This window comes from Salmo salar, chromosome ssa12 (assembly GCF_905237065.1).
Source record: "Salmo salar chromosome ssa12, Ssal_v3.1, whole genome shotgun sequence".
Taxonomy (NCBI): Eukaryota; Metazoa; Chordata; class Actinopteri; order Salmoniformes; family Salmonidae; genus Salmo; species Salmo salar.
This window is the reverse complement of record NC_059453.1, coordinates 42,989,409-43,133,587: the sequence shown is the minus strand read 5'-3', so window position 1 is coordinate 43,133,587 and position 144,179 is coordinate 42,989,409. Positions and strand designations below refer to the sequence as shown.

At 41.7% G+C, this 144,179-nt stretch overlaps 2 protein-coding genes across 5 annotated transcripts; one reads left to right on the top strand and one right to left on the bottom strand.

Annotated features, from left to right (window-relative positions):
* The first annotated feature begins 15,138 nt into the window (after positions 1-15,138).
* Positions 15,139-19,565, top strand: pck1 (phosphoenolpyruvate carboxykinase 1 (soluble)). Its single transcript, NM_001140449.1, has 8 exons — positions 15,139-15,214; positions 15,689-15,951; positions 16,340-16,524; positions 16,776-16,979; positions 17,165-17,352; positions 17,538-17,925; positions 18,065-18,292; positions 18,437-19,565. Exons 2-8 carry the CDS (start codon positions 15,728-15,730, stop codon positions 18,895-18,897), a joined length of 1,878 nt encoding a protein of 625 aa, NP_001133921.1. The 5' UTR covers positions 15,139-15,214; positions 15,689-15,727; the 3' UTR covers positions 18,898-19,565.
* An 18,574-nt stretch (positions 19,566-38,139) lies between these two features.
* pmepa1 (prostate transmembrane protein, androgen induced 1) lies at positions 38,140-131,478 on the bottom strand. 4 transcript variants are annotated; one of them, XM_014131691.2, is made up of 5 exons: positions 131,078-131,475; positions 64,908-65,062; positions 46,059-46,112; positions 45,017-45,597; positions 38,140-40,272 (listed from the first exon to the last, which is right to left on the bottom strand). In XM_014131691.2, exons 1-5 carry the CDS (start codon positions 131,181-131,183, stop codon positions 40,050-40,052), a joined length of 1,119 nt encoding a protein of 372 aa, XP_013987166.1. In that variant the 5' UTR covers positions 131,184-131,475; the 3' UTR covers positions 38,140-40,049. The 4 variants fall into 4 exon arrangements, with proteins under 4 accessions (XP_013987166.1, XP_013987167.1, XP_013987168.1 ...); XM_014131692.2 differs by lacking the exon at positions 131,078-131,475 and adding an exon at positions 71,612-71,920; XM_014131693.2 differs by lacking the exon at positions 46,059-46,112 and having other exon boundaries at positions 131,078-131,478.
* Between the last annotated feature and the right edge of the window lie 12,701 nt (positions 131,479-144,179).

Sequence of the window (144,179 nt, the reverse complement as noted above, 5' to 3'; positions counted from 1 at the left end):
CATGATTTCCTTAAGTGCCTGAGGGTGATAGTTTGTAGTGTGATTTCCTTTACGGTCCATAGAGGTATTTAAAACCATATTAAAATCCCCCACCATAATAATTGAGTCTAGTGTTGCTTGTAGAGTTGATAAATTCTTATATATTTTCAAAGAAGCTTGGATCATCATTATTTGGACCTTATAAGTTAATAAGACATATCTGTTTATTGTCCAATAATATATATAAAATAATCCATCTACCTTGATGATCTGTTTGGACAATTTGCACATTTAGATCACCCCTTTTGAATTTCTTTGTCCATGGGAGAAATATATTTCGCCCCACCCAGTCCTTTTTCCATAACTTCATCTAAAATTGTTGAATGAGTTTCCTTCTCTTTTAGCCAGGTAAATACTGATCGTCTTTTCTTATTATCTGCTAAGCAATTACAATTATAACAGGCTATACTTATTTCACCACTTACCATAATGAGACACAAGTTTCAATTCTATTTATCAAAATATACGTTTGTAAACGTACCATTAAAAAGTAACATTATGATGTGTCGATGTAGCTGTGCCATGATATTTGCATTGCTACTAAGTAAACCTCCAATTGGTCCCCACTATTCCATCTGCTAAAAGCAGAACCTCATCCCGAATTGGGTTGTCATCCCAACGCCCGGATTACCCCCCCCCCACTGCTCCAAAAAATAAAGGGAACACTTAAACAACACATCCTAGATCTGAATGAAATAAATAATCTTATTAAATACTTTTTTCTTTACATAGTTGAATGTGCTGACAACAAAATCACACAAAAATAATCATGCCTGGGCATGCTCCTAATGAGGCGGCAGATGGTCTCCTGAGGGATCTCCTCCCAGACCTGGACTAAAGCATCCGCCAACTCCTGGACAGTCTGTGGTGCAACGTGGCGTTGGTGGATGGAGCGAGACATGATGTCCCAGATGTGCTCAATTGGATTCAGGTCTGGGGAACGGGCGGGCCTGTCCATAGCATCAATGCCTTCCTCTTGCAGGAACTGCTGACACACTCCAGCCACATGAGGTCTAGCATTGTCTTGCATTAGGAGGAACCCAGGGCCAACCGCACCAGCATATGGTCTCACAAGGGGTCTGAGGATCTCATCTCGGTACCTAATGGCAGTCAGGCTACCTCTGGAGAGCACATGGAGGGCTGTGCGGCCCCCAAAGAAATGCCACCCCAGACCATGACTGACCCACCGCCAAACCGGTCATGCTGGAGGATGTTGCAGGCAGCAGAACGTTCTCCACGGCATCCCCAGACTCTGTCACGTCTGTCACGTGCTCAGTGTGAACCTGCTTTCATCTGTGAAGAGCACAGGGCGCCAGTGGCGAATTTGCCAATCTTGGTGTTCTCTGGCAAATGCCAAATGTCCTGCACGGTGTTGGGCTATAAGCACAACCCCCACCTGTGGACGTCGGGCCCTCATACCACCCTCATACCACCCCCAAAACAACCCCTACTAGTCTGTTTCTGATCATTTGAGCAGACACATGCACATTTGTGGCCTGCTGGAGGTCATTTTGCAGGGCTCTGGCAGTGCTCCTCCTGCTCCTCCTTGCACAAAGGCGGAGGTAGCGGTCCTGCTGCTGGGTTGTTGCCCTCCTACGGCCTCCTCCACGTCTCCTGATGTACTGGCCTGTCTCCTGGTAGCGCCTCCATGCTCTGGACACTACGCTGACAGACACAGCAAACCTTCTTGCCACAGCTCGCATTGATGTGCCATCCTGGATGAGCTGCACTACCTGAGCCACTTGTGTGGGTTGTAGACTCCGTCTCATGCTACCACTAAAGTGAAAGCACCGCCAGTATTCAAAAGTGACCAAAACATCAGCCAGGAAGCATAGGAACTGAGAAGTGGTCTGTGGTTACCACCTGCACAACCACTCCTTTATTGGGGGTGTCTTGCTAATTGCCTATAATTTCCACCTGTTGTCTATTCCATTTGCACAACAGCATGTGAAATTTATTGTCAATCAGTGTTGCTTCCTAAGTGGACAGTTTGATTTCACAGAAGTGTGATTGACTTGGAGTTACATTGTGTTGTTTAAGTGTTCCCTTTATTTTTTTGAGCAGTATATATATATTTTAAAAATCATGTATCTTATTTTCCATAAAAATAGCTATTCATATTTGTAGTAATGTAGTCAATTTATGCAAAGGATTTTTACCTCTCGCCATTAACAAAATTACATTATGGCAAGCAATTATTATATTAGCAAACAATTATTGTGAATCATCCTATATTGTCCCTAACATCTTTTACTCCCTCAAAACAGTTGTGGGATACACACTCAACCCCTTTCCCCCACAACAACCATAGACTCAGATTCTCAACTGCTGCACCATCCCAGGGCCCTACGAATGCATATACAGTTGCAGCTGTATGAGAAGGCCTGTAAAAACGGTGCAAAAACAAATGGGCAGAAATGGGGAGATTTGATTAACCATTGTCACGTCCTAGATGATGGAGATCAGATATACCCCCTTCCCCTGAAACACCCACAACATGGTCCCCCGTATTGGCCATATTCCCAAGCATCTCCGTGCAGTCAGACCTTTGATTTTGTGCCACCAGGGCCACAATAATATGCCCCCTCTCTGAATGTCTGAGTGTGACGCCCTCCCTATCTGCATTTGAAAGTTGGCTCACCAATAGGATATTATTTCAGAACCAATATTCTTAAAAACAAAGTGTTTTTATACAATGTCCCGATTATTCCATATATAATGGTCCCGTGTGACTCAGTTGGTAGAGCATTGTGTTTGCAATGCCAGGGTTGTGGGTTCGATTCCCACGGGGGACCAGTGGGGGGGAAAGAAGAAAAAAATGTATGCATTCACTACTGTAAGTTGCTCTGGATAAGAGTGTCTGCTAAATGTAAAAAATGTAATATGTCTGGAGAAAAATTATGCTTATAAATTAAGGACCATGACAAGAACCTGCCAATGAAAAGCAGAGTTTCATTGGAACTTTGTCTGTCACACCCTGATCTGTTTCTCCTGTCCTTGTGCTTGTCTCCACCCCCCTCCAGGTGTCACCCATCTTTCCCACTTATCCCCTGGGTATTTATACCTGTTTTCTGTCTTGTTTTCTAAGTCAACCAGCAGTTTTCTCTGAGCTCCTGTTTTTCCCAGTCTCTTTTTCTCTTCCTCCTGGTTTTGACCCTTGCCTGTCCTGAGTCCGCCTACCTGACCACTCTGCCTGCCCCTGACCTCGAGCCTGCCTGCCGCCCTGTACCGTTTTGGACTCTGCCCTGGCTATGAACGCTTGCCTGTCCCCGACCTTCATTTTGTTTATCCCTTGGATTATAATAAATACCAGAACTCAAACCATCTGCCTCCTGTGTCTGCATCTGGGTCTCGCCTTGTGTCGTAATATTGTCAATATTATAATTGCAAACCAACATGAGGTTGAGGCCACCAAAAGTAAAGACATGATGAGGAATAAAGTTCCACATAGAAGTGGGTCTTCTTAGGAATTGTTTTATCCAATTCATCTTAAAAGTATTATTTAAGGTTGTAAACTCCAGAAAATTCAGCCAACCATACTCATAAGTGTTCATTTCAACAGTTTTCCTAATGTAATGGGTACGGTTTCTCCACATAATGTTGAAAGCATCTGTTCTCTCTTTGATAATTTTATCATCGAGATATAAAGAAATAGCGGCATATGTTAGTCTAGAGATACCTTCAGCCTCGGTTATTAGGACTCTTCCCTTTTAAAGATTAACTTAACTTCCAGTGTTGTGAGAGCGGCTTTCTCAATGCTACGTCATACCGGCTGAATTTCTGCCTGCTTGAACAGCAATATCTCAGATGCACATTAACACATGAATTGACCCATGAAATCGATAGAACATTGCTCAGAGATGCACAAAAACAATAACATTCAAAATGGGTGACTCTTTACTTTAAGTATTAAAAGTAAAAGTATAAAAAAATTCAAATTACTTATATTAAGCAAACCAGACAGCACCATTTGTATTTTTTTTTTTCTCAATTTACGGATAGCCAGGGGCACACGCCAACACTCAGACATCATTTGTGTGTTTAGTGAGTCCATCAGATCAGAGGAAGTACAAATGACCAGGGATGTTCTCATGATAAGTCTGTGAATTGGACTATTTTCCTGTCCTGCTAAGCATTCAAAACGTAATGACTACTTTTGGGTGTACATTATTTTCTTAAGGAATGTAGTAAATTATCAGTTGTAAAAAATATAAATAGTTGTAACGTCCGTTGTTGGAATGAGACTAAGGCGCAGCGTGGATTGGGTTCATCATACTTTAATATCAATGGTGAACCAGCAAAAACCAAAACAAGAAGCAACACAACGAACTAACAGTTTCGCAGGCTTCTCACAGCAATGCAAAAACAACTTCCCACACCAGACAGGTGGAAAAAAGGGCTACCTAAATATGGCTCCCAATCAGCGACAACGATGTACAGCTGTCCCTGACTGAGAGCCATACCAGGCCAAAACACAGAAATACAAAACATAGATAGGGAACATAGAATGCCCACCCCATCTCACGCCCTGGCCAAACCAAAATAGAGACATAAATAGGAACCCGTAAGGCCAGGGCGTGACAATAGTAAAGTAAAGATACCCCACAAAAAATGACTGAAGTAATACTTAAAAGTATTTTACTTAAGTACTTCACACCACTGACTCCTAAACAACACCATTGTTTGAAACTGTTAGTAACAGATTCTAGTTTTGGGAACAGGAATCTGTATTGAGATCAAATGTTTCATCAATGAGAAAATGTGCAGAATGTCGGCCAAAATCCATCTCGCTCCATCTTCTCCCACTGCGGGCCAGTGGGCTTCTCTCATCACATATTTGGTGGTGAGAGGAAATGCCAACCGGATGCTTCAGATGTCTATATCCGGTGAAACATGTAGCTCATTGTTCTTTCTGTGATTGTGTCTTTCAGGAGTTCTACCTGAAGCTTCATGAAGACTTTTTTACTTTTTATTTGACTTTTATCAGGCATCATGGGCAATTAAACATAAAATGATGTAGTTTAAAGAGAGAGTTTTACTTTTGACAATTGAAATTACTTAGGCTATTTGAAAATAGTAGAATATTATATTCACGCTATCGTAACGGCTTGCATGTAACGTTCACATGTTGCACACTATCAACCTTCATCATTAACTTTCCACACCATCAATCATCACAATACAACACTTTCATGTATGTTTCCCTTACATATTTGTAAATATAGAGAAGTAATATTATTAGTATCCCAGGCTTTTAAGACTAAGACTGAACTTGGCATAACCAGAGGTGATGGTTTTGTGAGTTGCAAAGCCCAGACCTACGTCATCGTTGACACTTGACACTTTGACTCCAGCCTTCTATCAAAGGGCATGTTTGCTGTTTGAGGTGCACTTCCATGACGTGCATGCTCAATACCTCACTTCTGTCCAGTTACACAAACCCAAACTCTCAGGTCAAAAAAAACGTGTTTTAATAGCAAAACACCCTCAAGGTGTTTTTTAACCTGTGGAACAAAGAGATAATAGACACAGAGATTCTCAGAGAACAGTTAATGTTTACTGCTGCGCTTCAAATTCAAACCCATATACTTATCCTCGTGGATATCTTTACTTTGCAGAGTCCGTAAAGTTCTTCAACCATAAACTTTAGGAGGAAAATAATTTACTGAGATGATATGGATAACATGTACTTTATGTAATAAACAAGAAACTAAAAGCACTGCATTGAATACTATTGGACGTTCCTCTGCCACGTTTGTTCTTGTTGTAATGACAGAGAAGTTTATGATAGGTGAGAGAAAAAGCTAGATTTTTTATGTGAATTTAGAATCGGTTTGTAAAGAGATGATCAAACAGTCAAGAGATTATTTGTTTATATATGATATATATATGTTATATTGTAGGCCTATTTGATGTACACCGTACACAGTATTGCTAGTGTGGTTGTGTATGGGTCGCTCTTAATTTTAAGCAAAAAAGTGTCATTTTTGGTCATGTTACAATCCACAGTCTAAATTTGACTTGGGTTAAAAATGTTGACACCTAAAAAGAAGAAAACTATGCATCCAGCACACAAACAATACATAATCAGTAGTTGTTGAGCAAATAGTCATGAAACCCATCCGGTTAACTTATTATCAGCTGTTAATGTTCTGTAACATCTGTAACACAGTAACAAGGATGTGTAAGGTTTATCCCTTTCCGAATGATAACAATAGGGTTTCTTGTTTTTATTTTCTTGATTGCACGGCATTGTGAGTTTGAAATAAATATGTTGTGTAGGTTTTAATGTCAGATAACTGTTCCTGGAAATCTAACGTCAACATGTACATGTAGTGGAGCAGCTGAGATGAAATTTCTAGAACAATTGTTTGTTTAGTGATAAAATCATCAAATTTGGCAGATGTAGATTTAGATGTCATGAAAAGATTTAGATATCAGGCCATCACAGATTTGGCTCATGGAGGGCGTGGCACCCATTTTACAAAATAAAGGTCGAACAAAATAAATAAAAATGTAATAAAATAAACACTTCCAGGAAGGAGCAGCATTACCCTTGATGCACAGGACTGACCGGAATGACTCCTGGTTAAATTTTCTGATATGGGGAAATGTTTTGATGGTATGTGATGAAGACATTGACACTGCACTAGCTAAAGCATGTGAGCTGCTAGATAACGACACTGATACATTTCACTTAGCACATGCTGCAAATATTGTTCATTTGTAACAGAGTCAGATTGTATCGGATAAACTTACCCACAGCTTTAAATGGCGCAAGTGAATAGTATCCTTTTCAGTGTCCCAACAGGTTAGTACATTATCAAGCAGGGTGGTCATGTGTGTTGGCGAGGCAGAGGGCACGATATCAAGTACTGTAGGGTAACAATGTTGTGAGTGAGGAAGCAATACTGCTAAGCAGCACATTGACACCTGTTGTAGTGGTGTCGTAAAGACCCAGATTAATTCATTTACATCTGTGCCAAATTTGGTACTCATATAAAAAAATATGATGTTTAGCCACCTAAATAATATGACAGACTCATTGTCTTTAATTTTAGAATAAATCAACTTCATTTTCAGAATAGTCATGGGGCATAGTTTTGTCGAGATACTGACTTGGTAGCATTTTGTGATATGTGCAATTTACCTAGTTGACATCAAATCATGGAAATGACTCCAGTACCATAAATGCCAAGAACAATCATCTTTAATCATGATGCAATTGGTGCAGAATAAATGTACAAAATGTCTGTTTACCACTTTTGTTTGTTTTTAATTGTGAACAATTTGATTGATCCACATTAGCTGTACAGGCAACATTTCCCTATTTGATTTATTCCTACCAAAATCATAATTTTTAACAAGAATAGGCCCAACGGCAGGGCACTGATGCAAAAACAGGCACATCTGTGTGAATAGCCTGGGTTATAAAACATACATATTTTTATACTGTACTTGATGTTAAACATAACACTCTCTCAGATATTCACTCAGATAGTTTGCCTACCAATTCCTTTGAAATGATGATGTCAATATAAAATAAATGTATCATCTACTATTCTTAAAACATATATTATCCTAAAAATACATTTTTCAGCTGTTGTCTAGCCTAGTGTATTGTCACGCCCTGACCATAGAGAGCCATTGTTTCTCTAGGGTGAAGTAGGTCAGTGCGTGACTGGGGGGTATTCTAGTTTATTATTTCTATATGGGGTTCTAGGTTACTATTTCTATGTTGGTGATTTGTATGATTCCCAATTAGAGGCAGCTGGTAATCGTTGTCTCTAATTGGGGATCATATTTAAGCAGTTATTTTTCCCACTTGTTTTTGTGTAGGTGCCTATTTGCACTTCACTGTCTTCACAGTTCGTTTGTTCATTTATTGTTTTTGTATTTTGCTAAGTTTCACATTATAATAAAGATGTGGAACACTACTCATGCTGCGCCTTGGTCCAATTATTACGACGATCGTGACATGTATCGTCTCAAGATTGACAAGATGCCTAAATTCATCAAGTCTTTTTTTCATTACATTATTTTGCATTGGGTCGAGAGCTTCAAGTTCCTCGGTGTCCACATCATTAAGGACCTATAATGGTCCAAACACACCAGAACAGTTGTTAATAGGGCACGGCAACGTCTCTTCCCCCTCAGGAGGCTGAAAATATTTGGCACGGGCCCTCAGATCTTCAAAAAGTTCTACAGCTGCACCAGAGTTTCAAAGTATCAAGTTTAAATGTCATGTACACATGTACAGTGAAATTCCTTTATCGCAAGCTCTAAACCCAACAATGCAGTAATCAATATCAATGTAGTACTAACAATGACATAAGGTAGAACAAAAACACACATGAAAATGTTAATAAGAAGTCAAAAGAACACGAAAAAGTAAGAAGCTATGTACAGGGTCAGCTCCAATCACATATTTACAATGTCCAGGATACTGGAGTGATAGATGTATGGGGTAAGATGTAAAGGGGTAAAGTGACTAGGCATCAGGATGTATGATAAAAAGAGTAGCAGCAGCGTAAATGAAGATTGTGAGTGTGTGCATGACTGTAGATTCAGTATAAATCTGTGTGCATGTTATGGGTGTGTTGGACTGTGTCGAGTGCATAGAGACTGTGCAAAAATAACCAATAAATACAAGTGTCAAATCTGATAGTCCATGTAGCCATTTTTTGTTAGCTATTTATCAGTCTTATGGCTTGGGGATAGAAGCTGTTCAGGAGCCTGTTGGTGTCAGACTTGATGCACCGGTACGTCTTGCCATGCTGAAGCAAAGAGAACAGTCTATGGTTTGGGTGGCAAGAGTCTTTAACAATTTTTCAGACCTTCCTGATATTTTTTTTATTTATTTCACCTTTATTTAACCAGGTAGGCCAGTTGAGAACAAATTCTCCTTTACAACTGCGACCTGGCCAAGACAAAGCAAAGCAGTTCGACAAAAACAACAACACAGAGTTACACATGGGATAAACAAACGTACAGTCAATAACACAATAGAAACATCTATATACAGTGTGTGCAAATGTAGTATGATTAGGAAAGTAATGCAATAAATATGCCATAGTGGCAAAATAATTACAATTTAGCATTAACACTGGAGTGATAGACGTGCAGATGATGATGTGCAAGTAGGGATACTGGGGTGCAAAAGAGCAAAAATAAATAACAATATGGGGATGAGGTAGTTGGGTGGGCTATTTACAGATGGGCTGTGTACAGCTGCAGTGATCAGTAAGCTGCTCTGACAGCTGACGCTTAAAGTTAGTGAGTGAGATATAAGTCTCCAGCTTCAGTGATTTTTGCAATTCGTTCCAGTCATTGGCAGCAGAGAACTGGAAGGAAAGGCGGCCAAAGCAGGTGTTGGCTTTGGGGATGACCAGTGAAATATGCCTGCTGGAGCATGTGCTACGGGTGGGTGTTGCTATGGTGACCAGTGAGCTGAGATAAGGCGGGGCTTTACCTAGCAAAGACTTATAGATGACCTAGAGCCAGTGGGTTTGGCGACGAATATGAAGCGAGGGCCAGCCAACGAGAGCATACAGGTCGCAGTGGTCGGTAGTATATGGGGCTTTGGTGACAAAACGGATGGCACTGTGATAGACTACATCTAATTTACTGAGTAGAGTGTTGGAGGCTATTTTGTAAATGACATCGCCAAAGTCAAGGATAGTCAGTTTTACGAGGGTATGTTTAGCAGCATGAGCGAAGGAGGCTTTGTTGTGAAATAGAAAGCCGATTCTAGATTTAATTTTGGATTGGAGATGCTTAATGATATAGAGGTCCTGGATGGCAGGGAGCTCGGCCCCAGTGATGTACTGGGCTGTCCGCTCTGGATAAGAGCGTCTGCTAAATGACTAAAATGTAAAAAAAAATGTAAAGTCCTGGAGTACTGGGCCATACCCACTACCCTCTGTAGTGCCATGCAATCGAGGTCTGTGATGTTACCATACCAAGCTGCACCATTGAGAGCATCTTGACTGGCTGCATCACTGCCTGGGTATGGTAACAGCACAGCCCTCGACCGCTTGGCGCTATAGAGGGTAGTGGGTACGGCCCAGGACTTTACATTTACATTTTTTTTTACATTTTAGTCATTTGGCAGACACTCTTATCCAGAGCGACTTACAGTAGTGAATGCATACATTTCATACATTTAATTTCATGCATTTTTTTTGTACTGGCCCCCCGTGGGAATCGAACCCACAACCCTGGCGTTGCACACACCATGCTGGCGTTGCAAACACCATGCTCTACCAACTGAGCCACAGGGAAGACTTCTATATCAGGCAGTGTCAGAGCAAGGCCCTAAAAAGACTCAGGCAGCCAAGTCATACACTTTTCTCTCTGCTACCGCACAGCAAGAGGTACCGGAGAGCCAAGTCTGGGACCAAGAACGCCCCTGAACAGCTTTTACCCCCAAGCCATAAGACTGCTGAGCAGTTAATCAAATGAGACTATTTTCATTGACCTCCTTTTTTTTGCACTGACTCCCTTGCTCCCTCACACACACACACCTACCTACCTAGTGGTTAGAGAGTTGGGCCAGTAACCAAAAGGTTGCTAGATCGAATCCCCGAGCTGACAAGGTAAAAATTTGTCGTTCTACCCCTGAACAAAGCAGTTAACCCATTGTTCATTGTAAATAAGAATTTGTTCTTAAATTACTTGCCTAAAGGTAAAAAATATATATAATTAACGGCACACATTCACATACGCTGCTGCTACTGTTTATTATCTTTCCTGACTGCCTACACGCTTACAATTTTTTTTGTTATAGAACCAAAAAGGTTTCTATTGCTTGATTCATATATGAAACTCCTAAAAGTTATATTTAGAACCTTTGTATAGGGTTCTTTGATCAGAGCCCTAGAGGTTCTTCTTCACTGAACCAAAATGGTTCCATATAGAACCATGCATGGTGCCATTTATGACATATGGCTATTACTATTAAATAGTCATATTTTGAGCTAAGAATATACACTGAACAAAAACATAAACGCAACATGCAACAATTTTAAAGATTTTACTGTTACAGTTCATTTAAGGAAATCAGTCAATTGAAATAAATTCATTAGTCCCTAATCTATGGATTTCACATGACTGCGAATACAGATATGCATCTGTTGGTCACAGATACCTAAAAGAAAAATAGGGCATCATGCAGTGCGACACATTTCCTTCGCATAGAGTTGATCAGGCTGTTGACTGTGGCCTGTGGAATGTTGTCCCACTCTGTGGCCTGTGGAATGTTATCCCATCGACCAGAGTATCCCAAACATGCTCAATGGGTGACATATCTGGTGAGTATGCAGGTCATAGAAGAACTGGGACATTTTCAGCTTCCAGGAATTGTGTACAGATCCTTGCGACATGGGGCCGTGCATTATCATGCTGAAACGTGAGATGATGGCGGTGGATGAATGGCACAATAATGGGCCTCAGGATTTCGTCACAGTATCTCTGGGCATTCAAATTGACATCAATAAATTGCAATTGTGTTTGTTTTTATGTGTTCTATTTATAGCTTATAACCACTGGTATAGGGTATGTGTGTGCACTGCTGAGGCCCGTTGGAGGCTTGACCACTTTGGCCAATCAGAATGTAGAAAATAAATCTAAATTCACAGTGTGTCTCTGCCTTAATGTTTATAAAACTCCATGGACTAACTCCCTCTAGTACAGTGGAACCCAGAACTATAGTCTATTCAGACCCCTTTAATTTTCCACATTTTGATACTTTACAGCCTTATTCTAAAATGTATTAAATAGTTGATTTCCCTCATCAATCTACAAACAATACCACATAATGACATTTTAGAAATGTTGGCAAAAAAAAAATAACGGAAATATCACATTTACATAGGTATTCAGACCGTTTACTCAGTATTTTGTTGAAACACATTTGGCAACGATTACAGCCTCGAGTCTTCTTGGGTATGACGCTACAAGCTTGGCAGACCTGTATTTGGGGAGTTTCTCCCATTCTTCTCTGCAGATCCTCTCAAGCTCTGTTAGGTTGGATGGGGAACGTCACTGCACAGCTATTTTCAGGTCTCACCAGAGATGTTTGATATGGTTCAAGTCCAGGCTCTGGCTTGGCCACTCAAGGACATTCAGAGATTCGTCCCGAAGCCACTCCTGTGTTGTCTTGGCTGTGTGCTTAGGGTCATTGTCCTGATGGAAGGTGAACCTTCACCCCAGTCTGAGGTCCTGAGTGTTCTGGAGCAGGTTTTCATCAAAGATCTCGCTGTACTTTGCTCCGTTCATCTTTGCCTCAATCCTGACTAGTCTGCCAGTCCCTGCCGCTGGAAAACATCCCCACAGCATGAATCTGCCACCACCATGCTTCACCGTTGGGATGGTGCCAGATTTCCTCTAGATGTGATGCTTAGCAAACAGGCCAAAGAGTTCAATCTTTGTTTCATCAGACCAGAGAATCTTGTTTCTCATGGTCTGAAAGTCCTTTAGATGCCTTTTGGCCAACTCTAAGCGGGCTGTCATGTGCCTTTTATTGAGGAGTGGCTTCCATCTGGCCACTCTACCATAAAGGCCTGATTGGTGGAGTGCTGCAGAGATGGTTGTCCTTCTGGAAGATTCTCCCATCTCCACAGACAAACTCTGGAGCTCTGTCAGAGTGACCATTGGGTTCTTGGTCACCTACCAGACCAAGGCCCTACTCCCCCGATTGCTCAGTTTGGCTGGGCAGCCAGCTTTAGGAAGAGTCTTGGTGGTTCCAAATCTTTTCCATTCTTAAATGGAAGGCCACTATGTTCTTGGAGACCTTCAATGCTGCAGAGAGTTTTTGGTACCCTTCTCCAGATATCAAGTTGTAGAAACATCAAGGATGATCAATCGAAACAGAATGCACCTGAGCACAATTTCAAGTATCATAGCAAAGGGTCTGAATACTTGTGTAAATAAGGTATTTTTGTCTTTTATTTTTAATACATTTGATGAAAATTCTAAAAACCTGTTTTCGCTTTGTCATTTTTGGGTATTGTGTGTAGATTGATGAGGAAAAAAATGTATTTAATCCATTTTATAATAAGGCTGTAACATAACAAAATGTGGAAAAAGTCAAGGGGTATAAATACTTTCAGAATGCACTGTATTTGGAATTTACATTAGGCTATAGCATACAAATAGCTATACCACATAGTTGTAAGCTTATTAGGCTATACTGCAAATTATTGTTACTTGTTCCTTAACTGTCTGAATGTCAGCACTGTCCTTCAGCACCACAACACCATCCCATCCTTTCAGTACCACGACGGGAGCTCCAATTGCTTAAACTGTCATTAAGATCTGTTGCCTACGCCTAATAGTCATACTCATCTCTTAATACTATTATTACAAGTAGAAGATTTGTGCTTTTTTAGTAAAGTTAGATCAAAGCTGAATCAATGTCTCGCAAGATAACATAATGATTAATTTGCATTTTACATAACAGAACCGAAAATAATACCATAGCATTGTCAGCCTATAACATTACTGAATATCTAAATGCATGTCCCCATAAAACTGATTGAGATCAAGCAATTGATTGGCATGGAGATGCAGTTTGGACGTTTCATTGGTAAAACGTGAAGCATTATCATCTAAGATTGACAGTGATGATGGCCTATTTTGAAATTAGGTAGACTATGCCTAACTTGGTGTTTGAGGATATTAAAAATCTAACATTTTCTTTAGTCAATGTGTGTGGGCATAGGCAGAAGTTGCAATTGGAGGATGCCTTTTATGCATGTTCTATAATTCAACGGTCAGTGCAAACTTCGACATCATAAAAAAATGTATTGCGCTCCCTCACCTAAACAAATAGCACTATACCACTGGGCATATCCCATAATAAAAAATAACATTTATTTTGTAAAATGTTGAATTAAGGTAGCCTAACATTTTCTGTTTAGCTAGCTAAGCTAGCAAGTTTACAAACGTGCTCAAATTCTAATAACGTTTCAACTTTAATTACCTACCCTTACCATGGTGAAGTTATTAATTACACTTTGGATGGTGTATCAATACACCCATCAATTCAAAGATACAGGCGTCTTTTCTGAGGAAGGAAACCACTCAGGGACATTTGTGACTTTAAAACAGTTACAGAGTTGAATGGCTGTGGTTCAACAATATTGTAGTTACTCCACAATACTAACCTAAATGACAGAGTGACAAGAAGGAAGCCTGTACAGAATACAAATATTCCAAAACATACATCCTGTTTGCAATAAGGCACTAAAGTGAAACTGCAAAAAATGTGGGAAAGAAATGACCTTTTTGTAATGAATACAAAGCGTTCTGTTTAGGGCAAATCCAGCACATCATGTTAACATGGCTGCATCATGTTATGGGTATGCTTGTCATCGGCAAGACTAGGGCATTTATTAGGATAAAAAGAAAAAGAATAGAGCTAAGCACAGGTGAAATCCTAAAAGAAACCTGGTTCAGTCTGCTTTCCAACAGACAATCTTTCTTATTTTTTAACTCTGCATTGTTGGGAAAGGGCTCGTAAATAAGCATTTCACGGTAAAGTCTACACCTGTTGTATTCGGCGCACGTGAAAAACAATTTTTATTAAATGTTTCATATTTACATCCACAATTATAAGTTACATTTATTTTGACATGTCAAAAATATGCAGAATTTTTAGAACTTCAAGGATCGGCACGTTCCTTTATAGTCTTGCAGTGTCAGCATTTAGATCATTGTCCATCTTTGGCAAACATCCACAATGTGCCAATCGCAAGAGTCAGCCAAAGATCAGCACACCAAATGATGCTCAGAGCAAAACTGTTGAATCACTTGCAATATGGATCAAAGTTCAACTCGAGAGATGCACGGTTGTGTGCAACTATCACTTTGAAAGAACAAGATGCTCAGTTGAATGATTAACTCCCCCAACTACGTATTTTCTTAGGATTAATGATTCACTGAGGACTGTCAAAGAGTTTTCCAAGAGCTGAACATAAGGTATTATAAGTTCATGCAAATAACTTTGAGGACGGGCCACCTTTGGTCATCCCTTCCCCCAAAACATTCCCAAAGTATAAAAAGACAGACTTCTCCTAACAGCCCATCAGGGAACAGCAAGCATCAAAACCTCATCATCAAGACTAAGCTGATGAGGCAAAGCTAACTCCTTCTTTATAACAAAGAAGAAAAGGTACTGCAATATTATACATCATATTTTTTGTAGGATTTCATTATCCTGTTTCCATGCATTTCATTTGTGAAGAGACGTGGTGCAAGGAGATGTTGTCATCTTGTTTTGCTACAAAATAGTTCTATTAGTTTTAGAGGAATATTTTATTAAAATGCAAACACATGTAAAATAAATCATCCACTTATATATTTGTTTATTAATATTATGCAGTCTCTATTCAGGACCATGGGTTCATAATCTACACTCTACTCTGAATACATATGAGGAAATTAAAAATCATACTTCATTGTAACATTATGGAATTGTGATCGTACCATTGAACAGATAAAAATGAATCTTGGACAATATGTTTTCCTGACAAACACTCAATACCAGTATTTTTGTGGTGTGTGGCTTATTTGGCAACTGTACACCAACCAGAAAGGTCAAACTGCCAATTTTTTTGTTCAACATATCCCTTCCTCTCTCCTCTAGTTCTCCAGTGACATCCACTTCCAGCCAACAGAACCAACCATGCCTCCTCAGCTGCAGTCCCAGAACAAGGCAGGCGTCCGGGTTGTCCAGGGGGACCTGGGGGCACTGAGCCCGGCCGTCAAGGAGTTTGTGGAGACTAACATCAACCTGTGTCAGCCCGAATCACTGCACATCTGTGACGGCTCTGAAGAGGAGAACCACACCATCCTGGCCAAACTGGAGGAGCAGGGCATGATCAAGAAGCTGACCAAATATGAGAACTGGTAGGTCACCTCACCATCCAGTTTCAGTGGACAGATGTCATGTTGAGTTGGGGACCCTGAGATATTTGAATGTTTCTGATAACTGTGGTTGTGTAGTGTGCTGGTCTGAGCATGATGAAGAGGCAGACAAAGTTTAAGACCTGTTATAATATTTAATGGATGTTGCAAATGTTGCTCTAGTATTATAATGGCATATGACCACATATATACAAGGATATGTACGATATACTTTGATATTATTTCTAATAACTTATGGGCTGACCACTCCACATATAGTTATAGCTACAGCCTCCATTTCAAACTTTGAAAAAAACAATGTGACAATGGTGAGAGGTGGCCATATTATGAGTCTTGATCCAATGTTCTGTTTTATTCTTCTCTCCTTCAGCTGGCTTGCCCGGACAGACCCCAGAGACGTGGCCCGCGTGGAGAGCAAGACGGTCATCGTGACCCAGGAGCAGAGGGACACGGTTCCGTCTCCACGAGCAGGTGGGATCAGCCAGCTTGGGCGCTGGATGTCTCAGGAGGAGTTGGACAAGGCTATGGACCTGCGCTTCCCAGGCTGCATGAAAGGTAGTCTAAAATCAACTGGGATGTTTTGCTGTATTACTGGTACATTGACACAAAACAATGTTAAGACTGAGAGTAGCATTATCTTCTCTTGTATTTACATGTTAATGGTGTTTATATTTTTGGGAGCATATTTATATGATGACTATCTTTATTTATTTATTTTTACACAATGCTTTACCAGAAGGACATACACTAGCTGCACCTGCACCATGTGTCCTAAAATCACTTCTGTTCACTCCTCTTTATTTTAGGTTGTACTATGTACGTGATCCCCTACAGCATGGGGCCTGTGGGCTCCCCCCTGTCTAAGATCGGAGTGGAGCTGACTGACTCACCTTATGTGGTGGCCAGTATGAGGGTGATGACCCGCATGGGCAAGGCTGTGCTGACCGCATTGGGAAACAGAGACTTTGTGCGCTGCCTTCACTCTGTTGGCTGCCCCCTGCCACTCAAAAGTAAGTCAGGCACAAGGGTATGCTTTCAACATGTATGGAAAACTCTGAAAACTAAGAAACAAATTACATAATTTTTATGTTCAATGCCAGTTATATTTAAATGTAAAATGTACGTAAGCATAAAGTCCTACAATACTACCGTTATCCATTCAAATCTAAGATATCTCTCTCTCTCTTTCTCTCAGAGCCCCTGGTCAATAACTGGCCATGCAACCCTGAGCTCACCCTGATCGCCCACATTCCTGACCGTAGAACAATTGTGTCCTTTGGCAGTGGCTACGGAGGGAACTCCCTGTTGGGAAAGAAATGCTTCGCACTCCGCATTGCCTCCCGCATCGCCATGGAGGAGGGCTGGCTGGCCGAACACATGTTGGTAAGGGCAGAGTAACAATAAACATAACCCAATAGGTGCATAGTGTACCGTGAGAACAGCTGAGGTGCACAAGTACAGCATGGTTTCACTTGATTGTTTTAATTCCACATTGCAAAAAATCTATACATTTGTCAGTTACTTCTGGAATGGAAATGTAAAATGCACTATTCTTTGTTGTTGTTCAGATCCTGGGCATTACTAACCCTGCTGGTCAAAAGAAGTATATTGCAGCTGCGTTCCCCAGTGCCTGTGGCAAAACCAACCTGGCCATGCTCAGTCCCACACTCCCTGGCTGGAAGGTGGAGTGTGTTGGGGACGACATTGCCTGGATGAAGTTCGATGACGAAGGCAACCTGAGAGCCATTAACCCAGAGAACGGCTTCTTTGGCGTGGCACCTGGAACCTCAGCAAAGACCAACCCCAACGCCATGGAAACCATTTGCAAGAACACCGTCTTCACCAATGTGGCCGAGACTAGCGATGGTGGTGTCTACTGGGAGGGCATGGACCAGGAACTCCCTGAGGGAGTCACGGTGACCTCCTGGAAGAACAACCCCTGGACATCCCAGGATGGTAAGTCTCCGCAAGGCTGGTCATCACAAGGCTGGCTGTTCCCCACAAGGCTGGTTCTTCATTAAACACACTACTTGAAACACACTTCCCTTGATTTGTATACTGATGTTTTCTCCACTCTTGTTTTGTCTTCCCATAGGAGAGCCCTGCGCACATCCCAACTCCCGCTTCTGCACTCCAGCTAGTCAGTGTCCCATCATTGACCCCCAGTGGGAGTCCCCTGAGGGCGTCCCAATTGAGGCAATCATCTTTGGGGGACGTAGACCTGAAGGTGTCCCCCTGGTTTACGAGGCCTTTAGCTGGCAACACGGCGTGTTTGTCGGAGCTACCATGAGATCAGAAGCCACAGCTGCCGCAGAGCACAAAGGTAAGTTAAACTCCCGAGTGTAACCTGCTGCATTGATGACTAAAGCAACTTTTAGAAACGTATGTCAAGACGACAGCGGAAATGACATGGAGCTGAATTGAAGAATGATATTTACCAAACTCTCTTCTTCTTCCGATCCACTAGGCAAGTTGATCATGAATGACCCCTTCGCCATGCGGCCCTTCTTCGGCTACAACTTTGGCCGTTACCTGTCCCACTGGCTGAGCATGGCCGGGCGGCCCAAAGCCAAGCTGCCGAAGATCTTTCACGTCAACTGGTTCCGCAAGAGCCAGTCCGGCAGCTTCCTGTGGCCTGGCTTCGGGGACAACATCCGCGTGCTGGAGTGGATGTTCCGCAGGCTGGATGGAGAAGCCGGAGCCATGCCCTCCGCCGTGGGCTACCTGCCCTGCAAGGGCTCCCTGAACCTGGAGGGCCTGGGGGAGAACCAGGTGAACCTGGAGGAGCTGTTTGGTCTGTCTAAGGACTTCTGGCAAAAGGAGGTGGAGGATATCAGGGCCTACTTTGACATCCAGGTCAATGACGATCTTCCCAATGAGGTGGCCAAGCAGCTAGAGTGTCTTGAGCACAGGGTGAGGCAGATGTAGGGAGAGATAGAGACGGAGAGAGATAAAGAGAAATGTGGCACTTCTGAGCCCAAAAGCCCTTAGACCTCCACAGACTAGAGAATAGAGATCATTCTAGAATATTTAACAGAGCTAGTTAGCCATTTTCAAAAGACACTTTAGAAACCTGCTGTGTAGAGAACTTAAATTTTCCTCAAAGTTGTTTTCTAAATCTCTTGTAAAACAGAAATCCTCCACTGTCACATTAGCATATTTACCTAGTTAAAATAGAGGTGAATTACACTTGAAACAGATTAGCGATGAATTTAAGAATATCTGGGAACAGTCTTTGTAGTCCCAATTGATCAGTTGCTCATCTCTGTTTTCAAAGCATATGATGCAGTCCAAACAACTGATGTCTGTGTTATTTAACAATAACTTATTAACGCACAATATCCAAAGCCATATGCTTATATGGTAAATCCATGTTGGTACAGCGGGTTAAAGGTGAACATTGCTGTACCATGGATCCAACCATCTACATGTACTTCACCCCTTCACATCTCAAATGTGTGTAGGTCTTCACTGTTTCTGTTTTGTTATGTCCTAATTTATTTTTGTACTCTATCGTATTGCCTTGTTGTTTCTTTGTTGTAATCTGAAATCTCAAAAGGAAGACAACAATAAACTTTATTTAAACTTTAAATTCACTCATGATTCTTCTGGTTTTTACACGTGGGATTTCTTATGATAGAAGTGGTTGAAGTATGACTGTCTTGCCTGATTTATACGGTGGGATTATATGCATGGTAATGATAACTACAAGCGCATGTACTGAAACAAAACCCTACTGTACCTCACACACAAATCCCCCCAAAAATGAACCATGACCCAAAATCTAATTCTCCTGCCACAAGATAGTAAATTAGAAGTTGATACTGGGTGCATGCTGGGTGGACAACTGAGCAAAAGGACAAGTACATTAGAGTGACTAGTTTGAGAAAGAGACGCCTCACAAGTCCTCAACTGGCAGCTTCATTAAATAGTACCTGAAACATCAGTCTCAACGTCAACAGTGAAGAGGCGACTCCGGGATGCTGTCTGTGTTCTTTTGCCCATCTTAATCTTTTATTTTTATTGGCCAGTCTGAGATATGGCTTTTTCTTTGCAACTCTGCCTAAAAGGCCAGCATCCCAGAGAAGCCTCTTCACAATTGACGCGGAGAGTGGTGTTTTCCAGGTACTATTTAATGAAGCTGCCAGTTGAGGACTTGTGAGGCGTCTGTTTCTCAAACTAGACACTCTAATGTACTCTGTATGTAGATATTGCATGAAAAATCTGCTGTTTCCAGCTACAATAGTCATTTACAACGTTAACAATGTCTACACTGTATTTCTGATCAATTTGATGTTATTTTAATGGACAAAAAAATGCTTTTCTTTCTAAAACAAGGACATTTCTAAGTGACCCCAAACTTTTGAACGTAGTGTATATATAATTTATAAATCCAAAAATGGATGTAGCAACTACAGATTGCCCCTTTAAGTCTATCAAAAGTGTGCAGGTTTGAGCATCTGTCCATTAGGCCTATGGATTTCTTTTTTTTTTTATCAGCATGAATTAGGTTGAGCAATAAAAGCCCCATTTTTATTCCATAGGCTTGGATCTGCACTATACAGCTGTTGCAAGAGCGCTGTAACGTCTGCGTCCAACTCATACTCCCAAACACCCTGGAACGCAGCCCACTTTCCAGCTCACTCTCCAGATTCCAATCACCGAATTCTAATCGCCTGGGGCCCGATTCACAAAACCTTCTTAATAAGAAGAAATTTCTTCTTAACTGCCATTTTTTCCTTAAAAGAAAGTTAAGCAAAGTTGCTATTCCTCAATAAAGTTATTGGAAATGTTCTTAAGGTTTTTTAAAGTTTTTTCCTAAGAAAGAAGTTAAGAAGAAATGGGATTCTTGAAAATAATGCTTTAGGATTTCTTCTTGGAAATTTACTAAACTTTAGGACAGCTAAACCCTTGTCTTGAGACGAATGAATACTTTTGTAAACATGAACGTTTTCTTACGCCACAGGCACAGTTGGTTACCGGATATTTAAATACATCAAGAAAACAAATAAAACGTGCATTATCTAGCTAGCTAGTAATGACCAATATATTACAATATTCTAGAAGTGTTAAATAGCTAGCGTTATCTCGTCAATTTGCAAAGAAGAACTTGGCTAATTTAGCTAACATTAACGTCGTTAGCTATGTTGTTGGCTATAAGGTCAGGACGCGTTGGCTAGCTACGGTAGCTACCCAACTTACCGGTTGCTCAGTCCCTCTACCACCATCTCTCCTATCATGTACGACACCTTCAACTCCAGCTGGTCCACATTAATGGTCTCTCAGCTCCCTTCTTCTTAGCAGCCGACTTGATGTCGGACCACTTATTTTTTACGGCGTCACTGTCCTTTGCCATACCCGCGATGGCAGAGACAGACTCGGCCACTCTCGCCCATCCTCTGCTTTTGGTGTCTGCGGTGACACCGCAGTTATCAAGTCTCCCCAACAGCAACCCTTTCCTGGCTGCTATTTCCTCCACCATCACTTCAAGCTCTTGTTTGCTGAAGTTTTTAATTGCGCTTTCCTTGGTTATCCATTTTTGATTTTGATGTACAGTAGCTAACGTTAGTCTGGCTATAATATGTGAAAAATACAGTTTTTTGTGTGTATAAAGGGTTCGCGAGCCAACTAAAACATTTTAATTATCGAGACATAAAGCAAAAAAATTAATGTAATAAAATGTAAATATCAACACTTTATTATAGTGGGCCAAATCCTATCATCCCTGTCACATAGGCTTATTTATTAGTTTCAAGCGCGTAACTAATGTCAATTCCACATAAGAAGATATTTACGAAGTTCCTAAGAAAACTACGAATTCCTAAGAACATTTTCAGGAATTGCATTTACGAACTAACTATCTTATGAACTTTTTTTTTTGTCTTAAGCAGCTTCTTAAGTTTTTTCGTAAGTAATGTTATGTGAATCCGGCCCCAGTTCTCACACCTGCATGTCATCATCCCGTCATTTAGTTCAGTTCCTTGCACCCCATCGCTGTGAGGTATTGTTTGTTTTTAGACACTTATTCGGAGCGCTGGTTTTTCCCGTCCTTCTTGGATGATAGTTTTTGCCTGCCTCACTCACGACGCCTTTTGCCTACTCCCTGCCTGTACTGTTGCCATTTTTGGACCTACCGTGTATGACCTTCTGCCTGCCCCTGGACTCAGCTACCTGCCTCCTCCTATGGTCCCTTTCATTAAACACCTGATGCGCCCTGCACTTGAAACCAGCTCTCTGTCTCCTTCGTGTTCAATACAAGCACATTTTTCACTGGCTGTCCACTGGTTTCAAAAACAATGATTGATAGGCAGCTTAAACTTCTTGAATTCAACCATTATTGGGTTCAAATACACATTTACATTTGTGAACAGCCATTCACAACAACCACAATCCGTACGGCGCAAATAGCTAAATGAGAGAGCAGCAGTGTGATTCACATCAATATAGATATCAATAATAAGTGATATCCGTATCGCCGTAGACTACACCACTACTGTCACTTTCTGGCCCTTGTAAGAGGTCATTTTCCATAGTAGAGTGGTCAGGGCGTGACAGGTGGTTGTTTTGGGTGGTTTTGGGTTTTCTGTTTATATGTGGGCTTTTTCTAGATTTCTATTTCTATGTTTTGTTTTCTATGTTTTGGCCGGGTATGGTTTCCAATCCGAGGCAGGTGTCTATCGTTGTCTCTGATTGGAAGCCATACATAGGCAGCCTGTTTTTCCTTTGGGTTTTGTGGGTAGTTGTTTTCCGTTTTGTCAGAGTGTACCTTACGGAACTGTTGTCAGTCCTTTCATTGTTTTGGTTCAAGTGTCTTCATTAAAAGTTTAAATATGAGCACTATACACGCTATGCCTTGGTCTACTCATTTCGACGCATGTGACAGAACTACCCAACACCAACGGACCAAGCAGCGTGCATTCTCCAGGAGGATGAGCAGGACCAAGCAGTATGGCTCAGAGGAGTGGACCTGGGAGGAGATCCTAGATGGGGCAGGAGCGTGGACAAGGCCGGGAGAATATCGCCGCCCGCCAGAGGAGATAGAGGCAGCGAGGGCGAAACGGCGATACTGGGAGGAATGGCTAGGCAAGCAACTGGAGGCCGAGAGGCAGTGGCAAAAAAAATGTTTTGGGGGCACATGGGTAGATTGGCTAAGGCGAGGTTAAGACCTGAGCCAACTCCCCGTGCTTACCGTGGGGAGCGAGTAACTGTAGAAGCACCGTGTGATGCGGTGGTGCGCACAGTGTCGCCCATGCGCACTCACAGCCTGGTGCACTCGGTGCAAGCTCCTTACCGCTGCCATGCTAGAGTTAGCATTCAGCCTGGAAGGAGTGCGCCGGCTCAGCGTTCCTGGTCTCCGGTGCGTCTCCTCGGCCCAGGTTATCCTGCGTCAGCTCTATGCACGGTAACCCCAGTTCGCCAGCTCAACCCAGTGCGGCCTATTCCAGCTCCCCACCCTTGCCGGGCTATGGTCAACATCGAGCCAGGACGGGTTGTGCCAGCCCTCCAGTGCGCCTCCAAGGCCCAGTACGTCCTGTGCCTGCTCCTCGCACTCTTCCTCCAGTGACGCTCCTCAGCTTGGAGACTCCAGCGACGCTCCTCAGCCCGGAGCCTCCAGCGACGCTCCTCAGCCCGGAGCCTCCAGCGACGCTCCTCAGCCCGGAGCCTCCAGCGACGGCCTGCAGCCCGGAGCCTCCAGCGGCGGCCTGCAGCCCGGAGCCTCCAGCGGCGGCCTGCAGCCCGGAGCCTCCAGCGGCGGCCTGCAGCCCGGAGCCTCCAGCGGCGGCCTGCAGCCCGGAGCCTCCAGCGGCGGCCTGCAGCCCGGAGCCTTCAGCGGCGGCCTGCAGCCCGGAGTTGTCAGCGGCGGTCGGCAGTTCAGAGCCTCCGGTGCTGATCCACGGTCTGGTTCCTCCGGCGACATAGAAGCGGGGGGATCAGTGGGCCGTGTGGGTGCTACGCCCCGAACCAGAGCCGCCACCATGAGTAGATGCCCACCCGGACCCTCCCCTATAGGTTCAGGGTTGCGGCTGGGAGTCCGCACCTTTGGGGGGGGGGGGTACACGCCCTGACCTGAGAGAGTCGTTTTTCTCTGTTTGGTTAGGTCAGGGTGTGACATGGGGTGGGCATTCTATCTGTTGTATGTCTGTTGTTTTTGTATTTCTTTGTTTTGGGCCGAGTATGGTTCCTAATCAGAGGCAGCTGTTAATCGTTGTCTCTAATTAGGAATCATACTTAGGCAGCCTGTTCCCCACCTGTGTTTGTGGGTTATTGTTATTTCTGTGTGAACGGCACAGTGCGTTACGTTTCTTGCTGCGTACCTGTTTATTGTTTTGGTTTTGGTTTTCCTTCAATAAAGATGTGGAATTACCGGCACGCTGCGCCTTGGCTCCTACATGACAGGGAATTTGAAGATTCAGAACGTGACAACTATTTCTAATGTATCCATGATCTTTGTAATCTCCTTGAGGGTGATAGTTTGTAGAATGATTTCCTTTACGATCCATTGAGGTACTTAAAACCGTAATATAATCTCCCACCATAATAATAGATTATTTTGTTGCTTGTGAGCTCAAAAGATTATTATATATACTGCTCAAAAAAATAAAGGGAACACTAAAATAACACATCCTAGATCTGAATGAATGAAATAATCTTATTAAATACTTTTTTCTTTACATAGTTGAATGTGCTGACAACAAAATCACACAAAAATAATCAATGTAAATCCAATTTATCAACCCATGGAGGTCTGGATTTGGAGTCACACTCAAAATTAAAGTGGAAAACCACACTACAGGCTGATCCAACTTTGATGTAATGTCCTTAAAACAAGTCAAAATGAGGCTCAGTAGTGTGTGTGGCCTCCACGTGCCTGTATGACCTCCCTACAACACCTGGGCATGCTCCTGATGAGGTGGCGGATGGTCTCCTGAGGAATCTCCTCCCAGACCTGGACTAAAGCATCCGCCAACTCCTGGACAGTCTGTGGTGCAACGTGGCGTTGGTGGATGGAGCGAGACATGATGTCCCAGATGTGCTCAATTGGATTCAGGTCTGGGGAACGGGTGGGCCAGTCCATAGCATCAGTGCCTTCCTCTTGCAGGAACTGCTGACACACTCCAGCCACATGAGGTCTAGCATTGTCTTGCATTAAGAGGAACCCAGGGCCAACCGCACCAGCATATGGTCTCACAAGGGGTCTGAGGATCTCATCTCGGTACCTAATGGCAGTCAGGCTACCTCTGGCGAGCACATGGAGCACTGTGAGGCCCCCCAAAGAAATGCCACCCCACACCATGACTGACCCACCGCCAAACCGGTCATGCTGGAGGATGTTGCAGGCAGCAGAACGTTCTCCACGGCGTCTCCAGACTCTGTCACGTCTGTCACATGTGCTCAGTGTGAACCTGCTTTCATCTGTGAAGAGCACAGGGCGCCAGTGGCGAATTTGCCAATTTTGGTGTTCTCTGGAAAATGCCAAACGTCCAGCACAGTGTTGGGCTGTAAGCACAACCCCCACCTGTGGACGTCGGGCCCTCATACCACCCTCATGGAGTCTGTTTCTGACCGTTTGAGCAGACACATGCACATTTGTGGCCTGCTGGAGGTCATTTTGCAGGGCTCTGGCAGTGCTCCTCCTGCTCCTCCTTGCACAAACGCGGAGGTAGCGGTCCTGCTGCTGGGTTGTTGCCCTCCTACGGCCTCCTCCACGTCTCCTGATGTACTGGCCTGTCTCGGGTAGCGCCTCCATGCTCTGGACACTACTCTGACAGACACAGCAAACCTTCTTGCCACAGCTCGCATTGATGTGCCATCCTGGATGAGCTGCACTACCTGAGCCACTTGTGTGGGTTGTAGACTCCGTCTCATGCTACCACTAGAGTGAAAGCACCGCCAGCATTCAAAAGTGACCAAAACATCAGCCAGTAAGCATAGGAACTGAGAAGTGGTCTGTGGTCACCAACTGCAGAACCACTCCTTTATTGGGGGTGTCTTGCTAATTGCCTATAATTTCCACCTGCTGTCTATTCCATTTGCTCAAGAGCATGTGAAATTTATTGTCAATCAGTGTTGCTTCCTAAGTGGACAGCTTGATTTCACAGAAGTGTGATTGACTTGGAGTTACATTGTGTTGTTTAAGTGTTCCATTTATTTTTTTGAGCAGTGTATATTTCTTAATTCCATTTACTTTTAGATTTGAGTGTATTGTTGTAAATCATTTTAGATAAAACTGCACTAATTTCGATAGAGATGCAACAGAAGGACTACAAATTGTCAGACAGGCCAATTCCTGCTTGGAATCTTCTCAGGTTTTTGCCTGCCATATGAGTTCTGTTATACTCACAGACACCATTCAAACAGTTTTTGAAACTTTAGCGTGTTTTCTATCAAAATCTACTAATTATATGCATATTGTAGTTTCTGGGCAAGAGTAATAACCAGATTAAATCGGGTACGTTTTTTTCACCCGGCTGTGAAAATACTGCCCCCATCCACAACAGGTTAAGAGTATCATTGACCAATGCTTAGAAGACTGCTGGTGTGTTCGATAATCCGAATGGTATGACTAAGTACTCATAGTGGCCACTAGGGGTGTTAAAGGCAGTTTTTCATTCATCTCCCTCCCTGATTCTCACCAGATTGTAAGCGTTGTGGAGGTCCAGTTTGGTGAAGAATTGGGCCCCCTGGGCCAGCTCCAAGGCGGTGGATATCAGGGGTAGGAAGTAACGATTCTTAATCGTGATCCTGTTCAGCAAAGAAGAAACGTGCACCAGCTGGGGATGTTGAGGAGTGAATGAAACCTGCCTCCAGCGACTCCTGGATGTAATTGTCCATGACTGCATGTTCAGGGATCGAGAGGGAGTAAAGACAGCCCCGGGGAGAGCTGGAGCTGGGTATGAGTTCTATGGTGCAGTTGTATGGACGATGAGGAGGGAGAGTGGCTGCTTGCCTTTTACTGAAATCCTCCCGTAGTTCGAAGTATTCGGGAGGGAGAGAAGAGAAGTCTTGGTCTTCAATGAATGCAGGGGCACGTGGCGAGGCTCTAGATGTCCCAGTGGAGGGTTGCGGGTAGTGACAGATGATGACTGGTAGTAACTGCACAGCTTGGCAGGATCTCCCCTTGTCCAGGCGAAGACTCATCGCAGCTCAGCAGTGAAGGCTAATATGAAGCTGCAGGATGGTGGCTGCTATTCCTACACCGCCATTTCCCACGCCAGGACCTTGCCCGAGAGTAGAGATATGATGTTGGCGATCATGGCCCGATCGGTGTGGAACGAGGAAGACTGTAGCTCGAACACCAGAAAGCACTTGGTGAGGAACGCCTTGCATCTTCCCGGGTGTTCGCCATACCGCTCATGGGCTGTGATCTTGGGTTCCCGGTGCAGGTTCCCTGGAAGAACTATGGCGATGCCTGTAGCACTGGGTGATGAGACTTGGGCATTGGCTCCTCCTGGGTTGGGGTTGGACTGTGGTTGGAGGGAGTCGGTAAGTGCCCGGATGGTCTCTGATATCTGGAAGAGTTGTTCTTGCTGTCGCTCCAGCAGTGCTCCTTGGTGGATTACAACATTCTTGATCTGGATGATCTCTGCTGGGTCCATGTTGTTGGCAGAAGCTTGCTGTGACGTGGTGAGGTTGGACCCAGATGCAGAGAAGAGACCAGATGAGGAATCAGTGGTTAAGGATAAACATAATACTTTACTGAGAAACGGTATACCTTCTTTCTTTTCAAAACAATGGCGCGTGCTGTCTCTGACCAACTCTCTCGCTATTTCTCTCAGAACAATCTTCATGACCCTAACCAGTCAGGCTTCAAGACGGGTCACTCAACCAAGACTGCTCTACTCTGTTTTACGGAGGCTCTCCACATGGCCAAAGCTGACTTTCTCACCTCTGTTCTCATCGTCCTTGATCTATCTGCTGCATTTGACACCATGAACAATCAGATCCTTCTCTCCACCCTCTCGGGGCTGGGCATCTCAGACACTGCACACTCTTGGATTACATCCTACCTGGCAGGCCACTCCTACCAGGTGACATGGAGAAGATCTGTGTCTGCACCACATACTCTCTATTGGTGTCCACCAAGTCTCGGTTCTATGTACTCTCCTATTCTCTTCATACACCAAGTCACTCGGCTCTGTCATATCGGGTGACACTCAACAACTTGGGCGAAACGCATCTCTGCGTGCCTGGTAGATAACTCCGCACCTCAAACTTAACATTAATAAGACGGAGTTCCTCTTCCTCCTGGGGAAGGCCTGCCTGCTCCAAGACCTCTTCATCACGATTGACAACTCCATGGTGTCCCCCTCCCAGAGTGCTAAGAACCTTGGCGTGATCCAGGAAATAGGACAGACACCATTCAAACCTTACTCCTCTTTTTTTGCTATTTATGAATGTGTTATTCAATGCCTTTCTATGGGCCAAAGTAGTAAAGGACCAATTCAATATTTTATCAAATTATTTTATATACAGTGAGGGAAAAAAGTATTTGATCCCCTGCTGATTTTGTACGTTTGCCCACTGACAAAGAAATTATCAGTCTATAATTTTAATGGTAGGTTTATTTGAACAGTGAGAGACAGAATAACAACAACAAAATCCAGAAAAACGCATGCCAAAAATGTTAGAAATTGTTTTTCATTTTAATGAGGGAAATAAGTATTTGACCACCTTTCAATCAGAAAGATTTCTGGCTCCCAGGTGTCTTTTATACAGGTAACGAGCTGAGATTAGGAGCACACTCTTAAAGGGAGTGCTCCTAATCTCAGTTTGTTACCTGTATAAAAGACACCTGTCCACAGAAGCAATCAATCAATCAGATTCCAAACTCTCCACCATGGCCAAGACCAAAGAGCTCTCCAAGGATGTCAGGGACAAGATTGTAGACCTACACAAGGCTGGAATGGGCTACAAGACCATCGCCAAGCAGCTTGGTGAGAAGGTGACAACAGTTGATGTGATTATTCGCAAATGGAAGAAAGACAAAAGAACTGTCAATCACCCTCGGCCTGGGGCTCCATGCAAGATCTCACCTCGTGGAGTTGCAATGATCATGAGAACGGTGAGGAATCAGCCCAGAACTACACGGGAGGATCTTGTCAATGATCTCAAGGCAGCTGGGACCATAGTCACCAAGAAAACAATTGGTAACACACTACACCGTGAAGGACTGAAATCCTGCAGCGCCCACAAGGTCCCCCTGCTCAAGAAAGCACATATACATGCCCGTCTGAAGTTTGCCAATGAACATCTGAATGATTCAGAGGACAACTGGGTGAAAGTGTTGTGGTCAGATGAGACCAAGATGGAGCTCTTTGGCATCAACTCAATTCGCTGTGTTTGGAGGAGGAGGAATGCTGCCTATGACCCCAAGAACACCATCCCCACCGTCAAACATGGAGGTGGAAACATTATGCTTTGGGGGTGTTTTTCTGCTAAGGGGACAGGACAACTTCACCGCATCAAAGGGACGATGTACGGGGCCGTGTACCGTCAAATCTTGGGTGAGAACCTCCTTCTCTCAGCCAGGGCATTGAAAATGGGTCGTGGATGGGTATTCCAGCATGACAATGACCCAAAACACACGGCCAAGGCAACAAAGGAGGGGCTCAAGAAGAAGCACATTAAGGTCCTGGAGTGGCCTAGCCAGTCTCCAGACCTTAATCCCATAGAAAATCTGTGGAGGGAGCTGAAGGTTTGAGTTGCCAATCGTCAGCCTCGAAACCTTAATGACTTGGAGAAGATCTGCAAAAAGGAGTGGGACAAAATCCCTCCTGAGATGTGTGCAAACCTGGTGGGCAACTACAAGAAACGTCTGACCTCTGTGATTGCCAACAAGGGTTTTGACACCAAGTACTAAGTCATGTTTTGCAGAGGGGTCAAATACTTATTTCCCTCATTAAAATGCAAATCAATTTATAACATTTTTGACATGCGTTTTTCTGGATTTTTTTGTTGTTATTCTGTCTCTCACAGTTGAAATAAACCTACCATTAAAATTATAGACTGATAATTTCTTTGTCAGTGGGCAAGCGTACAAAATCAGCAGTGGATCAAATACTTTTTTCCCTCACTGTATATTTTTTATACCCAAAATCAAATAGCTAAATGATCCATGGTATGACCATCTTAAAACAATTCCATATGAGCCACAACAGCTTAGACTTGTGATTAGTGATGAAAATATAATTGTCCCTCAGGTATAAGGTCAACCCCGTAATGTGAACTGAACACAATTTTTTATATGGTAAAACTATTCTGTAGAAACAGGAGAGCTGGTTTTACTCTTTTGGACATTTTCTGGTGTTTTGTTGTGGAAAACTGAGCGAGTTGAGCATAACACATCAATGCTGTTACCCATGCATAGATAGGCTAGAAATGTTTAGCAAGTTAAAAAAAATGTATTAAGCTTTCCTTCAATTGCCCCTCCTTGTTGCATACATGGGGAATTATGGTTGATTTAAGATGAAACAGTCAACCCTGTTATGGTCAACCTTGTAACTTTAATTGTCACCTTTATAAGCGTCCCACTGGTCACAGACGTCAGTTCAACGTCTATTTTTATTTACATTTGATTGAGTTGTCAACTAGTGTGTATTCAAAGTGAAATCTACAAAAAAATGTCACCATGTCATTGGATTTAAGTTAAAAGTTGATTGAAAAGAAATACGAAATTCCCTTACATTGATGACTTTTTGCAAATCCAATCAGTTTTCTACGTTGTTTCAACATCATCACATTTAATTTTTTGGTTGAAATGATGTGGAAAAAAACGCTGATTCAACCAGTTTTTGCACAGTGGGATTTTGCTTAATTGAATCTTTTATCAGGTACCAAGGTAAGACCCAAGTGCAGACTGTGTGAAATAACAATGTTTATTGTAACAACAGGGGCGGGCAAACAACGGGTCAAGGCAGGCAGGGGTCGATAATCCAGAGTAGTGGGGCCAAGGTACAGGACGGTAGGCAGGGTCAGGTCAGGCAGGGGTCGGTAATCCAGAGTAGGGGCAAAGGCACAGGACGGCAGGCAGGCTCAGAGTCAGGACAGGCAAGGGTCAAAACAGGAGCACGAGAAAAAGAGAGACTTTGAAAAGCAGGCACTGAGACAAAACACTGGTTGACTTGAACAACAAGACGAACTGGCACAGACAGACAGAAAACACAGGCATAAATACACAGGGGATAATGAGGACGATGGGCGACACCTGAAGGGGGTGGAGACAATCACAAAGACAGGTGAAACAGATCAGGGCGTGACACCTCTTGAGATGAGAAAACATGTTTGTTATGCTCTTTATGACAGAAGGATACAATTACGTGAAAAAAATAGTTATTATAGAAAAAATTACACTACTCAAAAGGCACTCTATTCGTGGAATAACGGGAAATTAGTCTAGACAGCCTACCTAAAACTTGTAGTAATCGTGGACAAATTGCCGACCGGCACACAGAGCATATGGCCAGGGGCCCTGACCTCCACAGGGCCCCAATTCATTTCGTTAGTCACTTTCACTCATATAAACATGGCATAGTCATGTCAAAATGTGTAGAATTGCAGGAATGAAGGGAATGAATTGTAAGGGTTACTTAACTTTACAATGTATGATTGATTGGAATGATTTGTCTGGATGCTACAATGCTTATTGACTGATTTAAAGTAACAGTGCAAACTTTATTTTATGGACGAAATGAAAATAGGACATCCTTTTGTGTCAATCTTCTCAAAATGATACACAGTTGAAGTCGGAAGTTTACATACACCTTAGCCAAATACATTTTCACAATTCCTGACATTTAACTCTGGTAAAAATTCCCTGTTTTAGGTCAGTTAGGATCACCACTTTATTTTAAGAATGTGAAATGGCAGAATAATAGTAGAAAATGATTTATTTCAGCTTTTATTTATTTTATCACATTCCTACTGGGTCAGAAGTTCACATGCTACCAAATACTAATTGTGTGTATTTCCTTTAAATTGTTTAACTTGGGTCAAACGTTTCGGCTAGCCTTCCACAAGCTTCTCACAATAAGTTGTGTGAATTTTGGCCCATTCCTCCTGACAAAGCTGATGTAACTGAGTCAGGTTTGTAGGTCTCCTTGCTCGCATACGCTTTTTCAGTTCAGCCCACACATTTTCTATAGGATGGAGGTCAGGGCTTTGTGATGGCCACTCCAATACCTTGACTTTGTTGTCCTTAAGCCTTTTTGCCACAACTTTGGAAGTATGCTTGGGGTCATTATCCATTTGGAAGACCCATTTGCGACCAAGCTTTAACTTCCTGACTGATGTCTTGAGATGTTGCTTCAATATATCCACATCATTTTCCTCCCTCATGATGCCTTCTATTTTGTGAACTGCACCAGTCTCGCCTGCCGCAAAGCAACCCCACAACATGATGCTGCCACCCCGTGCTTCATGGTTGGGATGGTGTTCTTCGGCTTGCAAGCCTCCCCCTTTTTCCTCCAAACATAACAATGGTCATTATGGCCAAACAGTTCTATTTTTATTTCATCAGACCAGAGGACATTTTTCCAAAAAGTATGATCTTTGTCCCCATGTGCAGTTGCAAACCGTTGTCTGGCTTTTTTATGGAGGTTTTGGAGCAGTGGCTTCTTCCTTGCTGAGCGGCCTTTCAGGTTATGTCAATATAGGACTCGTTTTACTGTGGATATAGATACTTTTGTACCTGTTTCCTCCAGCATCTTCACAAGGTCCTTTGCTGTTGTTCTGGGATTGATATGCACTTTTCGCACCAAAGCACGTTCATCTCTAGGAGACAGAACGCGTCTCCTTCCTGAGTGGTATGACGGCTGCGTGGTCCCATGGTGTTTATACATGTGTACTATTGTTTGTACAGATGAACGTGGGACCTTCAGGCATTTGGAAATTGCTCCCAAGGATGAACCAGACTTGTGGAGGTCTACAATTGTTTTTCTGAGGTCTTGGCTGGTTTCTCTTGATTTCCCCATGATGTCAAGTGAAGAGGCACTGAGTTTGAAGGTAGGCCTTGAAATACATCCACAGGTACACCTCCAATTAACTCAAATGATGTCAATTAGTCTATCAGAAGCTTCTAAAGCAAGACATCATTTTCTGGAAGTTTCCAAGCTGTTTAAAGGCACAGTCAACTTAGTGTATGTAAACTTCTGACCCATTGGAATTGCGATACAGTGAATTATAAGTGAAATAATCTGTCTGTAAAAAATTGTTGGAAAAATTACTTGTGTCATACACAAAGTAGATGTCCTAACCAACTTAACAAACTATAGTTTTGGCAAGAAATTTGTGGAGTGGTTGAAAAACAAGTTTTAATGACTCCAACCTAAGTGTATGTAAATGTCTGACTTCAACTGTAAGAACATTTAGCACCTCTAAAAAAACACGCTTATCAATTGACCTTATTGGACAGAAAGGAGCACACCTCCCCACATGTACGCCATGCAGCCAACATTCAACATATTTTCATAAATATGAATGCTGGCTGTATGGTGTGTTATCTAACATGAAAAGCAAAGGGGCACACCTCCCCACACTCATGAGAAACAGCATACAATGCTTGCATGAAACTGAAAATGTTTCATGAGATAAGAAATGTATTCAACAATCAAGTAAACATTTTATATAAACAATTAGCATCTAACCTTCCATAGTGTGTCTTTAAATCAGAACTTTGAATAAGAAAATACTTAATTAAGGCCTAATACATTGCTAATAACACAGAATAAAGACCTTATTAGCTACTTATATACAGATGTACAAACTAGTAATTAGTAGCTAATATGTGTAGTTTAAAATACAAATGTACCTAATAAGTCCCAGCAGATTCATGCAGGGTAGTAACGACATGATTTGGCACTATGTTCATTGTTGTTTACCTCGCTAACGTTAGCTGGCTGGCTCATTAGCTAATGTTATGTGATGTGTGTGATCTTACAAGTTTACCTAGCTAGGTTCATTGTTTACCTAGCTAGCTAGCTAACTAGCTACATGTCTTAAGCTAAAGTGTACTGTTAGCCAGCTAGCTAGGTCTCCCTAGCTGACGTTATTATTCGTATCCCAGAGCCGTTTGATTTGCTAGTTAGAGTCTAATGTTAGCTTGAGCCTAATGTTGGTTAGCTCCCAGCAGATTCATGCAGGATAGTAACAACATGATTTGGCACTATGTTCATTGCTGTTTAACTAGCTAACATTAGCTGGCTGGCTCGCTAGCTAACATTTCGTGATGTGTGTGATCTTACACGTTGTTTACCTAGCTAGGTTCATTGTTTATCTAGCTAGCTACATGTCTTAAGCTAAAGTGTACAACACCCGATGAATATGGGCGGTGTCGGTAAATGTTGGCAAAAAAACGTAATGAAATTGTTGCCAGCAGAGGCTGTTTTTATGTTATCCAGAGGTAAACAAATCATTGGCCAGAGTGTCAAGTGTGCGCTCTGAATGCTCCGAGAGCGAAACGAGATGGGTGGGGCTAAAGCTTAAGAGGGTGTGAATGAAGCTGAATGGATGTAGACAAATTAGAGCTCTTCACTTGATACGAAAACATTCAAAGGCCATTTTCTCAAGTGTGAGTTTACAAGTTTATCAACTTTTAAAGCAGAATTACTTTTCCATTGTTCCTCAAAAATGCCGTGTGTGATATACCATTTTGCACCGGTGCGTCAATTTAAGTAACATATTAGAATGATTTGACTGGATGCTACAATCGTTATTGACAGATTTAAAGCAACAGTGAAAAGTTTATTTTTTGAAGGGAATGAAAATAGTACATCCTTTTGTGACAATATCATATAAATTATAGAAGTAAATTTAGCAACTCTATTGTGTACAATTGCCTTCTTGATTACAGGTATAAACTATTTAACACACAGCCCTATCATTCACTATCACCCAATATGTAAATATACTTTATAATATAACCTAAATGACCTTTGGGTGTAATCCAGTGCAATATTCAGCCTACATTTTATTCATAGGAGAAGTTTATTACTTTGCAACCCTGTCAACACAATGTTTTTTATGCAAAGTGAGCAATTAAATTATGTAAGAGCCTGCGGGATCCTAAATAATATTTGCTCAGGGGAGATAGCGTGGCGATAGCATTAGCCTGCGCACAGCTGAATTGCTCAATGCTAAAAACATACAATGTACGCACCAAAGTTGAGAGCTTATCTAAAAGGTTTGAATGGTTTGTATTGTAACTGATATGGCTTTTCGTTTGAATCATTCTTTAGCAGAGGTTTTGCAAGACACATTTGAGTTTATAACTCTTCGGTACCCTTTAACTACCGCATAAGATATGGCTGAACTACGGAACATGACGACAGGTTGCCATAAAAGGAAAACCAGGGTTGTATTAATTAGGCACCAAACTGAAATGGATGGAAAATGGACTGAAAAAGGGAGGGAACCTGGTTTTCCATTATAAAACATTTTCCTTTGCATGTCCTAATCTATATGATCAAAGTCTCATATTCTCTTCTCTTTTCTAGTCCCAATGTATTTCACGTTTTGAAAGCATTTGTTAAAAGAAAAGAGAGACCTGCAAACTGATCTTGCCAATATAATTTTGTTTATTAAGCTTTGAAGGAGCACATTTTGGGACTTTTAAATGCACGTTTTAAAGGCAATGTACCACGGAGACCATCATTCACGGTAAACGCTGCATAATATGGCTCAATTGGAATTAGTTTTAAATGGCACATTGTCTAAATCAGAGATCGGATTGAAATCCCGGTCCATGTTTTGAGGCTACAGTGTTTGTTTACAGTTACATTGTTAATAAACAACGGAGTAAAACAATCTTATATTTGGGGTTCTGATGGGGTATGAAAGTTTAACTAAACTCATGAGGCATTTATGTTATATTCGTCAAGAATCAATCGGTATACACAGAGAGGTGCAAAAGTATTTGGACAGACACATTTTTGTTGTTTTGGCTCTGTACTATAGCACTTTAGATTTGAAATGATACAATTACTATGACGTTAAAGTGCAGCTTTAATTGGAGGGTATTTTCATCCTTATCGGTTCAACCGTTTAGTAATTACAGCACCTTTTGTACATAGTCCCCCATTTTAGGGAACCAAAAGTTTACACTTATATGTGTATTAAAGTAGCCAAAAGTGTAGTATTTGGGTCCATGTTCTTAACATGCAATGACTATACCAAGCTTGTGACTCTACAAAATTGTTGGATGCATTTGCAGCTTGTTTTGGTTGTGTTTCAGATTATGTTGTGCCCAATTGAAATTAAATCGTAGATAATGTAGTGTCATTTGACAGTCACTTTTATTGCAAATAAGAATATAATATATTTCTGAACATTTCTACATTAGTATGGATGCTACCATGATTACGGATTATCCTGAATGAATCTTGAAAAAGGATGAGGGAAAAAGTTAGAGGCACAAAGATCATACCGCCAACACATGCTAACCTTTCATCATTACCAATATCAGGGGAGGTATGTTTGGGGGAGGAATGCCATTTATATCTCTGTAACTGTACAATTAATGTAGAAATCACAGATTTTACCTTTAAAATAGTTTAACATTATTTATTTGAACCTTATTTTCACAGACTGAAATGTGAAGTATTATTTGGATTCAGAGTTCTATTCTAATCAAGGACTTGCTTCAAAAACAAGTTAATACCATGGCATTTGTTGGTACCAAAACATAATTATTTTTGCCCATGTCATACAACATTACAAGAATACACCATCACCAGACAAAAAGGGAGAGCTGCTTCTAACAGACTATATTGTCGGAGGAAATGAATGCTAAATGTTGACCTATTTGATACTGTGATGTTTAATCATAAACTCAATTCCCTCGATTCCTCTATCAAGAACCGTTACATAAGTCTTGAGTGAGAGAACTGACTTGTAGGAAACAGTGTTCACTCTGTTCCACCCTTTGGATCATTCATTAAACAGGATAATGTGGGATTCCTTAAAGCCACAATCCTGAGTTTGTGTTTCACCTTAACAGCAGCCCCACCATTTTGTTTGGTATTAAGCTGAGGGATGGGTCTGGGAAACTCATATGCACAGAGCTATGCATGCAATGATTGACAGTCATTGAGATCAAAATGGGTTTTAAACATATTTTGAAGCTATTCATTTGACAACAAAAACATACAAATTTGAGTTATACAACTTTAGATTTAGGGTTACAATAGGGTGATAATCTTCTAAGACAAATTCCTTATAAAGTGAAATAATAAGTTATATTATTTAAGAATCAATGGTATATTGTCAATTGAAATGACCATTAACAACTGGAAATCTTGTGTATTGTGAATTTGAATATGCTGTAGGGCAGGGGTATTCAACTCTTACCTTACGAGGTCCGGAGCCTGCTGGTTTTATGTTCTACCTGATAATTAATTGCACACACCTGGTGTCCCAGGTCTAAATCAGTCCCTGATTAGAGGGGAACAATGAAAAAAAGCAGTGGAACTGGCTGCAATGTCCAGAGTTGAGTTTGAGGGCTATAGGGGGTCAGTTGGGGGTCAGTTGGGGGAATTCAAAACTTAACCTGTACTGCAGCTTAGTAAAATAAATCATATGCTTCTGTGTAACTGTAACTGCAAGTTTGTCACATTAAAAGATATAGTTCAGTGCAATTACATATTTATATATTTGTTTGGTTGGCTAGGGAGTAGGGGCTAGGGGTCGATTTGGAATATAGCATTAGTATATAGCTAGTACTCAGTTTCGTATACTGTGTGTGGTCTAGTAATAAGAATAAATTATAAAAGCCTACCTCCTGCTGGATACTGAGTGTCACTGCCTACAACTGGTATACACTAGCATGGGGGGAAAGCTGCAGCGGAGCTTTGCTCCAACAGTTGTGTACAACTGCCATCTTGTGGTAGTAACCAATATCACTGTCAAATAAGCAAGACTGATTAAACTGGTAAAGTATCAGTAACTGACCATATACAATGTTAGGACTTTACTTATATTGTACATCCTCAGAGCAGTGAAACCTGTGATTGTCAGTTATACACTTACAACATGCATCATAAGAAATTGTGTAGTTTCTAGTTTTATTTGTCATATGTACAGGATACACGTGGTATACATCATCCAACTAAATGCTAACTTGCAGGTTCTTGTCTAATTCTCGACAATGCAACAATGAGAAATAATAAACTAAATACGTTGTGTTTTAATGTCTATGTTTTATTCTTCAGGGTGAGTGAGTAAAAAGACAAAAAGCAGACAGTTTTTATAAAATCTTTTTACTTGTTTAATTGGGGGCTAATTGAAATGTATCAGATTCATAGCATGTTCTGTTATAGACATGGTCTCCTGTTCTTATCAAATAGAGATACAAACCCAGTAACACTTTAAGGATCCAATATAAATTTAAATAAACAATGTTGATACACATAAGCAATTATTGTCGACAACAGTAGGCATCTATATATTTACTGCAATACATCTCGGCATAGAACATGTTATAGAATAGAACTGATTTTATATAGACAGTACAACATTACCTCTTCATCAGTACACAAAGCGTCATAACAAAATAAGCACCAGGATAGTCGGTTTTTCTGTACAGTTAATAAATTGCTTAAGAGTTTGATAAATATGCTTATACTACAACCATATATTTTTTTTTATCATCGCTCATTTATTTATTTCAAAAAAGAAAAGACTCAAAGCAATGCTAATTTGAAGGGCAAAACAAGCAAAGCAACAGAACAGTAAAAAAAAACTGTCAAAACAAAGGAAAATAACAAAGTTCAAGTCATTTTGACTCTTGAGTCTTGACAGTCTAAAAGAGTCTGGTTAGGATGATTCCTTCTTTGGAAATGCTTTTTTCCCCCACACTGAAACCCTCAACAGTAACTTATTGAAAGAAATATCGGAATCTAAAGCAGACGATGATTACAATGCAGCAAAGTACGAACCCTTGTTTCATAATGCAGTAGTGGGACATGTACTGCATAATAGGACAGGTTCTGTTTGCTATGTTCTATATTCATAGACCTGGGCCTTTAGAAACCTCTCCATCCCATGCTTCACCCATTTGGTTTACTTTAGTGCTTCAAGGTTGATATTTACTCTTATCGGTATGCATGCAGCAAAGTTGGAAATTATCATCATATGATAGAACATGGGAGTCAATTCTCTATTGTATTTTTTTGGTATTGTAAATAACAAGGGCGATTTGTTTCATGTGAAAAAGGCAACAGAATCCAGAGGAAGAAAATTGCGCTATAACACATTACAAAAAAAGTCTCAACCACAAAATCCTCAAAGGCACACATCTAGAAACTGAGCATGTAGTGGTGAAGGGAATCTATAGTGATTTGGGTATATAGACCAATAGGTAATATGGCAGAATTTAACCCATCCAGGTCCACTCTACGGTGTCCATATTAGGATGGCTTTAATCTCAGCTGTCCTAATATGTTCTCCGTAAGGTTCACACTGGTCAAGGATGCTGAAGTTGGGAGGGTGGACGAAGGTAAAGAAGGTTCTTGCCCAGGGTGATGCCTTTGAGCCTGTCCCCATCTGGTTGCTCCTTGTACTCGTCTTCAAAATGGTTCCGCCAAAAGCTAGAGGCATATATTCCACATTAAGTACTATAGGGCATGTTGAAGATGACTAAAGGGTTCTCTAATAGTGAATAGGAGCAAAGGCATCGTTCTGGCACTTGGTCACCTAAAAGTACTTCCCATCAACTCTACCAGTTTAAATAAAGTGCAGAAACCTGTGGTACTGGCTGCATTGAAACAAAGTGATGCCCGACCTGGTTTGGGCTATTGTCTCCAAAGCCTGATTCACTATGGTTGACAATATCGTTAGTGAAGACACCTGGTGGTCAAACCATGGAATAAATGTTCTGTTATTCATACAGCAAAATCCTTATATGCGTGTACAATGAATTGGAGCAAAAATATATTTGTTTAAAGAAAAAAAAAGAAGAAAAAAACCCCATTACATTTCTCTAAGTTAAACAATTACTACATTATCAAAAGGCAAATAGTAGGTATATTGCAACACTCTCCGCGACACCTCTGTCAACATTATCATCCATATGTCTGTCATTTTGTGAGTCAGTCTAGGGCAAGTCTAGGCAGACTGACAGCACAGACGGAGCCTAATCTGTCATCACAGGTAGGCACACATAAACACTGAACATTTCCAAGGGGACCAACACCCAGCCAATGGCAGCACGAGGAAGGTCTATGTGGGTCTCCATCATTGGACACAGGCATCTCTCTGGAACAGTAGGAGCTCATTTCAGATGGGGACAGGGGGTGATGTAAGGTACCAACCCTAAGGGAACACCATTTGGAATATTCAGTATTATTTGTTTTGTCTGAGTGGTTCTGTTTGCTTTCATCTGAGCACCCAGTCTAGACGGTAAGAGGTCATTAGATGGGTAAGGTAGTGTACAAAAACAAAGCAACCAAATATGTTAGGGGAGAATGAGAATTATTGGAGCTTGCAATGCCTTCAATTTATGTACGAAGTGCATTGTATTAACAGAAATGTTGAAATGTTTAAAGTTTGGAGGAAAATGTAGCTCTTCACTTCATGCAAATTGACAGGATACCCACATTATGTAGTTGTCATTAGCATGTCTGTCGTCATTATACATGACATTTAATTTCAAGTACTGATTTGCTTTATTGTAATGAACAGTCATAAAATGTTACGACAGGCATAACGCCATGAAAGTGTTATGTCAAGGTTAAACAGCGACATGGTTTAGTACGGTATGCCAATAGTGGTTGCTTTTTTTTTGGTTCGTAATGTGCCACTTCCCCACCCTGCCTGCATTGCAATCAGTCAGCACTGGTTTCCCTGAAGCAAAGACTGAAATCGAACCAGGAAACCTGCGAAGCTCCCCTCTGAGGTCATCAAACTGCATCATGAGTCACTAGGGGTCAGAGGTCAAATGGCCACGCCACTTAGATCAATCCTTTGGCTGCTCGCTTATGAAGGGTCATTCATTTTTATTTTAATTCAGGTATTTGTCCTAAAATGAAATGTAAACAAAATAAATAAATAAATAAATAAAGTGGGGCCAACTGGAAGAAAGCGCAAGGGGCGAGCAGACATCCTTGTCAGGTGTCTTACACATATAGACATACACTACATGACCAAAAGTATGTGGGCAACTGCTTTTTGAACATCTCATTCCAAAATCATGGCATTAATATGGAGTTGGTCCCCCTTTTGCTGCATTAACAGCCTCCACTCTTCTGGGAAGGCTTTCCACTAAATGTTGGAACATGGCTGCGGGGTCTTGCTTCCATTCAGCCACAAGAGCATTAGTGAGGTCGGGCACTGATTTTGGACAATTAGGCCTGGCTCACAGTCAGAGTTAAAATTCATCCCAAAGGTTGAGGTGAGGGCTCTGTGCAGGCCAGTCAAGTTCTTCCACGCCGATCTTGACAAACCATTTTTGCATGGAGGCATTGTCATGCTGGAACATGAAATTGCTTTCCCCAAACTGTTGCCACAAAGTTGGAAGCACAGAATTGTCTAGAATGTAATTGCATGCTGTAGCGTTATGATTTCCCTTCACTGGAACTAAGGGGCCTAGCCCGACTATGAAAAACAGCCCCAGACCATTATTCCTCCTCCATCAAACTTTACAGTTGGCACTATGCATTAGGGCAGGTAGCGTTGTCCTGGCATCCGCCAAACCCAGATTCACCAAATGGTGAAGCGTGATTCATCATGCCAGAGAATGTGTTTCCACTGCTCCAGAGTACAATGGAGTCCAACACTTGGCATTGAGCATGGTGATCTAAGGCTTGTGTGCGGCTGCTTGGCCATGGAAACCCATTTAATGAAGCTCCCAAAGAACAGTTATTGTGCTGACGTTGCTTCCAGAGGCAGTTTGGAACTCGGTAGTGAGTGCTGCAAATGAGGACAGACACTTTTTTACTAACGATATGCCAATATACCTACGATATATTGACCAAGCAGGTGAGTGTTGGCGTGCTGCATCTGATGGTCTGGCCTCCACAATCACCTGACCTTAACCCAGTTGAGATGGTTTGGGATGAGTTGGACCGCAGAGTGAAGAAAAAACAGTCAACAAGTGCTCAGCATATGTGGGAACTCCTTCAAGACTGTTGGAAAAGCATTCCAGGTGAGGCTGGTTGAGAGAATGCCAAGAGTGTGGAAAGCTGTCATCAAGACAAAGGGTGGCTTCTTTGAAGAATCTAAAATACACTTTTTTGGTTACTACATGATTCCATGTGTTTTGACTATTATTCTACAATGTAGAAAATAGTAAACGTAAAGAAAAACCCTTGACTGATTAGATGTGTCCAAACTTTTTACTGGTACTGTATTTGTGAGCTCCAAATGTATTGGGACAGTGACACATTTTTGTTTTGTTTTAGCTCTGTACTCCAGCACTTACTCGGTATGGATGAAATTATCCTCAAATTAAAGATGACAATCTGCACTTTAACCTCATAGTCATTATTTAAATTCAAATCCAAATTGCTAGAGTACAGAGCCAAAATGTCACTGTATCAATTTTTGGAGCTCACTGTGTGTGCACGCGTATGTATGTATGTATGTATGTATGTATGTATGTATGTATGTATGTATGTATGTATGCATGTATTATTTGTATTTTATTATTGTCACATACACATCACTCTTCTTTGCTGTGATACCATCTTAAGTTGGGCCCCTTGCAGTTTGAGTCTCACCTCAGAGGGAGCAGTTGCATAATATCAATATTGAAGTGAGACCAATGCTGACTGAGAGAGATTGCATCTCTCTCCTTCTTCATTAAAGTGCTAAGAGATGCCTGTTGGAGAAAAGCCCAGACGGTAGGAGGATGTGTGCAGCGTACAGTTGCCTGTTAAATGCTCAGTCATGCTCTCTATTGACAAAGCACTCTCGTGCTCTCACTCTCACCTGGCCGCTTCAAAGGCCTGACATTCAGATACAAAGCTTAGAGGAAAGTGGTGAAGGTCACCACTCCAACTTCAGTTTCCTGATTAATATTTTTCTGTTCCAAACCTACACATGGTGGAGGCTTGCATTAAAAACTAAAAATCTATGAGTTGAAATTCAATATGGGCACTAACCATGAAAATATCTGAAGGTAGGTGAGACTACGTGCTTCACGTGTTGCTTGTTGAGGTAGTTTGTCAAAATAAATGATTTGACAAATACATCTTGAGGTTAATGGAGTTGTGTTGATTTTGTCTTTCTAAAGGCCTAGAAAGGTGAAAGAGAGTTAAGCATATGGAATAGGGCCTACGAGCAGAATCCTGAATTAAAATCTGCAACTTTAACTCTAACGTTTGCCTAAAATCAATAGGAGATCAATTTGAAAGTCACGCACAAAATGTTTTAAGTCAGATTTTGACCCTACAGTACTGCTGTTTTGTGTAGTAGGCTACTGTACGCTGCAGTCCTATGAAATGGTGGTCAGATGCAGTTTCCCCTAGGTACAGATCTAGGATCAGCTTCTCTTCCCCAATCCTTACCTTAACCATTAGTAGGGAAAAAGCAAAACTGACCCAAGATCAGCGTCTAGGAGCAACTTCACCCTACTTCTGGTCAGACATCTGGGGGCTCTGCAGATAATAAACTTGAACTGGAGTTCAAAGTTGGGGGTTCAAAGGTTGAGGGCTCTGTCACTCATGATCACACATGCACGTAAAACGCCAGGTCTCTTTTTCCTCGTTCCATTTCGTTATATAAAAAAATAGTGCAATTATTTTCAACAATTATATAAATAACTCTAAAATCGTGCTTTGTAACTTTTTTTTCAGTTTCTATATACGTGTATATATGTTTACACACATACATTGATACATATACATACAGATGTATATGTATAGATAGCACAATGTTAAACACATTTGAGTTGGCACCCCAACAGATGACCGTTTTCACTTTTATTTCTAGAGCAAACAAAAAATAAAAAAAACAAAAATGTATTTTTCTCTTTAGAATCCATGTTTACAAAAATACCCCTGCTCACACTCTTCTCTCTTATGATACATATTGCAGACTTCTTTTCTTTTTCTCCAGATAAACAGTCTTGAATCTTGTGCAAACATCTCTTTAAAAAAGATCAAGAAAAAAATGAAGAGCATTTGCACACGGGAACTCCTGAACTTGTCTGTCCAAAGACCCAAAGACAGTACTAAAATCGACTGGACAAGACTCAAAGTACAGTACTAAACTCAGACGGGTCCAGATAGTACAGCAAGATAGCCATAAAGCACTACAGTGGGCAAAGTACTGTACTCAATTGACCTCAAAGGACTCTCTATTCCAGTGCTCATGATGATACACAGACCCAGTCAGCTGTCAATCATGTGTTTCCATGGATGCCAACACTGACCACCACATCGCTAAGCTTACTCACCGTCTGATGTGGATTGATGAGCGACGGGGGTGTCGGAACTGTGGCTAACTGGGTCATGAGCTTGGCTAACTAGGGCTAACATATGAGCTTCAATCTGGCAACCCGTGAGAGCCTGAATCTGGCAACCTGATACAAGATTGCTATCAATGCACTGTACAAGCCTGTACACGGACAGTACACAAAGCTAGACGGGGTTAGGTGGCGGCTCACTAAAAGAGCCATCTGCATCTAAAAAAAGGAAGACCTGGTCATTCTAAAAGACTCTCGGAGCAACTAAGGATAAACTACAAGGAGATAAGTGACTAGAAATGATGCAAAAGGGATACAAAAACAAAATAAACCTAAATACAAAATAAAATAAAAAAATGTAACTCTTTTTTTGTTTTCGCATTTGTCAGTATAGAAAAAAAGCTGTAAGCACGGAGACAACAAAGAACAAGTAAATATTTATACAAAGTAAGTCAGGGGCGACGGTTGTCAGTTAAGACGGTGACCGGGGGGCTAAAGTTCAGAGTGGAGGCATTTCTTTTTTTTGCGTCTGCCTCCCCCTGCCACCCCATGTCGACCTCCCCTCCCCAACCCTGCCTGACACCAACAGTTCAGCTGAAGTGCGCAGAGAAAGAAATAAACAGCCGACACCAACACCGCCGTCACACTTGCCGAGGCTTCTGCTTCTCCTTTTTGTTGCATGCGTTCCTGCTCTCCAAGCTGCCCAGGTGGGCCTGCTGGAGTATCCCGTGGAGCAGCGACGGACCCGGGCTTCCTAACCCGCCTCCGCCCCCCATGCCCCCACTGCCACTGGAAGTCTGGTGGTGGTGCCTGGGCAGGGAAGAGGGGTGGTAGTAGTGCCCTATAACCTCACTATAAGTCGGCGGCGCCCCTTCCACTCGGCTGGAGTAGGCCTGTGCGGATGTGGCTACCGTGGTAGCACTGATACCTGCATTGAGGCTGGGTGGCGGGCACAGGGAGGTATCGAGGAGGTGGCTGTCGTAGACAGTGCGGTTGGGGGGCGCGCGGACAGACTCCCTGTTAAGCTCCAGCTGCTGCTCGGGGTCGCGAAGCTGCAGGGTGCAGGGGCCCTGGTAGGGCGGGGGCTCCTCGCCGTCCGACAGCGATATGGTGGGCGGCAGGTCAATGATGGCATGGGGCAGGTAGGGGTAGGTGGGCTGGAAGCGAGCCAGACGCTCCCTCTGCAGGTAGGAGGGGCCGCGGTCCGGGGGCCGGGGAGTGTACACCTGCTGCTGTAAGGGAGGAGTAGAGGGAAAGTTAGCACAAACACACATATTTGGTCATTCATATTTGGTATTTAATTTGATGAAATTGACAACTTGTATTTGGATGCAACGCACTTAAAATAATTCAGGATAACACAAAAAAAGTTGAACAACTTATTTCCATTGTGGTCCTCTTGTTCAGAACACTCTTTTTATCCACAGTGACAAAAAGTGTGTGAAGGTATATTGAGTGAGGGTATGTTGACAGGGGGCCGAGCAACCATACAAAACAATACAGCACCATCTTTGTCATCTCTTTGCTATGAACATCCATAAACACTCATAGCCCCTCTGCTCTTATATCAGAGGACAAATCCATAATACATTTCCGTCCATTTGGGGATGAATTTTAGGTCCCTGGGTTTAGGGATGACCCCTATAGACGAAAGTCTTAATGGCTAAACAAGACTACCCATAATCCCCCTTACCTCGCTCATTCCACTGGTGGACCCTGGGCCATCTGAGGACCACAGACTCCCATCCTGAGAGAGCGATGGTGGGGTGCAAGGAGAGGGAGAGAGAAAGAGAGAGAAGAATGTATCATGTCACTGGATACCATGTTGTGCAACTAAGCGGAGTACTTACCTTTCCAGCCAAAGAGCCAACCACCTTAGAGCATAGGGTGAAGGTGATGAGATCAACCCCAGAGCCAGACAGAGTAAGGTATACTTGTATAGCATCTCTTAATAGGCAGAACCCAAGGACTAATACTGGAGTGCCTTTGTAAACTTCCTGTCCTTCTATCTGAGCCTTGTTCTCTACACCTAGATGGGCTGTGAATTGGACAAGAGCTACATGTACTGTTCAAGTGCTCTTCACACAAGCAATCCTAAACAAACACACAGCCAGACACTGACCGTGACACAGAAAGCTCTGTCATCTCTGACTCATACCCCCTCCTGCAGAGTACACAGACGTCTGCCTAGCCCAAAACACACACACGCACGGCATCATTCCCCATATCTCCTAACGAATGAATCACAGGCTAGGTGATTCAGAAAGCAGCAGTGTGTGTGGGTGATTCAGAAAGCAGCAGTGCAGTCATATGGTTTAGGAATCTTCAGATTACTGCACTGGGCGATGTGTCAGACATGTGGCAGACAACGTGTCTCCCATAAGCCTCTGACTGTCTCACAAAGACACACAAAGAAAGAAACACCAGACATTAAAACGCTGAGAATACAAAACATTACATAGACTGACCAGGTGAAAGCTATGATCCCTTATTCACTTGTTAAATCCACTTCAATAAAAAAAAGATTTTTAAGCCTTGAGACATGGATTGTGTTTGTGTGCCATTCAGTGGGTGAATGGGTGAGACAAAATATTTAAGTGCCTTTGAACGGAATATGGTAGTAGGTGCCAGGCGCACTGGTTTGTGTCAAGAACTGCAACGGTGCTGGGATTTTCACGCTCAACAGTTTCCTGAGTGTATCAACAAAGGTCCTGCAAACGAAGGACATCTAGCCAACTTGACACAACTGTGGGAAGCATTGGAGTCAACTAGGGCTGTCTACGACTAAAACAAATCTTGTTCAATTGTTCAAAATTTTAAAACGTGTATTTTTCCATATTGTTATGTTACAGCCTTATTCTAAAATGGATTAAATTGTTTTCCCCCCTCATCAATCTACACACAATGCCCCATAATGACGAAGCAAAACCTTTTTTTTTTTTATATACATTTTTGCAAATGTGTGAATATATATATAAATAAATAACGCTACAAACTATCATCACCATGCCCTTAAGGAAATCACAAATATTATGGACACATTAAAAATAATGGATATTTGAAAACTAAAAAACCCTGACCTAGTGAGATATACATGGACGAGACTTAATCTAGCCATGTCGTCTTGACTACTTTCTTTTCTCTTTCTTTCTTGCGTCAAATGTTAAAAAAGTATTGATAGGAGACAGAATGCAATCGGATCATCATCTAATTGGCCTTCACAATAACTGTTACAGAATTTCCACATGGACAGGAATATTGGAAATGTAATCAAAGTTTACTGGAGGACAATTTATTTTTAACTAAGACAAAATTACTTGTAACTGAATTTTCTTAGTATAATATAGGTTCAATAAATCTCCTTATTGTTTGGGATACCTTTAATTGTAGGTGCAGAGGTCATTCAATTCAAAATTGATCAATAATAAAAAAGTGGTTTCTGTCTAAAGGGCCAAGACTAACAAGGGAAATACATGAAATAATAGTACAGGTAGATCAAAATAAAAACGATACTAGAGATCAAAATAAGTTAGAGGAAAAACAAAAAGAACTGGAGGAACTTATTCAAGAACGATCTAATGTAATTTATTACAAAAATAAAACAAACTGGATGGAATATGGAGAAAAATGCACCAAATTCTTCCTGAATCTCCAACACAGGAATGCTACCGAAAAGAATTTGCAGAAACTCGTTATTATGATTCTCCAAATTATATTTTAAAAGAGGAAGCTAAATATTTGAAGCAGATGTTCTCTATTCCGTCTCATCCTCAACCTCTGAATGACGATTACTGTAAGGAATTATTTGCAAATACCAAAAAATGTAAATAAAAAAAAATGTACAAAAAGATCAGTGCGAAGACTAAATTATAGATGAAGAACTTTGAGGCTATAAAATCCTTTCAGTCTGGAAAAACCCCAGGGCCTTTTCTGATATTCTCAAAGCTTCATAGTTAGCTTGTTTTAACTACTCCTATAGAAATGGTAGTCTGTCAGGTACTCAGCAGAAAGGTCTGATTTCACTATTATTAAAACAAGACCCAGATGGAAAATATAAAGATCCAGTCTAAAAAACTGGAGGCCTGTTACCCTGCAATGTTGATGCAAAAATACTAGTGAAATGCATAGCACTCAGAATTAAGATTTTTTTTTTACCAGGTATTGTTCATCCTAATCAGACCGTTTTTTTACATGGACAATACATTGGAGATAATATACGACAACTACTAGACATAAAAGAAAAACATGAAACATCTAAGACGACAGGCCTGGTATTTATAGTGGATTTTGAAAAGGCCTTTGATAAAGTAAGAACTGAATTTATTTATAAATGCCTGGATTTCTTCAATTTTGGTGATTCTCTTATATAATGGGTAAAAGTAATGTATAACAACCCCAGATGTAGAATAGTAAATAGTGGCTACTTCTCAGAGAGTTTTGAATTATCAAGAGCAGTTAAACAAGGGTGTCCGCTGTCACCATATCTATTCGTTATGGCTATCGAAATGTTAGTTAATAAAATCAGATCAAATAACAACAACTCTCCTTCCATGGCCTCCAACTGCTCTTAAATGCAAGTAAAACTAAATGCATGCTCTTCAAACGATCGCTGCCCAAACCTGCATGCCCATCCAGCATCACTACTCTAGACGGTTCTGACTTAGAATATGTGGACAACTACAAATACCTAGGTGTCTGGTTAGATTGTAAACTCTCCTTCCAGACTCACATTAAGCATCTCCAATCCAAAATGAAATTTAGAATCGGCTTCCTATTTCGCAACAAAGCATCCTTCACTCATGCTGCCAAACATACCCTCGTAAAACTGACTATCCTACTGATCCTTGACTTCGGCCATGTCATTTACAAAATAGCCTCCAAAACTCTATTCAGCAAATTGGATGCAGTCTACCACAGAGCCATCCGTTTTGTCATCAAAGCCCCATATACTACCCACCACTGCGACCTGTATGCTTTCGTTGGCTGGCCCTCGCTTCATATTCGTCGCCAAACCCACTGGCTCCAGGTCATCAAAAGTCTTTGCTAGGTAAAGCCCCGCCTTATCTCAGCTCACTGGTCACCATAGCAGCACCCACATGTACAGTGGGGGGAAAAAAAGTATTTGATCCCCTGCTGATTTTGTACATTTGCACACTGACAAAGAAAGGATCAGTCTATAATTTTAATGGTAGGTTTATTTGAACAGTGAGAGATAGAATAACAACAAAAAATATCCAGATAAACGCATGTCAATAATGTTACAAATTGATTTGCATTTTAAATGAGGGAAATAAGTATTTGACCCCCTCTCTATCAGAAAGATTTCTGGCTCCCAGGTGTCTTTTATACAGGTAACGAGCTGAGATTAGGAGCACACTCTTGAAGGGAGTGCTCCTAACCGCAGCTTGTTACCTGTAAAAAAGACACCTGTCCACAGAAGCAATCAATCAATCAGATTCCAAACTCTCCACCATGGCCAAGACCAAAGAGCTCTCCAAGGATGTCAGGGACAAGATCGTAGACCTACACAAGGCTGGAATGGGCTACAAGACCATCGCCAAGCAGCTTGTGAGAAGGTGACAACAGTTGGTGCGATTATTCGCAAATGGAAGAAACACAAAAGAACTGTCAATCTCCCTCGGCCTGGGGCTCCATGCAAGATCTCACTCGTGGAGTTGCAATGATCATGAAAATGGTGAGGAATCAGCCCAGAAATACACGGGAGGATCTTGTCAATGATCTCAAGGCAGCTGGGACCATAGTCACCAAGAAAACAATTGGTAACACACTACACCGTGAAGGACTGAAATCCTGCAGCGCCCACAAGGTCCCCCTGCTCAAGAAAGCACATATACATGCCCATCTGAAGTTTGCCAATGAACATCTGAATGACTCAGAGGACAACTGGTGAAAGTGTTGTGGTCAGATGAGACCAAAATGGAGCTCTTTGACATCAACTCAACTTGCCGTGTTTGGAGGAGGAGGAATGCTGCCTATGACCCCAAGAACACCATCTCCACCGTCAAACATGGAGGTGGAAACATTATGCTTTGCGGGTGTTTTTCTGCGAAGGGGACAGGACAACTTCACCGCATCAAAGGGACGATGGATGGGGCCATGTACCGTCAAATCTTGGGTGAGAATCTCCTTCCCTCAACCAGGGCATTGAAAATGGGTCGTGGATGGGTATTCCAGCATGACAATGACCCAGAACACACAGCCAAGGCAACAAAGGAGGGGCTCAAGAAGAAGCACATTAACCTCTATGGGCTAGGTGGGACGCTAGCGTGCCACCCGTGGTGCACTCCATCAACAGCAGGTGCATTTCAAGAGCGGCAAATTTGAATCCAAATAAATGTCAAAATTCAAATTTTTCAAAAATACAACTATTTTACACCATTTGAAAGATAAACATCTCCTTAATCTAACCACGTTTTACGATTTCAAAAAGGTTTTACGGCGAAAGCATAAATTTAGAGTATGTTAGGACAGTACATTTACAAGAGTTGTGTGTAATGTTTTGTCAAGTCAAAGACAGGGTCACCAAAACCATAAAACCAGCTAAAATGATGCACTAACCTTTTACAATCTCCATCAGATGACACTCCTAGGACATTATGTTAGACAATGCATGCATTTTTAGTTCTATCAAGTTCATATTTATATCCAAAAACAGCGTTTTACTATGGCATTGATGTTGAGGAAATCGTTTCCCTCCAATAACCGGCAGTCAAGTCAGCGTCACAAATTAAATAATTAAAATTAGAAAACATTGGTAAAATATTATATTGTCATTTAAAGAATTATAGATTTACATCTCTTGAACGCAATCAACTTGCCAGATTTAAAAATAACCTTACTGGGAAATCACACTTTGCAATAATCTGAGCACTGCGCCCAGAAAAATACGCGTTGCGATACAGACTAGACGTCATGTTGGGGAGATCTAAAATCGAAAATACTATGTAAATAATCCATTACCTTTGATTCTCTTCATCAGATGTCACTTCCAGGTATCACAGGTCCATAACGAATGTAGTTTTGTTCAAAAAAGCTCATCATTTATGTCCAAAAATCTCCGTCTTGTTAGCACATGATCTAAGCCAGCCGGACTTCTCGTCATGAACGAGGGGAAAAAATATATTTACGTTCGTTCAAACATGTCAAACGTTGTATAGCATAAATCATTAGGGCCTTTTTTAAACAGAACATGAATAATATTCAAGGTGGACGAATGCATACTCTTTTATAACGTATTGGAACGAGGGTACCCAACATGAACTCGCGCGCCAGGTGTCTAATGGGACATCATCGTTCCATGGCTCTTGTTCGGTCAGATCTCCCTCCAGAAGACTCAAAACACTTTGTAAAGGCTGGTGACATCTAGTGGAAGCAATAGGAAGTGCCAAAATATTCCTCAGCCCCTGTGTTTTTCAATGGGATAGGTTTAAAGTCAATACAACACATCAGGTATCCACTTCCTGTCAGAAAATGTCTCAGGGTTTTGCCTGCCAAATGAGTTCTGTTATACTCACAGACACCATTCAAACAGTTTTAGAAACTTTAGAGTGTTTTCTATCCATATATAATAAGTATATGCATATTCTAGTTACTGGGTAGGATTAGTAACCAGATTAAATCGGGTACATTTTTTTTATCCAGACGTGCAAATGCTGCCCCCTAGCCCTAACAGGTTAAGGTCCTGGAGTGGCCTAGCCAGTCTCCAGACCTTAATCCCATAGAAAATCTGTGGAGGGAGCTGAAGGTTCGAGTTGCCAAACGTCAGCCTCGAAACCTTAATGACTTGGAGAAGATCTGCAAAGAGGAGTGGGACAAAATCCCTCCTGATATGTGTGCAAACCTGGTGGCAAACTACAACAAACGTCTGACCTCTGTGATTGCCAACAAGGGTTTTGCCACCAAGTACTAAGTCATGTTTTGCAGAGGGGTCAAATACTTATTTCCCTCATTAAAATGCAAATCATTTTATAACATTTTTGACATGCGTTTTTCTGGATTCTTTTGTTGTTATTCTGCCTCTCACTGTTCACATAAACCTACTATTAAAATTATAGACTGATCATTTCTTTGTAAGTGGGCAAACGTACAAAATCAGCAGGGGATCAAATACTTTTTTCCCCCACTGTAGCACGTGCTCCAGCAGGTATATTTCACTGGTCACCCCCAAAGCCAATTCCTCATTTGGCCGCCTTTCCTTCCAGTTCTCTGCTGCCAATGACTGGAACGAACTGCAAAAATCACTGAAGCTGGAGACTCATATCTCCTTCACTAGCTTTAAGCACCAGCTGTCAGAGCAGCTCACAGATCACTGCACCTGTACATAGGCCATCCAAATACCTCATCCCCATACTGTTATTTATTTTGCTCCTTTGTACCCCAGTATCTCTACCTGCACACTCATCTTCTGCACATCTATCACTCCAGTGTTTAATTGCTATGTTGTAATTTTTTCGCCACTATGGCCTATATATTGCCTTACCTCCCTTATTTGCACACACTGTATATAAACCTTTTCCATTGTATTAATGACTGTATGTTTGTTTATTCCATGTGTAACTAACTCTGTGTTGTTTGTGTCGCATTGCTTTGCTTTATCTTGGCCAGGTCGCAGTTGTAAATGAGAACTTGTTCTCAACTATCCTACCTGGTTAAATAAAGGTGAAATAAAAATAAATAAATTAGAGGATTAGAAATCCAAGGCATAAAAACAAAAGGTGTCCATGTATGCCAATGACTCAGGTTTTATATTAAGTCTGCAAACTAGATCGCTGCAATGTCTCATTGAAGATCTAGATAACTTTTCTGGACTCTCTGGAATAAAACCTAATTATGATAAGAGTACAATATTACACATTGGATCTATAAAAAATACAACTTTTACATTACCCTGCAGTTTACCTATAAAATGGGCTGACGGTGAAGTAGACACACTTGGTATTCATATAACAAAAGATATAAATGAGCTCTCTACAATGAATTTCAATAGAAAACTTGTAAAAATAGACAAGATCCTGCAATTATGGAGAAGTATATACCTCTCTATTTATGGAAAATTTGCCCTGATTAACTCCTTAGTCATATCTTAGTTTACTCACTTACCTATGGCGCTGCCTACTCCTGATGATTGATTTTTCAAATCATATGAGCAAAAAATATTACTCTTTATCTGGGATGCTAAACCAGGCAAAATAAAGCGTGCCTTATCTATATAATGAATATGAACTGAGTGGGTTGAGATGATTAAATATAAAAGCACTAAACCTCTCTCTAAAAGCTTCACTTATACAAAAGTTTTACTTGAACCCTAATTGGTATATTACTAAGAAAAGCCATGTATTGCCATGTCTCATTTTCGATTAATTGAAACATTTTTCAAAGTATCTCTCTTTTTCAAACAAGCATCGCAGAGCTGGCTACAATTCCAAATTAATTCCCTTGAAAAGATAGAACAAATATTACAACAAATATTATGGCTGACCTCAAATGTGCTGGTTGATAAAAGACCTGTGTTTATGAATGTTTGAAAAGGGTATTTTGTTTTTAAATTATATTGTAAATTGGAATGGTAGAGTTATGTCTTTCATGGAGTTATTAGAATTGTATGGGAAGGTCTGCTCAATCCAAGATTACAACCAATTGATTACATCATTACCCCAAAACTAGGTAGGTGCCAGCGGGAGGAGGGAGGGAATGCTCATCCAGAAGCGGCGCTCCTAGTGGCTGGGGATATTAATGCAGGCAAACTTAAGTAATTTCTAACAGCATGTCACTTGTGCAACCAGATAAAAAAAAAAACTGTAGACAACCTTTACTCCACACACAGGAAAGCATACAAAGCTCTCCCTCGTCCTCCATTTGGCAAATCTGACCATAATTCTATTCTCTTGATTCCTGCTTACAAGCAAAAACTAAAGCAGGAAGTACCAGTGACTCACACAATAAAGGAAGTGGTCAGATGACACGGATGCTAAGCTACAGGACTGTTTTGCTAGCACAGACTGGAATATGTTACGGGATTCATCCAAAGGCATTGAGGAGTAAACCACATCAGTCATCAGCTTCACCAATAAGTGCATTGACGATGTCGTCCCCACTGTGACCGTACCTACAAATCCCAACCAGAAGCCATAGATTACAGGAAACATCCGCATCGAACTAAAGCTGATGCTTTCAAGGAGCGGGACACTAATCCGGACGCTTAGAAGATATCCTGCTATGCCCTCAGATGAACCATCAAACAAGCAAAGTGTCAATACAGGATTAAGTTTGAATCCTACTACACCGGCTCTGATGATAGAAAAAAGCTTGGAGCACCTTAAATGAAATTCTGGGGAAAAAAGGCAAACTCAGCTCCATCATTCATTGAAACAGATGGCTAATTCATCACAAAACCAACTGATATTGCCAACTTCTTTAATGATTTTTTTTCATTGGATTAGCAAATTTAGGCATAACATGCCAGCAACAAATGCTGACACTACACATCCAAGTATAACTGACCATATTATGAAAGACAAGCAGTGTGGAAGAGGTGAAAAATGGATTGTTGTCTATCAACAATGACAAGCCACCGGGGTCTGACAACTTGGATGGAAAATTACTGAGGATAATAGCGGATGATATTGCCACTCCTATTTGCCACATCTTCAATTTAAGCCTACTAGAAAGTGTGTGCCCTCAGGCTTAGAGGGAAGCAAAAGTCATTCCACTACCTAAGAATAGCCCCCTTTACTGGAAAAAGACGTGTTTGACCAGATACAATGCTATTTTACAGTAAACAAATTGACAAACTTTCAGCATGCTTATAGAGAAGGACATTAACAAGCACAGCACTTACACAAATGACTGATGATTGGCTGAGACAAATTGACGATAAAAAGATTGTGGGGGCTGTTTTGTTTCAGTGCGGCCTTTGACATTATGGATCATAGTCTGCTGCTGGCAAACCTTGTGTTATGGCTTTACACCCCCTGCTATATTGTGGATAAAGAGTTACCTGTCTAACAGAACACAGAGGTTGTTCTTTAACCTGTTATGGATAGGGGGCAGTATTTTCACAGCCGGATAAAAAACGTACCCGATTTAATCTGATTATTACTCCTGCCCAGAAACTAGAATATGCATATAATTATTAGCTTTGGATAGAAAACACTCCAAAGTTTCTAAAACTGTTTGAATGGTGTCTGTGAGTATAACAGAACTCATTTGGCAGGCCAAAACCTGAGAAGATTCTGTACAGGAAGTACCCTGTCTGACCATTTCTTGGCCTTCTTTGCCATCTCTATCCATTACAAAGGATCTCTGCTGTTACGTGACACTTCCTACGGCTGCCATAGGCTCTCAGAAGGCGGCAAAAAGCTGAATCGTGGCTTTGCAGGCTCTGGCTGAAACAAAGTAGCGCGTTTGGGTAGTGGCTGGTTACAGTAATGTGAGACTCAGGCTCGTGCCCGCGTCGACCGAATGCTTTCTTTTCCTTTGTCTGTTTACCTAAACGGAGATTCCCGGTCGGAATATTATCGCTTTTTAACGAGAAAAATGGCATAAAAATGGATTTTAAACAGCGGTTGACATGCTTCGAAGTACGGTAATGGAATATTTTGAAATCTTTTGTCACGAATTGCGCCATGCTCGTAACCCTGATTTACCATTTCGGATAGTGTCTGGAACGCACAAACAAAACGCCGCTATTTGGATATAACGATGGATTATTTTGGACCAAACCAACATTTGTTATTGAAGTAGCAGTCCTGGGAGTGCATTCTGACGAAGACAACAAAGGTAATCAAACTTTTGTAATAGTAAATCGGAGTTTGGTCAGGGCTAAACTTGGTCGGTGTCTAAATGGCTAGCCGTGATGGCTGGGCTATCTACTGAGAATATTGCAAAATGTGCTTTCACCGAAAAGCTATTTTAAAATCGGACATATCGAGTGCATAGAGGAGTTCTGTATCTATAATTCTTAAAATAATATAATTGTTATGTTTTTTGTGAACGTTTATCGTGAGTAATTTTGTAAATTCACCGGATGTTTGCGGGGGGTATGCTAGTTCTGAACGTCACATGCTAATGTAAAAAAGCTGGTTTTTGATATAAATATGAACTTGATTGAACAAAACATGCATGCATTGTATAACATAATGTCCTAGGGTTGTCATCTGATGAAGATCATCAAAGGTTAGTGCTGCATTTAGCTGTGGTTTTGTTTTTTGTGACATTATATGCTAGCTTGAAAAATGGGTGTGTGATTATTTCTGGCTGGGTACTCTGCTGACATAATCTAATGTTTTGCTTTCGCTGTAAAGCCTTTTTGGACAGTGTGGTTAGATTAACGAGAGTCTTGTCTTTAAAATGCTGTAAAATAGTCATATGTTTGAAAAATTAAAGTTTTCGGATTTTAAAGGAATTTGTATTTCGCGCCACGCCCATCATTGGATATTGGAGCAGGTGTTCCGCTAGCGGAACGTCTAGATGTAAGAGGTTAATGGAAGCCTCTCCAACATAATCCAGGTAGAATCAAGAATTCCCCAAGGCAGCTGTCTAGGCCCATTACTTTTTTCAATCTTTACTAATGAATTGCCACTGGCTTTGAGAAAAGCCAGAGTGTCTATGCGGATGACAACACTATACATGTCAGCTACTACAGCGACTGAAATGACTGAAACACTTAACAAAGAGTTGCAGTTAGTTTCAGAGTGGGTGGCAAGGAATAAGTTAGTCCTAAATAGTTCTAAAACTAAAAGCATTGTATTTGGGACAAATCCTTCACTAAACCCTAAACCTCAACTAATTCTTGTAATAAATTGAGCAAGCTGAGGTGACTAAATTGCTTGGAGTTACCCTGGATTGTAAACTGTCATGGTCAAAACATATTGATACAACAGTAGCTAAGATGGGGAGAGGTATGTCCATAAGACGCTGCACCTACCTTCTTGACAGCACTGTCAACAAGGTAGGTCCTACAGGCTCGAGTTTTGTCGCACCTGGACTACTGTTCAGTCGTGTGGTCAGGTACCACAAAGAGGAACCCCAGATAACTACAATTGGTTTAGAACGGGGCAGCATTTAGAACATATGCATGTAAATCTCTCATGGCTCAAAGTGGAGGAGAGATTGACTTCATCACTACTTGTTTTTGTAAGAAGTGTTGACACACTGAATGCACTGAGGTGTCTGTTTAAACTACTAGCACACAGCTCGTACACCCATGCATACCCCACAAGACATGCCATCAAAGGTCTCTTCACAATCCCCAAGTCAAGAACAGACTATGGGATACGCACAGTACTACATAGAGCCATGGCTACATGGAACTCTATTCCACATCAGGTAACTAATGCAAGCAGTACAATCTGATTTCAAAAACACCTTATGGAACAGCAGGGACTGTGAAGCAACACAAACATAGGCACAGACGCATGCATACACACGTAGAGATGGATTTTGTACTATATATGAGGTAGGGGTAGAGTAGGGGCCTGAGGGCACACGGTCTGTGAATGTTTTGTAATGTTTTTAAAATTGTATAAACTGCCTTAATTTTGCTGGACCCAAGAAAGAGTAGCTGCTGCCTTGGAAGCAGCTAATGGGGATCCATAATAAATACAAATACCTTCGTTGGATGTGGCAGGGCTTGAACACTATTACAGACTACAAAGGGAAACCCAGCAGCAAGCTGCCCAGTGACGCGGCAAGCAACACTGAAGCATGCATTAGAGCACCAGCTGTTCTGGATGACTGTGTGATCACGCTGTCCATAGTAGATGTGAGCAAGACCTTAAACAGCTCAACATTCACAAAGACGCGGGGCCAGACGGATTACCAGAAAGTGTACTCAAAGCATGCCCGGGCCAACTAGCAAGTGTCTTCAGTGACATTTTCAACCTCTCCCCGGCTGAGTCTGTAATACCTATGTGTTTCAAACAGACCACCATAGTCCCTGTGCCCAAGAAAGCAAAGGTAACCTGCCAAAATGATTACCGCCCTGTAGCACTCACGTCGGTAGCCATGAAGTGCTTTGAAAGGCTGGTTATTGCTCACGTCAACACCTTCAAGGCAGAAACCCTAGACCCACTCCAATTTGCATACCGCCCCAACAAATCCATAGATGACGCAATCTCAAACGCACTCCACACTTCCCTTTCCTACCTGGACAAAAGGAACACCTATGTGAGAATGCTGTTCATTGACTTCAGCTCAGCGTTCAACACCATAGTGCCCACAAAGCGCATCACGAAGCTAAGGACCCTGGGACTAAACACCTCCCTCTGCAACTGGATCCTGGACTTCATGACGGGCTGGCCCCAGGTGGTAAGGGTAGGAAACAACACATCTGCCACGCTGATCCTCAACACTGGGAAGGAGGTCAGAGACCTGGCAGTGTTGGGCCAGGACAACCACCTCTCTCTCAATGTGAGCAAGACAAAGGAGCTGATTTTGGACTATAGGAATAGGAGGGCCGAAAGGCCCCCATTAACATCGTCAAGACTGAAGTGGAGCACATCGAGACTTTCAAGTTCCTTGGTGTCCACATCACCAATAAACTATCATGGTCCAAACACATCAAGACAGTTGTAAAGAGGGCATGACAACATCTTTTCCCCATCAGGAGACTGAAAATATTTGGCATGGGTCCCCAGATCCTCAAAAAGTTCTACAGCTGCACCATCGAGAGCATCCTGACCGGTTGCTTCACCACCTGGTATGGCAACTGCTCGGCATCTGACCGTAAGGCGCTACAAAGGGTAGTGCATACGGCACAGCATATCACTGGGGCCAAGCTTCCTGACATCCAGGACCTATATACTAGGCGGTGTCAGAGGAAGGCCCAAAAAATGGTCAAAGACTCCAGTCACCCAAGTCAGACTGTCCTCTCTGCTACCGCACGGCAAGTGGTACCGGAGCGCCAAGTCTAGGACCAAAAGGCTCCTTAACAGCTTCTACCCCCAAGCCAAGAGACTGTTGAACAACTAATCAAATGGCCAGCCGGACTATTTACATTATACCCCTTTTACATACCCCTTTTGTTTTCACACTGCTGCTACTCACTGTTTATTATCTATGCATAGTCACTTTACAAATTACCTCGACTAACCTGTACCCCTGCACAATGACTAGGTACCGGTACCCCCTGTATATAGCGTCGTTATTGTTTTGTACATTTATTGTGTTACTTTTGGATTGATTAGATTTTTTGAACTCTATTTCTTGAACTGCATTGTTGGTTAAGGGCTTGCAAGTAAGCATTTCATGGTAAGGTCTACACCTGTTGTATTCGGCTCATTTGACAAATAGAATTTGAGTTGAACTGGTCTGTCTGCCCAATATAAAAGGATCAAAACGAGTGGAGGAATAAAAATAGCATAAACATCCTGGTTTCATTTGAGGACCAGGATGTTGACAGCTGTGCAATAAGGATTGCTAAATAGAGATTTTTTATGTACCGATTCCATGGTACAGGGTGTATGAGTTGATATAGGATGTTGCTATGGATGGTTACAATGTGTTTAGGGATGATAGGAAAGGCAAAGGTGGTGGTGTTGCTATTTACACAAATAATATTCTTTGTGTGTCTCTGTTAAAGGCTACTTCCAATCCTAAACAATTTTAATTGTTGGCTTTAAATCTGCAGTTGTGTTCCAACTCAAGAATAACAGTTATAGGAATCTATCATCCACCTTCTGCCAAGAAGTGTGTACTAAACAAACTCACTGATTTAATTGCCATTTCTATTACACCAGAGGTGTTGATTGCTGGAGATTTTAATCTTGCATGGGGAACGCAGGATGCTGATTGTCTAAATAATGTTTGTACTAATCTAAATTTTACCCAGCTGATTACAAAGTCCACTCATTCAAACTTAAAAGGACCCTACAAAGTCGACTTCGATTGACCTCATAATTACAAATACTCCACAGAAATATGCTGGGAGTGGGGTATTTGCTTTGGATATTAGTGACCACTGTCCTATTGCATGTGTCAGGGATATACGGATGCCTCGATCCAAACCTTGTTTTATCAACAAGAGAAATTTTAAACTTTTCAATGAACAGGCCTTTTTTGTGACCTTTATTTTGGTGATTTTGATTGTATTGCATCTATACCTGACCCAGAGTTGGTTCTTAACCACTTTTCAAATGTATTGTAGATTAACATGCTCCCTTTAAAAAAATGTAGAATTAAAAATTGGTCTTGCCCTTGGTTCAGTCCAGAGCTATCTGAAGTCATACACAACAGAGATGCTGCCTGGGCCAAAGCTAGATTCACAGACTCCCAGACCGGCAGTCTTTTAGGCAGTTGAGAAATCTGTGTGTAAAACTAGTTAAAAAAGCAAAATCAGATTATTATGTTAATACACTATCTGAATGTACAGGGAACCCAGCTAAATTTTGGAAATCTGTTAAATGACTGAAGGGTTGTAAACCCCTCTTCTCTCCCCCAATAAATTAATTTAGATTCTGTCCCTATTACTGACAAAATTGATATCATTAATGCATTTAAATCGCTATTTTATCTCTGCAGGCTTTATACTTGAATGTATTTCATGCCTTAGTATTAAAAATAGGAGAAATATTGTTAAAGCAACGCTTCTGCCTGTATTGGATTTTGGTGAAATCGTTTACATGCATACGGCAACCTCCGTTTTAAAACCCTTGGACGCAGTCTACCATTCCGCAATATGTTTTATCACAGGGACAATTTTAGGACTCATCATTGTAGTCTGTATAAAAATGTGGGATGGACCTCACTGTCTGTAAGAAGAGAGCTGAATTCTCATTTATTTATTTACAAAGCAATCTTACAGAAACTCCCTCCATATGTAACTTAATTAATTAAGATAACAATAATAAGTTACCAAACCCGTTCACAGGAATGGATAACACTAGAGATCCCTTCAGTCTCCACAGACTTAGGAAAATCTACATTTAGTTTTTTGCACCTAATTTGTGGAACAATAAGCAGAGTTCACTGCAGCTAGATGTACACGTGCCACTCAGGCAGTTTAAATTATTGATTGAGGACCTCTATGTAGTTGAATGTGATTGCTTTTATTAAATGTTTATTTTTGTTAATTGTGTGCTGAATTATATTGTTTTATACACGTGTATGTTTTAATATTCTGTTTTTATTGTAATGTGTACAGGGCTCTCTTGTAAAAGATTTTTAATGTCAATGTGCCTTCCTGTTGAAATCAAGGTTAAATAAAAAAATAAAAATGACAAGATTCAAGACATCGTGCTTTTCAGCAAAGATTATTGTACAGAATTCTTGCCACCAACAAAATGTTGAATATTTGGGGCATGCACTTGGGGCATGCAATCATCGCAGCTCTGCAGATTTTGTTGTGAGGATACAGAATCAATAGACCATTTGTTTTGGTATTGCTGAAAATGCATATCATTGATCTAAAATTGACCCTAGAAATAGTATTGTAGGGTCACCCCTGTGCTTCACGGTTGGGATGGTGTTCTTCGGCTTGCAAGCATCCCCCTTTTTCCTACAAACATAAATTATGGTAATGACGGCCAAACAGTTCTATTTTTGTTTCATCAGACCAGAGGACATTTCTCCAAAAGGTACGATCTTTGTCCCCATGTGCAGTTGCAAACCGTAGTCTGGCTTTTTTATGGCGGTTTTGGAGCAGTGGCTTCTTCCTTGCTGGGCGGCCTTTCAGGTTATGTCGATATAAGACTCGTTTTACTGTGGATATAGATACTTTTGTTCTGGGATTGATTTGCACTTTTCGCACCAAAGTACGTTCATCTCTAGGAGACAGAACGTGTCTCCTTCCTGAGCAGTATGACGGCTGCGTGGTCCCATGGTATTTATACTTGGGTACTATTGTTTGTACAGATGACCGTGGTACCTTCAGGCGTTTGGAAATTGCTCCCAAGGATGAACCAGGTGTACAATTTGAGGTGTACAATTTTTTTTTCTGAGGTCATGGCTGATTTCTTTTGATTTTCCCATGATGTCAAGCAAAGAGGCACTGAGTTTGAAGGTAGGCCTTGAAATACATCCACAGGTACACCTCCAATTGACTCAAATTATGTCAATTAGCCTATTAGAAGCTTCTAAAGCCATGACATCATTTTCTGGAATTTTCCAAGCTGTTTAAAGGCACAGTCAACTTAGTGTATGTAAACTTCTGACCCACTGGAATTGTGATACAGTGAATTATAAGTGAAATAATCTGTCTGTAAACAATTGTTGGAAAAATTACTTGTGTCATGCACAAAGTAGATGTTCTAGTCGACTTGCTAAAACTATAGTTTATTAACAAGAAATTTGTGGAGTGGTTGAAAAACGAGTTTTAATGACTCCAACCTAAGTGTATATAAACTTCCGACTTCAACTGTATATTATCTTTTCTGCATACTTTATATCTGGCATAGTCATTTAAATATGCACTATGCAGAAATAGTACTGTGTCATGACGTTGGCCTCTGAGTACAGGGAGGACAGTTGACGCCCTCCCCCTTGCACCATCCCCCAACCTACCTCCCCCCACCCAGGCCCTGTGTGAAGGGGTTGTACTCAGAGGCTCTAAGAGGAGAATCTCTTGCCACATGGCCCATAGAGAGACACAGGAAATTCTTCCAACTCACAGAATTGGGGAGCCAAGCGACATTTGTGTTCTGGAGAAGGTATGGAAGACTGGTGAAGAATCCAGCTACGAACTGGTCCGCTTGGTACAATTTTGTGATACTCAGAAGAGACAATATAGCCATATTACCATAAAACTGTTTATATAATAGCCTCAGCGATGGGACTTGCATCCAAATGGTTGTATAGAATGTATTAATAAGGATAAAGCTATTTGTAATACATTGAGATGCTATGTACTGATGTTAATGTGATAGAATTGTATTTCTGTACCAAGCTTAACTCAGTCATCGGCACGCCCCCAGGGACACAGACAGGACCAGGCGTCATGTGACAAGCCTGTTCTATGTTCACTATAAAACCCCACCCTGATTTACTTTCTAATAGACCAGGCCTCCACTCCATTGCGAGTTGGCCAATAGGTTTGACCATCCAATCCATCTACTGAAAGTGAACCATACCACGTGGTTAACTTTTAGACTATTGATACCGACAGAATAAGAACAAGTCTTTGATATTAATTAATAGTCTGCAGCTAGAAATTATATCATTGAACGCGAAGACCGACGAAACATCCATTCTATAACGACATTAATGAATGTCGCTTTGAAAGATCCATTCTAACCGAGAGAGAGAGAGAGAGAACGCGGACAAAACTCTCCAACAGAACGACGCTCCAACAAGGATCCCGACGACACACTGAGTGTAAATATATATTGATTGCAATATAGATTGTTCCCGAATGAGTGAGCGTTCATGTGCAAAGGATTAGCATATCAATTGTTAATATTAATGAACTCTGTAGGGTCTTCTCAGCTGCCCTTTATGACCCTTTGTCTAACAAGACACCAGCCATGCCTGTTTAGCCCACTAGGGCACATTACTTTACCAATTCTTTGTAACGATAACCAACTGTTTGTATGCTTTCTGTGAATTACTTAGTTTAGTAAATAAATGATTTTAAGACAATTGATGTATGGATGACTCTTAGTAAAGGCTGGGTTCGTGCAGATACAACAATTTACGACGTTTGGAATGAGACTGGACGCGAGGTAAAATACACCATTTAAACCAGAAGATAATCGGCCTATACTATAATAGAATATAATATATAATGTTATAATATAGGAAAGTTATATTAGGAAAATTATAACTTTGTAATCTGAATATTTTCCTTGGTGCCCCGATCTCCTAGTTAATTACAATTAAACGATTAATCAGTTTAATCGCGTGATAATAATTACAGGGAGTTAATTGATAAACATGTCTTCAGTTTAATGGTGACCCAAAGACACGACAACTGCCATTTCCTGGTTGCAAAAAAATGTAATAGTTCGCCTAATTTTTGTTTATGCTACAAAACATGTAAGTATAGTGTAGAGAATCACTGTACCATCTAAACAGCTGTGAAATATATTTTCCACAACCAAAAATATTGTATTTTCAGCTGTTTGAAGCTGGTGTAGAAAACCGAAAGCATAGAAGTAGCGCACACAGAACAGATCTACAGCTTCTTAGACTGGCTTTCAATGAGAAGGACAGATCTATAATACACATTTCTATGTAAATTTGGCCAGGTCGCCCAAAACGTTACATATTGCAGCTTTAAGTTAACACTGAAAGTGTTATGTTCATCCGGAAAATGTGCAATCCACCAAAATGTGTATGCCGCGACCTTTATCTCTTTCCCTGCCTTGACCCACAGTTTGGGAAGCACTGGTCAAGGCTGCATACTGGTCTGTGTGGCGGCTGTCAAGTAAAGTATATTCCCTGGTCAGTGAGATGTAATTATGAAGTACTTATAGGGGCTGTAAAATAGTCTACACCCTTGTCTGTGTGGAGGCTGTAAAGTAGACTCCACGCCCTGGTCTGTGTGGAGGCTGTAAAGTCTACGTCCTGGTCAGTGTAGAGTACTTACTGAGGCCAGTGGTAGGTGGCGCCTGCGAGCCTGGCTGTGCCTGGAGATGAAGGAGCGTGCTGACAGGCGGTAGTGGTTGAGCAGGCAGGTGATCACCACCACCATCACCATCATCACCACCACGATCACCAGGATCTGCACAAACTCCAACTGGGCTGGAGAGAGAAGGGAGAGGTCAGAGCTAGTGGAAGTGGAATACTTGATGATTGTATCACCTAAGCTTCATCAACATATCATGTTTGGGAGCAGCAGAAGTGAGAGGATACTATGTATTGGACCCTCTTTTAGTCTAGCTCCGGTTATTATATTGGATGTGCATGAAACTCCCTTCATTCATAGAAAGTTGAAGAACCCTAGAGGACAGATAGGATGATATGTACATTGCACAGTTTTTTGGGAAAGTGTGTTTGGGACATTTTGGGACCATGGTAATTGAAGACAACTTAGTCCGATGTTACAAAAAGCAACTTGCATAGGTCTATAGTGCATTCGGAAAGTATTCAGACCCCTTAACTTTTCCACATTGTTACGTTACAGCCTTACTCTAAAATTGATTAAATGTTCTCTTTTCTTCTCATCAATCTACACACAAAGCAAAAATTGGTTTGTAGAAATGTTTGCAAATTTGTACAAAATTAAAAACTGAAATATTACATTTACATAAGTATTCAGACCCGTTACTCAGTACTTTGTTGAAGCACCTTTGGCAGCGATTACAGTCTCAAGTCTTCTTGGGTATGACACCACAAGCTAGGCATACCTGTATTTGGGGAGTTTCTCCAATTCTTCTCTGCAGATCCTCTCAAGCTTTGTCAGGTTGGATGGGGAGCATCGCTGCACAGCTATTTACAGGTCTCTCCAGATATGTTAGATTGGGTTCAAATCCGGGTTCTGGCTGGGCCACTAAAGGACATTCAGAGACTTGTCCCGAAGCCACTCTTGCATTGTCTAGGCTGCATGCTTAGGGTCATTGTCTTGTTGGAAGGTGAACCTTAGCCCCAATCGGAGGTCCTGAGCGCTCTGGAGAAGGTTTTCGTCAAGGATCTCTCTATACTTTGCTCCATTCACCCTTCCCTCAATCCTGACTAGTCTCCCAGTCCCTGCTGCTGAAATACATCCCAACAGCATGATGCTGCCACCACCATGCTTCACTGTAGGGATGGTGCCAAGTTTCCTCCAGACGTGATGCTTGGCATTCATGACAAAGAGTTCAATCTTGGTTTCATCAGACCAGAGGTGTGTGCCTTTGAAAATCATGTCCAATCAATTGAATTTACCACAGCTGGACTCCAAGTTATAGAAACATCTCAACGATTATAAATGGAAACAGGATGCACCTGAGCTCAATTTCGAGTCTTATAGCAATGGGTCTGAATACTTATGTAAATAAGGTATTTCTGTTTTTTATCTTAATACATTTGCAAAAATGTATTAAAACCTGTATTCCCTTAGTCATTATGGGGTGTTATGTGTAGATTGATGAGAAAAAAATAATATTTGTATCCATTTTAGAATAAGGCTGTAACGTAAAAAAATTTTGGAAAAAGTCAAGGGGTCTGAATGCTTTCCGAATGCACTGCATGTTTGGTAACCCTTCATTTTACAGCCCGGTAATTACTAGACAATAACTAGATAAATACCTATTAACAAAAAGTAAACACATGGTAACTATTTGGTCTCAAACGTACTTACTAGGTACCAAACAAGTAGGTACTACATACTTACTTAGTAAATACAAAGTGACAAAATGTAATTATATAGTAGTCCTCTTAAGTCCCAAAGGTTAGTATTGAGGACCTTATACTTATAAGGTCCTCTATACTTACCTTTGACCAAAAGGGGACTGCTATATAATTCACTTTAGTTATTTTTCATTTACTAATGTAGTACTTCCTTGCTTGGTTCCTAGTAAGTATGTTTGGGTAGAGCGGGGATGATAAAGCAAAAATTATCGACACCGACATTGCCCTCCTCCTACCGAAGCATTTGGCTTAGGTCAGTAATATTCCGTGATTTTGCTAAACAATGTTCCTGACCATTTTTTGTTGTAAAACCATTATTTTTGGTCAACAGTAATAGCCTATGCATTATGTTCATTCCTGCTATGAAAGTATCTGCCTGTCCCTGTTTCACTGTGGGCTGCCCTCTCACGACTGTGCGCACGGAGGAGGGACAGCTGCATTCTGATAAACACAAGCATATGACCATTGCTCAAAATGCAATTGCAAGAAAAATATGCTTTTCTTGTTACATAGAGGAGAGTCACAGCTCTCTGAGTATATCATTTACTTCTCACCTCTCAATATTGAGTTCATGGCACCACTTTCCAACCGGAGTAGGCTACGTAGTATGATTTTGATGCGCACGCAGAGCCGAGTGGAACATGCCATTTGCACTGAATAGGCCCACGTCAAGTAGCTTAGGCCTAGCACTGGAATGTTTTGTAGGACATTACATTTACTGATATATTAATCAATTAGTATACATGGCTATCTAGCAACAAGATCTTAGAGTTAGCAATCTACTAAGTGTTTTGAGTTTGCACTTTCTCAGGTGGTGAATAGGCTAATATAGCCTTTGCCAATAGGCCCATGCACAAAGATGTCGGCAAATTAATCTCTCAAGAGCCCAAAAATAATTTCATCATTCTGGATCCTATTATGACAGGTTGCACATCAAAATATCAGTGATGCATTCCCGGGATATGTTAGATGAAATAGCTTACTTTTTATAACATAGCATACCATCTCAGTTGTCTTACTTGGCATAAAAATAAATCCTGCTGCTAATATTTTTTATTTTATTGATGTATTTATCATTAGAGTAAAATAGTTACATTTATCTCTATAAAAAATGTTGTCCATATCGCCAAGCTATATATTTGGGACCAATATTGTGAAAATTATTTTGAAACATACCCTTAGTATTCATAACAACTCTTAAAGTAGGCACATATGATATACTACTCAATAGAAAAGCCAAACAGAAACTATTTTAAGTACCACATCATCGAAGATATGCAAGACATCTCAAGTATTATGACAGGTATGATGTCATTGATATGACAACTTATACTGTCATCATGACTGGCTGCTTCCAGTCTTATGACATGTTTGAATATTATCACCATAGCGCACGTGTGCGCATGTAGTAAAATGAGTAGAGTTATTGGTCAGCTCAGAGGCTCTATTGATTCCGAGACGATGGGAGCTCTTATCCCAGAAGAGTTCACAACAGTGTCGAGGTAGACAGAGTAATCTTTGTTTGGAGACAGGGCAGGACAGCCTGACCTTCCCCTCCCCCCACGTGACCCTGGCAGACGGAGCACACAAACAGACCCAGAAGCAGACAGAGAAATACAAATGTAGGACTCCGCACGCGCACACACTTTCTAACTCAGACATACTTTGTGTTCTTCTCACACTTCAACAGTCAGAGAGAGAGAGAGAGAGAGAAAGTTCACGGACAGCCCCACATAAAAAAAATCCAGCAGGGACTTCTGCCCCAAGCAACAACTCAAACCAAACACAGACAGTCTAACTGAGCAGATAAGCAAAGCATAAGCTAACACAGTAGCTTCCTCTGTGAAACAGCCTAAAGTCATTTCCATGTAAAAGCACCAACATATGAAGTTCATAGGAGCATATCAAATTACGTGACAAAATAAAGCTGAGTCTATATCTTGGGTAAATGAAGGCATAGATACAAATTTCAACCATTATCCATCTTAAAAATTAGGCATAACTAACGGCTTTGATTTTTGTTCAAACAGATTGAAAAAGCTTCTTAGAAAATACCTACCAGAAAATAGGTATTACAATTCATCAAAACACAATAATGTTGAAGACCCCTGCCAGCTAATATCACCACTTATATTTAGTTTTGGAGAAATGAATTGCCTTCTGTAAGTTTAAACAACATTGCCTTGTACCTTGTAATTCTGTTACCAAAAACCCACATACAGTGCCTTCAGAAAGTATTCATAACCCTCGACTTATTCCACATTTTTTTGCGTTACAGCTTGAATTCAACATGGATAAAATATATTTTTTTCTCCATCACCCATCTACACACAATACCCCATAATTACAAAGTAAAAAATAAATGAAAAACAGAAATATCTCTAACATAAGTATTCACACCCGAGTCAAAACACGTTAAAATCACCTTTGGCAATGATTACAGCTGTGAGTCTTTCTGGGTAAATCTAGAACAACTTTTCACATCTGAATTGTACAATATTTGCACATTATTATTAAGAAAATTCTTCAAGCTCTATCAAAGTTGGTGTTTCATCATTGCTGGACCACCATTTTCAAGTCTTACCATAGATTTTCAAGCTGATTTAAGTAAAAACTGTAACTAGGCCACTCAGGAACATTCAACGTTGTCTTGGGTAGGCATCTCCAGTGTATATTTGGCCTTGTGTTTTAGGTTATTGTCCTGCTGAAAGGTGAATTTGTCTCCCAGTGTCTGTTGAAAGCAGACTGAACCAGGTTTCCTCTAGGATTGTGCCTGTGCTTAGCTCTATTCTGTTTCTTTTTATCCCACAAAAACTCCCTTGTCCTTGCCGATGGCAAGCATACCCATAACATGATGCAGCCACCACCATGCTTAAAAATATGAAGAGCGGTACTCAGTGATGTGTTGATTTTGCCCCAAACATAACGCTTTGTATTCAGGACATGAAGTTAATTTCAGTGCCACGTTATTTGCAGTTTTACTTTAGTGCCTTATTGCAAACAGGATGCATGTTTTGGAATACTTTTTATACTGTACAGGCCTCCTTTTCACTTTGTCATTTAGGTTAGTATTGTGGATAACTACAATGTTGGTGATCTATCCTCAGTTTTCTTCTATCACAGCCATTCATCTCTAACGGTTTTAAAGTCACCATTGGCCTCATCGTGAAATCCCTGAGCGGTTTCCTTCCTCTCTGGCATCTGAGTTAGGAAGGACGCCTGCATCTTTGTAGTGACTGGGTGTATTGATACACCATCCAAAGTGTAATTACTAATGTCACCACATATTTAATGCCTGTTTTTTTTTAGGTAGTCATTCAAAAATAATGTAAAACACAGTCCATGCAACTTATTATGTGACTTGTTAAAGCTGCAATATGTGACGTTTTTGGAAACCTGACCAAATTCACGTAGAAAGGTGAGTTATAGATCTGTCAATCTCATTCAAAGCAAGTTTAAGAAGCAGTAGATCTGTTCTGTGTGTGTTATTTCTATGCTTCTTGTTCTTAAGTTTCATTTTTGCGTCTTTTACTTTTGGTTTTGTACACCAGCTTGGTTATGGAAAATATATTTTACAATGGTTTAGATGGTACAATGATTCTCTACACTATACTTGCTTGTTTTGTCACAAACTGAAATTAGGCAAACTATTCAAATTTTAGCAATTAGAAAAAGGCGTAGTGCATCATTAAGCACATTTTTACTCCTGAACGCATTTAGGCTCGGGGTTGAATACTAATTGACTCAAGACATTTCAACTTTTCAATTTTAATTAATTTGTAAAAATGTCAAAAAATATAATTCCACTGACATGGGGTATTGTGTGTAGGCCAGTGACACATCTCAATTTAAACCCATTTTAAATTCAGGCTATAACACAACAAAATATGGAAAAAGTGAGGGGTGTGAATACTTTCTGAAGGCACTGTATGTTAAATATATTTTCTAATGTCTATCCCCATGAGGAGAGAGGATAACAAAAGTTCACAGAAGTAACAAGTAATTAGTAAAACATTATTTAAGTGATTAAAACTCATAATTCTGTTACCAAATCCGTAACAGAATTACCAACAAATCTGTAACAGAATTACTGCAATTGAATTGGCTACAATGGGAAATCATAGTAGTCACAAACCAGAGTTGGGTCACCTGCTACTGTCCTTCCTTCCACTGGCATACTGTTATGTTCAGCTCATACCTCATTCTTTCTGCAGACATCTTTGAATCTTCATTTTGAGAAGATATTTAACAGTATTTAAGAGTTTTTGGAAAACATGGTCGCATAAACGGAGGGAGATTTTACTGTAATTCTGTTACCAAACTTTGCATCTGCACTGTTCTTCCAGTAAATGTGTTTTTGTGAAATGTACTGTGTAATTTCTTCAAAGTAGTTATTGTGCATAGAGTTGCATAGTTTGTTAATCTTTGAAAACAATGTTTTTGTTTTGTATACATTAAAGTGAAAAAGCTGAGTCTCAGTGTAATTCTGTTGTCATGGATTTGCCCCTAACCTATTCTATTCAAAACAACAGAGACCAAGCTATGCAGTGTGCTCATAACCCAGATACTGAAATGTTCTCGCAGGCTAGAGAGACTTGATAATAGTTTGTTCCAACATTCCAGAAGTCTTACCAGCGACTATTACACAACCATGTCTGACCTGCAGCTGCATTAAAGGAGAGTTTGCCGTCCTCACACAACAACAAAGGCTTTTATCACGCTAGTTATACACAGACAACCACACAATTGGCAAAGAAACTCAAATTCAAGATGGTCTAGAAAACGAGATCAATGACTCATCGCATTGGACTTTTGACTTGGAAATAAAAAAAACTAATGCATGAAGAGAAAAAAACTAATGCATGAAGAGAAGAATAACTCCTGCAGATTTTACCCAATGATTAAAATCCAAGATAGACAAATATTAAAATCCAAGATAGTAACGATTAATGCACAACTCACCGCTACATTGAGTTTGTACGCAGTTATGGTGGTGGTGGGGACCCCCTGAGACTGGCTGCATCGTGTTAGGCGAGAGCCCCAACCTGTGTGCTCACTGAGCAGAACGACACACACTGCGGCCCCCAAAGGTCTGCAGCCTTGTCCCCACTTTCTCACACACATTACTCGACACACACACAAAATTATTGTCCCCTACTGCTCCGAACAATGGGGTGAGAAAAAAAATGTTTTCCAAAGGGAGAGGGAGAGTGGTGGCACAATCCAAAGAAAGACAGATGGGTCAAAGATGAAGAGAATAATGATGGGAGCGAGACAGAAAGAGGGAGAGAAAGACTAGACAGAATTACCAGAATTACTACGGCAAAGCACATTCATATATATACACACACACACACACACATATACATATATATATATACACATATATACACATATACACATATATATACACACACACACACACATATATATATATATATACACACACACACACACACATATATATATATATATACACACACACACACACACATATATATATACACACACACACACACACACACATATATATATACACACACACACACACACACACATATATATATATATATATATACACATACATATATATATACACACATACACATACATATATATATATACACATACACATACATATACATATATATACACATATATATACACATAAACACATATACGTATATACGTATATATGTATATACATACGTACATACACACACACACATATACATATATATATATACACATATATACACATATACACATATATATATACACATATATATACACACACACACACACATATATATATATATATACACACACACACACACACATATATATATATATATACACACACACACACACACATATATATATACACACACACACACACACACACATATATATATATATATATATACACATACATATATATATACACACATACACATACATATATATATATACACATACACATACATATACATATATATACACATATATATACACATAAACACATATACGTATATACGTATATATGTATATACATACGTACATACACACACACACACACACACACACACACACACACACACACACACACACACATACATACATAGTACCAGTCAAGGATGTCTTTATTTTTACTATTTACTACAATTCCACAAATTTACTTTTAACAAGCCACACCTGTTAATTAAAATGTATTCCGGGTGACTACCTCATGAAGCTGGTTGAGAGAACGCCAAGAGCATGCAAAGCTGTCATCAAGGCAAAGGATGGTTACTTTGAAGAATCTCAAATATAAATATCAAATATCTCAAACACTTTTTTGGTTACTACATGATTCCATGTGTCATTTCATAGTTTTGATATCTTCACTATTATTCTACAATGTAGAAAATAGTACAAAATAAAGATAAACCCTTGAATGAGTAGGTGTGTCCAAACCTTTGACTGGTACTTTATATACACATGCCACATTCATTCACGGCCTAAAATACACAAACCGGAGGATAATACGAATGTATGTTATGAGAAATCCTCGTTTCTCGGCCTCATTCCTCAATATTGACTTAAGGTAAATTCACGCTCATAAAACCAAAACACACCCCAACCCTAACCCCGGCTCCCACAAACAAACTGTGTTCTTGCTAGGGTCTCTCTACTAAAGCATCAGGGTTAATATATGGCCAGTGGCCTGTGCCAGCGACTATGCAAACCCACTGTCTGGAACGGCCCTGTCAGCTGGCGCACAGCCTTATTCCCTGACATGGTGCCCGGGGGCACGGACACACCAGCATGCACACACAGGGATGAGGCTCCACACAGATGGCAGGGCTAGCAGCAGGGCGACGTAGTGGGGCCAGTGTGTGCCAGGCAGGCAGAGAGGGTGGTAGGACTGCGTAGCTGGGCACATCACTCTCTATTGCCATACAGGCCTATTTTTTCGAACTGTTAACAACGATGACATAGTGGTTGAGAGTATACTACAAAATAATTGATTCCTCAACTCCTTACACAGACTCCCGGTGCTGACTCCCATTTCTGAGTGTCAAGAGTAGAATCGACTCCTAGATTCAGTATTTTTGGAACAGAGCAGACTGTCCTTCCGAAAACACAATCAAACTCGCATCTTTCATTGTTAGCGAGGGACGGCGAGAGAGGGGAGGGGCACAGTAGGTCGGCACCAGGCAGACAGTCAGAAGTGTGCACTAGGCGTATCTATTTGCAATCAAAAGCTGTCTCACAATTTCTTGTTTCTTCTTTCAATGTCTTGTAACTTCAGTAAAGCAGTGCCTATCATCAATGAATAGGCTAGGATATTGAGATGAGCGAGATGCAACGCTATCACATAGTCACACCCTGTATCTGCTCATGTGCACAGGTTCGCTTCACACTGTTGACAGCATGGTAGCCAGGTACCAAAACAGTAGAGAAGTTAAGCCTTGTGCTTCAACACTCTTAGTTGTTGCGGAAATTGACCCACTATGCTGTATACTTTCTGCATCTACTTTATATCGCTGAGTGTACTTTTTAAATTACAGAACTTTTCCCAGGCCTTTATAGCTAGTCGTGTAATGGAGGCTATATACGCAGGTATACCCACTTTTATTTCAGTGGGCATTGCATCTACTCACTTCTTAATGCCCTCTGATGCGTATTAAAATAAACTGAAACCTGTGATTTGTTTTATTTTTACCCCTTTTTCTCCCCAATTTCATGGTATCCAATTGGTAGTTACAGTCTTGTCTCATCGCTGCAACTCCCGTATGGACTCGGGAGAGGTGAAGGTCTAGAGCCGTGCGTCCTCCAAAACAGAACCCAACCAAGCCGCACTGCTTCTTGACACAATGCCCGCTTAACCCGGAAGCCAGCCTCACCAATGTGTTGGAGGAAACACCGTATACAGGAGTCGCTAGAGCGCGATGGGACAAGGACATCCCTGCCGGCCAAACCCTCCCCTAACCCGGACGACGCTGGGCCAATTGTGCGCCGCCCCATGGGTCTTCCGGTTTTCCACACAGGGCGCCTTTCCTTCACCAAGTGGGTCGTTTGAAGAATTTGAGTATACCCACTTCTCCAGGTACCCCTGTTTCTAGCCTATTGTCTAGTTCAACTATTACATGGAAAATAATATGTTTTGTAATAACTGCACCGTGATTTAAATTTTGTGGGGGGGATTTTAATTAATGTTAAGGATCCCAATTTCTTTAATTGTTTTAACGGTTAAACATTCACACCACCACCAGGGTCATGGTGTTATTGAGTACCATATATCATAAGGTAGACCTACATCATATACTAGGCCTAACCTATATCATAGGCTTTCATAGAAACAAATGAAAGCCGCTACATTGTCCACCACCAACATAGTGTCTTGTGAGAACTATTTTTTGTATTGCTATTAACAGCCTTTTTAATTATAGACATGAATGCACTTTATTCAAGTAGTCCATCTTCTATCTTCTCTGGGTATTTTTAATAGAGAAAGCATTGCAAGAGAGGAGAGGAATGTTGTTCTGAGAAAAGCAAGCCTTCATGCTCCTGAAATGGCTTATCTTAAGGAATGCAAATTGTAACATTCAAAAAGGGATAGTCAGGGTTGAGGAGAAAATGGCCTCTGAGCGGTTGCTGCCAGACCAAACAGAGAAGTTTACCAAAGCTTTCCAACAAAGCTTCCAGAATAAATCCCTAGGAACAGATTGTGGAAAAAACTGCGCAATGAGGAGACTTTGCAGTGGTCCTGAAAAAGGGAAACAACAGCAACAACAACTAAAGCCCGGGCTAAATTTAAACACACGCACACAAACAGATACACACACTGTTTAACGGTTCAAGAGTTGCTCATAATGCCAGCAGCAATACCACCCTGCATCCCACTGCTGGCTTGCTTCTGAAGCTAAGCAGGGTTGGTCCTGGTCGGTCCCTGGATTGGAGACTAGATGCTGCTGGAAGTGGTGCTGTGGAGGGCCAGGAGGAGGTACCCTTTCCCAATGGCCCAGGGCAATAATTTGGGACATTGCCCTGTGTAGGGCGCCGTCTTTCGGATGGGACTTTAATCAATCAAATGTATTTATAAAGCCCTTTTTACATCAGCCGATGTCACAAAGTGCTATACAGAAACCCAACCTAAAACCCCAAGCAGCAAGCCATGCAGATGTAGAAGGACGGTGGCTAGGAAAAACTCCCTAGAAAGGCAGGAACCTAGGAAGAAACCTAGAGAGGAACCAGGCTCTGAGGGATGGGCAGTCCTCTTCTGGCTGTGCCAGGTGGAGATTATAACAATACAAGGACCAAGATGTTCAAACGTTCATAGATGACCAGCAGGGTCAAATAATAATCATCACAGTGGTTGTAGAGGGTGCAACAGGTCAGCACCTCAGGAGTAAATGTCAGTTGGCTTTTCATAGCCGATCATTCAGAGTTAGAGACAGGTGCGATATAGAGAGAGCCGAAAACAGCAGGTCCGGGACAAGGTAGCACGTCAGGTGAACAGGTCAGGGTTCCATAGCCGCAAGCAGAACAGTTGAAACTGGAGCAGCAGCAGGTAGACTGGGGACAGCAGGTGGACTGAAGACGGGTGTCCTGACTCTCTGTGGTCACTAAAGATCCCATGGCACTTATCGTAAGAGTAGGGGTGTTAATCCTGGTGTCCTGGCTAAATTCCCAATCTGGCCTTCATACCATCATGGTTACCTAGTCATCCCCAGTTTACAATTGGCTCATTCATCCCCCCTCCTCTCCCATGTAACTATTCCCCAGGTCGTTGCTGTAAATGAGAATGTGTTCTCAGTCAACTTACCTGGTAAAATAAGGGTTAAATAAAAAATATATAAAAAATTTATTATCATTCCCCAAAACTAGGCCTGTGTGCACGCGCACACACACACACACACACACACACACACACACACACACACACACACACACACACACAAGCCAGCTGACATGGAGGATGTTCAGGGGAGGGTCCTCTTTTGTGTGATTTTCAAATGTAAAAAAAAATTGTCACATGCTTTGTCAACAACACGTGTAGACAAAAAGTGAAATGCTGACAAAAAGTGAAATGCTGACTTACGGGCCCTTCCCAACAATGCAGAGAGAAATAATAGAAAAGTAATAGTAAATACACAATGAGTAACAATAACTTGGCTATATATACACAGGGTACCAGGTAATTGAGGTAGATATGTACATGACTAGGAATAAAGTGACAGATAAACAGTAGCAGCAGCATATGTGATGAGTCAAAAAGGTTATTGCATAAAGGGTCACTGATTTTGTTTGTGTGTGTGTGTATGTGTGTGTTCGAGCTCGAGAGCAACAGCACCCCAGCCGCTCTCTCTCTCTCTCTCTCTCTCTAGACAATACAGCCTGTGGAGATACTCACTCGCCCCCAAATGGGGAAGATGAGGGGGGGGTCGAGGGAGTCCCCTGTCAAAGAAGGAAGACAACCCCCCCCCATCTCTTTTTCCCTCCCTTGCTCAGTGTCAGGCCGGGGCATTCGCGGTCACTGCTGAGCCAGACAGCGCTAAGCACACAGACAGACAGCGGGACGAGGGGGGGGATGGGGGAAGGGTTAGCACTCCACTCTCTCATCTGTCTCTCCCTCCCTGTTACTGACTCGACACACTGTTAGTCTAGGGAATTTGGGAGTGGCCAGATAGCGGGGTGTGTGTAAGGAAAGGGGGATATATCAGTCTGTAAAACTGTCTGCTCACATGGGTGTGTGCGCTTGTGTGTGTGTGTGTGTGTGTGTGTGTGCGTGTCTGTGCCGCCGGCTGGTTGTAGGTCAGAGGTGCACAACATTTGCTTGCCAATTTCCATTAAAAAGGCTGGGTTGGATGAGGTGCAGCGCTCAGAGCAAACAGGGCAGGCCTGCATTGCGCAGAGTCACTGAGAAGGGCAAAGCAGGGCGAGACCGAGACAGCGGGGAGCAATAGTGAGACAGAAGGGGGGGGAACAAAGCAACCCGTTTTCATTGACTTTGGAGCCACGGTCATACAGCCACAACCAACAAGTGTGGGAACTTTAGATCGTGACACTCACACTATTGATACGGGTGGGAGCTAAGTGAATTATTAGCTATACCTTATATGTTAAAATGATAGCACTAGATGCTAATGCTAACTAAGTGGAGTAGGCTCAGCCTAAACGCTAGGAACTTTTAGTTAAACACAGTTTTATAGCAATAGGTGGTGAAAAACAGGAGGTGAGTAAGCGAGTTATTAGCTTTTGCTAACTTGGTGTAACCATTAGCACTGATGCTAACACTAAGTGAAGTCTGTTCAGTGACAATTCTGAGACTGGTTTTATTTTATTTAGCAGAGCAAATTTAACCACAAGCAAACCATGTACCACCCACCCAGTTTAGAACTGGAGCTTTGGTGAAGTTCAAGGGTGTTTGAGTGTGTGTGTGTCTGTGTGTTCACACATGTCTGGTGGGTTAAGGGGTGGGAGTGAGAGAGGGTGAGGAGAAGGCCCAAAGTAATGGGAAACCTTCCTGGAGTCTTTGTTTGAACAAGTCTTGGGGGAAGCAACTGTTCAATAAACAAAGCCGACTGTGCTTTAATCAAAATCAAGTTATAGTAATTATTTCAACCCAAACAACAAGGGCACACATGGAAGAGTCAAGGTAGATTTGATAGAATGAACGGCGAGTCCGGGCAAGAGCTGTCGGAAAACAGGTCTAGTGGAAATATGGTTGTCATCTAGTCGGGAGGAAATTTAGACAAACAAAACCGGAATTGTTGCTCTTTAAAATCTCCGCCTCTCTACATTTTGAGCTCTCAGGCGTAGCTTAACATCTCGGAGCAAGTTTCAATTGCTGCTCGGCGTGTCTCTAAAGCATTGCCAGACACAACAGCAGATGCTCGGGATGCGCACCCCCCCCCCCCACACAGTTTTGCAGAGATGCTGAATATGAGACTCCTAGGCCAGGTTTGAGACATTAACAAATATATGTGCACATATGGGAATGCACACACACTAAGTGGACATAACACACACAAACACTATAAGAGAGATACACAGGCAGACTTGACATAATGATACGTGCAGCGCTATTTTAATTGTACCTTTATTTCACCAGTTTGTCCCATGAAGGGATATAAAATGTATTTCAGACCAAAACATTTTAACAAGAGCTGCATTGCAAAAGAGAGAAAAAACTAAAGCCACTGTAGTGAAGCACCAGGAAGGGACTCGAGCCATCATGCCATTAGTGTGTGTGGAGGACACTTGGTTATTGAGATGCAGGGGTTGTACACTGAGCCTCATGCAACTCTGCCAAAGTACACCAGGCAACACACAGTCCCAGCCCAATGTAGGACAATGAATTACCTCGAGAAGCAAATGAATTGCAGAAAGCAACTGTGCTCCAAACAGTGCAATGTAGTCCACTGTAGAGACATACAACTCTGAACTGATCTTACACAGGGGATGAAGGAAATTAATAATCTCACTGGAATGACGAGACAGGTCAACTGGGCACACATTTGGTGACTAGATAGATTGTTGGCTGGGAGGTACACCTTGAGAAAAAAAAAAGCTGAATAAGCACAGCCAATGTTTGTCCCAGTGCACAGCTTGTGCTAACCCACTTTCGATCTGCGACAGCGGCCGATGATGCTCGTCAAGCAGACTGGAGTGAATCTGACAGACTTCGAATACGTGCCATTTTTTTTGGGGGGGGGCTGGAATCTCATCGTAACAAGGTCAAGGTGCCAAAAAACTAGAACCACGCCATCTTTACCAAGCCTGTGCCCCATCGAACTCATGAAATATGTTGCATGTCTGCTGGGATTGACCACTCCCTGAACGTGTGTGAGTCATTCAATGTCATTTCAGCAAGCCAACTGCCATTCCTGAAAAATTATTTTGTTTAAATTAAAATGTATCTTCAAGAAAATTAAGCTAATTGATTGCACCCAAATTGGCCATTTCAATTTATAGGATTCAGATAATATTCAATAAATATAGTAACCTACATCCGATTTGGAACAAACTTCTTTCTACCAATGAGTAACTCATGAGGAATCCCCAAAAATTGGCTAAAGTCAACCACGGACCCCCACACCAATTGACCCCAACAACCAGTATGCACTATCAGTTCTCTATTTGAGTAGAATGAGGCTTGGAATATTGCTTCTCCATACTATGTAATGTATTCCCTGTGAATCTGGTGATGTTTCTCACCCCCCCACCGCGTTCAGAGAAATGTGTAATATAAGTTGCTTGCATTATTTACAATACAATAGTGTAAAAGTACCACGTTTTGACCACTAGATGCCACTGTTCCTTCTATAACACCAGACTCTTTTATACAGTTTGCTGGTCTCTTGTGTTCATTAAATATATTGATATACTGAAGAAAAATATAAACGAGACATGCAACAATTGAAAAGACGTTACTGAGTTACAGTTCATATAAGGAAATCAGCCAATTTAAATAAATTCATTAGGCCCTAATCTATGGATTTCACATGACTGGGAATACAGATATGCATCTGTTGGTCACAGATACCTTTAAAAAAAGGTAGGGGTGTGGATCAGAAAACCAGTCAGTATCTGGTTTGACCACCATTTGCCTCATGCAGTGCAACATCTCCTTTGCATAATGTTAATCAGGCTGTTGATTGTGGCCTGTGGAATGTTGTCCCACTCGTCTTCAATGGCTAAGCCATGTTGCTGGGAACTGGAACACGCGGTCGTAGACGTCGATCCAGAGCATCCCACACATGCTGAATTGGTGATATGTCTGGTGAGTATGCAGGCCATGGAAGAACTGGGCCATTTTCAGAATTGTGTACAGATCCTTGCATTATTATGCGGAAACATGAGGTGATGGTGGCGGATGAACGGCACGACAATGGGCATCAGCATCTCGTCACAGTATCACTGTGCATTCAAATTGCCATCGATAAAATGCAATTGTATTCATTGTCAATGGCTTATGCCTACCCATACCATAACCCCACCGCCAACATGGGGCACTCTGTTCACAACATTGCCATGAGCTCGCCCACACAATGCCATACACATGGTCTGCGGTTGTGAGGCCGGTTGGACGTATTGCCAAATTCTCTAAAACGACGTTGGAGGCGGGTTATGGTAGAGAAATTAACATTTCATTCTCTGGCAACAGCTATTGTGGACATTCCTGCAGTCAGCTTGCCAATTGCACGCTCACTCAAAACTTGAGATCTGTGGCATTGTGTTGTGTGACAAAACAACACAATGAGTGGCCTTTTATTGTCCCCAGCTTCTTGGTATGTCACACCTGTCAGGTGGATGGATTATCTTGGCAAAGGCGAAATGCTCACTAACAGGAATGTAAATAACATTTGAGAGCTTTTTGTGGGTATGGAACATTTCTGGGATCACACCTGCCTCTTTTCGAACCAGTGGAATCATGAACAGTGGTTTGTTTGTTATGTTCGCCTGCGTCCCCCTGGATTTGCAGCACATTCACCGCTCTCTCAAACAGCTGAGGCCCTGAGACGTGAAATGAACTACCCCAGCTCAGAGTCGGCTCAACTAGAGTTTATATTTGGTCCCATATTTCTAGCACGCAATGACTACATTAAGTTTGTGACTCTACAAACTTGTTGGATGAATTTGTGTTTGCTTTGGTTGTGTTTCAGATTATTTTGTGCCCAATAGAAATGAATGGTACATAATGTATTGTCATAATTTTATTGTAAATAAGAATAGAATGTTTCTAAACACTTCTACATTAATGTGGATGCTACCATGATTAAGGATAACCACGATTCATTCAGGATTATCCATAATCATGGTAGCATCCACATTAATGTAGAAGTGTTTAGAAACATATTCTATTCTTATTCACAATAAAATGATGACAATCATATGAGAACTGCATAAGGATAACCCTCTGATAGCGACCACTTGTTGGACTATTCAAGGAGAGTTGGGTTGAAGCATTGGGTTGCTATTAGGACAAACTGAATTGCTTTCATGGAGGACTGGCTTGAAATGTGAGGATGACCATAATTTATTTTCATAATGTGACAAATCTATTGGTTTTCTACCCAAAGTTGCAAAGGAAATGTGATCTATTTAATAAACACAAGAGACGAGCATAACGGATAAAAGAGTGTGGCAGTATAGCAGGAACAGCGGCATCTAGGTGGTCAAAACCTGGTACTTTTCCACTACTTTATGGTAAATAAGCGATGCAAGCAATTTCAGTGGCTTATTTCTCTGAACAGATGGGGGGGGGGGGAAACATCACCAGATTCACAGGGACTACATTACAGAGTATGGAGAAGCAATACTCTAAGCCACAGAGTCATACTACTTGTCAAACATAGAAAACTGAAACTGTATACTGGTTGTTGGGGTGTGATTGGTATGAGGTCTTGGGGGGTCCGTGGGTGGCTTCTGACATTTTTTTTTGGGGGGGGGATTCCTCATGTCTTACTCATTCGTAGGAAGAAGTTTGTTCCAAATTGGATGTTGGATACTATATTTATTGAATATTATCTGAATCCTATAAATGAAAATGGCCAATTTGGGTGCAATCAAGTAGCTTAATTTCTCAGAGATCAAATTATATTTTAACCAAATAATTTTTCCGGAATGCTAATCGTATCTGTTACTAACTACAGAAATGATTTCAGAACAATCTGATATGGTGGGCATCGAAAACCTCTTTCTTATGCTTTTTGAGGTGGAACGACCCTGTTAGAACATAAATAGAATAAACACACTCATTTTCTCGCTCATCTCGGATTCGTCCCAAGGGAGGGGGGTGACAGACATCGCCCCTCCTTCTCCTCTCCCTGACTAGACAGAGTTGGCAGCTTCAGGGAATCCTAGACTACATCCCCCCTCTACCGCCCCACCTACTCTCGCCACTAAATCCCACCCCCACCTATTAGAACCCACAGGGGAGGCCTGGCTGGCGAATTACTGAAACAGACAAGTGAAGGGAAGAACAAAGGATGAGCAGGACTACTGGATTAACTTGAGTACTTCCACATTGCTAGAAGAGTGTCCTAAAGCAAAGGAGTTGTATGGGTGAAGGAGCTCTGAAAATAGGAAGAATAGATCTGTTCGATTCTGTGGCTACAGGACAGGAAAGGGAGTTTCGAAAGGTCCGGTTTTGGCTAGACAGATCATGGGATGGGAGTGTGGGAGGTTGCAGGTTAACGCCTTTACAGTGTGTGTGGCCTAAGGTATAGTCCTACTGTACATACCCTCCTTGTGATTCACCACCCTTGAAACAATATGGAGGAAAAGTAAGCAACGTCACAATACGGAGCACAATAGTGGTGTTAAACACACAAAAAGAAACATCCCTTCTAAAGATTGAAAAGGAAAGCCGGCAGAACAGCTTGAGAGCCGTCTGCCGCGTCTGTGCCCAGTGTTTTAAAAGAATCATGGCAGAATCTCAAATTGAGTTTCCTCCTCCGTGCCATCATTCACAGCTCAGCGGACGATTAGCGCACTGCTCACTGTGGGACTGAGCCTGCCTCACCCACCGGCATGTACCCCCGGACCTGACTGTCTGACTGTCTGTAGCTTATGAAAATCTAACCTTGTTATCAGCTGGCCTGTCTGCGGGCTGAGCGGGGTGACGCTCATTGTTATTCTTGCCAGCGGGAGCTAGCCTAGACCTCGTCTCGCACTCCCCCGGTCCCTGGTTTGCCACCTCATTTATCTGTTGTCACCAAGGGCACACAGCCACGCTCTCCTTCATTTGAATAAGAAAACATGAGGAGCCAGACTGGGGAGCAAAGAGCAAGTCATCCAGCGCTTGGCTAACTCCAATAAGGACGCACCTCTCGCTCTGTCTGACAGTCATTCCCGTTTTGAGCTGGAGTGGTGCTAGACATAATTATTATCTAGGCTACAGTCTGAATAGGGTGGGATGTGCTTTGTCTCCCCCCTAACAACATCCATATACACAGACATACAAACCTAGAAGCTGTCCACTGTGAATTTCTCCCTACAGTTAATCTTGCCAACGGGTGTCCAGACATAAGAAATTACATTGTAGGGAAAACTATTAAATATAGCCTGGCCGTATATAGGAAGGGATTCTAATGAGAATAGAAAGTTCAAGAGTTCAAGCGAAAATGTTTCGCGTTCACCTTGATAATAAAAAAACAACAGTCTGCACCAGTGTTGACTTTAAGAGCTTGTGGGAACAGACGAAACGGCTAATGACTGGAGGCCTTGGAGGCCGATAAAGAGAGGACATTTCCAGGTGCTGGGTTTTATGTTCCAGGTCTGCGCTGTGTAAACTGTCTCTTGGAGGGAACACAGACGTTCCCCAACATGGCAGCCTCATCTATAAACAGATGGCTGCCAAGTTTTTCCAGAGCTGAAAACTTGCCATACCCGTCAGCCGCAGCTGCAGACAGACTCAACACTCGTCCAGACATAACAGTGTCTGTCTAGAGAGAGAACACCACTTCCACCACCACCACAGTCAAACTCGTCTAACTACCCTGGCAGGAATCTGGTTAGTTTTCATCTGGGGAGGGAACTAGACAAAACAAACCCCAGCTACACAAATCCCACTTAATGAATGTATGCTCGGATGAGTGAGGTTGAATGAAGATGAAGATCTGAATTGGGGTTGGAATCATAGACACTGCCCAGACATTAAAAGGAACAATGTATTTTTTCCTTAAACATAGACAAGAGATTAGAGGAGAAAAGTCCAGTAACCTCAACATTTACTTTACTGAAATATTCCCACAGCTCTGACGACTAAGGGCTCGCCCAATGGAAAAAATTACTTGGCTCAGGATGAGGCACATTAGTCGGCTGGTTTCTCAAATCCAAAAAAGTGGACTTTGGTTCAACATCCGACACAATTTCCCCCTGGGCTCTGTATAGTCAGTGTTTACACCATGACTCATCGATATTGTTTCGAACATTAATTTTATGAGCTAAAGCCCTCTAGGTATATAATGAAACGTGTCTCAAATCCAGTCATTTGTGGTGGTGTACTGCTGGGACTTGGATGGACTTCTCATCTTTGCACATAATCAAGCTTGGAGATATACACAACAGCCCTCCATGCTAGCGCTAACTGGGAAGGCTAAATGGTGCAGATGTGTAGGAAAAATAAAAGCAGAGTTGTTTGCTTTGGTCAGGAAACATAGCGAGCTGAACACATGTGGCAGGCAGCCACAAGGGCTGCTGAGACTCATAGGGCATTAGTCACAACATCAAAGCAACTAGCTTAACACCTAATGTGGAAACTAGTCATTATATGCCAAGGGCTTTACAACATTTATTCTACAGATTTATGGTAGCTTGAACAAGTCTAACATGTCTGAAATGTGTTTAGATTACAAGGTCAATGGTGTTAAACAACACAACCGGTGTGGTTAAGCTTTGTTCAATGTTATGAAGACATTTCTGGTATTTAGTTGGGGTTGTGTTGGTTCTTGAACGTAGCCCCATAAACCCCTTCTAATAACTGGTTGAACCTCGGCCGTGAAGCATGTTGCACTTCATTACGTGCTCTTGCCCAGCGCTGCGGAGGTCCAAATGAGTCGTTTCAGGAGATGAAGACATCTGCCAGGATTGAGAAATAACAATAACAACAGCAAGAGCTCCATGTGCCAGGTTATAATTATGGCTGTAGGTGGGAGTAGGGGGGAGGAGCAGAAATGGAATGAGTGATGAAGGAAGCACAGCAGACCCCACTGCCAGCGTGAAGTGAACACAGGTGCACGGGAGCCAGTGTGTGGCCAACACTCGTTCGTTCCCTCACTCCCTATGATCGCGTTCTCTCTAGGCCTCTGTTGGGAGAGCCAATACATGACCCCAGGAAAAAGGCAGCTCTCGAAACTCACTTCCAAGAAGAGATTTGCTGTTCTGCAGAGGCCTGGATTGATGGTTTACAGCTGCTCTTAATTGCCCATGCTGAATTCAGTCTAGGTGAGGCATTACTTTGTCTGAGCCCTCCTTTTTTGAGATTATGGAATCACAACCCTTTTCAACCCAAAAAGACAAGAGGAAGCCGTTTGGCGGGTTTAAGCTCTCTGTTATGTCACAACACCCGTTCCAAGGTTTTAGGTTGATGAACCCGCGGAAGCATTACAATCATCAGCAGGTGGTTGTGATTTACCTCAGAAACAATTTGTCAAATATGTTCTGTGCGGGGACTAGCGATAACTGTACAGGAATCAATAATGAGGACTTCTGAAGTTTCACTACGGGTGCTGCCTTTTCTGGCAAATAAGAGAGAAAGCTATGAAAAGAAAGGGAAGGACAAATTAACAAATTGCATTAAACATCTGCAAAGGGCACCAGACACCCGCCCCCTGCACCCTATAGACAAACAATAGTGAACAATTCAGATGAGTGTGTATGGTATTTAGACAGTCCCAGCTGTTTCCTATTTTGAGGGTGGGAGGAGAGACAGACACACCCCTTTCTCTAAATCCGTGTCAGCATATATATATATATATAAATAATAAATAAATAATAATATAAATATAAATATATATGTGTGCGTGTGTGGTCAGTTGTCCCTGCCGGGCAGAGGGGGATTCCTTTATGGGGCACACACATACATTCAGCAGCTTGCCGCATTGTTTGCTGCCTGCATCAGCAAGTAAGCCCGGTCGGCAGCCAGTCTAGACCACAAACAATGGCCACTTCAGACCAGACGGGAGCACACACCATCACCAACATAAAAGTTTGACATGTGGTACTATGCTTAGCAGGCAAATTGACTGCAGCCAAACTCTTATAAAAATATTTCAAGATGCACTGTAGAAATCGCTCTGTCTTTTCCTTGGTTGTTCAAATTCTAATAGTTCGCCTAATTTCCATTTATGTGACTAAACCATCAAGTGTAGTGTAGAGAATCATTGTACCATCTAAACAAGTGTGAAAAGTTACATATTGCAGCTTTAAAATCAACAATGTTTGATCAAAGCATGAAGTGACATTTTTAACTTCACAGAGAGAATAGGAGTGACAGGTGTTGACTTGATTCAATTTACTTCAAATTCAAAATCCTCCTCAACCACAATCATCAGGAAAGCTTAAAAGGACCCCCATCTAATTTCTCTCCCATTGTGACTGTCTGGAAAGTCTACAGGCATTTCCATGTAAAAAGCCCCACGAGCACTAACATGTGAAGTTCATACGAGCACATCAAATTTGTTGTCAAATGAAAGCTAAGAGGATTTAACTTCTGTTCAAACAGATGGAATTTTAAGAAATATTGCCTAGTTTCTTGTCATGCTGTTAGCAAAAACCAACACATCTAAGATATTTCGAACTTCTCACCCTCATGAAGAGGGAGGATAATGAAAGTGCACAGAAGTAACGAGTAAAGGTAGACCAACCAATTACTTAGTGTTTTTACTGATACATTTTAGATGACTTAATAAGTGATTAAAACACGTCATTATGTTACCAAATCGGTAACAGAATGAACAAATGGGAATTAATACTAGTCACAAACTTCAGTTGGGTCACCTGCTACTGTCCTCTGTTCCACTGGCATACTAGTTATGTTCAGCACATAACAACTATCTTTCTCTTTGTCGCGTGGGGGTCAAAGCAAGAGTGTGAAAACAGGTAAACCATTCTCTCTCTCGCCCTCTCGTTAATGTCACCTCTCCTGGCTCTTACTGACACCTACCCATGAGCCCCCTCTCTTCCATTTACTGTAACCAACCCTCTCACCCACTGATCACCGGACGTCCATGGACCTTGAAAAGTAGTTATGGTCCGTACAAATCTGAACCTATCATAGACGTCTGTTTCACAAGTTTGGACAGCACAGTAGAGTAAAGAAGAGCAGAGTATACGTCAGCACAAAACAGTAAAGTAGAGTTTAGTATAATACAATAGAGCACACTAGAGGTATAATTTACTGTGTTGCACTGTACTTTACTGTATTGAAATATGCTCGACTGTTTTACCTTACTGAACTTTACACCACATCAGTCACTGGCTTTATCAATAAGTGCATCGAGGACTTCGTCCCCACAGTGACTGTACGTACATACCCCAACCAGAAGCCATGGATTACAGGCAACATTCGCACTGAGCTAAAGGGTAGAGCTGCCGCTTTCAAGGTGGGGGACTCTAACCCGGAACCTTACAAGAAATCCTGCTATGCCCTGCGACGAACCATCAAACAGGCAAAGCGTCAATACAGGGCAAAGATTGAATTGTACTACAACCGGCTTCGACGCTCATCTTATGTGGCAGGGCTTGCAAACTATTACAGACTACAAAGGGATGCACAGCCACGAGCTGCCAAGTGACACGAGCCTACCAGACAAGCTAAATCACTTCTATGCTCGCTTCGAGGCAAGCAACACTGAGGCATGAATGAGAGCATCAGCTGTTCCGGACGACTGTGTGATCACACTCTCCGTAGCCGACGTGAGTAAGACCTTTAAACAGGTCAACATACACAAGGCTGCGGGGCCAGACGGATTACCAGGACGTGTGCTCCGGGCATTTGCTGACCAACTGGCAGGTGTCTTCACTGACATTTTCAACATGTCCCTGTTTGAGCCTGTAATACCAACATGTTTCAAGCAGACCACCATAGTCCCTGTGCCCAAGAACACAAAGACAACCTGCCTAAATGACTACAGACCTGTAGCACTCACGTCCGTAGCCATGAAGTGCTTTGAAAGGTTGGTAATGGCTCACATCAACACCATTATCCCAGAAACCCTAGACCCATTCCAATTTGCATACCGCCCAAACAGATCCACAGATGATGCAATCTCTATTGCACTCCACACTGCCCTTTCACACCTGGACAAAAGGAACACTTATGTGAGAATGCTATTCATTGACTACAGCTCAGCGTTCAACACCATAGTACCCTCAAAGCTCATCACTAAGCTAAGGATCCTTGGACTGAACACCTCCCTCGGCAACTGGATCCTGGACTTCCTGACGGGCCGCCCCCAGGTGGTGAGGGTAGGTAGCTACACATCTGCCACACTGATCCTCAACACTGGAGCTCCACAGGGGTGCGTGCTCAGTCCCCTCCTGTACTCCCTGTTCACCTACGACTGCATGGCCAGGCACGACTCCAACACCATCATTAAGTTTGCAGATGACAACAGTGGTAGGCCTGATCACCGACAACGACGAGACAGCCTATAGGGAGGAGGTCAGAGACCTGGCCGGGTGTTGCCAGAATAACATCCTATCCCTCAATGTAACCAAGACTAAGGAGATGATTGTAGACTACAGGAAAAGGAGGACCGAGCACACCCCCATTCTCATCGACGGGGCTGTAGTGGAGCAGGTTGAGAGCTTCAAGTTCCTTGGTGTCCAAATCAACAACAAACTAGAATGGTCCAAACACACCAAGACAGTCGTGAAGAGGGCACGACAAAGCCTATTCCCCCTTAGGAAACAAAAAAGATTTGGCATGGGTCCTAAGATCCTCAAAAAGGTTCTACAGCTGCAACATCGAGAGCATCCTGACTGGTTGCATCACTGCCTGGTACAGCAATTGCTTGGCCTCTGACCGCAAGGCACTACAGAGGGTAGTGTGTGGGGCCCAGTAGATCACTGGGGCTAAGCTGCCTACCATCCAGGACCCCTACACCAGGCGGTATCAGAGGAAGGCCCTAAAAATTGTCAAAGACCCCAGTCATAGACTGTTCTCTCTACTACTGCATGGCAAGCTGTACCGGAGTGCCAAGTCTAGGACAAAAAGGCGTCTCAACAGTTTTTACCCCCAAGCCATAAGATTCCTGAACAGGTAATCAAATGGCTAACCGGACTATTTGCATTGTGTGCCCCCCCAACCCCTCTTTTTACGCTGCTGCTACTGTCCGTTTATCATATATGCATAGTCACTTTAACTAGTGAGTGTAACATGCTACCTCAATTGGGCCGACCAACGAGTGCTCCCACACATTGGCTAACCGGGCTATCAGCATTGTGTCCCACCACCCACCAACCCCTCTTTTACGCTACTGCTACTCTCTGTTCGTCATATATGCATAGTCACTTTAACCATATCTACATGTTCATACTACCTCAAATCAGCCTGACTAACCGGTGTCTGTATGTAGCCTCACTACTTTTATAGCCTAGCTACTGTATATAGCCTGTCTTTTTTACTTACCTATTGTTCACCTAACACCATTTTTGCACTATTGGTTAGAGCCTGTAAGTAAGCATTTCACCGTTGTATTCGGCGCACGTGACAATTAAACTTTTGATTTGCTGTCCAAACCTGTGAAACATAGACGTCTATGATTGGTACAGATTTTGGTGCAGTCTAGAACAACTACATTTGGTCTTGTCTGGGAGCAGAGCTCATTAAAATAATAGCTAGTATGTAGAATAAAACCCAAAAGAAGGATATTTCATTTTTCGACCTTTGTGTTCCTATTCAGGATACATCACCATGAAGAGAATGACATTCATAATTATGCATCTCTGTATAGCACAGATCAGGGACCCATGATGTCATTCTGTTACCATCACTCTGTTACCGGGTGTTAATCAACTTCACTTACAGTAGTTCAATAACCAAAATATATTTTTCCAAACTCAACGTGTCATATCATTGCTGACACCCCAATCCTTCTGCAGACATCTTTGAATCTTAATTCAGAGTAGATATCTAAGAGTTTTTAGAAAACATGGTCACAAACCAAGGAAGAGTTTACAATCATTCTGTTACCAAACTTCACATCTGCAATGTTTTGTGTAAAATGCTCTGTGAGAATTGTAGTCCTTGTATAGTTTAACTTTGCAATCAATGTTTTTTGTTTGGCATACTTTTAAAGTGAAAAATCTGAGTCTTAGAATCATTCTCTTACAGTGGAATTGCCCCTATTCTAGTTGGAAGCAACAGACTTACCGGCTTAAAAGGAAGGGGAAATAAGTCCTCAATAAGCTTTAGGCCTTCGTTAAATCATGAAAGTCAAAATACATAAAACCAGGTAAAAATATCTTCGAGAGATTGTCTCCTAAATAAACTGTAGAATGCTATAAGAATTTCAAGTTTGAGGGAAAAAACAGAGGGGGAATTTTACCTCACTCTGACCTCTTTAGGCCGCACATTAGCCGCTGACGCTAACTGCAGACAGCCTAATGGTAATTAAAAAGGAAATTAATTTAGACAATTGCAAAGCCGGCTGTGCTAAAAAGCAATGCATAATACATGTCCAATCGTCAAGCTAGGACCTTGGGGAGCCAGGGTTCTGCAAATATTATTACACTTGCCATTTAAGATTTCAGAGGACATTATCCTTGGGCGGTTGAACTAAACTTCATTAGGTTTGAACAGCCATGTTGCCCTTAATGAATAATGCAGGGTTAAGGTTTACGCATCTCTCCGCTTCACTATTCTCCCATAGTTTTGGGCTATAATAAACAAGGCGATTTGATTGCAATATAAAGGGTTATGGTTTTGTCGCATCACTGGAAAGAGTCAAAATCTCTGCAAATGGTCCATGTAAGCTACCCAAGTTAGCCACATAGGGCAGAGAACACAGGAAGCAGATGTGTATGACTATGGTTAATGAGATTGATCCGTCACACTGGACACAGACAGCTAAGCGTTCTGTACTGTGCAGGATGGTCTGGGTGAGTCTGTTCAGCTGCACTCTGCACAATGCCCCAGCTGGGAGGTTAGGAGCTGGGACATGCACACTCCCACAGACACTGACATGGACACACACACACAAACCTCAGCCAGCAGCCCCTCTCTGCTCCATACGGAGGCAAATCAAGCAGCCATGAGTCAGTTTCAGGAAGAGCACATCGGGCCCAGAGGGCTGCTTCCTGGGTTTAAACTTTTATAGCTCCGTTCGAGGGGAGGAGAGAAAGGGCTTTACTTTCAACTCTGTCAGCGCTTACTCATGCCTGAGCCTCAAGTTCAGATGACTTCCGTCTGGATGGTTCTGGGCGAGATGTTGGGGTAGGACAAAACTTGAGCAACTGAAACCATCTCTCGCAGACTAGTATCGAGGAACATTTTGTGTCATGTCATGTATTCCTGGCAGCCACTGGGAGGACAAAATCGAAAGGAAATGTTGTGGGTTTAAAACGATTGTGGGGGATGTGGGAAAATACTTTTAAATTAGAGTATTTCTGAAATGATTGCTGCAATTGTGAGTGTAATATTAAAGAACAGGGGTAGAGAACAGAGGGGGTGGTAGGGCTGATAAGGCTAGCTCTGTGGTGTTAGGGCAACAAAAACTACCCCCACCACAAAAGCACTGCTCACCCCCAACCCCCAGTCATTCTGACAATGAACCCTTTGCTTTGATTGCAGGGGTGCCACCCCATAATAACCAATGACCTTCCCCCCGAGACACAGCCAGGTTGCCAGGAGACACCCTAACCCCACCCTTTTTCAATTTCCCCCAGACCTTCCCATTTCCCCTCTGATGCACGGCAAGCCTGGTTTCATATGCAAAACTTAATTTACATACATCAGAATTCCTAAGCCAATCGTCATAGAGGGAAAGGTGGATGGGACTGGGAGGTGGGACCTGGGGCCTCTTGCTCTGGTCTGTGTGACCAGTTGGGTTTTATTAGGTGACAGCCCTCATAGCCACACATAGGAGAAGAATGTTCACAGACAATACAACCTACTACACAATATAAGAGGACTGGAAAACTGGTTAGGCCTTATAACTCTCATCTTTGTTATACGTGTTATTACTACCACTGAGTTACATGGAGAGAGGAATGTGACTTGTTCAGGCACACCACTGTCCTATAGTGTATACAGTGCATTCGGAAAGTATTCAGACCCCTAGACTTTTTCACATTGTAACATTACAGCCTTGTTCTAAAATTGATTAAATAGTTTTCCCCCCTCAATCTACACACAATACCCCATAATGACAAAGTAAAAACTTTTTTTTTTATGTCTGCAAATGCATAAAAAATAAAAAATGAATTATCACATCTACATAAGTATTCAGACCCGTTACTCAGTACTTTGTTGAAGCACCTTTAGCAGCAATTACAGTCTCGAGTCCGCTTGGGTATGACGCTACAAGCTTGGCACACCTGTATGTGGGGAGTTTCTACCATTCCTCTCTGCAGATCCTCTCAAGCTCTGTCAGGTTGGAAGGGGAGCGTTGCTGCACAGCTATTTTCTGGTATCTCCATAAATGTTCGATTGGATTCAAGTCTAGGCTCTGGCTGGGCCACTCAAGGATATTCAGAGACTTGTCCGGAAGCCACTCCTGTGTTGACTTGGCTGTGTGCTTTGGTTCGTAGTCCTGTTGGATGGTGAACCTTTGCCCCAGTCTGAGGTCCTGAGCGCTCTAGAGCAGGTTTTCATCAAGGATCTGTCTGTACTTTGCTCTGTTCATCTTTCCCTTGATCCTGACTAGTCTCCCAGTCCCTGCCGCTGAAAATGATCCACACAGCATGATGCTGTCACCACCATGCTTCAATGTAGGGATGGTGATAGGTTTCCAGAGACGTGACGCTTGGCATTCAGGCCAAAGAGTTCAATCTTGGTTTCATCACACCAGAGAATCGTGTTTCTCATGGTCTGAGAGTCTTCAGATGCCTTTGAAAAACTCCAAGCGGGCTGTTATGTGACTTTTACTGAGGAGTGGCTTCCGTCTGGCCACTCTACCATAAAGGCCTGATTGGTGGAGTGCTGCAGAGATGGGAGAACCATCCAGAAGGACAACCATCTCCACAGAGGAACTCTAGAACTCTGTCAAATCAAATCAAATTTTATTGGCCACATACACATGGTTAGCAGATGTTATTGCGAGTGTAACGAAATGCTTGTCAGAGTGACCATCGGGTTCTTGTTCACCTCCCTGACCAAGGCCCTTCTACCCCGATTGCTCAGTTCGGCCGGGAGGCCAACTCTAGGAAGGGTCTTGGTGGTTCCAAACTTATTCCATTTAAGAATGATGGAAGCCACTGTGTTCTTGGTGACCTTCAATGCTGCAGAAATGTTTTGATACCCTTCCCCAGATCTGTGCCGACACAATCCTCCAAATCAAGTTCTAGAAACATCTCAAGGATGATCAATGGGAAGGATGCACCTGAGCTCAATTTCGAGTCTCATAGCAAAGGGCCTGAATACTTATGTAAATAAGATGTCTGTAAATTTTTTATACATTTGCAAAAAAAATCTAAAACTTTTTCACTTTGTCATTATGGAGTATTGTGTGCAGATTGCTGTTTTTTTTTTGTTTTTTTTAATCAATTTTAGAATAAGGCTGTAACGTAACAATATGTAAAAAGTCAAGGGGTCTGAATACTTTCCGAAGGCACTGTACCTTCTATTCATTCCTACAAAATTATATTAGTCACAAAACAGAATTGTAGTTCTGTGTGTGTAGCCATTGTAAAGTTATATTGAGAGTCATGACACAGATACGGTTTTTACCTCAGTCGTTGCTGTAATCTAATGCAGTAACCATTTAACCATTTCAAAGGCTAAAATATCACACGGGCAGTAACAACAAAAAAAACCTGAATGGCTGAACTCAAATTTGTGGGAAAAACTTGGCTACGCCACCAGTCCAATGCTTGGGGCCCCTCTATAACCTCATCTAGTATGCAGATTATGCATAGCACATATACGGCCCAATTTCCCATGTCCCTGCCCCCTACACACATACATGAATATATTAGGCCCGGACGACTTTTGGGAGTGACAGGCAGGGGTTAGGAGGTCTCAGTGTCTGTCTGAGTCGTGGTACTACTGTATTCCCCTTTGCATCATGTCTAGACTGCTAAACAAAGGCCAGTCGAGAGCAGCTAGGGAAGGAGACTCACTCACTCACTCACTCACCGGTCGGACACCATTAACAGCTCAGGTAACGGAAAATCTGTTTCAGGTTCACCTGCAGTGAGGGGAACTAGCAAGCTAGCCTCTAAGCTAGTGATAAAGCCAAATATTGCACTGGCTGAGCACTAAGCTACCATAGGGCTCAACATACAATTGTAATAGACTAGAAATAGAGCTAATTACTGCACAAAGATTCAAGACTACTAAAAAAGCTAGGCCTAAATGGTGAAGGATCTACTTTGGAGCTAGCAATGGCGCAAGCTAAATAATACACTGTAATGCTAGGTTAGTCATGTTGCCTGGTGCTAATAGCTCGAGTCACTAATAAAACACTAATTATAATACACTACCGTTCAAAAGTTTGGGGTCACTTAGAAATGTCCTTGTTTTTAAAAGGAAAGGACATTTTTTGTCCATTACAATAACATCAAATTGATCAGAAATACAGTGTTGACATTGTTAATGTTGTAAATGACTATTGTAGCTGGAAATGGCTGATTTGTAATGGATTACCTACATAGGCGTACAGAGGCACATTATCAGCAACCATCATTCCTGTGTTCCAATGGCACGTTGTGTTAGCTAATCCAAGTTTATAATTTTAAAAGGCAAATTAATCATTAGAAAACCCTTTTGCAATTAAGTTAGCACAGCTGAAAACTTATTTTGATTAAAGCAACAAAACTGGCCTTCTTTAGACTAGTTGAGTATCTGGAGCATCAGCATTTGTGGGTTCGATTACAGGCTCAAAAATATCCAGAAACAAAGACCTTTCTTCTGAAACTCGTCAGTCTATTCTTGTTCTGAGAAATTAAGGCTATTCCATGTCAGAAATTGCCAAGAAACTGAAGATCTCGTACAACGCTGTGTACTACTCCCTTCACAGAAGAGCGCAAACTGTCTCTAACCAGATTAGAAAGGAGTGGGAGGCCCCGGTGCACAACTGAGCAAGAGGACAAGTACATTAGAGTGTCTAGTTTGAGAAACAGATGCCTCCCATGTCCTCAACTGGCAGCTTCAATAAATTGTACCCGCAAAATACCAGTCTCAACGTCAACAGTGAACAGGTGACTCAAAGATGCTGGCCTTCTAGGCAGAGTTGCAAAGAAAAAGCCACATCACAGACTGGCCAATAAAATTACAAGATTAAGATGGGAACTGTGCCTAGAAGGCCAGCATTATGACACTTCCTGAATGTGATGTCATTCTGGGAAGGGGCTATTTTTTTAAAAAGTGGAATAAAAAATAAAAACATGGTGGAAAGTGAAACCAAGAACACAGAAAATCTTAAATACAATAATCATGAACAAATATTTCCTGGGGACAGAAAAGGCACCGCATTGTAGCAATGCTGCTGCAAAAATTATATAAATTGGGCAAATAACGTAAACTAGCAACGAATATCAACAAAGGTGCACACGAGGCTACATGCAGCTCTGTGATTTGATCTCAAAAGGTAATTGGTGATTTGATCTCAAAAGGTAATTGAAAAAGACTGCTCATGCCTGTCAATGCAATCTGCAGAAATAGTAGAACACGGTGCAAAACATTGCATCTGGAGGACACTGATCCAATTCTGATCAGAGTAATTGTTTTATATTGTATGATTTGTATTTACTTGCCCATTCGGACAGCTTAAATCTAAATTCTGCTTGCCCAACAATTTTTTTTTTTTTTTTTTACGTGTCCGGACAAGCGTTAATGTCATGCCCTGCCGTACATTCAAATCAAATAAAATTTTATTGGTCACATACACATGGTTATCAGATGTTAATGAGTGTAGCAAAATGCTTGTGCTTCTAGTTCCGACAGTGCAGTAACATCTAACAAGTAATCGAACAATTCTCCAACAACTACCTAATACACACAAATCTAAAGGGATGGAAAAATAATATGTACATATAAATATATGGATGAGCGATAGCCGAGAGGCATAGGCATGATACAATAGATACATATGACATGAGTAATGTAAGATATGTAAACATTATTAAAGTGGCACTGTTTAAAGTGACTAGTAGACTATGTAGGCAGCAGCCTCTCTGAGTTAGTGATTGCTGTTTAACAGTGTGATGGCCTTGAGATAGAAGCTGTTTTTCAGTCTCTCGGTCCCAGCTTTGATGCACCTGTACTGACCTCGCCTTCTGGATGGTAGAGGGGTGAATAGGCAGTGGTTCGGGTGCTTGTTGTCCTTGATGATATTTTTGGCCTTCCTGTGACATCGGGTGCTGTAGGTGTCCTGAGGGGCAGGTAGTTAGACCCCGGTGATGCGTTATGAAGACCGCACCACCCTCTGGAGAGCCTTGCGGTTGAGGGTGGTGAAGTTGCCGTACCAGGCGGTGATACAGCCCGACAGGATGCTCTCAGTTGTGCATCTGTAAAAGTTTGTCAGTGTTTTCGGTGACAAGCCCAATATCTTCAAGCCTCCTGAGGTTGAAGAGGCGCTATTGCGCCTTCTTCACCAAACTGTCTGTGTGTGTGGACCATTTCAGATTGTCTGTTCGCCGAGGAACTTAAAAAAAAAAAAAATGTCCACCTTCTCCAATACTGTCCCTTCGAAGAGGATAGGGGGGTGCTCCCTCTGCGGTTTCCTGAAGTCCATGATCATCTCCTTTGTTTTGTTGACGTTGAGTGAGAGGTTGTTTTCCTGACACCACACCCCGAGTGCCCTCGCCTCCTCCCTGTAGGTTGTCTCGTAGTTTTTGGTAATCAAGGCCACTACTATTGTGTCGTCTGCAAACTTGATGATTGAGTTGGAGGCGTACATGGCCATGGAGTCATGGGTGAACAGGGAGTACAGGAGGGAGCTGAGCACGCACTCTTGTGGGGCCCCAGTGTTGACGGTAAGCTTAGTGGAAATGTTTCCTACCTTCACCACCTGGGGGCAGCCCGTCAGAAAGTCCAGGACCCAGTTGCAAAGGGCAGGGTTTATACCCAGGGCCTCCAGCTTAATGATGAGCTCGGAGGGTATGATGGTATTGAATGCTGAGCTGTAGTCAATGAACAGCATTCTTACATAGGTATTCCTCTTGTCCAGATCGGATAGGGCAGTGTGATGGCGATTGCATCGTCTGTGGACCTGTTGGGGCGGTATACAAACTGAAGTGGGTCTAGGGTGACAGGTAAGGTGGAGGTGATATGATCTCAAAGCACTTCATGATGAGTGAGTGCTACGGGGCGATAGTAATTTAGTTCAGTTATCTTTGCCTTCTTGGGTACAGGAACAATGGTGGCCATCTTGAAGGGGACAGCAGACTGGGATAGGGAGCGATTGAATATGTCCGTAAACACAACAGCCAGCTGGTCTGCGCATGCTCTGAGGACACAGCTAGGGATGCCGTAAGGGCCAGCTGCCTTGCGAAGGTTAACACGTTTAAATGTCTTACGTCGGCCACGGAAAAGGAGAGGGGGGGCCCGCAGTCCTTGTTATCGGGCCGCGTCGGTGGCACTGTATTATCCTCAAAGCGGGCAAAGGTGTTTAGTTTGTCTGGAAACAAGACGTCGGTGTCCGTGACGTGGCTGGTTTTCTTTTTGTAGTCTGTAATTGCCTGTAGACCCTACCACATACGTCTTGTGTCTGAGCCGTTGAATTGAGACTCCACTTTGTCCCTATACCGACATTTCGCTTGTTTGATTAAATTAATTGCTACCCATGTCAGATACATTGAGCTCCAGTGCAAGTTGTGCTACATATTTTCATGGGAAGAAAAATCTCCCTCATCAACTATAATTCCATTCTCAAGACATTTTCAATTGCAAACCTGGGCAGCATTACATACAAAGACACACACACACACACACACACACACACACACACACACACACACACACACACAAAACCAATGCAGATGACAGATGCCAAGAGTTTACATAACACACAGTCGAAGAGGATTGCCAGCACTTAGCTAAGATACATAATAATTTCATTTCCATGACTCCGCTGTGTTCTGCCAGGGCCCAGGATGTGAAAGAGAAATTTTCTGCCGAAGTGCTGGACATTGTTCTCTGGGCTTTCCCAGAAGTGAACATATGCACTATTCAGGGCCAATATGGCTCAATACAACACAGAATGTGAGAGAGAGGGAGACAGAGAATGAGGGACAGATAGCTACCCCACCCCACGGCCCAACCCCAACCTTTCTGCCACAGTGGGGGCAACCAGACATGGGTAGTGATTAGCAGAATGACTAATGAAGGCCTGTTTGTGGCTTTGGGTTGGTTTGTTCTGATGGGGAGTTGCCCTCTTCTGTGCCAACATATGTTCCTCCCATCTCCACTTATTCCCATGCCCCACTCCACTGTCCAGGCACTGCAGTGAATAACCCCTTTGTGAGGAGAAACTACTATGGTTTAAGATAATATTTATTTAGATATGAGAATCTTTAAAATCATGTTTTCAATCAAGAGTGACTGACCAAGATCAATTATGTCCTACAGCAAAAAATGTAGATCTTCACCAAAAGCCTTGCTAAGAAAACAGAACTTCAAGCTCTGTTTAGATGAACGGTATAACTTACAAAAGACACTATACAAAAATTAGAACATCTGAGTTTAGTGTCCTATCAAAGATGAATATCAAATAATATGTTGTCTTTTTTTAAACCAGAGCCAAAAAAAGACCCCCCCAACACCAGCCTGTAAAAACATACTGGGTTTGCCATCAAATTGACTTTGACTGTAAATCCATAGGCGGATGCCAACAGCCAGCTCAAAGTGCTGAATAGCTCAGAAACAAAGCTGATCTCCTTGGAGCTTTCACACTGGATGCCAAGAACCAAAGTCACTGGGAGAACAGCAAGGGGGATCTGCTACAGGGAGGGTAGAGGGGGACAGGACGGACACTGACAGAGAGAGAACAAGAGAGAGAATAAGAGAGGTGGTGTAATGAATGAGTGCTCAATGGTGATAGCACCACTGGGCTCTATTTGCAACACATGGTGTTCTGTTTATAGCAAGGCTAGCTTGACTCTGGGACCTGCAAACCACTGATTGAGAGTCATTGTGGCCGGCTAACATTCAAAAGAGGAAAGCTGGAGAGTGTAGCTACACTTAGCCTAGCCATGCTAACTTTATGGAACCTACTACTGTAAGGGCATAGGTTGTGAACATACAGTGCCTTTGGAAAGTAATCTGACCCCTTGACTTTTTCCACATTTTGTTACATTACAGCCATATTAGATAATGGATTCAATTGTTTTTTCCCCGTCATCAATCTACACATTATACCCTATAATAGTTATTTGACATTTTTGCAAATGTATTAAAATAAAAATAAAAAACATGAGTATTCAGACTTTGGTTCTTGGCATCCAGTGTGAAAGCTCCAATGAGATCAGCTTTGTTTCTGATCTATTCAGCACTGAGCTGGCTGCTGGCATCCACCTATGGATTTACAGTCAAAGTCAATTTGAAGGCAAACCCAGTGGGTTTTTAGAGGCTGGAGTTGGGGTCTTTTTTGCCACTGGTTTTTGTTACTCAGTACTTTGTTGAAGCACCGTTGGCAGCGATTACAGCCTTGAGTCTTCTTGGATATGATGCTACAAGCTTGGCACACCTGTATTTGGAGAGTTTCTCCCATTCTTTCTGCAGATCCTCTCAAGCTTTGTCAGGTTGGATGCGGAGCGTTGCTGCACAGCTATTTTCAGGTCTCTCCAGATATGTTCGATGGGGTTCAAGTGCTCTGGCTGGGCCACTCAAGGACATTCAGAGACTTGTCCTAAAGCCCCTCCTGCGTTGTCTTGGATGTGTGCTTAGGTTCGTTGTCTTGTTGGAAGGTGAACCTTTGCCCCAGTCTGAGGTCCTGAGAGCTCTGGAGCAGGGTTTCTTCAAAGGGTCTCTCAGTACTTTGCATCAATCCTGACTAGTCTCCCAGTCCCTGTCACTGAAAAACATCCCCAAAGCATGATGCTGCCACCACTATGCTTCACTGTTGGGATAGTGCCAGGTTTCCTCCAGACATGAAGCTTAGCATTCAGACCAAAGAGTTCAATCTTGGTTTCATCAGACCAGAGAATCTTGTTTCTCATTGTCTGAGAGTCCTTTAGGTGCCAACTCCAAACCGGCCGTCATGTGCCTTTTACTGAGGAGTGGCTTCCGTCTGGCCACTCTACCATAAAGGCCTGATTGGTGGAGTACTACAGAGATGGTTGTCCTTCTGGAAGGTTCTTCCGATGGTCACTCTGTCAGAGTCAGGTTCTTGGTCACCTCCCTGACCAAGGCCCTTCTCTCCTGATTGCTCAGTTTGGCTGGGCAGCCAGCTCTAGGGACAGTCTTGGTGGTTTGAAACTTCTTCAATGTGTTCTTGGAAACCTTCAATGCTGCAGACATTTTTTTGGTACCCTTCCGCAAATCTGTGCCTCGACACAATCCTGTCTCGGCGCTCTACAGATAATTCCTTCAACCTCATGGCTTGGTTTTGTTCTGACATGCACTGTCAACTGTGGGACCTTATATAGACAGGTGTGTGCCGTTCCAAATGATGTCCAATCAAATGAATTTACCACAGATGGACTACAATAAAGTTGTAGAAACATCTCACGGACAATCAATGGAAACAGGATGCACCTGAGCTTAATTTCGAGTCTCATAGCAAAGGGTCTGAATACTTACGTAAATAAGGTATGTTTTTTATTTTTTATACAGTACAAGGCAAAAGTTTTAGAACACCTACTCATTCAGGTTTTTCTTTATTTTGACAATTTTCTTCATTATAAAAGAAGAGTGAAGACATTAAAACTATGAAATAACACATACGGAATCATGTAAACCAAAAAAAAGTGTTCAACAAATCAAAAATATTTTATATTTGAGATTCTTCAAATAGCCACCCTTTGCTATGATGACAGGTGTGCCTTGTTAAAAGTTAATTTGTGGAATTGATATCCTTCTTAATGCGTTTGAGCCAATCAGTTGTGTTGTGACAAGGTAGGGGGGTAGTAAGAAGAAAGCCCTATTTGGTAAAAGACCAAGTACATATTATGGCAAGAACAGCTCAAATAAGCAAAGAGAAACAACAGTCCATCATTACTTTAAGACATGAAGGTCAGTCAATACAGAAAACGTCAAGAACTTCATTAGAGTTACCAGCCTCAGAAATTGCAGCCCAAATAAATGCTTCAGAGTTACAGACACATGTCAACATCAACTGTTCAGAGGAGACTGTGTGAGTCAGGCAGGCCTTCATGGTCAAATTTCTGAAAGGAAACCTCTACTAAAAGGACACCAATAAGAAGAAGAGCCATGCTTGTGTAACAGTGTAGGTTCCGTCCCTCTCGTCGCCCCAACCTGGGCTCGAACCAGGGACCCTTGCACACATCAACAACTGACACCCACGAAGCATCGTTACCCATCGCGCCACAAAAGCCGCGGCCCTTGCAACGCCCTTGCAACTTCAAGTCTCAGAGCGAGTGACGTCACCGATTGAAACGCTATTAGCGTGCACCACCGCTAACTAACTAGCCATTTCACATCGGTTACACTTGGGCCAAGAAACACAAGCAATGGACATTAGACCGGTGGAAATGTTTCCTTTGGTCTGGAGTCCAAAATTTGAGATTTTTGGTAACAACCGCTGCGTCTTTGTGAGACGCAGTGTGGGTGAACGGATGATCTCTGCAAGTGTATTTCCCACCGTAAAGCATGGAAGAGGTGGTGTTATGGTGTGGGGGTGCTTTGCTGGTGACACTGTGATTTACTTAGAATTCAAGGCTGTTTAACTGTCTTAACCAGCATGGCTACCACAGCATTCTGCAGTGATACGCCAACCCATCTGGTTTGGGATTAGTGGGACTATCATTTGTTTTTCAACAGGACAATGACCCAACACATCTCCAGGCTGTGTAGGGTCTATTTTGCCAAGAAGGAGAGTGATGGGAGTGCTGCATTAGATGACCTGGCCTCCACAATCCCTCGATCTCAACCAAATTGAGATGGTTTGGGATGAGTCGAACCGCAGAGAAGGAAAAGAAGCCAACAAGTGCTCAGCATATGTTGGAACTCCTTCAAGACTGTTGAAAAAGCATTCCAGGTGAAGCTGGTTGAGAGAATGCCAAGAGTGTGCAAAGCTGTCAAGGCAAAGGGTGGCTACTTTGAAGAATCTCAATTATATAATATATTTTGATTTGTTTAACCTCTATGGGCTAGGTGGGACCCTTGCGTCCCACCTACTCAACAGCCAGTGGAATCCCGTGGCGCGATATTCAAATACCTTAGAAATGCTATTACTTCAATTTCTCAAACATATGACTATTTTACACCATTTTAAAGACAAGACTCTCCTTTATCTAACCACACTGTCCGATTTCAAAAAGGCTTTACAACGAAAGCAAAACATTAGATTATGTCAGCAGAGTACCCAGCCAGAAATAATCAGACACCCATTTTTCAAGCTAGCATATAACGTCACAAAAACCAAAACCACAGCTAAATGCAGCACTAACCTTTGATGATCTTCATCAGATGACACTCCTAGGACATTATGTTATACAATACATGCATGTTTTGTTCAATCAAGTTCATATTTATATCAAAAAACAGCTTTTAACATTAGCATGTGACTAGCATGTGACTAGCATTCCCACCGAACACTTCCGGTGAATTTACTAAATTACTCACGATAAACGTTCACAAAAAACATAACAATTATTTTAAGAATTATAGATACAGAACTCCTTTATGCAATCGCTATGTCCAATTTTAAAATAGCTTTTCGGTGAAAGCACATTTTGCAATATTCTGAGTAGATAGCCCGGACATCACAGGCTAGCTATTTTGACACCCACCAAGTGTGGTACTCACCAAACTCAGAATTACTATTAGAAAAATTGGATTACCTTTGCTGTTCTTCGTCAGAATGCACTCCCAGGACTTCTACTTCAATAACAAATGTTTGTTTGGTTCCAAATAATCCATAGTTATATCCAAATAGCGGCGTTTTGTCCGTGCGTTCAAGACACTATCCGAAGGGTAAAGAAGGGTGACGCGCCCGACGCGTTTCGTGACAAAAAAAATCAAAATATTCCATTACCGTACTTCGAAGCATGTCAAACGCTGTAACCTGTTGGGGCTAGGGGGCAGTATTGAGAATTTTGAAAATAATATGTGCCCATTTTTAACTGCCTCCTACACCAACTCAGAAGCTAGAATATGCATATTATTGTTCAGGTTTGGATAGAAAACACTCTGAATGTTCTAAAACTGTTTGAATGGTGTCTGTAAGTATAACAGAACTCATATGGCAGTCAAAACCCTGAGACATATTCTGACAGGAAGTGGATACCTGATGTGTTGAAATACCTTTAAGCCTATGCCATTGAAACATACAGGGGCTTATTAATCTTTGAGCACTTCCTATGGCTTCCACTAGATGTCACCAGTCTTTACAAAGTGTTTTGAGTCTTATACTGTGAGATCTGACCGAACAAGAGCCTTGGAACGGTGGTGGCCGATTAGACTCTGGCGCGCGAGTTCATGTTGGGTACTCTCGTTCCAATACGTTTTAAAAGAGAATGCAATCGTCCGCCTTGAATATTATTCATGTTCTGGTTAAAAAAGGCACTAATGATTTATGCTATACAACGTTTGACATGTTTGAACGAACGTAAATATTTTTTTCCCCCTCGTTTATGAAGACAAGTCTGGCGGGCATAGATCATGTGCTAACAACACGGAGCTTTTGAACATAAATTATGAGCTTTTTCGAACAAAACTACATTTGTTATGGACCTGGGATTCCTGGAAGTGACATCTGATGAAGAGAATCAAAGGTAATGGATTATTTACATAGTATTTTCGATTTTAGATCTCTCCAACATGGCGGTTAGTCTGTATCGCAAAGCGTATTTTTCTGGGCGCAGTGCTCAGATTATTGCAAAGTGTGATTTCCCAGTAAGGTTATTTTTAAATCTGGCAATCCGGTTGCGTTCAAGAGATGTAAATCTATAATTCTTTGAATGACAATATAATATTTTACCAATGTTTTCGAATAGTAATTATTTAATTTGTTGTGCTGATTGACTGGCGGTTATTGGAGGGAAACGATTTCCTCAACATCAACGCCATAGTAAAACGCTATTTTTGGATATAAATATGAACTTGATAGAACAAAAAATGCATGTATTGTCTAACATAATGTCCTAGGAGTGTCATCTGATGGAGATTGTCAAAGGTTAGTGCATAATTTTAGCTGGTTTTCTGCTTTTGGTGACGCCTGTCTTTGAATTGACAAAACATTACACACAGCTATTGTCAATGTACTCTCCTAACATAATCTAACTTTATGCTTTCGCCGTAAAGCCTTTTTGAAATCGGAGAACGTGGTTAGATTAAGGAGATGTTTATCTTTCAAAGGGTGTAAGATAGTTGTATGTTTGAGAAATTTGAATTATGACATTTAATTGTTTTCAAATTTGGCGCTCTTGATATTTCACCTGTTGTTGATAGGGTGTACCAGGGGTGGGACGCTTGCGTCCCACATAGCCCATAGAGGTTAAAATCAATTTTTATGCGATTTTTCTCGTAAAAAAGCGATAATATTCCAACCGGGAAACCCTGTTTTCATTCAAAGACGAAAAAATAAAAACATGGTGTCGGCTCGTGCACGCGACCCAGTCTCATTGTTCTCAGATCGACCACTATCCAAATGCACTACTGTTTTTCAGCCATGGCCTGCAAAGTCACCATTCAACGTTCTGGCGCCTTCTGAGAGCCTATGGGAGCGTTAGAAAATGTCACGTTATGCCAGAGATCCCCAGTTTGGTTAGAGATGATCAAGAAGGCCAAGAAATAGTCAGAGAGAGCGCTTCCTGTTTGGAATCTTCTCAGGTTTTGGCCTGCCAAATGAGTTCTGTTATACTCACAGACACCATTCAAACAGTTTTAGAAACTTTAGGGTGTTTTCTATCCAAATCAAACAATTATATGCATATTCTCGTTACTGGGCAGGAGTAGTAACCAGATTAAATCGGGTACGTTTTTTAACCGGCCGTGCAAATACGGCCCCCTATCCCCAACAGGTTAACACTTTTTTGGTTACTACATGATTCCATATGTGTTATTTCATAGTTTTGATGTCGTCACTATTATTCTACAATGTAGAAAATAGTACAAATTTAAGAAAAACCTTTGAATGAGTAGGTGTTCTAAAACGTTTGACCGGTAGTGTACATTTGCAAAAATGTCAAAAAACCTGTTTTCACTTTGTCATTATGGGCTATTGTTTGTAGATTGATGAGGAAAAACATTAATTTAATACATTTTAGTATAAGGCTGTAACGTAACAAAATGTGGAAAAAGTAAAGGGGTCTGAATTAGAGGTCGACCAATTATGATTTTTCAACGCCGATACCGATGCCGATTATTGGAGGGCCAAAAAAGGCCGATACCAATTAATCGGACGATTTTTTGGTTGTTTATTTGAAATAATGACAATTACAACAATACTGAATGAACACTTATTTTAACTTAATATAATACATCAATAAAATCAATTTAGCCTCAAATAAATAATGAAACATGTTCAATTTGGTTTAAAATATGCAAAAACAAAGTGTTGGAGAAGAAAGTAAAAGTGCAATATGTGCCATGTAGAAAAGCTAACATTTAAGTTCCTTGCTCAGAACATATGAAAGCTGGTGGTTCCTTTTAACATGAGTCTTCAATATTCCCAGGTAAGAAGTTTTAGGTTGTAGTTATTATAGCACCATTTCTCTCTATAGGATTTGTATTTCATATACCTTTGACTATTGGATGTTCTTATAGGCACTTTAGTATTGCCAGTGTAACAGTATAGCTTCCGTCCCTCTCCTCGCTCCTACCTGGGCTCAAACCAGGAACACATTGACAGCAGTCACCCTCGAAGCAGCGTTACCCATGCAGAGCAAGGGGAAGAACTACTCCAAGTCTCAGAGCGAGTTACATTTGAAACGCTATTAGCGCGCACCCCGCTAACTAGCTAGCCATTTCACATTGGTTACACCAGCCTAATCTCGGGAGTTGATAGGCTTGAAGTAATAAACAGCACAATGCTTGCAGCATTGCGAAGAGCTGCTGGCAAACGCACGAAAGTGCTGTTTGAATGAATGCTTACAAGCCTGCTGGTACCTACCATCGCTCAGTCAGACTGCTCTATCAAATCATAGACTTAATTATAACATAATAACACACAGAAATACGAGCCTTTGGTCATTAAAATGGTCGAATCCGGAAACTATCCTTTCGAAAACAAAACGTTTATTCTTTCAGTGAAATACGGAACCGTTCCATATTTAATCTAACGGATGTCATCCCTAAGTCTAAATATTGCTGTTACATTGTACAACATTCAATGTTATGTCATAATTAATTACGGGCTTTGTTAGGAATAAATGGACTTCACACAGTTCACAATCAGCCAGGCGGCCCAAACTGCTGCATATACCCTGACTGCTTGGCATGGAACGCAAGAGAAGTGACACAATTTCCCTAGTTATACGAAATTCATGTTAGCAGGCAATATTAACTAAATATGCAGGTTTAAAAATACTTGTGTATTGATTTTAAAGAAAGGCATTGATGTTTATGGTTAGGTACATTGGTGCAAAATCATCACCCGTTTGTCGAAGTAGGCTGTGACTCAATGAGAAATTAACAGGCACCGCATCGATTATATGCAACGCAGGACACGCTAGATAAACTAGTAATATCATCAACCATGTGTAGTTAACTAGTGATTATGTTAAGATATCTTTTAAAAAACTAAGTTTAATGCTAGCTAGCAACTTACCTTGGCTTCTTGCTGCCCTCACGTAACAGGTAGTCCAGCCTGCCACGCAGGCTCCTCGTGGAGTGCAATGTAAGGCAGGTGGTTAGAGCGTTGGACTAGTAACCGGAAGGTTGCAAAAACGAATCCCCGAGCTGACAAGGTCAAAATCTGTCGTTCTGCCCCTGAACAAGGCAGTTAACCCACCATTCCTAGGCCATCATTGAAAATAAGAATGTGTTCTTAACTGACTTGCCTAGTTAAATAAAGGTATATATATATATATATATATATATATATTAATAATAATAATAAAAATAATAATAATAATAAATATTTTTTTTAAAATATCGGCAAATCGGTGTCCCAAAATACCAATTACCAATTGTTATGAAAACTTGAAATCGGCCCTAATTAATCGGCCATTCCGATTAATCGGTCGATCCTCTAGTCTGAATACTTTCCGAAGGCATGGTACAAGTAGAAAGGACCCTTAAAACAGAGATCTACAGTAGCCTACACTCAGTTTAGATCTATTCAATCCTAACCCTCACCACTAGGCCATAAAACTCTAACCTGAACTTAGGTCAGCTTTAGCCTTCATTGCTAAAGTAGTAGCCATTTGTCCAAGACAGTCTGGCTCAGTGTCAGACAAGAGCCCGGGGCTACTAGCCAGCCAGCCACTGTAGTTAATAATTAAATTACAAAGAGACACCACCTGTAAATGGGTATAAAAATAGAGAGGGCCCTCATGTGATCTAAGTTGCTTTTACAATGGAACGCTCCGTTTGCCTTGCAGCATTGTGTTGCAGAGGCAGTTGCAGTGCGTTCTGTGTGGTGCATACTTTGGATTTATTGAACATATGATTCAAATTGTATGTGCAGACGGCTTGACAGAAAGGGGTAGCAGCAGGTGAATGTTGAACTTTTGTTGCACACATATCCAGATGATGCTACATACCATTTTGAGCAATGACGCTGAAGGTGTGTTTGAGGCCTTCGGTTAACGAATCCAAAGCAGAAAGACGGCCATTTCCAAATAATCTGGGGGACAATAAAAATATTTTCATAGCAAAGTTCTGTCTGAATGCCCACTCCCACCCGCAGCATGAAAAATGCAGACCGTGTCGCAATGATCTCTATCAGGACCCGCAGGTCCTGTGGGCATCCCACGGGAATGCAGGCCTCTACCCCCATGTGATCTGTGACTTTTATACTGGGCGGCGGGAGAAGGTTAGTGTGACTACAAGTGTATGCTGTAGAAGAGGTAGGGGTGGCAGGGAGGGGGCTTGGAGTGACAGGGGAGTTTGTATTTATAGAGGGAAAACCTCTGCTTAACAAGTGTGAGAACTCGTGCCAGATGGGCAGTGAAGGATCCTTTGGTTTTAAATTGGGAAGAGAAAGGGGTGGTCAGTCGCTTAACAAAGGGGTACCATATTGAATACTCAGTGGGGTCTGAAATACTGACACCCTTGTCACAGGATTCCCTGTGGCTCAGTTGGTAGAGCATGGTGTTTGCAACGCCAGCATGGTGTGTGCAACGCCAGGGTTGTTGGTTTGATTCCCACGGGGGGCCAGTACAAAAAATAAATGTTTATTTTTTTTTTTATTAATGAAATGTATGCATTCACTACTGTAAGTCGCTCTGGATAAGAGCGTCTGCTAAATGACTAAAATGTAAATGTAAAAATAAAGACTAGCAAAAATGACTGTATAAAATAAATGTTTCAAATACTGAACTATATTGTATGCTCCAAAAACATTGCCAACTATATTATTTTATATGAATACAATTGCTCTTAGAAAGAGATTTTGTTTAACCTGTTATGGCTAGGGGGCAGTATTTTCACGGCCGGATAAAAAACGTACCCGATTTAATCTGGTTACTACTCCTGCCCAGTAACTAGAATATGCATATAATTATTGGCTTTGGATAGAAAACACCCTAAAGTTTCTAAAACTGTTTGAATGGTGTCTGTGAGTATAACAGAACTCATATGGCAGGCAAAAACCTGAGAAGATTCCATACAGGAAGTGACCTGTCTGACAAGTTGTGTTTCATCTTGGCTCTTTTTATTGAAGACTGAGGATCTTTGCTGTAACGTGACACTTCCTACGGCTCCCATAGGCTCTCAGAACCCGGGAAAAAGCTGAATGATATCGAGTCAGCCTCTGGCTGAAACACATTATCGCTTTTGGCAAGTGGCCGATCAGAGGACAATGGGCTTAGGCGCGTGCACCAGTCGACCCCATGCTTTATTTTCTTTCGTCTTTTTACCTAAACGCAGATTCCCGGTCGGAATATTATCGCTTTTTTACGAGAAAAATGTCATAAAAATTGATTTTAAACAGCGGTTGACATGCTTCGAAGTACGGTAATGGAATATTTAGAATTTTTTGGTCACGAAATGCGTCGTGCTCGTCACCCTTCTTTACCATTCGGATAGTGTCTTGAACGCACGAACAACACGCCGCTGTTTGGATATAACTATGGATTATTTGGGACCAAACCAACATTTGTTATTGAAGTAGAAGTCCTGGGAGTGCATTCTGACGAAGAACAGCAAAGGTAATAACATTTTTCTTATAGTAAATCTGACTTTGGTGAGTGCTAAACTTGCTGGGTGTCTAAATAGCTAGCCCTGTGATGCCGGGCTATCTACTGAGAATATTGCAAAATGTGCTTTCACCCAAAAGCTATTTTAAAATCGGACATAGCGAGTGCATAGAGGAGTTCTGTATCTATAATTCTTAAAATATTTGTTATGTTTTTTGTGAACGTTTATCATGAGTAATTTAGTAAATTCACCGGAAGTTTGCGGGGGGTATGCTAGTTCTGAACGTCACATGCTAAAAAGCTGGTTTTTGATATAAATATGAACTTGATTGAACAAAACATTCATGTATTGCATAACATAATGTCCTAGGGTTGTCATCTGATGAAGATCATCAAAGGTTAGTGCTGCATTTAGCTGTGGTTTGGATTTATGTGACATTATATGCTAGCTTGAAAAATGGGTGTCTGATTATTTCTGGCTGGGTACTCTGCTGACATAATCTAATGTTTTGCTTTCGTTGTAAAGCCTTTTTGAAATCGGACAGTGTGGTTAGATAAAGGAGAGTCTTTGTCTTTAAAATGGTGTAAAATAGTCATATGTTTGAAAAATTGAAGTTTTTGTATTTGAGTAATTTGTAATTCGCGCCACGCCCATCATTGGCTATTGGAGCAGGTGTTCCGCTAGCGGAACGTCTAGATGTAAGAGGTTATTAACAAGTAATAAAAATCGAATCAAAAAATGTAGGGGTCAAAATGATTGACACCCCTGTTTTCAATACCTCACCTTGCGAGCAGAACGGCACTAAGCCTTTTTCTAAAATGTTTAAGAGTTGGAAAACACATTGGAAGGGATCGTCGACCAGTCCACCATAGATAATCCTTCCAGATCCTTGATATCATTTGTCTGGGCTTATGGACTACCCATGTCAATTGAAACCACAGGTTTTCAATGGGTTTGGAGTCTGGAAACTGAAATGGCCATTGCAAAATGTTGATTTTGTGGCTAATTAAGCATTTCTTTGAGGATTTTGATGTGTGGTTGGGGTTGTCTTGCTGGAAGCTCCACTGGTAGCCAAGTTTTAGCCTAAAATATCCTGGTAATGAGGAAAGTTGATGCCGTTGACCCTAATAAGGGTCCCAAGATTTTATTTTCTGCTCATTTCATTCTCATTTCGATGCCAAACCCACCACTGGTGTGCGTGGCCAAAGATATCTATTTTCATGTCATCCAACAAAAGTAAACACCTGTAGTTTGTTAAAAATCATTCTCTCCTGCAGGTGATTATGTTTTCTTCTGAAAATATTGTTTCCATCTGGCATCTTCAAAAATATTGTTTGGGAATAATTGCAACCGAGTGATCGAAGAAACCCTTCCTTTAAAATGTTGATCTTTTCCAAATTGGCCAGATGTGCTGGTGGACCAATCTAACTTTCACAGAAGACTCAGGGGGAAAGAGACATACAAAACTCAAGCGGTTGATTCAATAACAGACAACTGCATTCGCTAATGCGAGCAGACATTTAGCCTCTACTCACCCAGGTTGCTCACATGCACATGCTCCCACACAAGCACACACACACACACCACTGTTATTAGTGCCAGACAGTGTCTGAGTCGCCTCCCACTGTCTGCAGGCTCCATTCATGCACCGCAGTCGTCAAACAGGGACGACCCAGTCACACTTGACGCATCGACTTCTCTCCTACATTATTTTAGGGGATCCACCATGTTAATCCGCTTCTCTCACTGGGGTGTGGGTCACAAAAAGAGGAGCAACAGTCTCTTAATATTACGGATTTCTTCCAAACGGGTTGGCGAGCTTCTTCGTAGTGTGTGTGTGTGTGTGTGTGTGTGTGTGTGCGTGTGTGTGTAGGCAGGCTAAATAAAGCCAGGGTTGCAGAGCAGAGAAGCTGTGTGCAGCAAGCAGAGGGCCTAGATACCGTCGCTGGGGTGAGTCTGCAAAAGCCTGTGATGTGGTTTGCGCACACATATTGATATAAAAATATATGAATCCAAAAATGAACATGGTAAAATGGATGCCCTCGTATAGCAGAACAATAAGGTGCCGTCTCCGTTGGGCTCCAGGCAGGTTTATATCTTTCATTCTGTTTCATCCTCCCCTCTTCTTCTGTTTGGATGTTTGGGTGGGAGATAACAGCTCTCTTCTCTCTATGTAATAGTTAAGGTTTCGAGTGGGCTATGTAAAATGGAGAGAGGGAGGGGCAGCTGGTGGAACAGAGAAGCACACAGCCGAGTGCTTCTCATTGTTGTGGTTACAGTGTTGATGGTACAGTCCTGTATCCCGCAGACCCCCAAAAATTCACAAAATGTTCAGAGTGGATAGGAATAAGCGAAACACAAAACAGAAGAGGGCGAGTGAGTGAGTGGCTTAGTGAAAGAGGAAATCGTGTTTTTGTTTGGGATAATTTGCTGAGCGGCAGAACACCTGTGTTCGCGGCAGGCACGTGCACAGACAGGGCTCTACCTTTGCAGAGCACACGCCCCTTTGCCCTTCCTGTCTTCTTAGTGCCCTTTACGATGGTGGTATAATTTTCACCCAATTTTTTTTTTAGGAGTATACATTTTTTTGGTTGTTGTTCTTGTTGTTCTGTTCTGGCCTGCAATCATTGTTCAATTCTCATCTATGCTTCAGAACCAAAAAGTTGCACATCTTGATTGTTGACCATTGACCAATCATCAGCATTGGCACGCAAAGGCGGGCGCACATATCCAGATTAGTGACTAGAAAGAACTTGTTAATTTCCCCCAGTTTTGCCTGGCAACGTGTATCATCCATATAAAATAGTTTAGCAATCTACTACTAGCCGATTTTATTGATCATTTTCAGATTCGCCTAATTAGGGTGGCTAATGACTAAAGAAAAGCGGCTGTAAAATTGCACTGTCTTCAATATTATGGGAGGAATATACACACACACACACACACACACACACACACACATATATATACACTGCTCAAAAAAAATAAAAGGAACACTTAAACAACACAATGTAACTCCAAGTCAATCACACTTCTTTGAAATCAAACTGTACCCTTAGGAAGCAACACTGATGGACAATAAATGTCACATGCTGTTGTGCAAATGGAATAGACAACAAGTGGAAATTATAGGCAATTAGCCCCCAATAAAGGAGTGGTTGTGCAGGTGGTGACCACAGACCACTTCTCAGTTCCTATGCTTCCTGGCTGATGTTTTGGTCACTTTTGAATGCTGGCGGTGCTTTCACTCTAGTGATAGCATGAGACGGAGTCTACAACCCACACAAGTGGCTCAGGTAGTGCAGCTCATCCAGGATGGCACATCAATGCGAGCTGTGGCAAGAAGGTTTGCTGTGTCTGTCAGCGTAGTGTCCAGAGCATGGAGGCGCTACCAGGAGACAGGCCAGTACATCAGGAGAAGTGGAGGAGGCCGTAGGAGGGCAACAACCCAGCAGCAGGACCGCTACCTCCACCTTTGTGCAAGGAGGAGCAGGAGGAGCACTGCCAGAGCCCTGCAAAATGACCTCCAGCAGGCCACAAATGTGCATGTGTCTGCTCAAACGGTCAGAAACAGACTCAATGAGGGTGGTATGATGGCCCGACGTCCACAGGTGGGGGTTGTGCTTACAGCCCAACACCGTGCAGGACGTTTGGCATTTGCCAGAGAACACCAAGATTGGCAAATTCGCCACTGGCGCCCTGTGCTCTTCACAGATGAAAGCAGGTTCACACTGAGCACGTGACAGAGTCTGGAGACGCCGTGGAGAACGTTCTGCTGCCTGCAACATCCTCCAGCATGACCGGTTTGGCGGTGGGTCAGTCATGGTGTGGGGTGGCATTTCTTTGGGGGGGCCGCACAGCCCTACATGTGCTCGCCAGAGGTAGCCTGACTGCCATTAGGTACCGAGATGAGTTCCTCAGACCCTTTGTGAGACCATATGCTGGTGCGGTTGGCCCTGGGTTCCTCCTAATGCAAAACAATGCTAGACCTCATGTGGCTGGAGTGTGTCAGCAGTTCCTGCAAGAGGAAGGCATTGATGCTATGGACTGGCCCGCCCGTTCCCCAGACCTGAATCCAATTGAGCACATCTGGGACATCATGTCTCGCTCCATCCACCAACGCCACGTTGCACCACAGACTGTCCAGGAGTTGGCGGATGCTTTAGTCCAGGTCTGGAAGGAGATCCCTCAGGAGACCATCCGCCACCTCATCAGGAGCATGCCTAGGCGTTGTAGGGAGGTCATACAGGCACGTGGAGGCCACACACACTACTGAGCCTCATTTTGACTTGTTTTAAGGACATTACATCAAAGTTGGATCAGCCTGTAGTGTGGTTTTCCACTTTAATTTTGAGTGTGACTCCAAATCCAGACCTCCATGGGTTGATAAATTGGATTTCCATTGATTATTTTTGTGTGATTTTGTTGTCAGCACATTCAACTATGTAAAGAAAAAAGTATTTAATAAGATTATTTCATTCATTCAGATCTAGGATGTGTTATTTTAGTGTTCCCTTTATTTTTTTGAGCAGATATATATATATATATATATATATATATATATATATATATATATATATATATATATACATATATACACACACACACATATATATACACACACACATATACATACATGCATACATATACAAATACACATACATACATGTATACATATACACACACACAAACATACATATACACATATACAAATACACATACATACATGTATACATATACATACACACACACATATACATATACACACACACACAAACATATATATACACATATACATACATGTACACACACATGTATATACACGTACACATACATGTATATACACGTACACATACACACACACACACACACACACACACACACATACATACATACATACATACACACACACACACACATACAGTGAGGGAAAAGTATTTGATTCCCTGCGAATTTTGTACTTTTGCCCACTGACAAAGAAATGATCAGTGAATCATTTTAAATGGTAGGTTTATTTGAACAGTGAGAGCGAATAACAACAAAGAAATCCAGAAAAACGCATGTCAGAAATGTTATAAATCGATTTGCATTTTAAATGAGGGAAATAAGTATTTGACCCCCTCTCAATCAGAAAGATTTCTGGCTCCCAGGTGTCTTTTATACAGGTAACAAATTGAGATTAGGAGCACACTCTTAAAGGGAGTGCTCCTAATCTCAGTTTGTTACCTATAAAAGACACCTGTCCACAGAAGCAATCAATCAATCAGATTCCAAACTCTCCACCATGGCCAAGACCAAAGAGCTCTCCAAGGATGTCAGGGACAAGATTGTAGACCTACACAAGGCTGGAATGGGCTACAAGACCATCGCCAAGCAGCTTGGTGAGAAGGTGACAACAGTTGGTGCGATTATTCGCAGATGGAAGAAACACAAAAGAACTGTCAATCTCCCTCGGCCTGGGGCTCCATGCAAGATCTCACCTCGTGGAGTTGCAATGATCATGAGAACGGTGAGGAATCAGCCCAGAACTACACGAGAGGATCTTGTCAATGATCTCAAGGCAGCTGGGACCATAGTCACCAAGAAAACAATTGGTAACACACTACGCCGTGAAGGACTGAAATCCTGCAGCGCCCGCAAGGTCCCCCTGCGGGCGCTGAATGATTCAGACAACTGGGTGAAAGTGTTGTGGTCAGATGAGACCAAAATGGAGTTCTTTGGCATCAACTCAACTCGCCGTGTTTGGAGGAGGAGGAATGCTGCCTATGACCCCAAGAACACCATCCCCACCGTCAAACATGGAGGAGGAAAGATTATGCTTTGGGGGTGTTTTTTTGCTAAGGGGAAAGGACAAATTCACCGCATCAAAAGGGATGATGGACGGGGCCGTGTACCATCAAATCTTGGGTGAGAACCTCCTTCCCTCAGCCAGGGCATTGAAAATGGGTCGTGGATGGGTATTCCAGCATGACAATGACCCAAAACACACGGCCAAGGCAACAAAGGAGTGGCTCAAGAAGAAGCACATTAAGGTCCTGGAGTGGCCTAGCCAGTCTCCAGACCTTAATCCCATAGAAAATCTGTGGAGGGAGCTGAAGGTTCGAGTTGCCAAACGTCAGCCTTGAAACCTTAATGACTTGGAGAAGATCTGCGCAAACCTGGTGGCCAACTACAAGAAACGTCTGACCTCTGTGATTGCGAACAAGGGTTTTGCCACCAAGTACTAAGTCATGTTTTGCAGAGGAGTCAAATATTATTTCCCTCATTAAAATGCAAATCATTTTATAACATTTTTTACATGTGTTTTTCTGGATTCTTTTTTTGTTATTCTGTCTCTCACTCTTCAAATAAACCTACCATTAAAATTATAGACTGATCATTTCTTTGTCAGTGGGCAAACGTACAAAATCAGCAGGGGATCAAATACTTTTTTCCCCCTCACTGTACATACATACATACATACATACATACATCCCTTCAAATGAGTGGATTCGGCTATTTCAGCCACACCCTTTGCTGACAGGTGTATAAAATCGAGCACACAGCATTGCAATCTCCATAGACAAACATTGGCAGTAGAATGGTCTTGCTAAAGAGCTCACTGACTTTCAACGTGGCACCGTCATAGGATGTCACCATTTCAACAAGTCAGTTTGGCAAATGTCTGCCCTGCTAGAGCTGCCCCGGTCAACTGTAACTGCAGTTATTGTGAAGTTGAAACGTCTAGGAGCAACAACGGCTCAGCCGCGAAGTGGTAGGCCACACAAGGTCACAGAACGGGACCGCTTAGTGCTGATGCATGTAGCGCGTAAACATTGTCTGTCATCGGTTGCAACACTCCCTACCGAGTTTCAGACTGCCTCTGGATACAATGTAAGCACAATAACTGTTAGTCGGGAGCTTCATGAAATGGGTTTCCATGGCTGAGCAGCTACACACAAGCCAAAGATCACTGTGCGCAATGCCTTTCCTGTTTCAGCAAAACAATACCCCATGCACAAAGCGAGGTCCATAAAGAAATGGTTTGTCAAGATCGGTGTGGAAGAACTTGATCGGCCTGCACAGAGCCCTGACCTGGGATGAAAGCCTAATTGCCCAACATCAGTGCCCAACCTCACTAATGCTCGTGGCTGAATGGAAGCAAGTCCCCGCAGAAATGTTCCAACATCTAGTGGAAAGCCTTCCCAGAAGAGTGGAGGCTCTTATAGCAGGGGACACCAACTCCATATTAATGCACATGATTTTGGAAGGAGATGTTTGAAAAGAGCAGGTGTCCACATACTGTATATTACACACACACACACACACACACACACACACACACGACGAAAAGTATGTATATGATAGTAGGTATAAACAGTATATGAATAGCAAAAGGTGTACAGCAGTAGTTATACAATATGAGCCTTGACTAGAATACAGAATCTACATATGAAGTAGGTAAAACAGTATGTAAAAATTGTCAAAGTGACCACTGTTCAATGACTATGTACATTACCTTCAGAAAGTATTCATACCCCTTGACTTATTCAAAATGTTGTTTTACAGCCTGAATTCAAAATGTATTAAATATATTTTTCCACCCATCTAAACACAATACTCCATAAAGACAAGGTGAATTTTTTCGTTGGTGATATTTTAGCAAATTTATTGAAAATTAAATACATTTATATAAGCATTTAACACACCCGAGTCAATACTTTGTAGAATCACCTTTGACGGCGATTAGTCTTTAAGAGCTTCGAGCATCTGGATTGTACAATACTTGCCTATTATTCTTTCAAAAATTCTTCAAGCTCTCAAGTTGATTGCTGATCATTGCTAAACAGACATTTTCAAATCTTGCCATAGATTTTCCAGCTGATTTAAGTCAAAACTGTAACTACGCCACCCAGGATGATTCACTGTCGACTTGGTAAGCAACTCCAGATTTGGACTTGTGTTTTAGGTTATTGTCCTACTGTCACATGCACCGAATACAACAAGTGTAGACTTTACTGTGAAATGCTTACTTACAAGCCATTAACCAACAGTGCAGTTCAAGGTGAGTTAAGTAGACTAAAATAAAAACTAATAATAAAAATAACACAATGAGAATAACAATAACGAGGCTATGTACAGGGGGCACCGGTACCGACAAATACATTCTCCCAACTTTAGCTCTTCATTGTACGTGTATAAATCATTATAATTTAAATATTACGTTTTGAGTTAACATTGAGGGGAGGGGATTCTTCACACTTTTTTCACCTAACAGCAGGATCAGCACCATCTAGTGGTTAGAACCTGATATTATCAGGTTGTATGATAGGTCTATGTCCCAACAACTTCAATTACAAGTTTTTCTGAAAAGGGAAAAATAAACAGCACCAAATTCACTGAGAATACATTACATAGGTTGAATAAATATTTATCCAAGCCGCAGTGTCATACTATTTGTCAAACCATAGAGAACATATACTGTATACTTGCTGTTGGGTGGGCTTGGTATGGGGTCTGGGATGTTCTTGGCTGGCTTTTGAACATTTATTTTAATTCTTCACGTCTTAATCATTAAGAAGAGGTTTGGTCAAATTCAGACGTTGGGTACTATATTTGCTGAATATTATATGAATCCTATAAATGAAATGGCCAATTTGGGTGCAATCAATTAATTTCAAAGAGGTCAAATTGTCTTTGAACAAAATAATGTTGGAGGAATGCTTATCTTTATCTGTTTCTAACTACAGAAACCATTTCAGAACAATTTGAGATGGTGGGTGTCATAGCTTGCTGAAATCACATGGAATGACCCAAAATGCTATTGAAATATCCTTTGCCATCGCACCCATGTTGATTTTGTCCAGTCACAACAGACGTGGTCAGGACAAGCAGGTTGAAATATAAAAACGAACTCTGAACCAACAATATTAATTTGGGGACAGGTCAAAACATTATGAAGTATTCATGGACATTTAGCTAGCTAGCTTGCCATTGCTAGCTATTTTGTCCTGGGATAAAAACATTGGGTTGTTATTTTACCTGAAATGTACAAGGTCCTTTTATCTTTTGCTGGATCTTTGTAGAATTTTGAGCCATTTTCAGTCACACAAAATCGTGTGTTCTCTACTCCGACAATTCAACCACAGATAAAAGGGGAAACATAATTTCTAGTAATCTCTCCTTGTTCAGTCTCCTTCTTCTTCTGTGGATTTTATATGGCGGTTGGCAACCAACTTTACGGTGCATTACTGCAACCAACTGGACTGGAATGTGGACCTTTCAATCACCCACATGGGTATATGCTCCTAAAAACCAATGAGGAGATGGAAGAGGCGGGACTTACAGTACGTCAAGCATCTAAAAGAGAACCAAGTTCTATGTTAGCACCTAGCTACGCAGACGATCGTTGACGTGCAAGCAGTTTGAATTAAATTATTGAATAACATATGTGTAAATGTATTTTGCAACACTTGCGCATGCAAGGAGACCGGTGTGGTCAGCATGTAAGAGTTTCCTGCACCAGTGAGCTCGGGACAGACACAGCTGTAGGCTATCTGCCCAAGGGATAAGTAGTAATCAGGTAGGCCTATTTTATGACATTACCATTGGATCAGAGCATGACATTTTTCCCTTTCACGCTGAGTGGTTATCGAAAGGGAAAGAACTGGAAAGATTTTTCAAATATATTGAGGATCTATTGTCAATTTCAATGGATGTAAAAACAGACTTTTTTGCTTGCTGTTTGAGGTGAAGAAAACATTACTTTGAGAAGCTCCACAGCTCATTAGTGGTGGTGTATTAAATCAATAAGAAACACTATCAGATCCACAAGTGGGCACATTTATATGCCTACACTTGCGTGCAAGCCAGGTAGCCTATAAGCCTACTTCTATGCCTGGGATGCAAACTGGTGAGGGCCCAAACTGGTGAGGGCCCTGCTGGGGGAAATGCAGGTTCTAAGTAATTAAACAAAGAATATGATCTACATGATCCATCACTGTGTGTAAAATAAAGTGGTTAATGTGAACCTAACACACAGCTAAATAAATGTAAGAAAGCAATCCAATGTTAAAAACAATACAATAATACTGTAGTTAGCCATGACAGCCTCTATAATAATAGAGTGCTTGTAACCACACACACTATGGGGGAAAAAAAACATCTTAAAGTAGAAATAGAATGAAACAAACAGGCATTCTATTTTTGCTCTATTATAGTGCCCACTATAGTAGACATCGATCAAGTGCACAAGGCTACATGTGTGCAAAAATAACAATCACTGACTAACATTTTTTATAATCCCCCCTCACTCTCACACAGGTGTTACTGTCAAGTTCAACACAACAAAAACAATATCTTTAGGCTACACATTATTACATTGCACACTTTCTGCCCGTGGACATCTGTTCTACAATGTGCCAGCAGAGCATGATACCCTTTGAGTACACCTGGCATACCACTTTTTATCTACGTACTGAAAAAAATTAGAAAGAGGGAAAGTGTGTGGTGTTCCTTTCACCTCTATAGTGGCATCCAGCTTAAGCCAGGCCCAGCTCCAGCTACACTTGATCCCTGAATCCACTTGTTTAACAAGCAATGCCTCATTTTCATCTAATTCTCTCATTCTGAAAGTTAACTAATGTTTTCTCTTAACAGTATGTGGTTAATATAGTGGTTAGTTCGTTAGCTAGTTAATATTTCACACGGATTGCCAGGGTCCAGTAAGCAACTAATGAGTTAACTTGAGGAACAGCAAGGAGTCGTATACCAGTTAATACTATAGCAAATTGGTTAGGTTACTAATGTTAGCTCATCTGAGGTTGCAACGTAAGCTAGCTAATATTAGCTGTCTGGCTTTATTAGCAAGCTAATTTTCACACTATAAACTCAATTATTTGATCAGATGAGTTGGATAATGTTGCTCAACATTTCTCTGGCTAGCTAACGGAGAATTCGATCCAGCTAGCAAGATACTTAACAATGCTAAAACATGTTCCACCACACTTTCTTCCTCAACTCAAACTTTCCAAATGCCAGTTGTTTTTTGGTTACAGCTCATGAAGTATGCTTCATCACCTTCTCACCCCGTCTCCGTGGTCAGGCTTCTCACCTCAACTCTTCGTTATCGTTCAGGGGACACACTGCTGTAACTGGCAAGCTGCCTTTCCAGAGCGAGCGCTGATGCTGTAACTAGCAAGTTGGTTGTCTCTTCTTTCTAGTCACGTGCTGCGCTGCATTGTTGTTATGTGAACGATTGGCTGAGCCTTGGATACAGCCAGTATTGCTCCAAACGCACATCACTCGTTCGCTTACAGCCAGTAGTGACCCCCCCCCCCCCCCAAATGTTTCTCATCGGATCTACACGAATCACGTAGGTCACCTATTTTGGATTCAAAATGGTGAATGTTGCCAGAAGGTGACATCCCTGCTATGCGTAATCAGGTGCACGTCCTTACTCAATATTGACTGGAACACTCCAAACAAAAAAGACAATGACTAAAGGGACAAAACTCGTAAACAGAATAAAATAAACCAAAATATGTTTCTCACATTTGTAGGATTGGTTTTGTGCTCTGCAACCAACGTGTCAACTCCGAACAATGAAAACGGTAAAATACTGGAATAATAATATATTGAAACCATTCACATAACCAAACAAACATTGTAGATGACAAATTATAGGAATTAACAGTAAATGTACTACTGGTAAAATATATAATGGGGAATTGATAGACACAAACAATCAAACGCAAACAATTCACACAATGAAGTTCTGAAACAATGAACATGCACAAATTGGCAGGAGAGCGCGGATTTCGGAGAGAGACGTGCATCTTAGCAATACACCTCTTCTTCTTGGACTGTGCCATCCCCGTGGCCTCCGCAATGGATTAGTTCACTGAGCGTGCCATAAAAAAATATATATATTTGCTACTGCTGGATAAAAAAAATATATATATCTCGGTGGACCAATAGCCTATCGACCAAACAATCGACCAGTCGACTAGTTGAACATGGACGTACACACACATGGCTTGTGTGTGTGCACTCAAACACACAATCAAAAATACAAACAAATAAACAAACAAGTAAAATGACATGAACACATGCACAAACATTATACACACACTAATATCCTCTCTTTCTTTTGGTCACTCTTTTCCCAGAACTGAATAACCCAAATAAATTCTAACTTCCAAAAAAAAAGTCTCCCCAGTCTGGCATTCTGGCCAGCTTCAGACAACAAAGGACATGCATGTTAGTGCCTATCCCCCTAGGGCTGGGGGCAAGGGAGCAGGGGTAGAGGGTGGCAAGGGGGGGGGGGGTGACTGGGTGGGAATGGAGCCCGGAACTACACTGATAACAACTGAAGGGGGTGGGGAGATAAAGCATTATACAGCTCGGAGCTCGATCTGCTTGCTTGTGGACCCTTATTCCCTGTACTGTACACAGGCGAGTCCTCACAGGGGCCCAATGGTACCCACAGATAGAGCCGTAGGGGGAGAACTGAAGGGAGTTAAAGAATCTGATAGTCTTGATAAGTAGGGTCTGTGGTCAGGACTCACTTTGTGATTTTTCCCCTGTGTTGCTGGCAGGTTTTGCCAGGTCTTGTGTCTTCCACCTCATTTCCAATGCAAATGGATGCCGGTTGGCTAGCTAGCTCACGCACAGCCGGTGTGTCAGAGCAGATGAGCAAGGACTTCAAAGGGAAGAGTTCTGTGTTTTTTCAATGACTGGGCAGTGAGTGGTACTGATGAGATCATTGGTTTTGGCTGCGGCCTAGTTCGGTAACCCATGGAGATGGGGTTAGGTGGGTGGGGATGGTGTACACACAGGGTTATGGAGAGTGACTAAAATAATCTTACCCTGCAATTACTGTACATGCAGGATCCGGGGAGGGAGGTATGAGGGGAGGGAGGTAAATTTGAAGGTATGAGCAAATAGTAGACTCCCAAAGTTACATTCCTTCAACCTGAGTCAGAGATCTTGCCTCCTGGTAACAGTTATGATATAATATAGAAATGAGGGTTTGATTAAAAATGGTTTCACATGAGCTCTGGAATGAAATGGTGCAACACTCTTACTTTCACCTTGGCCTAAGTTCAGAAAGTATTGTACCTCCCCATTTCACATCTCTGTTTCAAAGTGTTTTCGTCCATTCCATGCCACTGAACATGACCCTGATGTTGCTTCATTAGGGTAATTATAATTAAACCCTCCATTAGGCCTCTGTAACCAGAATAGGTCACTTTTGACTTGCTCCTAATGAGGAAATAATTCCTCCATTTACAAAAGAACAACATGTGTAGAAGGCATAAGAACTAATGGTAGCCTAACCATTAACAGGTTACTAGCCACCTCAAAATTCCAATCTAACCACTTTGTCATTTCATTGAAGTAATTGTGTTGGATTAACGGTTCATTTTATCCAATTCTAAAATAATCTTAAAGGAAAGACTAAATGGCATAATCAACCAACCATTGTAATGTTTGCACCTGACTGAAAAAGAATGGAAAAAGGAGAATAGCACTGTGTGGGAACAAGTGATAGAGAGAAAGAAGAGTGAAGGAGGGAGGGAGTTACTGAACAAAACCTGTATCCTGTCCAAAGGAATATTCCTCATGCTCTCTTGAATTAGTAGCAGATTTGATTCTCTGTTTTCTTGGGTATGAGGAGAGGAGGAGTTGGGGTGGGGGGGGCGATGTGAGCTAGACTTTCCTGGGTGGTCCGTCTTGTCACTTCCTAGGCCTGTTCTATGCCGGCCAGACGGTTACAAATCATAAATCGTTTGTTCTTCAAAACAAGTAAATAGGAAGTGCTATTCCAATAAACATAAAATGGTGGGGATTGTGTTAGCGGCACTGAAAAGAAGGTGCCTGATAGTTGAAATAACGCTTAGGATGACAATAGCTTCAGTATTCTATTTCTCACAGGACTGTACCCTATTTAGTACATTTTTAGTGTACCCTATGCAATAATAAAAAGTTGTTCAGTATACAAAAATGTGTCATAATTGGGGAATGCCTTGAGTGACAGGATGTCGTACTTAATTTAGCCTTTTCATGTAGTAGGAATTCACTGTACACTTTTCAGTAAGAGAATCACCCTTTTTAGACCAACAATTCAATGCAACCAGAAATGGGGACGAGTGTAAGAGCAAAAGTGAACAAATGGTGGTCGATAACATGATGGAGCAATAGAACATTTCCTTAATATGGATGAACAGATGCATGTCGGCCGTGTGTGTAACTGTAGTATGTAGGAGCTTACCGCATACATTATACATTAACAGTATGTTCTAAGTAGTAGGCTATATGTAGTACAAGGTAAATACTTTTAGTATGAGAAATCCGACACAGCCATTGGGGTGACGTTCCCCACGAGACACTGAAATGTATTTAGCCAGGATTTAAGAGATTTACAGCATGACAAGAAACACACCAAAATAGAGCTAGTGGTTTCCAAAAACAGAAAGCAATGAAGGACAGTCTTTGTTGCTCACCCAAGTCCAATTTGATCACAATCAAGACTGTACTTCACAATAAGAAAGAGCAGAATAGATTTTAATTTAAAATCACCTCAACCTCTAAGCTGCCGCGCTCTGATTCCAACAAATCTGCAGATGTGCTCTGTTCTCTAAAGAATGACAGTTACCTGAAATGCAGACCTACGAGAGCTAGTCAGACAGACCCTCTCCTTACCAACGAAAAGAGAGCAGAGAAACAAGAGAAAGCATGAACAAACACCTCTTTGGGGGAATATGGGCTCCTGTGCAGATTGCTCAACTGAAGACCTGCTAAGACAGGGAGAGAGAGAAAATGGTGTCGAACGCAGAACATTCCACGGTCTGTGGTTGGTTATGTTCCCCGATGCCCGTTTTCCCAACTGTCTTCAGTTTAAGTTGCGTGCCAGACTCCCAGCCTGGCTCACAGGTGTATGTGTGTGTAGGTGCACTGTGTGAATTCCCCTTTCAAAATAAAAGCCCTTGCTCTTAAAAACAGTATACAACCCTAACTGCAAATGGAATTAGAGCAGGCACAATACTAGGCCTATTTAAAAATGACATTCTTTAGCGACAAATGATTAGGCCCATCTTGACTGCACTGGATCCCTCCGTTCTTCAAACTTTTGTGTGAATAGCAAGAATATGGACAGAACCCACACCGTATCATATTATTCGTTATCAAATGTTACAATTGATTGAGAAATGAATTCCCCATGGAAATTAGTGAGACAACCATCCCTTGCCCAAGGCCCTTCCTTGTTTCCAATCCTTCTGAGAATTTAAGGTTGAATTAATGTTTGTAAGCCTCATTAGCTTTGGCGAGACTGACTGCTCTGTTGGTTTTACACCTCCAAGGCATTATTTTGACGTATACACCAAACTGCTATTAGTTAGTTGGTTGTAGAGCAGTGTTTACTGTGGCTTATACCCCGGATAGCATTGACATGCCTATTAGATTGTTTTCACATTGACAAGAGCAAAGGGACATTTGAGAGGTTCTCAAGAGGTATCAATTCTCGAGAGGCAATACTGTTGTATAAAGTTGCAAAATTATAACGTCTCAAGAGCTACCTACGGAGGTTGTGCACGACACTCTACCAACAATTGCCCCCCTTCCGAGCAGGGTAGTGTATTGTCTTCATTGAGCTCAACACTCCTACAGTATAAATGATAATTGCAGAGCAATGTCTTTGAAACAGCTGAAATGTATAGACATTTTGGTTATATTTGAGACTTGTTTTATTGAGTTTTTACCTGAAATTGCAGTAACAGCCTGTTACATTCTGAAATTGTCACAGTAGCTGCCGCCTGCCGGCTGCATTGAGCTTACGTAAATCTATGGAAGCCCATTTCTCTCAATAGTTTTTTTTTATGTCAATACTATAATAAAAAAATGTTAATAGATCATACAAATCTGGAACCATATTTTTTCTAATCAGGACATATGTTGTTGTTTTTTTAACTCCTGGAAAAACTCCTGGCCATAGGGAGGATGAAAACAAAAACCCTGTTAAACAAATCATGAGGTGAATCAGTCAAAATAACAGTACTTTGTACCTCTTTCAACGCTTGTGTAAATATTTTTTTATTAAATCAAATGAAATAGTAATGGAGGCTTTTTGTAGACACTTACAGAAGCTAACTCCGCAATGGCTCGTTGGACAAAGCCTATGGAGAAATTGTTTGTTTTGGATAAACACCAAAAATAAGGTCTGCAGTAAACCAAGGTTTAGATCTTATACATTTTGTTTTATGAGAATCTCATCAGTTAATATTACTACTTGTTTTTATTACATAAATGCATCAAAATTCACAAGTAAAAAGGTTGTAGCCTGAAACAAACAATATAACATCCTTGCATTTTCCTTCGAGCTGGGAAGCAGAAAGCTCACTAAGCTAACTAGCTTTTTGGCGGACTGTAGCGTAGACTAATTTGCGTGGTCGACATAGTGACGTGAAAAAATGTATAATTAATGCTGTAGTTCCATTTCTCTGACAGTTAGCGACTTGTTAGCAACTGACATTTTGAGCACATAATGGCTTCATAATTCATAAAAGTCATGTTAACTGACTAATATTATCTCACAGAACAAAATGAAACATATAAGATCTCCTAAGCCTGTGTTAACCTCAGACCTTATTTTTGGCATATATCCCAAAACTCCATTCCTTTCCCTATTAATTTCGCCCATAGGAATGCTCAATGAACTAGAGGTAGAAAATGCTAACTCATATTTTATTATGGGTGGTGGGAAAGGGCTTCCATATACAACAGCTCAAGTCTCCAGTGAATTATACCCAAGTTTTCAGTCACAATTTGATTTGACCACATATAGCCTAATGAGTTGCATGATATTGATACAAATTATTGGTTGGTTGTAATGTTAAAAAGGTAAGTCTACTGTACTTGTATATTCGTACTAGCGGGGTAATCGTTCATTTTGATATGCTAACATTACTTGATGGCATGTTGTTGGCTTTAGCTAGCAGTAACTCTGTGCTTTGGTCTTGAAGTAAAAATGTGTACAGACAAAGAAAAAAAATGTATTGACATGCTTGTGAATTGTTGTATTATTCAAGAGATAAATATGGTTTTGTTGCAAAAATTAAGTGTAATATGGTAGACGCATGAAGAGTTGCTTGCATAACTTTAGCTAGTACCTAGGTATGTGAATAGTTTGCTTAGCCTCCTGGCTAGTGGCTACTGTGACATTTACAGTACTTTTGAGCTGTGACGCAAGAACGTATACCGAACCCTCTCTCGGCTCGTGACATTCCCGTCGCTAATGTGAATAGAAAAGTGTATAGTTGAAGTCGGAAGTTTACATACACCTTAGCCAAATCCATATAAACTCAGTTTTTCACAATTCCTGACATTTAATCCAAGTAAAAATGCCCCGTCTTAGGCCAGTTAGGATCACCACTATATTTTAAGAATGTGAAATGTCAGAATAATAGTAGAGAGAATGATTTATTTCAGCTTTAATTTCTTCATCACATTCCCAGTGGGTCAGAAGTTTACATACATTTAAATTGTTTAAGTTGGGTCAAACATTTTGGGTAGCCTTCTACAAGCTTCCCACAATAAGTTGGGTGAATTTTGGCCCATTCCTCCTGACAGAGCTGGTGTAACTGAGGCAGGTTTGTAGGCCTCCTTGCTCACACACGCTTTTTCAGTTCTGCCCACTAATTTTCTATAGGATTGAGGTCAGGGCTTTGTGATGGCCACTCCAATACCTTGACTTTGTTGTCCTTAAGCCATTTTGTCACAACTTTAGAAGTATGCTTGTGGTCACTGTCCATTTGGAAGACCCATTTGCGACCAAGCTTTAACTTCCTGACAGATGTCTTGAGATGTTGCTTCAATATATCAAAATCATTTTCCTTTCAAGTGATTGCAACTATTTTGTGAAGTGCACCAGTCCCTCCTGCAGCAAAGCACCCCCACAACATGATGCTGCCACCACCGTGCTTCACGGTTGGGATGGTGTTCTTCGGCTTGCAAGACTCCCCCTTTTTCCTCCAAACATAACAATGGTCATTATGGCCAAACAGTTCTATTTTTATTTCATCAGACCAGAGGACATTTCTCCAAAAAGTACGATCTTTGCCCCCATGTGCAGTTGCAAACCGTAGTCTGGATTTTTTTATGGCGGTTTTGGAGCAATGGCTTCTTCCTTGCTAAGCAGCCTTTCAGGTTATGTCGATATAGGACTTGTTTTACTGTGGATATAGATACTTTTGTACCTGTTTCCTCCAGCATCTTCACAAGGTCCTTTGCTGTTGTTCTGGGATTGATTTGCACTTTTCGCACCAAAGTACGTTCATCTCTAGGAGACAGATTGAGTCTCCTTCCTGAGCAGTATGACGGCTGCGTGGTCCCATACAGTTTGTACAGATGAACGTGGTACATTCAGGCATTTGGAAATTGCTCCCAAGGATGAACCAGACTTGTGGAGGTTTTGGATGATTTCTTTTGATTTTCCCATGATGTCAAGCAAAGAGGCCCTGAGTTTGAAGGTAGGCCTTGAAATACATCCACAGGTACACCTCGAATTGACTCAAATGATGTCAATTAGCCTATCAGAAGCTTCTAAAGCCATGACATCATTCTATGGAATTTTCCAAGCTGTTTAAAAGCACAGTCAACTTAGTGTATGTAAACTTCTGACCAACTGGAATTGTGATACAATGAATTATAAGTGAAATAATCTGTCTGTAAACAATTGTTGGAAAAATGACTTAGTAGATGTCCTAACCGACTTTCCAAAACTATAGTTTGTTAACAAGAAATGTAGTTTGTTAACAAGAAAGAGTTCTCATGACTCCAACCTAAGTGTATGTAAACTTCTGACTTCAACTGTACGCACATATTATGTAAATAGAAATTTCACCCGATAACTCTATTCAGTGAGAATAAGCCCTTAAAAGGCAAACTCATATTTCAGTTAACTTTTTTGGGGACAGAGAGAAACAGATTAAAAGAAAACCTAAACCTCTGCCCTTCGTGTTTGTATAATGGGAGAGTATCGTATTACGATTAATTAAAGTATCACACTCGCTATCTCGAGCAGAGTGAAGTCTTTTCTGATTCCTCTTGGAGTCTGTCTTCAAAGCACTTGCTGGGAAGGAACCAGAGCCTCGACAGAATCAAACGATCATCAACAGGAATTCATCACAAATCAAGAAACAATTCAGCCCTCTAGTCTGGGCAGAGAAAAATAGCCATAGAAGGTCACAGTTTTTATCAATGGCATTATTTAAGCTAGATAACTTGGTATAGTGCATCAAACGCTCTTTTCCACCAGTGTTTATTATCATTGCATCGAATAAATAGGGTACATTTGACATTTTTGTCATTTAGCTGACGCTCTTATCCAGAGCTACTCACAGGAGCAATTATGGTTAAACGCCTTGCTCAAGGGCACAGTAACAGTTTTTCATCTAGCCGTCTGGCCTGCTCTGGGATTCAAACCAGCGACCTTTCGGTTATCGCCCAACGCTCTTAACAGTTTAAAGGCTACCTGCCATGAAATTGTTAAGCAGTATTTGGAAGCTTAGAAATATACAGCTTCACTGAAGAAATAGGGGGAAAAGAGGAGCGTATGTACTGAATAAGTGCATTGTATAATGTTGTGACAAATATCATCTGAGATTGAGAGGAAGTAAGTGTGGGTTGCCGAATATCTTTCATTTCTGTCATCCCATGTAGAACTATAAATTCTATTGGCTTTCTGCTCTTTAGAAAACCAGACAGCACCAAATCGAAGCTTGAGATGAGCTCCCCACCACCACCACCCACACAGTCAGATAAGCGTTGAAATTGATTTCAACATATTCTTTTAAATGCTCAGAGATAGAGAGAAAGACAGAGCATTCCCAAATAGGCTGAGTTTTTGAGTAACAGAGACAAACAAAGTGAATAACCTAATTTTGGCCGTGGTATTTAGATTTTCCATTTATCTGATTTTGAAGCTTTGTCATCCACCACGTCTCATTCTTTCGGTGGGCTGTCTAGACAAAACGCAGTGGCTTCCCAATGTATTTGTTTCTGATAATGGAAACACTTTCAGACATGCACCTTTTACAATTCATCTTCAGTCAAGACTGCCCTACCACAGAGAAACAAAGCACTTCAGACAGGATACAAGTATCATGGGGAAACCAAGATCAGATCACGTTCAAAATTCCATAATTGCACCGGGGGGGAAAAAATTGAATTTTGTCTCTTTCCTGGCTAAAAATATTTTTGTGTGGAAAAGAGGAGACTGTATGCAGGAGACATGAGCTCACAGTCCATTACTTTGAGGAATTCAATATGTCCAGATCAGTCCCTAAGATATTCAGACCGGTTGTCTCTTTGGGGAAACTCTCTTATCAAACCAGGGAGCATCTCTCGCTCTTTTTTTATCCCCTCCATCTCTAGACAAAACATCATGCAGTTCTTGCAGGCAGAGCTTAGCACGACTGTCATTATAGGAAATTCCACTTTACTCCTAAATGAGTTTGTGACTATGTCGAATATCTGTTATAACTAAATTACATTTCCGAGTGGATTTAGAAGAGATGATAATTGTATTAGTATTGTTAATGTCTAATAATTGCCCCTCTACTCTAACTATTTCATAAATAACTATAAATAAACATTTCTATTTGTAACCCTATTTATTGTTTTTTATTAATTCATTATGAATCCCTGGTAGAATAATCAGTCTACTGATTTAAATATGTAAAATGTTACTGTGATAAAGAAAGCCTCATGTCACCATTAAATATTTGGCCCACTGTCTGCATGGTATGATCAAGATTTAGGTTTACAAGATCACTCCAATAACCAGAATGAATTAATTTGCTTTCATTGTCCATATACATACACAATACATGTACACGGTTTGTATTATAAAATGTCTTCACTGAGCCACCTTTTATGGAAGTATAATTGACCTTATTTAGAGCCAATTACTGGAAATCAGAGATAACCAGACGTCTGGCCTGCACAAGAGTCAACTTTGTTATGACGACCAGCTAAGCTTTCATTTCATCATGTCAAACCACGGCAGACAGTCTAGACCTTTTTTAGTTGACAAAAATCCCCAAGACAAAAAGTAGCTGTGACATGTTATGGCTGAGAAACGTTGCACATAAAAACCGGGCAGTCAGCCAGACATTTTGCTGAATTTAAAGCAGAAAGAGCTTGGATAGATAGCTAAGCTACCTAGCCTACCAGCCACGCAATAGAAGAAGTCTGCGAGACCTAACAGACAGCTTAGCTTGGTTGACAAGCTTGGTCATTCGAAGTGGGAAAGAAAAGTACAGAAAAGTAGCAGCTTGAACATAACAAAAAGTACTTACTGATCTCCATGCTTTGGAATGAAGTCGAGCGTTTGCAGTTACATGTACAGGATACATTGGTCTGGATGGCCGCTGTACCGTTTATTAGACCCATGAAGTTGAACATTTAAATCTGGAAATGTAGGAGAAAAACGTATCGAAGATCTCTCTCCAGTTCACTTCTCTAGCGCGCGCGGCGGTGCATAAATCACATAAAAACGATATTCTCTTTCTTGGTAAATTCTTTGCTGGTGGAAGTCAGGGGTCTAGGGTCACAGTTGCCTTCGTCCACCCCCCCCTCCCCGGGCCGCAGCCTGCCGTCGGTACTCCAGTATCCCCGATGTTTGTGAACAGCTTGTGCTACTTTGTATCCGTCTGTCTGACGGGCTTCTGAGCTCATTCAAGTCCAAGTCGGCTGAGCTCCTTTTGGGGCGGGGCTTAGAGGCAGACAAGATTACGTCAACACCAGACTTGAACTGGCAAGAGTGACAGGATGTCTGGCCAATCGAATCGCAGTCTGAATGTCAACACAGTTTATTGTAGCCAATCTGCATTGGAAGCTGCATATTAGTTTCAGACAGTAATTTTCATTCGTTTTGGAAAAGAAAATCAAACTGAAACACCAGTCATACAATGATTAATTTCATATATTTTAATTTTAGTGTTCAAAAAGAGTAGTAACATGCGCTGTTTCAAGCATATGTACTGCACATGGGTGGGCTTACTGGTCTATAATTAAAATGTTCTTGCATTTAATATTATCTAACGCAGTACATTTTGTACTAACTTTACCACAGCCTCATTTGCTTGTTGTCTACTCTGATGCCAATAGATTAATGCCACCTTCCTGTGTTTGTAACGATGACATAACAATGTCTTGAAAGCCGCATGACTGTTCAGTGATTCAGAGAAAGAATAGCTTATTCTATGTCTGAAGGTATATAAAAGCCTATATGATTTTCTACAATGTACATACATTTCAGACTATCATTGCAGATCATGTTCATTTTTTTTAAAAAACATGTCTGTAATAGGTTGCAGGCCTTGTAGGCCTACTTGCTCAAGTTAAATATGATGTGTTACTTTAGACTAGAGCAGGTATTCACAAACTGGGGTACGTATTCCCAGGGGTACGCCGTCGGGGTACGCCAAATAAAAAAGTGATTTTTTTTCTTCACATTTTCCAACAGAGCTATACATTTGAGTGACTTTTTTTTCCTTGCCTGAGTAGCCTCGTTTCGCTTTCAAAAATAAAATGTAACCATCTAGTGTTCAGCGAAATAAAAACACAATGTCAAATACAGGTAGCCTAGTGAAATAATTAACATCCAATCACATTAACCGTTACTCTCTCATGGGAATTCCACCAACGGTTCGTATGTAGCCAAACGTAGCTGCTGCTCATGTTGGTATCTGAACTGGTGGCGCAAAAGCCATGACAGGGAGACATAGTGCAGTGGTAAACACGTGTGCAAGCAGTTTCTCCCGATGCAACTGTGTACACTGCAGCATCCACCGAGAGGCTCTTGCTGCCAAGGGAATGCCTGACAGCTTGAAAGACTTCTTGGACACTACAGTGAAAATGGTTAACTTTGTTAAAGCAAGGCCCCTGAACGCTCTTGTAATTTCTGCACTATGCAATGATATGGGCAGCAACCATGTAACGCTTTTACAACATACAGAAGTGCGCTGGTTTTCAAGGGGCAAAGTATTGACAAGTTGTTTTGAATTGAGAGCTTAAAGTTTTTTTTACTGACCATAATTTTCACTTGTCTGACCGCTTGCATGATGACGAGTTTCTCACACGACTGGCCTATCTGGGTGATGTTTTTTCTCGCCTGAATGATCTGAATCTAGGATTACAGGGACTCTCCGCAACTATATTCAATGTGCGGGACAAAATTGAGACTATGATTAAGAAGTTGGAGCTCTTCTCTGTCTGCATTAACAAGGACAACACATAGGTCTTTCCATCATTGTATGATTTTTTATGTGCAAATGAACTCAAGCTTACGGACAATGTCAAATGTGCTATAGCAAAGCACCTGAGTGAATTGGGTGCGCAATTACACAGGTACTTTCCCGAAACGGATGACACAAACAACTGGATTTGTTATCCCTTAAATTGTATTTAAATCAGAAGCCACTGCCAGATTTCTGGATTGGGCTGCGCTCAGAGTATCCTTCCTTGGCAAATCGCGCTGTTAAGACACTGATGCCCTTTTGCAACCACATACCTATATGAGAGTGGATTCTCGGCCCTCACTAGCATGAAAACTAAATACAGGCACAGACTGTGTGTGGAAAATGATTTAAGACTGAGACTCTCTCCAATACAACCCAACATTGCAGAGTTATGTGCATCCTTTCAAGCACACCCTTCTCATTAACCTGTGGTTGGTTTTATATGTAAGATGGTTAAATAAAGAGCAAAATGATTGATTATTATATTATTATTTGTGCCCTGGTCCTATAAGAGCTCTTTGTCACTTCCTACGAGCTGGATTGTGACATAAACTCACACTCATTCTTATGTGTAATAAATGTATCATATAGTGTGTGTGTGTGTGGCAGGCTTACAATGATGGCAAAAAACAACATTTGAGAGTGCGCTGACCCTGGTGCTAGAGGGGGTACACAGCTTGAGGTTGAATGTTTGAAGGGGTACGGGACTATAAAAAGTTTGGGAACCACTGGACTAGAGGAATAGCTGCCCTACAAACAAATATGGAAATACAAGGCAAGTTCGCATTGATGTGCTCTTGGAACAGCATTTTTTTCTAAGGGGGAAAAATTGTAGTATGATGCACTTGATTCTTTTTATGGATTTAAATTAAATATGTAACATTTTGACTGCTGACAAAATACACTTGGGGTGTATTCACTAGGAACCAAATGTAAGAAAACAGGCAGAAACGGGGAGGGACTAACCTGAATTTGTCAAATAAGGGAAAAAAAGTTTTCCTTTGCAAAACATTTTGCTACGGTTTACAATGGTGTGCCCTAATGAATACACCCAAGCCCAGGGTCTGACAGAATGGAACGGCCATGTCTTGGTTGTATAGTATTTCCCAATTGATGTATCTGGGACGGACTGGGACGACAGGGTAGCCTAGTGGTTAGAGTGTTGGACTAGTAACCAAAAGGTTGCAAGTTCAAATACCTGAGCTGACAAAGTACAAATCTGTCATTCTGCCCCTGAACAGGCAGTTAACCCACTGTTCCTAGTCATTGAAAATAAGAATTTGTACCAAAACATTTGTGCAGCATTGAAAGTCCCCAAGAACACAGTGGCCTCCATCATTCTTCATTGGAAGAAGTTTGGAACCACCAAGACTCTTCCTAGAGCTGCCGTCCGGCCAAACTGAACAATCGGGGGAGAAGGGCCTTGGTCAGGGAGGTGACCAAGAACCCGATGGTCACTCTGACAGAGCTCCAGAGTTCCTCTGTTGTGATACGAGAACCTTCCAGAAGGACAATCATCTATGCAGCACTCGACCAATCAGGCCTTTATGGTAGAGTGGCCAGACGGAAGCCACTCCCTCAGTAAAAGGCACGGCAGCCCGCTGTGAGTTTGCCAAAAGGCACCTAAAGGACTCTCAGACCATGAGAAACAAGATTCTCTGGTCTGATGAAGCCAAGATTGAACTCTTTGCCTGTATGCCAAGCGTCATGTCTGGAGGAAACCTGGCACCATCCCCTCTGTGAAGAATGGTGGTGGCAGCATCATGCTGTGGGGATGTTTTTCAGCAGCAGGGACTGAGACAAGTCAGGATTGAGGGAAAGATGAACGGAGAAAAGTACAGAGAGATCCTTAATGAAAACCTGCTCCGGAGCGCTCTGATTGGGGCGAAGGTTCACCTTCCAACAGGACAACAACCCTAAGCTCACAGCCAAGACAACGCAGGAGTGCCTTTGGGACAAGTCTCTGAATGTCCTTGAGTGGCCCAGCCAGAGACCGGTCTTGAAACTGATCTAACATCTCTGGAGAGACCTGAAAATAGCTGTGCAGCGATGCTCCCCATCCAACCTGACAGAGCTTGAGAGGATCTGCAGAGAAGAATGGGAGAAACTCCCCAAATACAGGTGTGCCAAGCTTCTAGAGTCATACCCAAGAAGACTTGAGGCTGTAATCGCTGCCAAAGGTGTTTCAACAAAGTACATTTGCAAAAATGTCTACAAAACTGTTTTTGCTTTGTCATTATGGGGTATTGCGTGTAGATTGGTGAGGGGAAATCCTTTTTACAATAAGGCTGTAACGTGGAAAATGTGGAAAAAGTGAAGCGGTCTGAATACTTTCAGAATGCAATGTATATAGCGATTGAGCCTGGAGACGAGGTTATGTTCCCCACTGTTTTCTGACCAGGTAATAGTAGTTTCTCCTGTGATGTCAACAAACTCAACAAAAAGATGGTGTAGTAGAGTTAAAATGGTTATTCCAGCAAACTTCAAATTATTAGAATAGAACACAACGCAGAACAGAACAATCAGGTTGAGGGTCAGTGGCCAAAAGCCCGCGAACAGGAATATTCCAAGTTCAGACAGAAGGGGGGAGTCAGATCGCCAGGAACTTTACTTTTGGTTTCTAATTTTAATTGTTGCGCTACTGGTGATGCCTGTTGATGTTAGGTAGGCAGCTACAGTAGCTGAATGATGTTAACATCTTCAGGTTTTGTTTCATTAAATGTATTTTATTTTATCTGGGTGCTTACGTCACCTACTAACACCCTGGTACTACCCATAGATCCCGCTCTCCTCAGTCTGAGAAAACACTGAGAGAGAAAGGTACGGGTTGCAGATTACTCCTTTGTAGAAGTCCGTAACGTGAAATAAATAAACGTCCCAAGGTTAATGCTGTAGATATTGTTATAAGGGGATGTGAGACTATCGAAACACGTAACTTTCAGAGTTTTATTGTTGTTATTAATATAGTTACAGAGTGCTAAAAGTGTTGCTAGCTAGCATGACTTTCTTTCTGTGATGCAGACGGCTAGCTGAGCTGCCGACTAGTGATGGTGTTGGATTATGGGGGATGTAGTTTTTGCCCTCTAAGGCGATTTTACGTTGTAACTTGTTTGTGTTGCAGTGGTTTTGTACATGAGTTGTTGTATTTTGCTACTATCAACACTGAAAGCACCTAGCAATGTATTGGGGATGTGAGACAGGATATGTGTTTTACCTTTCTTCATGCTCCTGTGTAGAACAACTTGTCAGGTGGTGCATTGGAGACTGATGTGTTCCTGACCTGTCTTTTCATAATACTATTGCAGATCAACATAAAAGCCTAAAAGACAGCCGTGGTGTCGCTCTTCATTTCTTGGTTCTCCTGTGGTGCATAAGAAACCCGCTACAATGGCATACATAAACATATTTTGATACGGTTGTAATCTGCGACCGGATAACATTTCCCGGCCATCCTCACACTGTTGTTCCTACTGCACGGTTTTCACCTATGGAGCTCCGCCCAAGCAGGGCATTTGATTGGTTTGACGTATTGTGATGTGTCACTAATTTACAATGGTTTTCCACACCTTTTTAGATATTTTCTGCCAAATGATGTGTCCCTTTACTCAGTTGGTGGATTGTGCCGCCATAGTGCGTGTCCCCCCCACATGCGTGCCTCTGCTGCGACAGCTTTAGAGATTACAATAGTCTTTTGACAACCAAGACAGCCATGACTGCAATTATTTCACATAGAAGTTTACTTCCAATGAAGAAGACTTTGTTAATAACATGTATTAAATCATATGAAAGGATGTCATTCAAATAAATGTACTTACCCACATAAGTCTACCTGGATGCACATGTATCAACTTGGAAACATGGTTTGCTTTGTTTGGGCTAATGGCTATGTCTAATGGCTTCTATCTGAGCGTGTGGTAATTGTCTGCAATTCACACCTCCCAGTATAGATGGTGATGATTATCATAACACTCGGTTCTCTGCCCCTCTTTTCCGCCAAACATTCCTTTGTTCTTTGAGCAGCATTGCTGCATGAGCCAGGCGGGGGAGAGCAAATATAGCGCTGCTCAATTCATGGCTATGTCGCCGATGCAAGCAGAATCTCCACTTCAGTCTGCGGCATCATTATTCTTGACAGCTTGGAAAAAATGTGGCTATGAAACCTGTGTTAACAGAAAATAATTCGCCATTGGCTGATGAGTTGCCTTGCCTGAATTCCGAATGGGCAGCAGAATGTGCCCATAGACCTCGACGAAGCTAGTGTGTGTATAACATCCTGGGCTCTATTTTAAACAAACCTAATGCAATGGTAAATCTTAGCACTAGCGGTAGCGTTATAGGTTCAGGGATGTGTCAGAAATATTTGTGCTATTTTCACAACCGGAATTATGGGCGCAGTATTTAAAAAAAAATATATATATATTTCACCTTTATTTAACCAGGTAGTCTAGTTGAGAACAAGTTCTCATTTACAACTGCGACCTGGCCAAGATAAAGCAAAGCAGTGCGACACAAACAAAAACACAGAGTTACACATGGAATAAACGAACATACAGTCAATAATACAATAGAAAAAGTCTATATACAGTGTGTGCAAATGAGGTAGGAAAAGGGAGGTAAGGCAATAAATGGGCCATAGTGGTGAAATAATTACATTATAGCAATTAAACACTGGAGTGATAGATGTGCAGAAGATGAGTGTGCAGGTAGAGATACTGGGGTGCAAGGAAATCAAATAAATAACTGTATGGGGATGAGGTAGTTGGCTATGCCATTTACAGATGGGCTATGTACAGGTGCAGTGATCTGTGAGCTGCTCTGACAGCTGGTGCTTAAAGCTAGTGAGGGAGGTAAGAGTCTCCAGCTTTAGTGATTTTTGCAGTTCGTTCCAGTCATTGGCAGCAGAGAACTGGAAGGAAAGGCCGCCGAAAGAAGAATTGGCTTTAGGGGTGACCAGTGAAATATACCTGCTGGAGCACGTGCTAAGAGCGGGTGCTGAGATAAGGCGGCGCTTTACCTAGCAAAGACTTAGAGATGACCTGGAGCCAGTGGGTTTGGTGACGAATATGAAGCGAAGGCCAGCCAAGGAGAGCATGTATGGTTCAGTGTTGCTTGCCTCGAAGCGAGCATAGAAGGAATTTAGCTTGTCTGGTAGGCTTGTGTCACTTGGCAGCTCATGGCTGGGTTTTCCTTTGTAATCTGTGATAGTTTGCAAGCCTTGCCACATCTGACGAGCGTCAGAGCTGGCGTATTAGGATTCGATCTTTGTCCTGTATTGATGTTTTGTCTGTTTGATGGCTTGTCGGAGGTTGTATCAGATCTTCTTATAAGTGTCCAGATCAGTGTCCTCTCCTTGAAAGCGGCAGCTCTAGCCTTTAGCTCAGTGAAGATGTTGCCTGTAATCCATGGCTTCTGGTTTGGATATGTACGTATGGTCACTGTGGGGATGACGTCATCGATGCAGTTATTAATGAAGCCGGTGACTCATGTGGTAAACGCCTCAATGTTATCTGAACATATTCCAGTCTGTGCTAGTGAAACAGTCCTGTAGTTTAGCATCCACATCCTCAGACCACTTACATTTACATTACATTTAAGTCATTTAGCAGACGCTCTTATCCAGAGCGACTTACAAATTGGTGGATTCACCTTATGATATCCAGTGGAACAACCACTTTACAATAGTGCATCTAAATCTTTAGGGGGGGTTAGGATTACTTTATCCTATCCTAGGTATTCCTTAAAGAGGTGGGGTTTCAGGTGTCTCCGGAAGGTGGTGATTGACTCCGCTGTCCTGGCGTCGTGAGGGAGCTTGTTCCACCATTGGGGTGCCAGAGCAGCGAACAGTTTTGACTGGGCTGAGCGGGAACTGTGCTTCCTCAGAGGTAGGGAGGCGAGCAGGCCAGAGGTGGATGAACGCAGTGCCCTTGTTTGGGTGTAGGGCCTGATCAGAACCTGAAGGTACAGAGGTGCCGTTCCCTTCACAGCTCCGTAGGCAAGCACCATGGTCTTGTAGCGGATGCGTGCTTTAACAGGAAGCCAGTGGAGAGAGCGGAGGAGCGGGGTGACGTGAGAGAACTTGAGAAGGTTGAACACCAGACGGGCTGCGGCGTTCTGGATGAGTTGTAGGGGTTTAATGGCACAGGCAGGGAGCCCAGCCAACAGCGAGTTGCAGTAATCCAGACGGGAGATGACAAGTGCCTGGATTAGGACCTGCGCCGCTTCCTGTGTGAGGCAGGGTCATACTCTGCGAATGTTGTAGAGCATGAACCTACAGGATCGGGTCACCGCCTTGATGTTAGTAGAGAACGACAGGGTGTTGTCCAGGGTCACTCCAAGGTTCTTAGCACTCTGGGAGGAGGACACAATGGAGTTGTCAACCGTGATGGCGAGATCATGGAATGGGCAGTCCTTCCCCGGGAGGAAGAGCAGCTCCGTCTTGCCGAGGTTCAGCTTGAGGTGGTGATCCGTCATCCACACTGATATGTCTGCCAGACATGCAGAGATGCGATTCGCCACCTGGTTATCAGAAGGGGGAAAGGAGAAGATTAATTGTGTGTCGTCTGCATAGCAATGGTAGGAGAGACCATGTGAGGATATGACAGAGCCAAGTGACTTGGTGTATAGCGAGAATAGGAGAGGGCCTAGAACAGAGCCCTGGGGGACACCAGTGGTGAGAGCACGTGGTGCGGAGACAGATTCTTGCCACGCCACCTGGTAGGAGCGACCTGTCAGGTAGGACGCAATCCAAGCGTGGGCCGCGCAGGAGATGTCCAACTCGGAGAGGGTGGAGAGGAGGATCTGATGGTTCACCGTATCAAAGGCAGCAGATAGGTCTAGAAGGATGAGAGCAGAGGAGAGAGAGTTAGCTTTAGCAGTGCGGAGAGCCTCCGTGACACAGAGAAGAGCAGTCTCAGTTGAAAGACCAGTCTTGAAACCTGACTGATTTGGATCGAGAAGGTCATTCTGAGAGAGATAGCAGGAGAGCTGGCCAAGGACGGCACGTTCAAGAGTTTTGGAGAGAAAAGAAAGAAGGGATACTGGTCTGTAGTTGTTGACATCGGAGGGATCGAGTGTAGGTTTTTTCAGAAGGGGTGCACTTCACTGGTACTTCTTGTTTGAGTTTTTGCTTGTAAGTAGGAATCAGGAGGATAGAGTTAGGAGGGCGAGGGTGAGATTTCTATGTGTATGTGTGTGTGAATTAAAGGTGTTTTACAATTTTCTTGCCTCTAGTTGCACAGGTGACATGCTGGTAAAAATTAAGTTTGACAGATTCAGTTTCCCTGCATTATAATCAACGACCACTAGGAGCGCTGCCTCTGGATGTGCATTTTCTAGATTTCTTATGGACCTATACAGCTCGTTGAGTGTAGTCTTAGTGCTAGTATCAGTTTGTAGTGGTAAATAGACAGCTACGAAAAATATAGATGAAAACTCTCGGTAAATTGTATGGTCTGCAGCTTATCATAAGGTATTCTAACTCAGGCGAGCAAAACCTTGAGACTTCCTTAAAATTAGAGATTGCTCACCAGCTATTGTTAACAAAGAGACACACACCTCCACCCTTAACCTTATCCGAAACTGCCTTTCGGTCTTGACGATACAAAAAAAAACAGCTAGATGTATAATATCCATATCTTTGTTCAGCCACGACTCCGGAACTCGTCCAGTTTGTTCTTTAAAGATTGTACGTTCGCCAATAGAACAGAGGGTAGAGGTGGATTACTTACTCGCCAAAGAGTAGAGGCGGATTACTTACTCTCGTCAGGGAGCCCATTCATTTTCCTCTCTTGCGCCATCTCTTCCTCTTTCGAGGCCCAGGGATAGGGTCTGGTCCAGAATGAGCAGTACATCCAAAACTGCCTACTCGTTGAAGTCGAAATGTTCATCCAAATCGAGGTTAGTGATCGCTGATGTCCAGAAGCTGTTTTCGGTCATAGGAAATAATGGTGGAAATATTATGTACAGAAAAAGTTAGGATCAGTGTGAAAAAACACACCAAATAGCAGAATTGGTCAGGAGCCCGTAAAACGGCAGCTATCCATTGCAGCGCCATAATCTACTCTTAATCCTAGTAGCACAGGAACTAGGGACGGGATTCTTCAAGGAAGTGTTTGTTGTCATTGAACGAGATGACTAGTTTTCATGCAAATGTTTTCACTTGATATAAACTGCACCAAACATCTTAGTTTGATGTAAAAAGACCGCCTCTGCAAAAACGTCAAAATTATTGAGTGATTTCTTGAGTTATCATAGATTAATTTGGACTATTTTGAGGAAGTGTATACTGGCTATTTTGTTTCCACAGTGTCTCAAGAGGAACATTAATATTGCCACTTTTGGATAGATAGCGTACTTGAAAAAGCGAAATGCAGGTATGTGAATTGTGAATAATTGTAACGGCTGTCTTCGTCGTCAGATGAAACAGAGAAGTCATCGTCTGAAAAAGTGGACCAATACGCAGCGGAGGATGTGTTCATCTTGAATGAATTTTAATTGAAAAAAGAGAACACTTGACAAAATAAACAAAATGACAGCCGACAGTTCTGTCAGGTACTAACAACGAAACCGAAAGCACTAAACAGAAACAAATACCCACAAAACCCAAAGGAAAAACATGCTCCTTATGTGTGACTCCCAATCAACAACAACGAACTTCAGCTGTGCCTGATTGGGAGCCACACACGGCCCAAAACAAAGAAATACAAAAAAACCTAGAAAAAGAACATAGAACGCCCACCCAATGTAACACCCTGGCCTAACCAAAAATAAAGAACAAAAAAAAAAACTCTCTATGGCCAGGGCGTTACAATAATGAAAAAGCATGAGGGCAAAAACCGACAAAAACATTTCAACACACACTCAGCAGACTATTTAAAACCCCTTCATTTATAGGGTGCTTTTGGCTAGTGGCCAGGATAAAAAGACACACCTATGTGATGCTGCTAAACCAGCCTTAATGAAGGTGAGGGTAGGCTATGCTTGGTTTTTAAATGGGGGGAAACCAATAGTTTTGTTTGTTTCTATAATAAATACGAGATTCATCAGGACAAAAGGCAAATCTCTCCTTCCATGGGCACTGTGCATCATGGCTGGATAGACTGCTTATGCAACTTTCAACTGCATTACTGTTAAGACCTATATTTGTGGGTCCTAAAACTTTCCACTAGCTCTGCATGAAATTGTCACTTTTGCGCTTGTTTTTAAGGAACATCAAATATTGCCACCCTTCCCACCTCAGCACCTGCGAGCTGATGTTAGACAGGTAAATAGAACCTTGTGTTAGAGCTGGAAAATGCCAGTGCACCAGTTTTTATATGATGAAATTGAAAACTAGCTTGGGTTTGACAATTGCACCTCATTAGCGCCAGCCGTAAATAGAGCCCCCTGTGTTGTTCCTGCTGTTTCTCACTTAATTTCCATTATGACAAGGTCATAGGAGTAATGGTGTCGGGCTACTAACAGGCTGTTAAATGGCTCAGCTAAGGTATAATCTAAACAAGTAAAACTTTCTCCTCATACATTCTTAATCATGTTTGCAGTGCTCAGCGTGAGAAAGAGGGAGTAGAGAGAGCCGAGAGAGATAGCAGAGATTAAACAGTGATCTAAAATTGGAACATGGCGGTTGGTGGCATCTAAGGTGTGTTCTCTTCTAGTCTCCCTGTTACACACATAACGATTTGCAGTCTTAAGATTGGCACAATATAATTTTCAAAGAGGATTTGCAGAGATTTACCATGTTCCTCATGAAGGCAGACGGATTAACTGTAATCTGTCTTCAACTTTAACAAAATGTCAGTTGTGCAATTCCTATGTACTGTCGTCTAAGATGTTGGTTCATTAGAAGAGGAAATGTACTTGTTTCCTCCCTGGTTTGCAGTCACACAATAGACCTAGTGTCATCATCTTATCTCTTAATTGGCTTCATAGACAGCATGTTGTTTGGTTTTAGAAGAATTAGTACCCACTGGGCAAAAGCTGGTTGCATCAACTTTGTTCCATGTCATCGGCCCCCCCAAAAATATCTGATGACGTTGAATCAATGTGGATTTTCAAAAAGTAATCAAAGTAAGGAAATGTCCTTTTTTTTAGTAAACTTTTAACCAATGATATGCTGACATTTGTTGTTGATTTGACATTGAATTGACGTTAGTTGATATCTTAAACAAATGTACATCAAAACTAGACGTTGAAATTACATCTGTGCCCAGTGGGTAGTATGGTACAGGGCCCAGTTTCCCAAAAGCATCTTAAAGCTAAATTCATTGTTAGAACCATATGAGCATTGTTAAATCTCTGAGTTGTTTCCCAAAAACATCTTTACTTAACTTTTTAGTGACAGGGGGCAGTATTCGGAAATTCAGATGAATGACGTGCCCAAATTCAACTGCCTGACACTCGGGCCCAGAAGGTAGGATATGCATATTATTAGTAGATTTGGATAGAAAACACTCTGAAGTTTCTAAAACTGTTTGAATGATGTGTGTGAGTATAACAGAACTCAGATGGCAGGCAAAAATCTGAGAATCCAACCAGGAAGTGTGGAAATCTGAGGTTTGTCGTTTTTCAAGTGATTCCCTATCCAGTATACAGTGACTTAGGGTTCATTTTGCACTTCCTAAGGCTTCCACTAGATGTTAACAGTCTTTAGAACATTGTTTCATGCTTCTACTGTGGATAGGAAGAGAATAAGAGCTCCTGGAAGTAGATGAGTGAGAAAATGACATGAGCTCAGTTGCATGCGCTCCCGTGAGAGTTAGCTGTGTTCCTTTTTTTTTTTGAAAACAAAGGAATCGTCTGGTTGGAATATTATGGAAGATTTGTGATTAAAAACATCCTAAAGATTGATTCTATACATCGTATGACATTCTATACATCGTCTGTAATATAACTTTTTTGACTTTTCGTCTGAACTTAACTGCACGAGCACAATGCATTTGGAGTACTCTACCAAACACGCAAACAAAAAGGAGTTATTTGGATATATATATACTGCTCAAAAAAATAAAGGGAACACTTAAACAACACATCCTAGATCTGAAATAAATAAATAATCTTATTAAATACTTTTTTCTTTACATAGTTGAATGTGCTGACAACAAAATCACACAAAAATAATCAATGGAAATCCAATTTATCAACCCATGGAGGTTTGGATTTG

What these genes read in the sequence shown, in the direction of transcription:
- pck1 (NM_001140449.1), top strand. Translation starts at nt 15,728, where the DNA reads ATGCCTCCTCAGCTGCAGTCCCAGAACAAGGCAGGCGTCCGGGTTGTC. An exon ending in CTTCCCAGGCTGCATGAAAG is followed by an intron (nt 16,525 to 16,775) that starts GTAGTCTAAAAT and finishes TCTTTATTTTAG; the next exon opens with GTTGTACTATGTACGTGATC. An exon ending in CCCCTGGACATCCCAGGATG is followed by an intron (nt 17,926 to 18,064) that starts GTAAGTCTCCGC and finishes GTCTTCCCATAG; the next exon opens with GAGAGCCCTGCGCACATCCC.
- pmepa1 (XM_014131691.2), bottom strand. Translation starts at nt 131,183, where the DNA reads ATGTTCAACTTCATGGGTCTAATAAACGGTACAGCGGCCATCCAGACC. An exon ending in ATTCCAAAGCATGGAGATCA is followed by an intron (nt 65,063 to 131,077) that starts GTAAGTACTTTT and finishes TTCTCTCTCCAG; the next exon opens with CCCAGTTGGAGTTTGTGCAG. An exon ending in CCACCAGTGGAATGAGCGAG is followed by an intron (nt 45,598 to 46,058) that starts GTAAGGGGGATT and finishes CCTCCCTTACAG; the next exon opens with CAGCAGGTGTACACTCCCCG.